Source organism: Ictidomys tridecemlineatus, chromosome 12, assembly GCF_052094955.1.
Source record: "Ictidomys tridecemlineatus isolate mIctTri1 chromosome 12, mIctTri1.hap1, whole genome shotgun sequence".
NCBI classification, from domain to species: Eukaryota; Metazoa; Chordata; class Mammalia; order Rodentia; family Sciuridae; genus Ictidomys; species Ictidomys tridecemlineatus.
In genome coordinates, this window is record NC_135488.1 from 36039513 (window position 1) to 36160163 (window position 120651).

Here is a 120651-nt window from a genome sequence, read left to right on the forward strand (position 1 = left end):
TGATGTTACTGGGGAAAAAAACTGCATTTAGAAACATAGAGACTACTTGGAAAGAAAATCAGACCAAGATAAAATGGGACAGCAGCAGCAAAGACAGTGAAGGAGATCAAACAATTTTGCCCCAACTGTGAGCTGAAAACCATGCCAGAAAGGTAAGACATTTTATATAGAATCTACAGCTAGTCAGCCTCCACAGAAGCAATTAAATAAATCCAACTTCTGCCTATGTATAAGGAATTACAAATAAAACCCAAGGGAATGCCTCTGAAATGGGTTTTCTCAGTAATCTTTCTAAAAGGAACTCATTGAGGGATCCTTGCTGGATGAAGGCTATGGAACACCCTTAGTGGGGTGGAGCTGACCCCAAAGAAAATGGTTCCCAGGCAGTGCTAACCCCACCTCGTGCTACAGTCACCACAGGACTCAGGTGAGGGCCAGCCAATTGACACCCTATCCCCTTCAGGGTAAATGGTAAAAACCAGTGATCTGCGGGAGCCAGCATAGAAGCTTCTAAACCACAGAATGCCTGGCCAGCCTGCACCCACAGGTCCTGCACTTGTACATAGGTAGCAAGCACTTAGCACTGCTACACAGAAGCCCCACTGGAGGGAAATAGGTGCACAAGTTCAAAGCTGCCATTCCCAGGAGCTCAGATGAGGGCAGGTAAACGGACACCCCACCCTAGTCACGTATTGATACCCAGGTGATCCTCATCAGCTAGGGTGCGGCTATTATGCCACAGACCACCCACAGAGAGCCGGCATTCACAGGGCCCACAGTTGCAGTCAGACACCAAGCTACTGCTAGTAAGTCGCCCCTGCAGAGGGAATCAGTGCTCAATGTTCCGCAGCAGCCAGGGACAGTCCTTCACCCTGCACTCTTGCCTCCAAGGGAAACGCCAGCAGATGCGACGCCCTCCAAGTATGCAGACTCAGGACGCTGGGCTGACTATCAAGCACCAAGTGGCAGGAAAAATCACAGAAGCCAGGGAAGTAGCTCCTATGATCCAGCACCTCTAAGATGGTCCATGGCTACAAGCCCCAGAATTGCTAGTCAACTTGATTCTCATTCAAACACATGAACTCACAGAAGGCAATGGCTGAGGAGAACCCCAAGCAGCCAGCGGAGAACACTGCACAAACACAACAGCAGTATACCCCACAAAAAGGCTCACAGAGGAGCATCACACAGAAAACAGCCACCACCCAGTGTGCCCAGATATAAGCCCACCAACCTGCATCCTCTGCATTCCAGAGGATGCAAAAACTCAATTCATAAAGGAGAAAACACAACTTTTCAAGCCCAAGTTCAAGGTTTAAAAACTCAGCCAGGAACTGCATGAAAAGAGAAAGGGAGAAAACAGATGAGTCCAGACACTAGATGATGTGGAGCCAGATCCCATTGCTGCAGACCAGGCTGCTCCCATGAAAGCAGCAAAAGTTCCTCAAGACCTGGAGAACTTCAACATGAAATGCAGTTTGGAGGAGCAGAACATTTTTTGGGCAATATCCTTTTACACTTATGAAGTTGTCAACAATTAAAACCTAGTGAGAAGTGAGAAAACCTATCGCTGGAGTGGATGTGGATCCTTAGGTTCCCCGTACATTACTAGTTGAGGTGAAACTTATTTCAAATACTTTGCCATTTGGCAATATCTTCTAAAGCTGAATTGTCATAAATTTTCATGCAGCAATTCCTCCCATTTTCCTGTGAGTATACTTTGCACATTCATAAAGAAGACACATATTATAAAGTTCATGGCCAAGTACTCTAATTGCATGAACTCTGGCATGACACCAGTGCCAGTAAGCAGTGTAGCAATCATGGTGAAGTACAATGATACAGATGGGCTTTAGGGAAATAGTAAATGCAAAAAAAGCCCTAATACATCACAAACAACATGACATGCTATTCATGAAGTTAAAAACTAACATGGAAAAACATTTTCAATGATACTTACAGATGCAACAAAACTTCACACAAGGCAAAGAAATCATGAGCATGAATTTAGGATGATGGTTACCTTGGGTGTGGGAAAGTAGTGGGTGGGATAAGAAGGGGTGGAGACCACAGAGGAAGATGCATATCATTTTTTACATCCTAGCCTTTCTTTTGCATTCACAGCTGATTCAATTACAAATATTTCACTATGATGGAATCAGAGACTGCAAAAGTAAAAGTCAACTTTAGAAAACATGAACTTATTACTTCAGAAAGACAGAACATGTTCTATATTTTAAAAAGATATACGAAAGAATATTCAGATATCAAGAATGAGCTTTTTAAAATTAAACATTTAAATCCCAAAATAGAGTGGTAAGAAATCAGAAGTCAGTGACATTTCTTAGACAAAATGAAGATGAAAATCAAATGGACAGGGCCCCTGAAAAGGAGCCTGCCATTCTCCTTGTCTGCAAGGGGACTCTGTCACATAGGCCAGGCAGGGAGAGGGGTGGCCCAGAGCAAGGCCCAGACAGAGCACTGGATGGGCATTGCTTGTAAAATGACTGCTGTGGGTCAGGACGCCAAGAACAAATTGCCATCTGCATTAATAGTCATTAGAAAAATATCGCTCACAACCATTTTTCTACCTCTATTATGTGACTGTATTCCATTCCCCGTGAGCAAGGTCATGGGCATGTGTTATTCTGTGCTTGCTCTGTTTCTTATCTCAGAGGCCTCTGGTACTCTTTGGGCTCCAGGACTGGAAGCTCTCTTACCATAGGGTTTGTTTTTTTTTTTAATTTGGTATATGTGACAGCAGAATGCATTTGGATTCACTGTACACTATTGCAACACAACTTTTCATTTACCTAATTGGACACGATGTAGCATTGCACCCTATGTTACTTATCCATGTACCTGGGGGAATAATGTCCATCTCATTCCACCATCTATCCTGCCCCTATGCGCCCTCCCTTCTCTTCCCTCCTCTTTGGTCAAAATTTCTCCATTTCTCACATTCCCCCCATTTTGGATCAGCATCCAGTTCTCAGAGAGAACATTCAGCCTCTGGGTTTATGGGATTGGCTTACTTCACTTAGCATGATAGTCTCCAACTCCATCCATTTACCTGCAAATGCCATCATTATATTTTCTTCTAATGCTGAGTATTAGTCCATTGTGTTTATATAGGACAATGTTTTTGTATCCACAGCAGAACATCTAGGTTGCTTCCACAGTTTCGCTATTGTGAATTGAGTTGCTATAAACATTGGTGTGGCTGCGTTACTACAGTATGCTGGTATTAAGTCCTTTGGTTATAGATCCAGGAGTGGGGTAGCTGGGCCAAATGGTGGTTCCATTCCAAGTTTTCTAAGAAAAGATAGGGTTTTGAACTGGCCATTGGTCACCTGATGGTACTCCATGGGTTCCTCCAAGCTTGGCTTGCAGCTGCCTCCCCCCATTCTCTGGGATGAGCCAGATGCTCAATCGTGTCATCTGCAGTAAAGATGGCTTTCCTATGTCCTGTTCCTCATCAGCTTGCAGTGCTGGGTCTTCCCCCAAGATGGAACTGAGCAGTGGATGCACAGGCATTGCTCCAATGTCCTGCTACCTCCTGACATGGAAAGAACATCTCAGAGGCTTGTTGTATATCCACCCCTGCCCCTGCTTTTGCTGTCTCTCCTTGAAGTCTTAAGTACCCTCATTCAACTTGTTCTAACTTGTTCCCCTTCTCCAAAACAATGACTTTTCTACTCTGATAAATACCCCTCATTCAACACCCACATTTGCAAGTTGCTGCAAAGATGAAAAAATTAGGTGCTGTACTAAAATTCTCAGAACAGATGCTCTAGCATTGAAAATGCTGCAGAGACACTTGGCTATACCACGAACTAGCTCTGCCATTGACTTCAGATCCTTGCCTGCCAGGAAAGGAGGCCAAGTGCTATCCAGGTGCAGCTAATAGAATTATCTCTGTTCTTTGGCTTTGATTCTTCAGAATCAAACACACACACATTCTCTCTCTCTCTCTCTCTCTCTCTCTCTCTCTCTCTCTCTCTCTCTCTCTCAATTTGGACCACGGCACACATATCAATATGTTAAATACTAATTATTTACAGAAGAAGGTTCTAGACTGTGTGTTTGCTTGATGTTGTTTTTATTATTTTCTCAAGAGGCTAGGAGCAAAGAGGATCCTGTGGCTGTCCTCCTTAAAGTCTTCCATGGCTCTTCCTTTCTGGCAAGTCTCATGGGTTGTACAGCCAGGAAGGGGAATAACTTTGGAGACTAGAGCTAAGGACAGCCCAGCCTGTGAAATCAGATTTGGTGTTTTCTGGCACAGTTTGGAACACTGACCACCTGAGTCCAAAGATTTGTCCAGAGAGTCACCTTTGAAAACACTTGTCTTTACACATGAAAGGCACATCTTCAGGGAAAGATTAAAAGAAGGAAATGTGACTTATAATTACTGTTAAGCATGTGTTAACATGGCCCTTGATGAATGCCAAATTTATGCCCTTTTTCCAAACCACACACACACACGAAAAAAAATTCTAATACTTAAAACATCCATGACATCCTATCAAATAATATTCAAAAATAGGTAAAATTAAATGTATAGCAAAGGAATTTCAGAATAAGCTGCTGAATTTATAAAATGAATCAATTTTTAAAACACATCAATATGATGTCTCGGGGTAAACTCTATCAAATATATGTTTATTCAGTGCAAAGTGTTCATTTCCTTCAAGAAAATGTTTCATGATACATATAGGCCAAGAACCAAAACCTGGAGATTTTTTCAGTTGAGAGAAGCCAGGAACTTTGTGTTTCATTGGAGAATTTCTGCCTAAATCTCAGAAGTTGGACCTCAATGACATGACCAGATAGTGGGTTTATTGGAGAATGTCCCCCATTCCTAAAATGATAGTATGGACTATATCCCTCTAGGCCAAGGGTAGTTTTGGCTTCTGCCTTCTATTTTATGATATTTTCCCCTCTCTGCTCCCCCCAGCTCACTCTTGAAAGGCCTTCTGTTCTGCCAGCCATAGTGACATTTGCTGGCGGACATGGGAAGTCACAAATCTGGGGGACCCTCTCAACCAAACCTTGTTAAAGCTGCCATTTATCACAGGGGCAGGGGTGCGGGCTCTGGAGGGCTGGACATCTTGTCATTTCTCCCATACCCTCTTCCAAGAGAGCAACCATGTCTCAAGCAGCCAGTTCCCACCTTCCATTCGCAGAACTGAAAGTCAGGCAGATGCAAACCCCAATGCTAGCGTGGGCCCTGGAGAAGAAGCCACCACTCCAGGTGACAATAGACTTGACTGGATGCTTGGGGACTGAAGCAAGGCAGTTCTCACCCACCTCTGCACCCTCCTCATTTCCAGCAGGCCTCTGCCTGCGGCTAGGAGAGGAGTGGAGCTCTGTCCCCCACCTGGCCCCGCTGTCTCTCAGCGCTGCTTTAAGGGCAAACTTGCAACTAGGTGAGTCCAAAGAGGATTATTCCAACTCAGAGTTTCTTTTCTTCTAAATTAACGCAGTAGATGTCCACTTTGCGTTTCTGAGAAGTTCATGGTGTCCTAAGAACTCCATGTCACTTTTGCTACTCAAAGTGGGGTCCTTTGGTCAGCAGCACCAGCATCCCTGCTCAGAGCCTGTGAGAAACACTGCCACTCAGAGGTGGTGGCGTTTTGCACTGACAGAAGACACTTTGAAACAAGCCCCGAGGCCATACCTGAACACACCCAAGTTCATGTGCTTGTACTCCACACTGGGTTCCTCACCTTGGCGCCCTTGGCCCATCAGGCCACATCCTTCTTAGTCTGTAGAGGTCTTCCCCGTGCAGTGTAGACATTCAGCAGCACCCATGGCTTCTACCTGAGTTGTGCACCAACACCCCTGACTTGTGATAACTCAAAAGGTCTCCAGGCATTGTCAAATGACCCTAGGGGAGGGGGAAAGTCACCTGTGTTGAGACCCATCAGCTTCAGGGTCACCTGGGACCTTGTTACAAACACACATTCTCAGACCCCGCCCCAGATTGGCAAAACCAGGAACTCCAGTGGGGCCCAGGAAACTGGTAAACTCTCTGTGAGACACAGGCACTCTGAGGTGGAAGAGGACTCGGGAAAGGCCCTGCAGTGAATCACTGTTTGGTGACAGACAAGTCACAGGGGCCACAGCATGACCAAGAGGTTGCAGGCCGAGGGGGATAAAGAGCCCAAAGCTGGAGCCACATGGGAGGGTTTGCAGCCACACTTCCCCCTGTGCTATCTCCATGACCTTGGCCAAGTGACCTGATCTGTCAGTGCCTCAGTTGCCACCTATGGACAACAAAAGCACTGTTCCTCCTGCAACTATTGAATGATGAGGAAGTTTTTACGTTAAGGTGCTTAGAAGAGTGCTCCGTACCAAGAGCTTCGGACACGTCACCTACCGGTCTCATCTTCACCATCACTTTCCTGTCTTGACCCGGATTGTTAAGTCCCCTACAAGCCAGCCAGGCAGGTGCTTCATTCTCTGCCACATCCTCGGCCGGGAGCCCTGGCCTGGGCTAGATCAGGCTCTCAATGAACATCGGTGGAGAAAGGCATTGCAGTGTGGGAAGCCGTTCTCGCACGTGATTGGGCAGCTCCCTGACTGGGTGTGAGGCCTTCCAGCTAAACTGTGTCAGAACTAATCCCCACCCTTTCTAGGTGCGAGAGCCCATCCGTGTGGGGGTGTGACTGACCATTGACCCTGAGACCAATCACTGACCCTGACCTTGGAATGCTGTCCCCCTCGACCTTCATTGGATGGAATTTTCCCCTGAATTTCTTGTTCCCCAATAAAAGGCCATCCTCTGGCGTGCTCTCTGTCTCTCCTGATAGTCTTGTGTAACCTCACTGCCCACCTGGTGGCTCGAGGCAGGAGCTAGAGGGAGAGCTATCTCAGACCTGTTGAAAGAAAAAGGTAAATTGAGTTTATGTGTGTTTATTTTGATCTCACTAGTTAACTTCTATGCTTAGAACCTCTAGTATGAGGCTAGCGTGCTGGTCGCACAGCTGAATTTGCAGTGCCCCCAAGGACATGAGGACACCAGCAGAAGCCCTCTGTCTCAGGGACTTGAACTTGGCTATGGATCCTGTATGTTCTGCAAAGGGACCCCAGCTTCCTGGATCTGATTCTATTAGAAGGTGGCCTTGCAAATGTGGCAACTGGGCAAAACTGAGCTTCTCCGTCCATGTGGATTAGACGGAACCTCAGGTAGATCTACAGGCATGCTGTAACCAACAGTCAATCAACACACGCTTAGAAAATCATGGAAAGGCTAATGATGGGGGTGGGGTGCTTCACAGATGCCGGGTGTTTTCTTCCTCTACTTCTAGGAGTCTCTCTACACTCCTCCTGAAGTCAGTTATACAACTATTCCCATTTCAGATATGCAAATACTGAGGCCCCAAGAGGTTACAGACATGCCCAAGGTCATTGTCCAGTAAGCAGTGAAAGTGTTCTTCTCATGCTGGTCTCTGATTCCAAACCCACACCTGCCTTTCTTCCCAGGGCAATTCCTGGTCTGCACACAGGGATTATATGCCTTAAGATTGGGAGGACAATCCTAATTTCAAACCTTCTACCTCACATTATGCTGATGACAATCCTAGGCAGCAGAGCACGTGTCTTATTTGGCTTAAAAACTCCATCTCTGGTAGTAATGAGATCTCTCTGCCACAGCCCCGCCACACAGCCATTTGGGACCACAGGAGTGTGGAGAAAGAGTGACCACAGGAGTGTGGAGAGAGAGGACAAGATTCGGGAAAGTGAAAGACGTAGAAGCAAGAGCTGAATACACTAGAACAGACAGGACCAGCAGAGAGAGCCCAGGTGAGAGGCCTAGAGAAGGGCTGGGGCGAGCCAGCGCATTCCACGGGTATTGATGAAGGTCTGCTGTGTGCCTGGCACTGTCCTGAGAAGTAGACGCTGCACTGAGCACAGTCTCTGACCTTGCCCTGCTAAAGATCCCAGTCTGGGGATTCAAAACTGGATGACATTGTCCAGCACTATGCCATTTCTTCACACCCCAGCTGACCTCCAGCCCCCAGCACCATGGCCCATTTGCCTACAGTGAAGGCCAGCAGCAGCTTCCCGTCATGGCTGGCAGGAGTGGGTGGAGAACCCCAGCTCTCTCACTCTGTAGGAAGGCTTCTATTAGTAGCATGATCTACATGGACCCCCAGCACTCCTTAGCAGGACTGTGCTTAGCCACTCAGTGACAACAACTGGCTGGTACACCCTGTCTTCCAGTTCCTAATCACTTCCTGTTCCCACCTGGAGTTTTCTAGCATCACCTCCCAAGAAAACTACTTGCTAACAAATCTGGATCGCAGGTTCCCTACACTTTAACCTCAGGGAAGCCAGAGCACAAAAGAAGGTTCTAGAAATGTTTGCAGTGATCCCAATCTATCTGGCCATTTTACCCCTGTTGTTGGTTCTCCTTGGCTGCTCTGACTGCCCTGATAGGTTTAGGAGAAAAGACAAGCTGTATTTTGGCATGTAAAAAGAATTCAGGACAAGTCTCTTTCACACAACTTACCAAGTAGGGGCATATGATGTACCAGAGTTTAGGACTTCAAGGCTGCTGTAAGGTGGTTCCCGGGCTCTTCTGGTCCTCATCCTCACTCAATGTCTTTTTGTTGGTGATGGAGTTCAGCAATGGATTACTGGGCCAGAGACTTGTTCAATATTCCTCAGCAGTAGCAAAACGCTGTTGCCATTATATGTAGCCAACTCCAGTAGTAGCATGATCTACATGGACCCCCAGCACTTGCCCCCAATCTGCCCCGCAAGCGACCATGCTGTCTAAAATATACATCATGCTTAATTGTGTGGAAGAATTCTACATCTAGCCAAACCACAAGAGCTTTCAAAAGCCAGCCCAATAACATTTAGAGGATTCTCTCTCCAAAGCAAGCTTGCCAATGCCTGAGTGCCCACACACTCTATTGGCACCAACCTCACCTCCTTTTACAATGCACATCCACCAAGATATCATCGCCTGTGGTGGTTGAGCAGGCCTCTCCAACAAACAAAGTGTTTTCAGATGCACGTGAATGAACTTACCAAAAATACTGGAAGAAAAAAATTCACTCTCTAAGATATGATGACGGAGCTGCTCTGTGATCTAGACCATCCCCCTCTCCTGTATCCTTTCTGTTTTCCTCTGTCTGGCTGGACCTCCACCTCAGCCCAGAAGGATGTGTCCTTTCTAGTCAGAAGCCCTGTCATGGCTTCCATTTCCAGGCCCTGATTCCTGGTTATCTGCAGCCAGAGCTCGCTTTCAAGGTAGTCTCTTCAGATCCCTTCCCTACCCTAACCACAGTGTGGGCTTTGGCCCCATCCTTTACTCTCTACACCACCATTCCACATTATGGTCTTCCTGTCCCTCTCTGTGACCCAGGACTGCCCATGACTGACTCCTCCAAACAACAAGCTGTTGAACCAGGTGGCATCAGAAGGTAGAAATGACCTGATTGCTAACTTGAAGATTTCACAGAATAGTTCATGAGACAAGGAATATCCTGAACCAGTGAAATGACATAAGAGGAAGTCAATGAATTCTAACCTCAAGGATAAATCCTACAGTACAGTGGCTCTCAAATTCAGCTACACACTGGAGCCACCTGGGAGCTGTGCATAGTACTGACCGCTGGACCACCCACTGGCCCTGGGCTGATGGAATGGCTCTGGGCTAAGATGGGACACTGGGGTTTGTAAATTACCAGTTGAGTATAATATAAGGCAAACTTTAAGAACACTGCTTTTTCCGCACATGAAGAACTGTGTGCATACAGATGCAGAAGTACACAAATCTGCAGCATAAACCTCCTTGGGGGCCATAGATTAAATGCACTGCAGTCACCAGCATCCTGGCTAAGAACACCACCAGCCTCCTATTTCCACCTTCCAGGTGATTGCAGCCCCGCCATCCAAGCATGGAGGAGTCCTCCCTGGTGAGAAATTTCAGTGTGCAGAATGGAGAGCCCTCTCTCCTGGGAGTCCCTGCTTTGACAACAAGTGCACTGGAGAAGTTGAAATCAAGTGGGAGGCACATGGGCAGGCTTCCTGGATGAGGCCCTATTGAAGGGAGGATAGGATCTGAGGAGTGGATCAGACAGAGGAAAGATGGGAAAGGGAGGGAAGCGGGCGAGGGCAGGGCAGCAGCATCACTGGAAAAGAGGCCCCAGGAGGAAATGCTACAGACTCTCAGCTGAAGACACCCGTGCGGGCCTGAGGAGTTTTCAAGCACAGCCTTCCTTGCCAATATGTGTGAGTTTCGTGTTCAATAGACACTTTACAATTCTTTTTTTTTTTTTTATTCCAAGAACCACTACCGTGCGGAACTTGAATGAGTTTAGTGGTAAATGACATGGAGGGACCCGCATTTAACAAACAGGTTTACTGATGGCACAAAGGCTTCAAAGTGAAACTGTGTCTGCCAGTTATTACAAGTCATTCTGCGGCACTCTAGTTCAAACAGGGACAGCCACAAATTCCTCACTGGGAACACACTTTACTGCCACAAGTGGAAGCTGCTTGGATGAACCGCTTCACTTCTGAACTTCTAAGCTCTCCTGAGCAAGCACATTCAGAACCCACTTCAGGCCCAATAGGAAAAGTGTACCTATAAGAGAACCCTTGTAGTTCTGATCACCAACGTTAAAAAGGAAAGCTGCTCTTTGAAGAAAATCCATTTGCCAATGTTTCACTGAAATCAATGGTTCCCCCTTACTCAGAAAACAAAATAGAAACACAGGAGCCTTCATGCAGGGAATCTGAATTTCCAATGGAACAGATGCTTCAGAGAGAAACTGAGAGTGCCGGCTCTGAGAAGCGGTTCCACTTCATGCAGCTTCAACCAGAAACAAACCTCAATGTGCTTACAAAGAACAAGACTGTTCCTTCAGTTGGAAGCTGCCTGCACAAAATGTTTCTGTTCTGCACTTCTAAGCTTTTCTCAGCCAGCAAGTTCAAACGACGTTTACACCCAAAGTGCAAATTGTGCTACCCAGAGATCCCTTGGGACATCACCGATATTCACGTGGAACATTGGACGGTTGACAAGATAAATGACCCAGAGTTTCATTGAAACATTTTTCTCAATTTTTTTCTGAACACTCACTGGAAATGAAGGTGCCCACGAGCAACAAACTCTGCTTTATACAAGACGCAGAAACTTCGAAGTAAAGCCCGTGACTGCTGGCTCTGAGAAGGGGTTCCAATTCCTACTAGTTCAACCAAGCCCAAATCCCAATATGCTCTCTAGAAACACATTTACATCCTGCAACTGAAGCTGTTGCACACCCTGCTTCTCTTCTGCACTTCACACTCTTCTCACCAAGCACATTCAGAGAGCAGTGCAGGCTCAGTATCCGAAGTGTGCTAGCAGGAGAGCCCTTGTACCTTGGAGCACTTGCTCAGATAGGAAGCCATGGGACTGCTGGGTGGATCAATTCCTCAAAGATTCTTTGGAATCCATTCCTCAAGCAGATTCTGAAAACTATCTTGAAATTGCATGAGCCTGTCTGCAATGATCTGTGCTTTACTGAGTGCAAAGATGGTTCCAAGTGAAACGGTGCCATCAGCTCTGACAAGAGGTTCTGCTTCCTGCATGTTCAACCAGGGAAAAACCGGCACGTGTTCACTGAGAACAAAGCTACTTTGTGCACAAAATTTTTCTGTTTGCCCCCTACAAATGCATCTCAGGATGCACATTCAGAACACATTTCCTGCAAAATCATGACAAAGTATCATTGCAAAAGTCCATTCTGGTCTAGCATCACCAACATTAATTAGGAAATGAATTGCATAGGTTTCATTGTATTCCCTTGGTCTCCTTCTTCTAAAAACTCATTGAAATTGCAAGTGCCTGACAGCAAGCAACTTACCATTGACCAAGAGCACAGTTGTTTCCAATAGAAACTGTGCCTGCTAGCTCTCAGAAGCCATTGGATTTAAGGCTACTTCAGCCAGGTACAAAGCTCAATGGGCATGATGAGAAAAATGTCATTTCCTAATATGGAAGCTGCTTGCCAAAATTCTTCTGTGCTGCACTTCCAAAATATTCTCAGGAAGCACACTCAGAGCACAGTTTCAGCCCATATGCAAAGAGTGCTAGCAAGAGAGCCCTTGGACCTAGGTTCAGCAACTTGGAGAACTGTGGGCCCACTGGGAAAAGCAATTCCCCAAGGTGGATTGAAATCCATTGCTCAATTGCTTGTCACAGAATTCACTTGAAATCCAAGTGCCTGCCTGCATTGAACTTGCACTGACCAATTGTGCAGACGCTTCAGAGGGAAACTGCCACCTCTGAGAAGCGATGGTTCTTCATGCTAGTTTAAGTAGTGACAAACCCCAATGTGCTCACTGAGAACAAAATGAGCTCCTGAATGTTGAAGCTGCTGAGAGACTGCTTTACTTTTGCACTCCCAAACTACTCTCAGCAAGCACATTCAGAACCAAGGTCAGGCCCAAAATACAATGTTGGCTGACAAGAGAGGCCTTGCACCCAGGATCACCAATTTTGAGAAGGCAATGAGGACTGCTGAAAAGATGAACTCCACAAAATTCCATGGAAACCCACTCATCGGACCTTTCTGAGAACACTTGAAATGCAGGTTTCTGCATGCAAGGAACTGTGTGTGACAGATGGCAAAGTTTGCCAAATGCAAACATGCCTACCAGCTCTGAGAAGCCGTTCTCATTCACACTGCTTCAACCAGGGAAAATCCCATGTGCTCACTGAGAACAAGTTAGCTTGTGCCACTTGAAGCTGCTTCCACAAACAGCTTCACTTCTGCACTTCTAAGCTGTTCTCCTCAAGCCCTTTCAGAGCACAGTTCAGGCATGAAACACAAAGGGTGCCAGAAAGAGATCTCTTGAATCTAGCATCACCAACTTTCAGGGGAAAAGAGTACCAGCTGAGAAGATCAGTTCTCCAAAGTCTCACTGACATCCATTTGTCACACTTGTTTACAACATTCACTTGAAGTGCAGGTGCCTACATGAGTGAACTGTTTTTAATCAATGGAACAGAGGCTTCAATGTGAAAGCATTCCTGTCACCTGTAAGAAGCAGTTTTGCTTTCTTCTTGGTCACACAGAAAAAAACAGCAAGAGCCCACTTACAAAAAACGTTAATCAACAAAGCAAATTGAAACTGCTTGCAGCAAATGGCTTCCATTCCCCCACTCCCCAGCTATTTTCAGCAATCACATCCAGAGTCCAATTCCAGCCCAATATGAAATGTGTGCTCCCAAGAAAGCCTGTATAATTGACATCACCCAACTTGGGGAGGCAAGGGGAATGCTGAGAAGATCAGTTCTCCAAAGGTTCATTGAAATCCAAAACTCCTATTTTTTCATAAAACTCATTGAAAGGCAGGGGCCTCACCTGCAGCCATCAGTTGTTGAATGATGGCACAGAGGCTTCAATGTGAAACCCTGAATGTCAATCATTACAAGTGCTTCTGACACACTCTAGTTCAACCAGGGACAACCCAAAGTGCTCAAGGAGAACAAACTTTGTTCCTGCAAGTGGAAGCAGCTTGCATGAACTGCTTCAGTCAGAAAATTCCAAGCTCTTCTCAGCAAGCACATTCAGAGCACAGTACTGGCCCAATAGAAAAAGGATCCTAGCAAAAGGGTCTCACACCTACAATCACCTTCATAAGGTAGCATCCCATCTTCTGTGTAGAAATGGGTTTCTTTTGGCCCTTATGCTGTGGAGGAGACCACTAGGAGCTCAGCCTCATGCAGGACCATCTTACCTGGACATTTTGCAAACCCTATGAAGCCCTCACACAAGCTCGAATGCTACAGGACTTTGCAGAATAGTCCAGGCAACAGTAGACATTCATTCATTTTCTAGAGTCTACAGATTCTTATATGCATGTCATTCATTATCATCAAATGCACAATTTTGATAAAAAATCATATAGCTAGCTAGCTAGATAGATAGATAGATATATCATTCCAATTTGAATCAAAAAAAATCAGAAATATTCCCAAATCCAAAGAGTGGATCCCCATTGTGATGCTACCAGTGGAAAATTCCACAGCTGACCTCATGGGATTGTTCACAGTGAAAACACAGCTGCATGAAAAATATTACATGACATGACCTTCTGGTTATGTGGAAAGTGGCATGTGAAGTACACATGCATGTCTTCTTCAGACATGGGATTCATTTGCAAGACACCTTATGCAATGGAAAATACTCCAAAATGGGAGAAATCAGAACCACATCTCCAAAGTATTTCAGAAGAGACCAACTTCATCTGTGTATCTATCGCTCAGTGAGTGTGTGTGCTCGTGTGTGTGTGTGTGTGTGTGCTCTAGTGTGTGTTTGTGTGTCTTTGTGTTTGTACCATGATAGCCGATACTTCATTGCCCCCATTGGAAAACTGACTCAGATAATGCCATCTGCCAAACTCCTAAAAACCAAACTTCTTGCTAACACAAGGAAACATTCCTTCCTGTTGGTTTGGATGTGTCCTTTAGGAATCACTGCTACATTTAGTATACTCAAATCATCACAGTAGATCAGGTAACAAAAACATATATATTTTAAAATAATAATATATTAATGGAAACAACAAATACAGGATAGAGTAACAACTGTGTAACTAAACAAGGTCAAGGACAATGGCAAACTATAGATTCAAACTTTGAAGAAAATAATTATCAATGTAAATATTCCTGGGCTGCCTCAGCCCTGCCCAGGCACACAGCAGCAGAATGGTTTTGCAAGCATCCTCAGGAGGGTTGGAGCCTTCTTTGCAGGATGAGAGGGAGGTTGAGGCTGGATCCACAAATCATTCTTTTGGGAGAGGCTCCTTTTCCTCAGCACGAAGTTGGGTTTTGTGTAAGGGTTCTTTGCGTAAAATACATTGGCCTGCGCTGGAATCCTCAGCTCTGGGGAGAGAGGGGTGTACAAAATAAGGTGGCTCAGGAGGTGTTCCCTGGGACACCCTAACATCTGAGAGTCTGTGCCAGAAACGAACTGAGCCACACACCTGAGAGCTCTCCAATTCAGCACCAATACCAACAAGACAGCCTCCTCAGTCCTCCCTGAGGAAGAACTAGGCAGAGCACTTCAACAGACCTAATGTCTGTTCCTACCAAAGGCTTTGGACTCCAAAACATCCCAGGTCCTCTTGCATCTGCCAAAGCACACCACTAGGGTTTGCATCTGAAATCTCCCACAAAAGGCTCTTGTGCCAAAGATTCAGACCCCACATGAGCAATCTTCACAGGTGGGTTTGGAGGGAAGCATTGGATGGTGAGTGCTCTGATGTCAACATGAAATTCTCATTCAAGATAAATACACTACTGGGGGGTGGGAGGAACTGGAAGAAAGGTTGAGCATGCTTGGAGGAAGACCTAAACAGGAGTGCGCCCTGGGCAACAGTACCTTGTCCCTGTTGGCTCCACTGAATCCTCATTCTCCAAGTAGAGGTCCTCCTTCTCCTCTCCGTCTTTCTCTCCCTCTCTCCCAGCCTTGTTCTCTCTCTCCCAGTCTATGCCTTTGTGGCAAGGGCTGAGGAGCTCTCCACTGCCACACACTAGAGCTTTATGGACAGCCTCAGTGCACAACCAAAGAGAAAGTTGTGAAACCCAGAGAAAAGGCCTAGGATTCTCAAGTATGGCCACAGTGAGGACAGGCTGACCAGCACAAATACCACATTAGAGCCATGCTTCTGCATTGGTGGAGCCCACCTCCATGTGAACCAGGCTTCTGAGAATGGAGGCCACATTCCAAATTCTGCCCTCCTGAGAACAATGATTCCAAAGACCAGCAAAGGGACTGCATCCCTCCAACATGGTGTATGGCCCAGTGGTGCCATGACCCCAAGTGGGGGAATACAACAGCCAGCTTCTCCTTCCTCTGAACACCTCTTTCCTGTTGCCCTCCTCTAACCTAGAGCCTGTTCTCCATCCCTTCTGGGTTGGATGTGGGGATCTCTGCTATGAATTTCTTAGGCTACCAAGGCCCCAGACAGACTTCCTCTTCCATAGACTCTACTAACCTAACAGAAGGTTAAGATAGGAGACAAGTGATCCTAGAACTCATTGGGATGGTGGTCTTCAGCGTACATAGGCTGGGATAATGGCTGCTGAGGTGTTTGGCTCACAGAAGCCAACCAACCAACCAATGAAAAAGCGCTAACATTATTATCAGATGAGCTCTGTGGCTACGTGCTCAGGAAGCCCTCATCTGACTCTAGTTAGGGATCATAACCTGGCTATTGGGATCACTCCTTGGCTAGTGGACTCAGGTGCGGAAGACCATGGAATTTATGCAAAAACAGATGATTCAAGCTGTCTCCCAGGCTGTGTTTTCTTCCCAATTTCATCCTGTTACTGCTTGCTAGAATCTTGGCAATGCTCTGCCCAGGCAGTGGTTTTCTGGTCACACAGAAGGCTTTCAATCCTACTGCCTCAGTCCACAAAATGCCAGTTCCCTCTTGAGCCCATGCATTCCCATGTTCCTCTGAAACCACTCCTATCTCAGACCACAGAACCATACTGCTCCTGGAAAGAGGCTTTCCTCCTCACTCCTCAATGATGTCAGCTTTGTATGCGTCTTCATGTCCTGGGCAGGGCACCTGGTGGGGAGCCGCACTAGCCACTGGGGTATACCAAAACACCTGGAGAGCTTACACCAGCAGAAGTGCAGTTGGCTTTGTGCACGAGCCCAACACACCCTGTTGGAGTGTTCTTGGGGGTCCGAGACTACTCTTTGGTGCTAAGAGTTGACCTGAGTCCACATCCTGACCCTTGCTCTCTGTCATCTGATTGTCCCACTTACTCTGACGGTGAGAGATGATTTGGCCCAGCTCATATTCCTCCGGCTTCTCCTGAGTAAGCAAGTGTAGCTCGAGGGCCCTGCGGATGACGACAGGAGCCCGATCTTGGCAGGTCACCTGGAGCAGCATGGAAGACAGGCCTTCAGGAAATGGGCCTTGAAGTGACTACTCAAGGACAGTGGGCAGGGGCATTCTGGAGGCACCTCCACTCTAAATACAAGGGCAACATCCATGACCCTACTACCTGAGGCTGACCTCCTGCTCATCGCGTGGGCTCTTCCCATAGGCTACTAGCCCAATCCTTGTACATAGGACTTCCTGGACCTGCCATTGCTCTTTGTGGAGCTGCACTTCTCTCCAAGTGAAAGGACCCCACTACCTGCATACACATGCAATCTCATCCCACAAGTTGGGAGGAATGGGACAATAGCCTCCAAGATCCTAGGTCTGCCCGAGGACGCAGGCGGCATTGGGAATGGCCTAGGCACAAAACCTAGAGGCTTTGGTCTGGATTGCCAGGGCCCAAATCAGACCCAGGAACATGACCACACACAGGAGTGACGAAAGATAGCCATGAGAGCTCCTGGCCTCCAGAGGCTCAGTGCTGGCTGGGGTGTAGGAGGGCACCTCATCCAGCAAGGGTGGTCATTGGGTTACCTGGACATTTAGTGTGCTTGCTCCACATCCATACTGACTCTGCAGAGAGACCCTCTCAGCTCCTTGTTCAAGGAACATGCAGAACCTCATACTGGTGTCCTGCTCCATAGAGGCCAGCATCCCATACAGAGGAACCTGCAACCTAGGTCCTGGCCTGTTCTCATCTGTCACCCATACCTGCCTCTGCCCTTCTGGACTGCATGCTGCCACCTGACACACAGACTCCCTCAGACATGGTGGTGGACAAGCTGCTGCTCTCCCTCATCTCAGCTCCAGCCCTTCACACTGACCTCTTCCTTCTTGATTCCCATCTATCCTCCTGATCATCCAGAAGCTCCAAATTCAAGAGGGCATGAGTAGTTCATGGTATTGGACCAGTGTCTGCTCCCCACCCAGGTGTAAGCACCAGGGGACACCCCTGCTCCCAGGCTTACCAAAACAGTCTTGGCCATCTTTGGACTTTGTGTTTCTAAGTGGACACGAATTAAGAAGGTGTCTCCCACCTGCTTGTGGGAAAGCGGCCTGGAGGACTTGCAGGTTGATTCTGAGAACTGTGGGGGATGGAACATCAGCAAACCCAGAAACAGAAAGCCACCCCAGCCTGTCAGTTGGCTCTATGGGCTTCTAGCACATATGTCCAGGTGCTCAGGCTTCTTATTTCCCCAGGTGGGAGTGGAATGGCAGCACAAGTACAGCTTGAATAAGGTAGGTGTTTACCTCCTTTCCCTTGACCTCGCGGCGTTTCCTCACGATGAAATAATATTTTATTTGTGGATTCATGGACAGATACATGAGTGAGTGGTCAGGGACCTTGATTTCTGCAGAGCAAAGTAGAGAGAATTGTTAGGTGGCACTCAAGGATTAGACCACAAAACACCCACAACCCCTGAGAGTCTCCGCCAGGGCGAGCCTGCACCAGAATTGAGAGCCCTCCTATCCAGCTACAGTGCCACCAAAGACTCCCTTAGTGATTCTTCCCTGGAGAAGATGATGTACAGGATTCTAAACCAAAAGAGCACCTGGCAATGGAAACAGCACCTTGGGCCCAGAACGTCTCAGTGCAGGTTGGATCTGCCAAAGGGACACTGCTAGGATCTGCATCAGGATTGGCAAAGGCTCCTGTGCTTAGGCCTTTCTCCCCAGGGCAGCCATGCTCACACATGGGCATTCAGGGAAGCGTTGGATGGTGGGGAATTCATCCCCTTGCCCTGGATGAATTCACTCATGGATGAATACACGGAGGGGAGGTGGTATCCATCAGAGGTGTGTTGGGCATGGACATGGGAGGACTTGAGCAGGGTGGTGCCCTGGAGAACTCTATTGTTTTCTAGGATCGCTCTCCTTCCCCTTGTTTCTCATCAGGAGCTGTCTGCTTGGTACTTTTATTCTGGTTCTTGTTCTACTTCTGGCTCTTCTTTCTGTCCTGCATCTTCTTGTAGTTCTTTCTGGGTCTTTTTCCTGTTCTTACATGATTCCTTCTTGTTCTTCTTCTTGTGTATCTCCCTCCACTCTTCCTTCTGTTCACCTCCTTCTTTTTCTTCTTCTGCCTCCTGCTCTTTATCGTGTGATCCTCTCCCCACTCAGGAGTGTCTCTTTCTCCTCCTCCTCCTTCTCCTTCTTTCTCTGGCAATGGTGGGGCGTCCTGAGGAGTTCAAATCTATCACACTCTTCTGCCCAGATGCAGCCTCTGTTCAGTAGTCCAAGATGAAATCAGTTCTCAATCAATGGCCAGGAGTGAAACCAAGACCAAAGACAAGTGACTTCCTTTCTTTGTCATTGTCACAGTCAGGAAAGACTGAATAACAGACACCGCATTCTGGATAGGCTTCTACCTGTGGTAGTCAGCACCTCATCTGGACCAGGATTGCTAAAATAGATTCCACCTCCATAAAGCTTCCCCAATGAAAACAAGGTTTCCAAAATCTAGGAGAGGGCCAGCATCACTGCCACCCTCCTGCCATAAGGCATAGATGCCATCACACCTAGTGGGTTCCAGGCCCCCCGTAGTCCTCCCTTTTGACGTCTGTTACACACAAACCTCCCCTGGTCTGGAGCCTGCTCTCAACTGATGCTTGGGTTGAAAGTCTGTTTCTGAAATCACCTTTGTAGATTCTCGGTTTGGTAATTCCTTTTGACTGGCTTATTTTTTTACTAGGGATAAAACCAGAGGCACTTAAGCACTGAGACCATTCCCAGGCCTTTTGACTTGGGTACAGGGTCTCCCTAAGTTTCTGAGGCTGTTTGGAAATCCCCATCCCCCTGCACTGCCTCCCAAGTCCCTGAGATTCGCAGACACTGCCCCTTGCCCAGCTTCTTGCACCTCAGTCTTCCTCATGTGTGAGACAGAGCCAACTCAAATGAGGTGGTGTGTGAAAATGGGAAAACTCACTTACGTGCCCGTCAGATGGTGGGTTCTACTGTGGACAGGCTGGGATGGTGGAGGCTAGGAGTGTCGGGCTTACAAGAAAGGAAAGAGCACTGGCATTGTGGACAGCTCAGCATTGTGGCCTCTGTTCTTCAGATGCCCTTTTTTGTTGCTGGAAGGAATAATAACCTGGCCATTCTGATATCTCCAGAAGATGGGCACCCAGGCACACAGGACTTGGAATTGTTCCAAAAAGAACCCAAACAGGCTGTCCCCTGGCCTTGACTTCCTCTTCACTGAGTCCTGTTCCCAGTTACTACAATCCTGACATTCTTGAGTAGGCAGGACTTCTCATATCCTGGCCATGGATTGGGACCTGTGCGGCTTCCGTCCATAGCAATGCTGATCCAATCAGGACCCATGCTCTGCTCCTCTTCATTTGAAGGCATCCTTATCAGTGAGCCATAAACCAAACTGATGATGGATTGAGCCTCTCTCTGCCTTGCCCTCATCGATATTAGCTTTGCATTGCCAGACCAGGTCCAGGGGAGAACACGTTTAGGGAGGTCCAGCAGCCCCCTGGGGCCGCACTGAACACCTCCACATTGGACACGCCCATCACTGCACTTGGTTTCCTGCACCAGGCCCACCACACTCTGGCTATTTTAGGGCCAAGGCCCACTTTCTCTTGGCTGTGAGTTATCCTGAGCCCACTGTGGATCATGTCTCCCCACTGTCTGATTGTCCTACTTACTCTCATGCAGAGACATCATTCTCAGCAGCTCAAAGTTGTCCACATCCTCATGCTGCAACAAATTTTGGTCCAAGGCCCTGCGGATGAGGCTTGTCACCCTCTCCTGACACGTCACCTAGATCAGGGTGGGACAAATGTCATCAGAGAATGGCTTTTAGAGGAGCTACCCAGAAGACTGTGGTCAAACATTCAGGAGAAATCTCAGCTACATATACAAGGGCGCAATCTTGTTATCCTGCTACCTGAGTGTGTCCTCCACATACCGCCTGGGTTCTTGCAACGTGCTACTAGAACAATCCTGATACAAATATCTGCCTGTACCTGCCATCTCCCCTCTCCCTGGGGAGCCACATTCCACTCAGTTCAAAGGACCAAACTGCCTATGCGCAGACACACTCTCATCTCACTGAGATGACAGCAATGGGCCAGGGATCTGTGCACCAAGTGTGCTCTGGGATGCAGGCTGCCTTTGTGGGTGGAAGAGGCAGATGCACTGAAAATTTTGGTCCTGACTGCCACTACACAAAACAGACTCAGATACAAGAGTGTGCACTTGAGTGCTTCATGATAGCCTGGAGAGGCCCTGGGCTCTGGAAGCTCGGTGCAGGTCTGGTTCTAATGATGTACTTGACTCAGCACTGGCAGTCACTGAACATGTCTCCTCTGCAGCTGGACACCTGCAGCATTAGCGTGTCTACTGCACATCCATAGAAATTCTGCCAAGAACCCCTTTAGTTCTATATTTACATACATGCAAAGACTGACATTCTGAAGCTGTGGCATGACCCCCCAGGTGATCCCGACCCCATATTTCCACACCTAGTCATGCTAAGGAGGTTCTCTTTCCTGCCACCAGGAACACACCCCCTCCTACACATGTGACAAGTCACTGCCAGCTCCTCTGCTCCAACCTAACTCATTGAGAATACCAAGTTCTAGGCACTGCAGCCTGCACCCTGGACATATCTCTGCCTTCATCTGTCCACAGCACTTCCGTCTGCACTTCTGGCCTGCCAAACCCACAATACACAGGCCCACTCACCGCTGCAGCTGGGCATGCTGAGGCTCTCACCCCTCAGGTCAAGCCCTTAAGACTGACCTCTCTCTTCTTAATTTCCCACCACAGCCCCAGGGTTAGCTGTGTCTCCTGCCTTCCACTGTGTGGACACCCAGGAGGCAGCCCTGCTGTCGGGCTTACCAGGATGCGCTTTGTCTCCCTCAGGCTCTGTCCCTCTAGGAGGACGTGGACAAAGCGGCTGTCTTCAACCTGCTCGCTGGAGTGAAGCAGTGAGGAGCTGCTACTGGTGACTTTTCTCATGCACCACTCATTGCTTTGGGTGGCCTGGGGCAATGGTCCTGCAGCCACCGCAGAGCTGCTGCTCACAGCTGCTGGGATCCTGGATGCCACTGCCACACAAGGCTCCAAGAACTGTGGGGGATGACAACATCAGCCAAGCCCAGCACCTGCACCCCACCCAGCCTGGCATTGGCCCTGTGGGCATTCTACAACATCCATCCAGAACCTGAGGTTCTTGTCCCCTTGGAGGATGTGGAGTGGCACCAGGAGTAAAGACTGAAGAAGGTGGCTGTTTACCTCCTTTGGCTTGACTTTAAACAACTTGCTGGCAGCTGTTTCCCGAAGAAGAAAGTTATAATCCACTCTGCCATCCAGGGCGTAATATACGTTTCCATCTGCAGGGATCCTCAGCTCTGGAGAGGCAGGGGCAGAGGCGTGGTAGGTGACACTCAAGGAATACACTACCCAACATCCCCCACAACTGAGAGCCTCTGCCAGCTCAGGTCTCACACACAGACCTGAGAGCCCCCGAATCCAGCTACTGTTGCACCAAAGACTCCCCACTGATTCCTCCCTGAGGACCCTCTATGCACAGGAGGTCCCCTACAGGAACACCTTTCAAGGAAATAGCCCCTTGTACCCCAGACCTTCTTAGTTCACGTTGCACCCACCAAAGACAAACAGCTACACTTTGTATCTAGATTGGTCCCCCAAGACTCATGTGTTCAAGGTTTTCTCCCCACTGCAGCAATGATCACAGGTGGGTTTGGGGAAAAACACTTGATGGTGGGTGCGTCCACCTTGCCAGTGGATTCATCCACTCATACAGGGCTACACTAATTGGAGGGGTATGGTTTGGAGGTGTGTTGAGCGTAGGTGGAGGATTTCCACAGCAGGGCTGTGCCATCCAGAGATATATATTTCTCTTGAGTTCCCCACTTCTGCATTTTCTCCTCATGAGTATAATTCTCATTCACATTTTTAATCAATTTATTGTTATACTTCTTGTTCGGCTTGTGTTTCTCCTTCTTGTTCTTGTTCTTCTTCATCTTCTCCTCATGCTTCTTCTTAAAGTCATCTTGACCTTCTTATTCATGGTCTCCTCCTTCAACTTATTTTCATTTTTCTACTCCTCCTTCTCCTCCTCCATGTCCTCCTTCTCCTCGTCCTCCTCATCCTTGTCCTCCTCCTCCTCGTCCTCCTCCTCCTCCTCTTTCTTCTTCTTCTTTCTCTCTCTCCTCCCTCCCCCCCCCTCTCTCTCTCTCTCTCTCTCTCTCTCTCTCTCTCTCCAAGAAGAGTTTACAAGCTGTGAAGGGTTCTATTCTACCACACTCTTCTCTCTAGAAATGGCCTCTGTTCCTAAGTGGACTCAGTTTGAAATGAATAGAAAGATTGGAAACCAGAAATGATTCTTCATTGAACTGCTTTTCTCATGTACTCAACTAGGTCAGGAAAGGTCGTCAAAGTAGGCACCCTGTGGTTGTCTGTCTTCTTTGACACAAGACAAAGAAGCCTCTCTTCTTGGCCCCTTGTGGATAATAGCTTTGCAATGCCTCCTCAGGCCAAGGAAAGAACACATGTTAGGCAGGTCCACAGCCCCTGGGGAACATGAAGAACCTGCAGATTTATGCCCCATCATTACACTTTGTTTTGTGCACAAGTCCCACCATACTCTTCCTGGGCATTGGGTCAATGCACACTGTGTTTTGGCTCCCAGTTATCGTGAGCCCACTGTGACTCACTGCTCCCTACCCTCTGATGGTTCCACTTACTCTGATGGTTCAAGAGAATTTGCAGAAGCTCGTAGTTTTCTGGGTCCTCCTGCTGGAGCAAGTGTGCATCTAAGGCCCTGCGGATGATGACTGGAGCCCTGTCCTGGCAGGTCACCTGAGCAGGGTTGGAGAAAGCTCATCAGAGAGGGAATTTGGGAGTAGCTACCCAGAGGACAGTGCTCAAGGACAATCAGAGACAAGTGAGCTCTCAACACAAGGGCACCATCTTGATACCCTGCTACCTGAGGCCTTCATGTGATCATGTGGGGTCTTCCTATGAGCCTCTAGTCCAATCTTGGTACAAGAGTTTGCTTCAACCTGCTATGCCCTACAGGGACAAGGGAATAAGGACCAAAAGGCTTTGTACAGACACACTCTAGTCCCATCAAGATGGGAGGAATGGTCCAGTGCACTTCCATATCCCTGCTCTGGTCTGGGATACAGCTGCATTTTTGTGTGGACCAGGCACAAACCCTAGGTGCTTTGGTCCTGACAGCCAGGGCACAACACACACTAGGACTCTTTAATGATAGGCATGGAAGCTGCTGGGCTCGAGAGTGTCAGTGCTTGCTAGGGTGTCAGGAGGTTCGGACCCAGCAGGTGCAGTGGTTCAACATAGCTCCCCTGGAGGTGGACACCAGAGTCTCATGATGGATACTACACACCCAGGAAAATTCTGCAGAGAGAGCCGCTAAATCTCTATTCACATACATGCAAACTAGGACACTAATGGGCCCCTCCAAGGCCCCCAGTTCTCTGTGACCCACACCTACCCACCCTAATCATTCTACAATGGCTCCCTTCCCTTCAACCAGCAACATATCCCCTCCCACACACAAGAAAATGACTGCCAACTCCTCTGCTTCAACCTCCACGGTTCAATATACTCCTCCTCAATACCAAGGTCAGTAGAGGATGGCCTGTACCCTCGATATTTCTCTGACCTCCTCTGAACCCAGCACTCACTCCTGCACTTCTGACCTGGACACCCCAAAACACGCAGGCCCACTCGCACCCAGACCTGGCATGCTGCTGCTCTCCTGCCTCTCTCTTGCTCACTTTCTGCTCTCCTTCCTGACCTTCCAGAAGCTCCAGTTCAAGAAGACAGGCCTAGTCCAAAGTGTTTGCTGTAAACTCGGTCTTCCCCACTGTGGGCTCCCAGGAGACTCCCTGCTCGAAGACTCACCAGGATGCTCCTATACTGTGTTGTCCTTTCGTTTTCCAGGTAGACATGAATGAGGCACCTGCCTCTCATCCGCTTGTTATATTGGGGCCTTGGGGAGGACTGAGTAGAGATCCCTGATGTCCTGGACTCCTGCTCTGCCCCTTCCCTGGGAGAAGGCTCTAGCTCTGGGGTTGGCTTAGGAGCCGTGACAGGAACTGAGCTTGTAGCTAGAGGAGAAAAGATGCCAACATGACTGCCTTGCCCTGACCTTCCCACAGACAGACAATACCCCTGCTGCCAGGAAGAACTCAGGCCCTTAGCCCACACAGGACCTCTTTGCAGATGGGGTCACTTCCTGAATGGACAAAGGCTTGTCCTAATTTCCAGCCCAACACCAGGCATACAGACTCCCTGCAGTGGGACAAGAGTCGGACCTTTCCTCATATACCCTTAGGTACTCACCACAGTCCGCCTGGCTCTCAGGCTTTGCCTGGCTTGATTTGCCATCTTCAATTGCGGCCAGGAGGTGGTGTGCTTGGTGTTCCAGGTTCAAGCCTCCCAGCAGGAGCCACATGGATAGCAGCTGCTGCAGACTCAGAAAGCCTGGAGGCTGATGGGAAGCCTCGGAGTAGAGGTTCACCCAGGTCCCCAGGAAGGAAGGTGAGGCACTGTGGGGAGGAAGGGGTGGAGTCAGCAAAACCCTGGCCTTGCCTTCACCACGGCCTCCAGAGAAAACCTCTGACCCTACACTGGGGAGAGCGGTCTTTCCTCAGCCTTCCCAAGTCAAATCACCTTGCAGGTCCCTATTCTGGACACAGGAGCCCACCCTCTTGACCCCAAGCCCATTCCATGTTGAAGTTGGTCCAGGGGTCCACCATAGTCACTGAAGAGGACAACGTGCACTTATGCCCCATGGAGTCAGGGATGCAGTCACATGTAGGATATGTACTCATGGCACCTGCGGTTTGAGGCTGACCCCCATGAAAAGGGACAAAATGGCAGTCATTTGCACCCTATTTTTCACTGAATTATGAAACGTGACTGGAAACGTGTCTTCACACAGTGGGTGCTTTCTCCATGTTCATCAGTGAATGAGCCCAAACTGCTGATTCCCACATATCTCTGGGTGTGGGAGCCGCCATGTCCAAAGCCCCTGTCCAGCTATGTCCCAGCTAGGATGCTCTGTCCCACTATGGAAATTAACATGTTTTTATTAACCCAAAAGTGCTTTTCCCAAGGCCTGAGTTTTGAGACGCCTCTGGCACAGATCTACATTCTTCACAAAGCCAATATCACACCAGAAAGACCACCTGGTCTCGCTGAGTCCACCTGGGAATGAGCTCAGTGCACACCATTGAGCTGTGGTGCCCAGTGTGTGGGGACTGCTCCACGGACCTCTGTGGATCAGCTGGAGTCAGGATGGTTTCTCTGCCTGAGAGGGGAGTTCACTCCCCTTGCAAGGCTGTGGCAGCCACCTCCAGGACTCGGCCCATTTGGGACTGACATTCCACTATGAGTGTGGTCCTCTATCTCATTAGGTATCACAAACCTTTGGGTCCCTGAGAGGTACATGGCAGCCCCAAGACCCAGGCATAAGGGGGCTACACACTTGGGCTTGGTGGTCTGGTGCTTACCTTGGGAACAAGAGATCCAGCACCTGCTGGGTGGGGATGGAATCCCAGGAGATTAACCCCATGTTGCTGCTGAAATGTAGGTTCCTCCCACAAATGACAGGCAGGAGCTCATTCCTAAGCTGGTCCTGCCTGTAAGGTTCAAGGCTCTGTACCCTGAAGGGCTCCTCCGTGTTCTCATCATTTTCACCCTGGGTTGGGACCAAGAATGGTGGTTTAAAATGGAAATGGTGACAAACAGAAAAATGACTTGTGCCAATACACTAGAGTCAAAGCACAATGGGACAGTTCCCATCAGTACAAACACACACACACACACAGTCAGAATAGGAGTCCTGGGCCATTCATCAGCGATCAGACTACAGGGCCTGCTGGGCTCACCTGCCCTGTGCTACTCACTGTTACTCTTGAGCTCCTCTGCAACAATCGCCAGAGGCTCTGGCGTCTAAGATGAAGCCTCACCCAGTGCATCCACAAAAGGGCTAGTTGGCCCCCCTGAGATTCCTGGGAGCCTGAGGCTCGGCATTGTTTGCAACCACAGGAGAACATCCTTCTCACTCCAGTTTCTCCAACCAAATGAGCTCGGATGGCTTGGTCAGTTAAGTGGGTGCCTGGATACCAGGGTTCCATGTTCTGTTTGATCCATTGTCAAGGCAATGATGTCATTTCCTGTGCCCATACCTGAGCCTCTTTTCACATAAGACCACTTTCAAAAGCCCTATGAGCTGCTGATTTCTCCTCCATGCCTAAACATCTCAGGTGCGCAGGTGTTCACCAACAACTACCCAAACATCCCCACCAGCATCTGCCCTGCTTGGTGCCACTAGAGTTCCAGCTTGGAGCCTTCAAAAATGCATTCACAACCAGTCCTTCCCTCTCAGCAGCTTTTGGACCCTGGTCCCATCATTGTGCAACTCATGCTGTGCCCAGTCTTTTCTGGAAAGTAGGGTAGCATCTAATCTCTAGGGTTTATTGTGTCTATTGGCCCATAACACCCTCTATTCTCTCTGAAACCAGAGATGGGACTCACAGGTGGCTAAAGCACAAATGTAGAGATGGGACAATCACAAGAAGGGCAGAGACAAAGAATGCACCTCAACTCAATCAGGCCTGTGTCCCACACAGGGACGTGGCCAATGTCAGTCCCATCGTGGCTGCAGTTCCCTCTCTACACCATGGCAAGTTGGAGGGGACTGAGATGCAGAGGCTGCTCCCCTCTGCCATACAACTTCCCAAGGCTTCTCCTAAGATTTCAAAAGGGCCAAGTGTGTCTAGTGTTGGGGTCTCACAGAGACTCCGAGGTACCACAGCATCCTGCTGCCCAGAACCGGTTCACCCCTCACCTCAAGGGGGCTCAGCCTCTGCATTCATGGGAATTGAAGTGGGTACAGGTGATGGGATATCACCTCCAAGACTGAGTTATGCCAAGTCCATGACCCCTGTCTGCATCCCTGTCTCCAGCACCACTCCCCTCTCTCTCTTTCCTCCCCAGAGCAAACAAATCCATTTAGCAAGTGTGTCCTGTGATAAAGACATGACAGTCACCCATCCTCTCATTGCAAAAACACTGAGGCTCAGCCAACATGGATCCTACCAGGAACACAGGCATAAACTCAGAGTCCGATCCTCGCCTGTGTTCCTGGTAGGATCCATGTCTGGCCTGAGCCTCAGTGTTCCTTGCAATGAGAGGACTGGGTGACTGTCATGTCCTTTATCAGGCACACAACTTGCTAATGGATTTGTTTCTCTGGGGAGGAAGAGAGAGAGGGGAGTGGTGTTTCACAACCCTGGACATCAAGTGCAGTCTCCAGGCTTTGGGGTGTGCCCTGGCCTCTCTCTATCTGCCCAGGCCCTCCAACTCACACTGGCCTTTTACCCAACCTCCTCCTAGGGCCAAACTCAATCCTGCCTCTCAATTTCTTCTGCCTTCCCCAACACACTGCTCCGCAAAATGAGCAGGGCTGGCTCTCTGTTATCATGCTGGTGTCAGCAGCAATGCCACCCCACTGACATAATTCTGAGTCCCAACCTAGGCACTCCAGCTGTCCTTGCCACATGTGGCCCTGTTTGGGCTCTGGCTCTTGCTCTTTTCTTTCATGTGCATGTGTTTTGAGGTTTTGAGTTTCTCCCACTGCAGAACTGCAGCCGTGGCAGGGTAGAGCTCATGAAGGTGACATTCTGAGCCACATCCAATCCCATCAGGACTGTGAACTGGGGTGATGCTGGAAAACAGTGATGAGTGAACACATGGGAGGTGGTTGGACCCACCTTGCCTCTGAGTGGTTTCCTTTCAGGACAGGAATGTAGGGATGGGAGCCCCTGGCGTGGGATGCTTTGCACAAGGCGTGACCACGGGCTCTTTCCTGGCAAAAACTGGCTCCACTCAGCATGGAGAGCACTGTCATTCCTGGTGGCTAACAACAGCCCTGGACCCCAGAAAGGAACCCACACTCAAGATTAACGTCTGAGTGTGCGTGTCCTCGAGGAAATGAGGTCTCCTGATCCCAGGTGAAAAGGGGTAAGTCCTCTAACTCCAGGGGCCATGAAGGGACATCTGAGTTTCCCTTGTCCTTCTTTCCCTCTCTGAACCCATGGTGTCCTCACACTAACCACAGTTAGGACCCTGGCCTCATTCCCCAGTTGGGATCATTAGGCTCCATAAAGGACAGTCTCTAAGATGCTCAGTAAACCACCACCCTCTGCACAACCCATAACCCTATTCACCCAAGAGGCAAGAGGATTTCTATTCAGGAAAACCAGGAAAGGGAGAGCCTTTCTCAAGGACACAAGGACATTAGTGAGTGAGGGAGTGATTAATGGATGGAGAACTATTTCCACCACCAACTTCCAGGAGCATATATGGCCCTTTGGGCACAGGTACGGACCCTTTTTTTCCAATCAACTTTTTCAGAGAAGTGAGGCTGCCTTCTAGATGGCACCTCCACACTAAGGGGGTCTCCTACTTCTTCCACATGTACATATTGCAACGGGCCTCCCACTGTGCATCTGAGAACACTCTGTGGGCATCTGTAGCCTTTCAAGACCCCAGAAACCATGCGGGCACCCCAGCACCAGCAGAGCATTTGTGCACATCACAACAATCACCCCGGGTGAGAACTCTCCGTTCCACTCTGTACTAGGCCCTGCCATCTGTACTGATCAGTCCAACCCCTCTCCTTCCCGTTTCTTGATTATACTACCATGGTTCCCACACATGGATGCCAGGGTGCTTGTGGCCCCCCCAACCATTTGAGTTCCAGGAACAGTGGAATGTGTTTGGGAACTTCTGGATGACGGGAAGTCCCACCCTCCAGGGTTTCATCTTCAATGTAATGAGTGCAGAGGGAGCCAGGAGGGCTCTGTCAGGTAGAGAGAGGTGGGAGCTGATGGAGCCTCAACTAAGTGCCCAGGACTCTGGGTTCAGAGCTGGTGTTATGTGGAATTGTTGAGGGACGTGAAGAAAACCCAGCTCACTGTACGCAGAGACAGCAGATGCCCTCACGTGGTCAGGCTGCTGTGCTAATCAGAGCCCCAAGATGTTCCACAGGTGTGCAGGTGGGGAACCCACGTGCCAGCCCAGGCTGTTCCTGAGCACCTCTACCTGGATTCGAAGCACGTGACTCTGCATCAGCGTCCTCACATCAATGTATCCCGGCCCCCCAACCCAAAAGTTCTCTCAGAGACAGTGAGGTTCCACTGCTCTGGACTTGCCCTTTTCTCTGGGATTCTGGGGGCCCATTAATTAGGAGGTCACAACAATTCTCAGCACACAGGCTGAGCCTACTGAGATCCCAGGAGTATCCAGGCATTGCTTCTATTTATAGTCCATCATGTCCCACGACACTGTGGACACGTATTGCACTCACCTAAAGAAACCACCAGGCCCAGGGCCTTCGTGCCACTGGCCTGCAGACACCTGGAGGAACAGGCAACCTATAGGCTGCGTGGAACCAAAGACCCTAGATCCTGGGATCTGAGCTGGACACACAGCTCATGTGCACACAGTCACCACTGTCACCGAGAGTGCAATTGAAACACCCGCAGAGTTAGCAGTGGACCTGATATGCCCACGAGTGGGGGTGAACTGCATCCCTTGAAAATGATCGTGTCCAGAGAAAGGCAAATTTTGTAGGATTTCACTTATCTCAGATTCTCAATTATCAGGTTCATAAAAAGATAAAGCACAATGTTCTTTTCCTGGGCCTCAAGGGCACTAGAATTCCGCATTGATGGCAATAGTACGTCCACGTGAGTTCTGGAGATGCATGGTGGTGACGCCTATACACCAACATGAACATGCTTAATGCCACTCAACTGTGTCCTCCAAAATGGTTTAATTACAAAACAGATGTTCGGTGTCAATTACCACAATGTAAACCCTTGGGAGACTGCTGATTGACTCATCTTAGCGTAAGTCAATGAATAAAGGTCCTAAGGTGCGAAGCTACAAAATGAGGGATGAGCATGGATGAGGATGGGCGGGAGAATCCTCCCCCTCTAACACAATTAGGGAAGGATGTGCTGCCCTCAAGTGGCTGGGGGGCCTGGGATCCTGCCACAGAGGGGGATTCCAAACCTCACATCCCCTGACCCAGGCCAGAAGACCAGGTAGAGTCCAAGGACCCTGGGGTGGCCCAATGGCAATAAAGGTCAAAAGGAACTGGGATCTGCCTGGACCCTCAATCCCCTACTCTGAGCAGGGCTGCATGATGAGGCCAGAGGCCATCCACAGCAATCTGCCTTTACAGGAAAACAGGGACTGCAGGCTGCCTCTGGCTCACTGACTCAGGATGGTGTTTTCATAAAGCAAGACCACTTCCTCACATTTGACCAGCAGCTCATGCGCTGACAGCACAATGGCTGGCTTGACTCAGGCCCTGAGAAATGAAATAGAAAATTCATAGCAAACCCATCTTTAGCTCTTCCACATCATCAGGGGGTGTGATTCATTTCCATCAACAAAGATGTCTGAAATGATGTCTAAACATGCTGGGGACTCACCTCCGTGTGGAACTTTTCAGGAAAAAGGGGATCAAATCTCATGAAGCAACTCTTCTCTCCTCTAGCCCATGGGCAATGCAAGGAACCTGCATGTTACCAGAGGCTCACTCTCTCTTCTCATGTCTTCTGGAAAGGATTCATGAATGTTTCCTTCAAGGTGAAGCAGAAGCCTGCATTCCCAGCTGCACAGAAGTGTTTCAGGGCAGTGTCTCCCTTAAAACCCAAGAAGAAAAACAGGTCATTAAACAGGCACATGGATTAGAGTACATGATCAATGATCCCTCCTCCCTGAAGCCTTCCACATGCCCACCTTCCACATTCACAGAGAAATGCTTGGCCATTCTCAAGACCAGGAGACCATGATGCTCATCACCAGGAAGTCAATAGGAACATGAACAGAGCAGCATGGATTGCACAAGGTGGCACACCAAGGATCTGCAGCACACCTGCTAGAACACAAGAGCTGAACTTCAGTATTGACTTTCTGCCACCTGCCAAGTACGATGGTAATGTCAAGCACAACATGCAGATATGCAAGTAGTGGGTGACACGGTGCATCCATTCACAGAAGTGGGCAACATCTTCATTGGAACAAGGAAGTATCTTATCCTTACTCATCAAAATCATCACAAAGAATAAAATGGATGCAAGACTTCTCATTTCACTATCATGTAGCTGTTGGATTTCCCTATTAAATAATACCTCCTCCAAAATAAAAAATATCTCAGACATGTGTCAACTATTCGATGGATGACATTTTAAAAACTAGGCCTTTCCTTCATATTTATGTATGCTATAGCCCTGCCTAAGGCTCTTTGAGAAAGGAGCACATAGAATTGGATCTTTGAAAATCTCACATTTGCCGATAAATATTACCGACAATGTCAGGCATGGCGAAGTGAAAAGTGGGACTTTGGATACTCAAAGAATGCTATGTTGTGAGATTGGTGTCTCTGACTCATAGACAGCATGTGGTTTCTATGAAAGCTGCTGAGGGAGCAGGAGTAACGAAGCTCATGGAACAGATGACCTCAGGGAATACTGACAGATAGGCCAAACTGGAGAACATGTTCCAGCTAACATTGGTATTTGGGCTCCTGAGCCCAGTCCTGTTTTAAAAAAAGTTGCAGACAGGCAGTGTTCATGTACAAAATGTCTACCATGTAAAAGTGGGTAATTGAAATGTCATCTAGGTACACATCTGATAGAATGGTCTGCCAACCTATGGATTTCATTCTAACAAATAAAAAGAAAAACACAGACATGAGACATAAAGATAAAACCTTGTCTTCACCAGGATGCCTAAAAATAAGTTTTATTTGCCTCATGCAAAGAGCTTTCAATAGAACTTCTGATTTCTGAATGAACCCATTCAATTTTATAATGCACAGATCATAAGGTTTTCTTTACAGAATATTCTCTTCTTCTTCTTCTTCAAGCCTCACATAGAAAATGTCTCACAGGACATAGGAGGGGAATGACCCAAAGGATGAGAGAATGGCTGGAACCGTTCTCAAATGTGCCCATGTAGCCTAAAGTTTGAAGGCACCTAATTATACTCTAAAACAATGATGAACCTATTTGATCCATTAATTAATAAATAGCACCGCTTTACCACTTGAACCAAATCACAGAAAAATGGAAACAGATGATCGAATTCCTCTTCTCCCATCACCTCCTGGCCCAGACTCTCCCCAGAGGTGGCTCTGGTCATCTGTCTATTAGGGAGTCACCCGTGGTCCCCTATCTCTCAGAAAAGAAAATCACCTCAGCTTCTGTCCCTAAAGCCAAGTGATGGCTGCGGTTTCCACACTGTGTGGATCTGGAGAGATGCACAGTGCCGCTGGACCAGCCTATGTTCAGGGCTGTGTCTGTGTCCCACAGCTGAAACATGTGGTCCAGGGTCTTCTTTCCACCCACAGGTCCTAAGAACTTGCAGTCAGCACGTGCCTCCTTATTCACTGTGGCCACAGACTTCCTGCCAATGGCCATTGCATTGTACATGTCTTATAATTTAACACGGCATTGAAATGAACTTCTTTCTGGGAGCTTCCCAGGGCACGTCCCAAGACCTGAATTTCTGTGTTGTAGGGAGCATAGCATTCATGCATTTTTTAAGTTTCATGGATAATGTTAAATGTGCCTCCAAAGTGTATGAAAAAAGCTTATCTTCCTATCCCCTCCCAGCACATATTATCACATATTATAACATCCTTAATTTGGGTAAAAAATAAATAAATAAAACACATCATTTGAGCCTGTGTTCATCTTCTTGCCAGCTGTGTTCCAGTGATCTCCTCCCGTGCATAGTGCTCATCTGTGTTTCTCCTCGTGCCTCCTGTTCTACTGGGTTGCCATTTCCTCCCAATCGGTCCCTCTGTTTTGACAATGTTTGGGGCATATTTCGTTGGAGAGTAGTTTCTAACGTGGATGGTCAATTGAACCATCTTGACAGCTTTGGGTTTTGAGGATTGAAGCCAACCCTCCCCATTTCTAGGCCACAGCCTCTTCTCCTAGATTTCTACCAGTATTCCAGTAAATATTTCATTGAATTTGGTTGGTCTCTGTGTCTGAGTTCAAGACCTAGGTCCTGCACTTGCTAGCAGGGACATTGTGCTTTCTGGTTTGTTGTGTTGGCTTCTTGGGGACACTGTGAGGATCAGGTAGGCAAGGCAGGTAGAGTGGCTGGCCTAGAGCATGGCCCAGAGGGAGCGTTTGATCAACATTATTTGTAAAATGACAGCTGTCAATTATCACAACCAACATGAAAGGCCATCCTAATAATCATCATTATTAAAATATTGGTCACAATAATGTTTTCTACTTCTATGGTACAACTGTATTATACTCTCCATGATGAGGTCACAGGCCATGTGTCATTGTGTGCCTGCTTCTGTCACTTAGCCTGGAGGCCCCTGGCATAGTTTGCGCTTCAGGACTGGAAGCTCTTTTACGATACAGTTTTCAAGTGGCCATTGGTCGCCTGATGGTACTCCATGGGGTCATCTGAGCCTGGCTTGCATCTGGCTCCTGCAACCAACATCCTGTTTTGCTAGAAACTCCATCGAAAGAGGCTTGGAACTCCTGCTCTCTTGTTCGTCTCTGAAGTTCTGCCATTTCTTCTCAGATGGCTCCATCTCCAAACCTTTCAACCCCCTCCCCTGCTCCAGGGCTTTGAAGCGGTTTCTTTGGGAGCTTCTGCACAGGGTTAAGGACAAGCCATTCCTCACATGCTCCTTCAACAGGAGGAAGAGAGGGGCCAGAGGGGCCACAGGGAGCAACCTCCTGCTCTGTTCCAGGCAGCCACTTCCAGGCTGGGGCTGCAGCCTGGGGCTCTCAGGACGGCTCTGGCTAAGGGGGAAGCCCTACCCAAGCCTGGGTCACAGCCTCCCATGCCCCAGGGCAGCTGGTGAGCACTGGTGGAGGGTGGAGGGGAAGGCTTGCACCCCAGGAGTCGGGTCTGGACAGCATTCAGGTGGGAAGAGACCACTGGTCACCAAGGGGATGTGAAGCAGGGGGTGACCCAGGGCAGCCATGAGATCTCCTCTAAAGACCACTATGGTCCCAGCACTACAAAGGGACTGAGTGACATTATTACTCTTCCCTGTTTTAAGGACAGAGGTGTGGAAGGGATTCCTGAGAGTCACAGAAAACGTGGCTCACAGGTTTCATTTTGCCATCTAGGAGTGACCTTGGCCGCACTGGTGGCAATTCCCCGGACCTTTGATGAGCCCCCTGGCATCCTCCCAGGCCCAGTCTCAGGGGCAGACAGCTGCTCTGACTGCTCTCCCTGGACCTGAGGATCACATGGGGTTTTGAAATTCTTTTTGTTGCCGCACTGGGCATTGAACCCAGGGCCTTGCACATGCTAGGCAAGTGCTCTACCGCGGAGCTCACCCAGCCCTGAGGGTGACAGGTTTGGAGAGCATTTGCTAACTGAGTCTTGGTGAGGTGAATCCTCATAGCCCTGAAGTCAGCACGTTTCTCTACCAGCTGCGTTTGCAGGGTTAAGATCTTAGCTTGAGTTTTGTTTTCCCTTATTTCTTCACTTCTCTCTCTCTCTCTCTTTTGGTACCAGGGGTACCAACCCTCTTTGCTCCCAGGACCTCTCAACTTTCTTTCCAAAGGCCTTGGACCCCCAGGCGGGGCTTCTCCCCTTTATCCCCAAAGGATTGATGCATGAGGGAAGGGACCTGCATCTGGGGGCAGAGAGACCTCGCTTTAGCATCATGTTGCCTACGTGGTACTTACACCCCTGAAGATCTCGCCCAGCATTTGAAGCAGGATCGATTTAGCCACGCAGCAGGTAAGCACTGATAAGCTCAAAATATTGCATGGACAGGAAAGAGATTTCTTCTGCAATCAATTTCTACATCATAGTCTTCAGTAAAGGAAGAGACCACTTGGGGGCTTCTCTGTCCTCTGTTGGTTGTAGCTAATTTCAAAAAACAGTTTCAATGAAGGGCAGCAACCTGCACATTTCAAGCACACTCTGCTGACTTCCAATAATATGCATCAGCTGTGAGGGCACCACAATCAATATAAACAACATGTCTATCACCCTAAAAGTTTCCTCCTGCCTCTCTGCAATCCCTTCACACCTCCACCATCCCCCCTCACATCTCCAGGTGACCCCTGATCTGCTTTTTGTTACTATATACTTTCTAGAAGTTTCAATAAACAGAATCATACAGCATGTTTTATTTTTTTTTAAATCTGGCTTCTTTCAACATAATTATTTTGAGCATCATCAAGGTTAAGTGCCAATAGCTCACCCTTTCCTATTTTTGAGTGATCAACTGTCTCTTAAGGTGGGCCTGGGGAGTCTGCATCCACTCACCTGCTGATAGACATCTACACTGTTTCCAGTTCTTGTCTATAAACAAAGCTGCTATGAAAATGTGTATACTAGTCTTGGCAAAGGCAGGTTGTAATTGATGGATTTCTGGAGGCTCAGTAGGAAAGTTGAATATTGAAAACTCCAGGGAGGGAACCCAGTGGGCAGAGCTTGTTCTGCAGAGTGAAGTCCTTGAGTTTAACCCCCAGCACCAAAAAAAAAATTAAAAAAAAAGAAAAGAAAAGAAAAGAAAAAAGAAAAAAAGAAAGAAACAGAAAAAAGAAAAAGAAAAACTCAGAACCACCGCCAGATCACAGGGGCCCTCCACCTTTGTGGGTTTCACCTGCAGGAGTTCAGTGTTCCAACTGAGACTGTCTCCAGGTTCCTCATGTTTCTGGACCTTTCTGACATACGCCAGAGCATTCTGTTCCTAACAAGGCTGCCCTCTAGAGAAACTGCTTTATCAGAGTCTGAACAACTGGGAATCACCAGAGCCTGTGTCACCTGGGGGAAGGCAGGCACCCAGCTCCAGCACCCTGAGTCCTGCTGTTCCACCTAAGAGGGCAACAGGGAGAAGCACTGGGGACATTCCCAGCCCAGGATGCAGGCTCAGGAGACAGGGACCCGCTGGAGAGGCCACAGAAAGCTTGCCTCCCACTCCTGGACACTCCCCAAGGCCTATTTCCAGGAGCTCCCTTCCCCAGTGCTAGAGTTACAAGGCAGACTAAAAGGCAAAGGCCTGAGAGAGGAGCAAGCACGGACACTAGACTCCCACCAGGAGGGATGCTGGGACCCTCAGAGCAGGAACCCCTCAAACAACCACGACTAACCTGCCAAGGGCTCTCATGGAAAGACAGAGAACAGGCACCAGCAGAGGGGACAAGGCAGAAAGAGATGGAGACACAAAATGGTGGGACACAAATGAAGAAGAGCTTTGATGAGCTCATTAACATACTGGACTCCACTGAGCAAAGAATGTCTCAGCTTCCAAAACACGAAAGCAAAGCAAGATAGGGAGAGGGAGAGAGAGAAGAGGGAGAGGGAGAGGGAGAGGGAGATGAGGGAGACAGGGAGAGGGAGACAGGGAGAGGGAGAGGGAGAGGGAGATGGAGAGGGAGAGGGAGAGAGAGAGAGGGAGAGAAGGAGGGGGCAACAAGGGAGAGGGAGACAGGGAGAGGGAAAGGGAGACATGGAGAGGAGTGGGGGAGGAGAAGGGAGAGGTAGAGGGGGAGAGGGGGAGATGGAGAGGGAAAGGAGGAGAGGGAGAGGGAGAGGGAGAGAGGCTGAGGGGGAGGGAGACAGGGAGAGAAAGAACCAACATCTAAGAACTGTGGGAACATAAGAGGTGTCATGTAGACAAGATGGGAATCCAAGGAAGAGAAGAGGAGAACTTCCCAAATTAGTACCAAATCAAAGTGGCTCAGAGAACTTCAAGCAGAAGGAACAACAAAAGAACTCCACCCAGCCTCAGCCTCCAGGAATCCAAACTGCAGCACCAAGAGAAAGCCAAGCCAACACCAAAACAGAACCACCATCAAACACACACACCCTAAAGGGGCCAGAGGAAGAAGCCCGGCCTCTGGGAACAGAGACACAATATATCCAACTGCTCAGAAAGTATTCAAGGAAGAGCGTGGAGTAAAACACTTAGAAGTGTTGAGGCGAAAGCCCCCCAACCTACAGCCATGTCCTGAAAACTCAGCCTCAGAGTGAAGAGAAATAGAGACTCTCAGACACACCACGGAGGGACTATGTCACCAGGAAGCTGCCTGGCATGAAATGCTAAAAGAAGTCCTTTAAAGACAAGGACCATGATCCCTGCCAGAAAGAGACTTACATAAAAAAGGAAAAACAACTTAAGTTTTCTTGGATAAGTTTGTTCAGAACAAAATTAACAAATGTCCTCGATGAGAACTGTATACATACATGTGAGATGACAGTGTGACGCGGGGTGGCAGAAGCACCAGGAATGCTTTGATGCTGTGAGGTACTGACACCAGTCTCGACCCGGCAGTGTAATCCGAAAGTGGACCTGGGTTAGTTGTCAGTATACACTACAACCACTAAAAAAGGTTTTTAAAAAGAAGTATAACAGGTGTGCTGAGAAATGTGAGTAGATGGAATCAAAAGGCAGGAAAAGAAGAGACAGACAAAAACAGGCACAAAGAACCAGGGCAATTACACAGAACGGTACCAAGCACAGCAGATGCTATTTCAACTGGATCAATAATCACATTATATGTCAGGGGCCTAAACGTACCAATTATCAGAGATTATCAGAGGGGCTCAAAAAACAGGTTCCAACCCTTTGGTGTCTAGAAGTCCACTTAAAATATACAGTAGTACCCCCACCCAGGGATACATCCCGAGACTCCCAGTGGATGCCTGAGCTGCAGATGGCACTGAGCCCTATATACACTGTTTTCCCCTATATCTATATTCTTATGACTGTTATAAATTAGGCACAGGAGGAGATTGACAATGGTAACTAATAGTAAAATAGAATAATTTTAACATAATTCAATAAACTTCCCACCATCGCTCCCCTTAAGCTTTAAGTAAAATCAGGGGTATGTGAGCGACAGCACTGATACTGCAACAGTCCATCTGATAACCAAGATGGCTACCAAGAGTGAGTAACAGGCAGGGAGCGTATACAGTGTTGACACACTGGACAAAGGGACAATTCATACCTCAGGGGGACAGTGCGAGACTTCATAGCATTACACACAATGAAATATAATTTAAAACTTAGGAAATTTTTTTATTTCTGGAATTTTCCACTTAACAGTTTGGGACTGCAGTTGACCACAAGTACCTGAAACCCTGGCGAGCTGAACCGTGGGTACGAGGGGACCACGGTAGATTAAGAGTGAAGTGTTGAAGAGGGAAACACGGGGCCAACTCTAGTGAAGGAAAGCAGTAGTCACTGTATGAAGCTCAGACTATATTAACTACATGCAAGGAAAACTGCCAATCATATAGAGGGACACCACCTGAATGATGATGGGACAGTTCTCCAAGATGTACCATCCTCAGGGAGCACGCACTGCACGGCAGAACATTAAAATACTTGAGAACTGCGAGGAGAGGTGGGTGACGCCATGACCAAAGCTGGAGACGGGACCAGCCTGCTGCCAGAAGTGGACAGACCCTGAAGGGGAACACCAGGAGGACAAAGTTAAGCTCACAGAACACAGCACAGTGCGCTGACAGGATGTGCACAGGTGTTCAGAGGGCTTACACTTAGTGCGGTCGAGGAAAGGCTGCTTTGAACTTCCCAGGCTTCTCTTTGGGGCCGCCTGTTCCTTGTTCCCCTTCTCCTCTTTTCCTGCCTTCTCTTGGATTGAGGGTTTTATGAGTTTGTTCTGTGGTGCGGGGGATGGAACCCATAGCTTCCCACATCGATGCAAGCAATCCACCACTGAGCTGGGTCCCAAGCCTTTTTTTTCCCCCCTAAGAAAATCATTTCTTTAAAAGCTTTAAAAACAAATAATGCTGTTTGGCAAATATGACTTTGTTTAACGAGGGCCACCAACTTACAGCACTGTGATGTCAGGAACACAGAGTGTGCAGGGAAACTAACTAATGCTGCTACAGTTGGGAGATTGGCTGCTGTTGCTGACTGAAGTGTGGGTGACACACATTGGGACTTGTGACCCATCAGATCAGCGTAGTTAATGGTCACCCAACTCCCTGCACAGGCTTGGGTCTGATCACATATTCTGCCTGGATAGACATTTCAGCCTCTTTTGTATATAAAAGACACACACACACTCTCTCTCTCTCTCTCTTTCTCTCTCTCTCTCTCACACACACACACTCTCACACACACTCTCTCTCACACACACACACACACACACACACTCACACATACATGTACGTCCTGTCATACAAACATGTAAAATTGTCTGCAAGGGCACACATTAAATAAACAAGTATTACGCTCCTCAGGCAATCCTATTCACTATAAATATATACACATTTTTTTGCATTTTGTTTTTTTTTGTACCAAATTTCTACATTATCTAGCAACTTGCAAGAGAAAAGTTTCTTTTTTTCTGATACAAAATGTCTCTAAAGACTCGTTATGTTTGGACTTTAATCAAAGGATATGTATAATCAACAAATCAAAAGCATTGTATGTTTGCCCAGCCCTTTCTGAAACAGGGTCCTGCTAAGTTGCTGAGGCTGCACTTGAACTTGGGAAACTCCTGCACAGCCTCCTGAGCAGCTAGGATTACAGGTGTGTGCCACTGCACCAGCACAATGAGTTATTTTTAACATTGCACCTCATTCTCTTTGCTGGCTTAATAGCTACAGCTCTGTGTCACGCTAGTGACTCCTTTACAATAGGGTTTAAGTGCACATCTTTACCTTAACCAGTCCACCTTCAAATGACCCCTTGAGAGAACCAGGTGACAGCATATTTCCAGGACTCCTGCCTGGTCTCTGTGTTGTTATCATACATTGCACATCTACATGTGTAAAAAAAATGTTGGCATTAATTGTGCTTTAACTACTCTATTGTCTTAAAGACAATAAACTGGGGGACTGTGACAAGGGCCTACCTGGGTAGGCAGAGGATTGGAGGAGGATGGGGGCAGAGAAAGTATTCAAAGAAACAGGAAATGATGATCTGCCCACGGAGGAGGAACATGGTGGGTCACACCCCTTACAGGGGCCTGTGTCCACAATACTAAAGCATCTTTACAACTCAATGATAAAAACACAAATAACTCAATTTTTCAAATGGGCAAAAAGAGGTGAAGAGACATTTCTCCAGACACCACACAAGCGGTGTCAAGCATGTGACAAGAGGTTCCTGGTGCTGGCACTTGATGTGCAAGTTGGAACAATGAGGCACTTCCTGCCACCAGGGCAGCCTGGGCCCTGCTGGAGGTGGGTGCAGCTGTGAGGGACAGGGCAGGAGGTCACCTCCCAGGGATGGGTCAGCCCGAGCGGGCGTCGGGCACAGCCACCACAGCCCTTCATGTCCCTGTGCACATTACCCCTGGGTGGGTCTTTTCCTGTCTCCCTGCTCCATTTGCTTTTGCTGGTTTCATGGAGTATTTAAAGTAGTCTTGAACTGAGGTCAGTACATAATATCCCTGTCACACTGCCTGGCACAGATCACGTGATCAATAAATCAAAACTAGAATTATTTATTTGTAAATAAAGAAGGTTGAAATTACCTCAAAAAAGAAAAAAGAGGTGACACAGCAAGATGTGACGGGGGAGTCCCAGGCGCCTAGGGCAGCAGGCACGGTGTTGCAGTAGGGGAGCCAGGGGGCAGGAAGGTCAGGTGGAGGCCCTCTTGAGACCTGACCAAATAGAGCGCTTCATTCCCTGTGCAGCCTTCACCTCTTCCCAGTCCAGCCTGATGTCGGGAACCTCCTCTTCTGGCTCAGGATCCTTCCTCAAGGCCCCCCGGGGGGAGGCGACCAGGATGGGCAGGGGGCCACATTCCTCCCGGAATTCCACCACATGGAGACCTTTCTTGTCGACCAGCTGTTGGTGGGTTTCCTGGGCAAGACCAAAGTGAGAACAGCAGTTAGGTCTCTGAGGGTCCCTGTGGCTATAGGAGTGAGAGGCACCACCACAGGGGTGGGGTGGGGGTGGGAGTGCAGTACCCACCAGAGAGCTTGGGGGAAAGAGCAGTGCCAGCTGATTCTGGGTGGTTAAACCACAGTGGCTGTCACAGGGGGATGCCTCAGCCCACCTTCCCACCCCAAACTGGGGTACGCCAGGCCTCACCTTCCAAACTCCCCAAGCACGTGCCTGCTGGGCCAAGCACCAAGCCTGAACCTGGTGGAGCCCTGAGATCTAACAACCAAATCACAGGAGGTCCAGGGGGGAAAGGACATCAAGGACCCCACGGGTGCTCAACCCTGGAAACACTATGGGACAAAACACCTGACTTCTTCAACACAACAGCAGCAAGGGGGGAAGAGAGAGGGACAGACCAAGAGAGCCTTAAAAGACACAGGAGAAACTTTAGAAGTGCTGACATCTTCTCAACTGGATTGAATCAAATCAACGGGATTGAATCAAAAACTGTGTAAAAAAAATGTTTTTAAATCGGACGAATGGATAGATTTGAATGAACAGATTCGATACTTGATAATACTGAGTCATGATATTTAGGAATGGTAAGGGTACCATGACATTTTTTTTTCCCCAGTGCTGGGGATCAAACCTGGGCCTTAAGTGTTCCTAGCAAGCGCTCTACCATAGAAGTAAATGGATCCTTTAGATCCTCTAAAGGATCAGAATCAGAAACCACTTCTCAGGTTTCTGATTCGGATCCTTTAGAAATACACTGAAATATTTACGAATGAAATAAAATGGGACCTGAGATTTGGTTCAAAACGACTCGGTGAGGTGATGTTGAGAAACAAGATTAGCTCTGGTTGGGCAGCAGAGCCCTGGGGTCACTGCAGCAGGTGGCCGTGGGAGCCCCTAGGAGACCCTCAGCACCTTGGTCTGCAGCACAGCCAGACCTGCTCAAACCCCAGGGAAGGTTACCTGGCGGGAGAGCCCATGGAAGAGGCCCCGGGTGAGGTTGAGCATGTTGACGGACCCAGAGACCTCGGCATACATGTCCTTGATGCCAATGAGCCGGCAGATGGTAATGATGGCCCTGTGGCAGCGCAGGCCGTATCCTAGGAGACAGGAAATGGACTGAGCACCTGCCAGCATGCTGTCTTTCGTGTGGCTCTGGGTTTAGGGAATGACATTTTGGCTTCACCTCCCCCATCTGGTGTGACTTCTAGGACGACATTTATTCAATGGTATGTACAAAAATTAAACAGAACATCTACCTTAAACGTAGTGGGGGGGAAACCACAATGTTACTTACATTAAAACTTTAGTGCCTGAAAACTCTTGGCCCTCTGCCCAGGCCAGCTCCCGTGTCCATGCCTGCTTACCATCAAGGGAGACGCCTGTCCTCACCCTCCTAGACCACTCAGCTGCCCTGGCAGCGACACCACTTCCCTCTCCTGGGAACACCTTCTGGCCTAAGTGGCAGCGTCTCCTGAATTGGTGGCTCCTGGAGTGCTTTCTCACCTCCCTGATGGCCTTCAGTGCTGGGGTGGTCTCCTCCCCTCTAGCCACGTGCCCTGCTCTTGGCCACCGGCAATCCCTCCTCCAAAAAAGCTTCAAAAACACAAGCCAGGGCTGGGGCTCTAGAGCAGAGCGCTTGCCCGGCATGTGTGAGGCACTGGGTTTGATCCTCAGCAAATCAAGGCTCCGGGGCACAACCTCTCACTGGCCATTGCTCTCTGAATTAAACAAAGACATCTGCAGGATCTTCCCCCCACAATATCATTATCACACACACACACACACACACACACACACACACACACACACCGTGCCTGACCCCACTTACTGCACTGTCCTCACATGGCCTGTGCAGGAGGGCACACTGTACCTGGGGCACGCACCAGCCTGGAACGTTCTCCCAGACCTGCCCCTCTGCTCCTCTTCCTTCAGGATCTCACTCACACTGCCCCTGCTCAGAGGCCACCTCTGGCCACCCTGATGAAGGTGGCCCTCCTCCTCCTCTTGACAGCACTGAGGAAGGCACAAGGCAGTAGCTCAGTTGCTTAGGGCCTCACTAAGTTGCTGAGGCTGGCCTGAACTTGCAATCCTCCTATCTCAGCCTTCTGAGTGTCACTGGGATTACAGGTGTGCACCACTGCGCCCAGCTCCTGACCTGAACTCCTGAGATTTAAAAAACTACAGTCAAATGAAACAGGTTCTTACTACAGAACTGCAAGCAAAATGCAAATCCAAATGTTTAAGAATTCTGCACCAAGAGTGCACTGGGTGTGACTGTCCCCATAACCAACACTGCCTGTGGCCTGTCCACAAGACAAGAAAGGCCATTTCTGCTCACCCAGTGCCTCAATGAATAGAGATCATAGAAGTTCAACAGTACTCAATGGTGAGGGGCTGGGGGAGCTCCGTGACAGCGCGTGCTTCACAGGTGTGGGGCTCTGCTTTAATCCCCAGCACCAAATAACAAGCCTAACACCACGACACTTGTAGAGGAACAGCACGTGACTGGCAGGAAGGAACACCGTCCAGCTGGGTGAAGGCTCCAGGAGGAACCACGTGCCCACTCATCCAACCAGACCACCTCCACCTGCTCCGCCCACCTCAGCCACTCCGGGAACAGGCCTGGGCCTGTGCAGCCCGACCTTGGCTCCTTCCCCAGGAGCCTCGCCTTCCTCAGCCTAATTCAGGACTTCCATCTGTCACTCTCAGGATGAGTTCAAGGAGAGGCCAACAACCCCAGGGGGGAGGGTGGGACTGTGGTGCTTTCTCTGCTTTATGTTCAACAGAGTCAGAGCTTTCCAGTTACCTCTGGGCTGTTTCTTCATCTTGATGTGTGTGTCCTCTTATATCTCAAGGAGATGTCATGGAATACTGGGGGGTAAAGCAGACACAGGAGGGTCAGGCATGTGGCTTTAATGTCTGCAAAAGCCACAGAGCACTGGGTGCTGCCCTAAGCAGCCAGCCCACAGGACACACAGACGCTGACCCCACCCATTCTCCTGCCACCCCCCCAGGCCAGGCTGTTTCCTCATTTTGCACATTTGTAAGAATGCAGTCAGAGCAACACAAAGACACCCACTGGGCATGTCACAGACACACCAGGACACAGTGGCATTATGCAAATCTTACAAGAAAAGACCCACACTCACTTGTATGGTCTTCATACCGCTCTATGTAATGCAAATAGTGGATGGCTTTGTTCTTTGCCTGAAGAAAGGAAGGAACAAATTCTCCTAAATCTCTCACTGGGTTTCAAAACTATTTTATAAAGTATTTTATTATAAAAAATTCCACCTATGCACCTTAAAAGATAAGGACTTAGCCACAATATTATTATCACACATACACTGACGATTCCTTCGTGATACGTGACTGTGTGCCTACAGTGCCCCCATGTGAACACAGAGCTTTTCATCTTCTACTAAATGTTAACAAAGAAAAACATGCACGTACTTTCCTGAAAGCATCCACCCGCTCACTGGCCTTCCCAATGGCAAAACCTTCAAAAGAAAAAGCAAAACTTATGAAAAGGAAAGCTACTCTGACCCAGCCTGTGCCTCTCCCCAGCTCCCAGTTTGGGCTCTACAGCATTTCACGCCCGCTCTGCACAACCAGCCATGAAGAAAGCCAGAGATGTGCTCATCTGTTCTGAGGCATTCTACAGACTTTACATTTAGATACATAACATGACCTTTTATAAATCTCTAATAAAATGAAATATACTCAATTTTTAAAATTAAGTATGCTCTATATTTATAAAAGGCAAATGTTTTGGGGCACTTGTGCAAAGAGATTAAAATGACAAGAAGGGATAGGGGAAAAATACATTGTTATAGAGTAAAACTATGATTTCAGTAGAATTTCAATTTTAATTAACCAGAAAAATAAGCCTAATAGTTTCCAATTTGTAAATGCTTTACCCTAAGAAATGAGGTCTATCACAAGTTGCAGAAATGCTTCCATTATTTGCTGCCACCATTTATTATTTAATTTGAAAAAAGTACTTTGTTTTAAAATTATACACAGGAAAATAAAATAGGCAAGACATCTGAGGCCTGGGATGAAAAGGGCTTGAATTCCAGTTCCTAGTTTAAACAGAACAAAGTAAACCATGGAAGTCCTAGAGGGAAATATGAGTGGACTTACTTATAATCTTCAAAAGGAGACTTTCTAAGCAAAACACAAACCAGAAGTGACCTAGGACTGATAAATTTGCTATGTTAAGGTTTAAAACTTCTGTGGATTTTAAAGCTTCGATGTGGAAAAAAATTCAAAACTAAGTCAAAATATGATAGACAAAAAAGGCTCATGTCCTTAACTTACAAGAAGCTAATCCCAATCAATAAAGACAAGAAAACCACCCAATTAAAAAAATAGGCAAAGCACCTGAACTGACAGATGTCCAAAGGGAAAGCGCAACGGCCAATGAACACGCAAAATGGCGTCGGCACTCTCCTAACTTAGAAAGTACAGGTGTAAACTGGGAGAGACGTTTCAGGGATCATACTGACAATCAGTAAAGTCTGATACTACTCAGGGCAAGGATGGGTGGTACAGAGGGACATAAACTGATGCAACCTTTGAGGAGGAGATCTGGCAATACTTGACATTTACACCCAGTGCGGCAGCAATTTCAAGACATTTCTCCTATTTCTATATTTCCAAAAGTTCAACAAACTCCATGTACAAAAAGGTCAATGTTATTGTTGTTGTTTTAATAAATGATACAAATTTGGAAACAATAGGGATTGGGTCAAAAATCATGTCTATGCACACACTGGAACACTAGGAAACCAATACCAGAAATCTGCTTATGCTAACAGAAGACCTCTGAGGGCAAAACCAAGCAAGAAGAGCAAGGTGCAAATTCATGGCTATAATAAGATCTCTGCTAAGCTTTTGATAAAAAGGTAAAGGGAGGTAACATGGACACAAAATTTCAGAAAAGATATTTTTGAAAAGAGACAACAGTAACTGCTAACCATGGTCTCTTACAGCAACGCACTATCATGTATTTTGCTTTTGCTTTGAAATTTTCAAAAGGAAGCAACTAACAGTTTTTCAGTTCTATGTGAACACATTTCAAAAACAAGATGTTCAGTAGGGAAACTTTAAAAGTCTAAAGAAGAAAATTTAAATGATTGACAAACCTGCTAACCCAAGTGAACACTTATCAGTCAGTGTATAGTCTTCTAGTTTTTTTCCTTGCATATAAATGACTTTTTAAAAAAATCATGATTACATGACAAATTTTTAACAAAAATTACTTATTGTGTAAGTAATTTTTCACAATTCTTTAATGGCTATAGAATATTACTTTGGAGGCCTGTGGTTGTGGCTCAGAGCGAGAGCACTGGCCTGGCATGCGTGAGGCACTGGGTTTGATCCTTAGCACCACATAAAAAATAAAGATCTTGTGTCCACCTAAAATAAATATATATCTTGTGTCCAACTAAAAATAAATATTAAAACAAAGAATATTATATTGGACAGCTATCCTGTAACCAGGCCCGATTGAACTTGTTCTAATTTTTCACTATTATACACAATACAATAGTGTCTTAAGCCCTTTAAAATACCCAGTCCTCAGATGTAGGCCTTAAGAGCTTTTCTTTCTTTCTCTGAGAAGCTTCGTGGTTTACCACCAGGTTTGTGAGCCCAGACCTCTAGGCGGCTCTATTAGTAGAAAAAGTGAGACTGGCAGCAGGGCCCTGGCTTCCAGCCGGGCAGCCAGGCCTCTTTGTGTCCAGCGTCACCCCACTCACCTGCAGCTCCCTGCCCATTCCCCACAGCCACCAGGACACGGACTGATCTCTTCCTTCCCTCTTTGGCTGTCATATTGAAAACATTTCTGACCTAAAAGACAAAATGCTTCATCAATAGGACAGCTGAAGAAAACTCTGAGGTAGAGGACGAGGACCTGCTGGCTCAGCCACACAAGGCTTGGTGCAGGACCCAGCACCTCCTCCAGTCTGTAGGCACAAAAGCAAACTTCCCAAACAAACCCTCCCTCTGGAGCATTTCGGGAACACAATGGAAATAAGACTTTCTCTTCCTATTTCATTGGGTTATTAGGAGAGTTAACTAAGATAATCTTTAAAGGAATTTACAACTACACAACTAAATATACCCCATCTTACTAAATGTACACAGGAAAGAAAACACTATGGATTAAACTTTGAAATAGTTTAACACTGATTATAAGACAAATTCCAGTATCAAAGGTTCTAAAATATCTTAGAAATGATGAAATGCAACGTAAGGAAAAAACTTCGCAGGACTGGACTGCTATGTTAAGGATCAGGCTTAAACAAGAATACAGAATTTGGAAACACCTATTCATTATAAACTTCAGGAAAATCTCCCATTTTTTCAGCCTATTTTAAAGGCCAGGAATTATGAAACTATTAACTAAACTGCTTAAATGACAGTTGTCCCCTTTCCTTCCTAGGAAGAAGTTTAAGGAAAAGGGAGGCTGAGGCCACACTTTTGAATGATCTTATAGGAAACAACCTACATATGAAAGACTCTTTCAATGGGATTAACTTTCAAAAGCTATGAACTGGGGTGTGTGTAGGGGCACACGCCTGTAATCCATGTGACTCAGGAGACTGAAGCAGGAAGAAGGCAAAGTCAAGGCCAGCCTGGGCAACTTAGCGAGACCCTTCTCAAAATAAAAAGTAAAAAGGGCTGGGGATGTGGTTTGGTGGCAGAGTGTTTGCCTAGCAATGCACAAAGCCCTGGGTTCAATCTCTAGAATTGGGGTGGGGGGAATAACACACAATGGGATACCAACATAAAACACTTGTAAACATATTTTAAAAATTCCATAATATAACTGATATTGAAGAAATAATATACATATTCAGAGAGGCTTTGTCACAAATTTGATATATAAATTATTCCACAATTTGGGGAGGTACTGGGAATTGAACTCAGGGCACTTGACCACTGAGCCACATCCCCATCCCTTTTTTGTATTTTATTTAGAGACAAGGTCTCACTGAATTGCTTAGGGCCTTGCTTTTGCTGAGGCTGTTGAAGTCACAATCCTCCCGCCTTAGCCTCCCAAACCAGTGTGTACTGCTGATAGCAGACAAGATGTCCTCCAGCAGAAGGACCTTACACTCCCAGGGTCTCTGCACTCTGCCTGTCTAGCTCAAAGCTGTCCTGCATTCACAGAACTCATGGTGGGGGTTTTTCAGCATGACTCTTCCGGTGTTTAATGAGGGATGCAGGGTGGGCAAAGGCCCTCCCACACGCGTTGCATCTGTAGGGCTTCTCCTCCATGTGGAACCTGTTATGTGTGATGAGGGAGGAGCTCTGGCTGAAGGTTTTCCCACGTTCCCTGCACTCATAGGACTTTTCTCCAGTATGAGTTCTCTGGTGTTTGACCAGGGATGCGCTCTGGCTAAAGGCCCTCCCACACTTGTTACATTTATAGGGCTTCTCCTGAGTGTGGAACCTGCAATGCAGGACAAGGGAGGGGCTCTGACTGGAGACGTGCCCGCACTCCCGGCACTTGTAGGGTTTTTCTCCAATGTGAGTTCTCTGGTGTTTAATCAGGGATGAGATATGACCAAAGGCTCGTCCACACTCACTGCACTCATAGGGCTTTTCTCCAGTGTGGCATCTCTGATGACGCCTTAGTTCTGACTGGAAGTGGAAGGACTTCCCATATTCATTACACCTGTAAGATTGTCTCTCTGGGTGGCTTCCCTGAAAGTTACTTCTCTTTGAAAACTGTCTCAGTTCTGTGTCACATTTATAGGATCTTTCTCTCGTGGCAACACTGTGTTGGTTAAGGTTGGACTTAAGGACTGGTCTCAAGCCTACACTTCTTCCAAGTCCACTCCACTCTTGATCTGTCCTAAGGATGGGAGTAGATTTGTGAGTGACTGGCATCTCCTTCAGATGTCTCTGTTTGACCTGATGCATCTCTAACCTGTGATCACTGCAAGCACAAGTGATTTTCAGTTTGGAGGATGAGAGCTCATCTTGAATGTGTTTTTCCACTGCTGCTATCTGGAATAATTCTTTGGAAATTCCCTGACTTGACATTGATTCCTTGGCTTTAGGCCTTCTTTTCCAGTCTGTAAGAGGAAAAAAACATTTTACTATTACCTATTCCATGTGCCAAGAAGAAGTAAACAACAATGAGTGCAAGATGATGGACCTTTAATGATATCTAAAGGGGCTTCCAGATTCTTTCAGGAATGGCTTGTGTCAGAAGATTTGGGAAGTGTCAAAAATAAGCGATGAGCAGGATAACTGGAACCATGTTCGGGTTCCAGTACACAAGGTTAAGTCCAAAGACTAAAGATGAGAGGGAGACAGGAAGTGTGATGGGGAAGCAGATGAAGTGTGAGGGACAGGGACAAAAAGAGACAGGAGAAACGTAAGGTGCAGGTCAGCTGGCTGTAGACCCCACCCCTCCTCATCTCTTCAGGCCTAGGGAACTGTGGCAGGTGTCTATCTAGTCATTTACTCCAGTCTCCTCAGAGCCCCTCATCACTAATCTTCCTAAAATGTCCCTTTCCTGGCATCTCTCCTCAGCTCTTATCCTCCAGAGGCTCTGCAGTGCCTACAGGATGATCCCAAGTCACTTCAGCTTGGTGCTCATCCTGTGCCAGCAAGTGGCTGGCCCTGCTTCCCAGGTATCTTCACCCACCTACTTCTTTCTCCAAGGTTCTGCATGTCTTTCAGAGACAAGCTCGTGTCCTCCACAAAGTCCTCCCTTGACACCTCGGTGCACACTGTGCTGTTCCACCAGAGAACATTCCCTGGGTAGGTACAGGTACCGTGGGAGGAGGACTCTGCCCACACTGCAGGCTTGGAAGGTGAAGGAAGGACACCATGACCCAGGGAATGTGGCAGTCTCCAGCAGGCAAAATCACCCCCAGTTTACAGCCAGCAAGAGACCAAGAACCTCAGGTTGACAACTGCCAGGAAGTGGCTCTGCCCACACCCAACAAAAGTAAATCAAGTGGCCTTACAATAAATCAGTAAGTTTTGTGAGTTTGATTAGAATGAATCCTTCCCCTCAAAGCCTACTCATTATGCAGTTCTGGAGTCTACAAACCTGTGCGTGGGGCCCTTGATCCCAGGTCCCCACTACAAGATAGACCATCCCATAGGTCTTGGCCAGAATTATGCTATCACCTCAGTAATTACATTACCTCTTATTTGACTCATAATATATGGTAATACATATAATATGAACTAAAATGCTGAACTGGTGAATGTAGTGTAAGTTCTTATTACTTTTACTCTGAAGTACTTAAAAATTAAATCTCATTATATATATATATATATATATATATATATATATATATATATATATATATCCAAGAATGAGTTAAAATAGTAATTTTAACTTAACTCTTGGTCTTGTTACCCATGGTGGTTTGGTAATGAACTGTTTGGTAAAACCATGACATCAATAACTTGATGTAAGTATGAGCCTGTGATGTTACAAGCAGAGGCTGGAAACAAAATTAGTAGTAAGAGCTGCTGTTACTGGTTATGTTTGACAAAGTATTATAGGGAAAAATAGGAGCTCAAGAGCATCCTGGTGTGTAAAACAAACTGGAGAGCACCTGGAAGTATCCAGAAATATGAGGATTTATAGGGTGGGAGACTTAACCAATTTCCTTCCCAGTTGGCCAAAGACAATTCACACAGTGGCTTCTGCATGCAAAAGGATAAGAAAAAGCCTAATCTGAAGGGCCATCTCATGGTGTGGCTGTCAAACATTTCCTTTCAGCCTCTGAGTCATTGCAGATGGCTCCCAGGAAATCCTCAGTGGGAACAAATTGCTCAGAGTAAAAAAGAAAAAACGCATGTCTTCCTGGGGGAAACCCAAGAAGCTCCTCAATTAAGTCCAATAGACAGGCATATTTAAAAAGAACTGTGAGTGAAGCTGCTGCCACAGGAAGCCCACGGGAAACAAAGGCCTAAAAACCCGCTGAAGGTGCTGAGAGATGCACCAGGTATTCATAACCCAAAACTATCCCTGGGCCCTCACCCTGCTCAAGCAGGATGAAAAACTGCTTAGTCCCAAGACAGCTTGTTGTCCCCTGTCATCTTCACATGTGAGATGTGACTATGGAGAATACTACCAAAGAGACTTTCTGAGGGCACGGCCACAGCCCACGAGAATCACCAGGTGGAAGCGCCACCCAGAGGAGAAGCGGTCACAACCCAGATACTTTATCTTCAGGATCAGAGGCCTGCCAGCACCTGCCCAGTGGAATTTCATCTCTGTGGTCCTAGGCTGCTGGGATCCTCCCATGCTTCCCCTTTTCTGATCAAGTGTTCATTCTGGTCTTCATGTCGCCCTTGTTAATGTGTTGGAAATACTCATTCAGATAGCTTATCCTTTTATTAAGAGGGCTCCTGAGCCAGGGGAGAAACATCTGGACTCAATGCAGACACTATCATACCATTGAGGACTTTAATCATGATTCTCAGATTAGATGGGACTTTGGAGTACTCTCCCTCAGAGAGGCATTTTGTGTGCAGAAGAGACAGAAGTGAACAACTATGAGTAACAAAACAGACAGGAGTATCAGCCTTCTCCCACTACTGTGGCCAGGCCTGTGCTGCAATACCTGTCAGTCATCACAGTACCCATTAGAGAAATGAGCCAGAGGAAGCCTGAAGGATCCAAGTGAGTGAGGGATGGTGCAGAACAGTGGAGAGGAGAGGGCCCTGACAAGGCCATCCTCCACCTGCCCGGATCAGCTCCCGAAGAGCAGGAAACTGGGGTCAGTTCCCTTTGGTAAACAAAGAGGTTCTAGAAAGAGGAGGCAAAGCAACCTGTAGTTCAAGAATTTGAGGAAAATTTAAGAAAACCCCAACTCACCTGAGGCCTACCTTTCAGAAATAAACTGGCTGCTCCCTTTTCTGCCAGGAGTCTCTCAGAAGGAAGAGCAGGATCCTGAGAAGTGAAAGCTGGGAAAGTAAAAGCAGCCACAGGGGAGTCTGAGCATTCTGGAATGTTCATCTCCCAGACTCCCCGGGCAGGAGATCCCCTACACAGCACCTCAGGGGTTTAGGGGCCACAGGTGGAAACACAAAGCGAAGTGAGAGGCAGCCATTAGCCTGTGCACCTCAGAAGTGCTCCTGAACACAGCTGTGTGAGGCTCCACCACACCTGTCCAGGGCCCACAACAGGCTGCAGGAAGTTGGAGTGTGACTCCAGGCTGGCCACCCCATTGCATTCCCTCAGTGGCTTCTCATGCAGTCCTCTACTAGGCATTTTGGAAATATAACCAGGGGGGAGGGCTTCAAGGAATCTTAAATCCAGCCAGTTGGTATAAGCAGATTGACAACTGCAGAACAAGGCCCAGGGCAAGACCACAGAAAGTATGAGGACTCAGGGGAAGACGTGATCCTCTCCCCTCATCCTTGGGACCCCAGCTCTCAGAGGCCGGCTTCCCGAGGAACCACCTCAGTGTCCCCAGGCACCATTAGGTCTCTGCAGCACACCTGCAGAGTCCCTCTATTATAGAGCTTTCTGTCTTTATAAAGGCCTTAAAACAAACACTAACTGAAATCATGCCAGAGAAGTGGTTAAGGCTAAATCAACATGGCGGAGGCAGCAGCACATCATAGGTCAGCACTCTGAAAGCTTCACGGTGTGTGTGGCTCCCGCGGCTCTCATAACTCTGGTGAGACTTGTTAAGGTTGGTTCAGCAGGGCCTGAGGACCTGCATTTCTAGAGGGCTTCCAGGGGATGCTTGTGCTGCTAGTCTGTGGGCCTCACTGAGAATCAAGGGCATGAAGAAAATGGGTGGGAGGTTCAGGGATTTGCCTAGATTTTCCATTGGCCATTTCTGTGACCTTGAGAAAGAACAAATTTAAATGTGCCCTGGTAAAGCATAGGGTGTTCTAAACTTAGAAAAGATGAATTAAAACCTCTAGGGGGTTTTAATCCTGGGGGCTGTGTCTCACAGGAGGCGCCCACTGCATGCCCTGCTGATCTCATACACAGCTGAACCAACCTAATTAGTGAAGTGCTTGAGTAGGTGGGTGACAAGACTCCCAATGGCCCTATCTGTCCTCTGATCCCTGCCCAAGGGTCACTCCCTCACTTTTCCCGCCACATCGGGAAGAGAGCAGGTCCTCTCCTGCCCTACTATCCATCTGCTCTTGCCTTGGGACAGTCTTCCACAGCCTCTGGATGCCAGGACTTCAGCCTCCTGAGTCTGACAGGTTAGGTAGGAATCACCACAGGCAGGCTGTGGCCCTTCGGCGGGATTCCCCAGCCTCTTGCTAGGCCCAGTACTAACTCCCCAGGCGAACTTCTGGCCCCCTGCACTCCAGAGCCAAACCTGATGCTGCGGAGTCCATAGCTGGGTCTGAGGCGCAGCCCCAAGGTCCTCCGGAAGGCTCCGGGATCAGGGACCGCAGGGAGCCAGGAGGCATCCCCACTGCACGTGGCGAGGCCCAGCTGAAGGATTCCGGGCGCAAAGTGCCGCTGCCCAGTCCGTGCTCTTCTTCTGCCCTGGCGCAAACTCAGACTCCTTCCAAACCCTGTCTCTTCCCCCTGTTCTGCTCTGCGGTCCCGCCTCAGGACTGCGCTCCGGAACAGTTCCCACGCGGATCCACACTCGCAGTGGACTCACACCAGTAGGAGGCACGGCTGCGGCCACACCTGCAACCCCTGCCCTGCGCTCCTCCGCTGACCCGAGACAGCAGAGGTTCGGCCCTGCCAACTGACCCCAGCTTGCCCATGCACTCGCCGGGGCCCGAGGCGGGGTGCCTAGCGCGCACGGAGGAGCGCAACCTTCAAAGAACAAAGCCCGGCTCCGGTGCCTGCCCCTGCCCCCCGCCCATCTGAGCCTGAGCAGAGCAAGCCGAGAGGGGGCCGGTAGGCCTGGTGAGCGGCGCCTGCGCGCGGGCCTCAGCAGGGCATGCATCAGCCCGCTCGCACCTGCGGAGGGAGTCTGAGGACGCAGGCAGTGGGTGCCAGCTCCGGAGGGGCCATGGCTCGGCTCTGCCCCACCAGCTGGGACCTAGGGGCCTCTCCCTTCTCTCAAGTTCTTTTGGAAGCGGAGCCCCATAGCCCACTTTGAGACTGTCTTATCAGAAGCTGCTGGAAATTTGTTGAAAAGGAACAAACGCGAGCTCTACCCTGAGTCTGCGGATCGGATCAGGATTTCCAGGACGCTGTCCTGTTCCTTCTAAGTGTCCAGGCCTGGTGGAGATCCTGGTTGGTGCAATATCAGATAACACTATTCTGTAGGCTGTCCCGTGCCTCTCTGCCTTTCTTCCAGTCCCAGTTTTGAGTTCAACAGAGGGTGATGGAGAAGAAAGGAGGACTTTGGGTGCCCAGGTGCTCCAGAAGTATCATTTTGAACCGTAAAAGAAATGGGTCTAGGATGCGCTGAATGCCTGAAATTCCAAAATTCTTTTTGAAACCTAACCCTCAAGGTGATGGTTCAGAACTGTTGTTGCTTTGCTTTTGTTTTTAGACCAAAAGGTCACGAGGACAGATCTTCACAAAGGGATTAGTGCCCACAAGAGGCTTGAGAGAGCTTATTAGTTCCTTTTTTCCCTTCCACGATGTGGGTAGGTGTAGAAGGGGCCCCTCACAAGACCTTTAAGCTAGTGGCACTTTGTTCTTGGATTTTCCAGCCTTTGGAACTGGGAGCAACAAATGCTGTGTTGTTTTTCAATTACCTGGTCTAAGGTTAGCAGCTGCAACAGTCTAAAACAAACTGAGCATGAAAAGTGTGTTTTCTGAAGGCAGCCCTCAGCCAAAGAGGGGAGGCTTGTGAGGACAGGGCAGTTGCTTTATCAGTTCTATTTAGGGGTTCAAGATAAATAATTCACAAAACCAGGGAAGAAAGGCCATTTCCCCTTCTTGTTGTTTCAGTGTGCTTCATTCTTCTGCCAGCACTTCCAGTGGCATAGATGCCCAAGATTTGCCCAGTAAGCAAATCTTCTTCCTCCCAAGCAGGGGGCACTGCCTGGGAGCCATGGGTGGCACAGGAGTTTCTGCTCCCATCTCCTGTGCCCTGGAGCCAAAAAGGCAAAGGGATAGACAAATGAGATTTTCATCTCCAAATAATTAGGAAGAGCTGGAACTGCTTCAGATGAACTTAAGAGGTTCTCCCTGTCCCTGATATCTCTTCTAATGGCCTGCTGCACTGTCTGAAAGTGCCCCCCCCCATTTTTAAGACCAGGTCTTGCTAAATTATCCAGGCTGGCCTTGAATTTGAAATCCTGGTGCTTATCGTTCCTTCAAAGTAGCTGGGATTTCAGATGTGAGCCACTACACCCCACTGAAACTCTCCACTCTTAAATTCAGTCCCTTGAGACAAATCTTGACCCAGAGGCCTTTGCTACAATGTACATTTGTTGCCTGGGTGCTAATCAGTGCTAACAGGAATGTTCTCTCCCTGGCTCAGTGCTCTAGATGGGCCATTTGATCTCAAAACACTTTTAGGGGAATTCCAGTCCCCACCAGCCTATAGGTTCCCCATCACCCCAACATTCTCTTTGTGTTCTTTTATAGTCAAGTGCTTCTCCCATTCAATCCCTTATGACCACTGGTCTGTTCTCTGTCCTACAGTTTTGCCTTTTCCAGAACATATTATAAGTGGAATCACCAGGTATGTAAAACCTTGTTAAGACTGGCTTCTGTCACTTGGTATAAAGCCCTGAGTCATTCTTGTAGTCATGTGAATAGCAGTTTCTTTTTAGTTGTCTTTTAAGGCAGGTTGTTAGAAGATGCTATACAATATATCCACTTACATCCCATTTAGTAACATACACAAGCACATATAGTTGTAGGGACATGAAGTCATAAACTTCCACTTTGACAGTTACTTGGGACAATAAAACCTAGGATGTAGGCCCTGCCGGTGGATGAGGAACTCTAGGAGGAAACTCATTTAGGACCTCCAAAGTTTCCTGTCAATATAAGGCTAAATATATACTAAAAACCAACATCAAAATAGCAAGAAAATATATCTTAGATGTCATGACTTTAATCAAGTTCTACTCTCCTAGGAAAGTCCAGACAGTACAACTAAGTCTGCTTCAGCCTAATCCCAGGATACTATAATCAGCCCTTGAACCTTATCCACCAGCTGTTCATCTTGCTGTTAATTCTTTGCATTTTCATCCTCTAGTCTATGCCTTGCATGTGCTATTCTCTGCATAGATTGCACTTTCTTAATAAATATTCATTATTCAAGTGCACTAGATACACCTTTCTGAGCCATAGTTAGTTGCTTCCTCGCTTGTACTTCCCCTATTGAACATACTGCATTGTATTGTAATTTCAAATATTAATTTTATCACTGGGTCATGAGCTCATTTGGGGCAGCAACTTTTTTTACAATAAGTAATTTAGGTGTTTTTTTTTTTTTTAAGTGAAAAAGTAGACTTGTTCCTGAAGTAAGAGTTTCACCTTCTTTGTGTAATCTTCTCTGAAACTCCATGTAGCTCGGTGGCTCTTTAGCTGCGCAGTAGAGTCACCTCTGGATCTTTTCATACTCTTCCACGGTTAAGAATCGGCCACGTCTCCAGCCTGGGCCTCTCCAGCAGCACCACGAGAGGCAGGTTGGTGTGTTCAAACCGTTGGGCGTTCAGTTCCCGCTGCCCAGTTAAGTACACGTACTACCGTGGGCCCTTCTTTTCTTCCGGTACAAATATGCGCGCAGACCGTCCCTCAGCCATAGCGCAGTCTTCAGAACCAAACTCCAAACCTCTCTCCTCAAATCTCAGAATCAAATTCCTGCAAATGGATAGGCGGAAGCGGAGCCAGAAGACTGGATATCGCCTTCGTTGTACCCAAGGTTAGGGACGCATTTCCTTTGGACAACTCTATAAATGGAGGGCTGGAGGAATGTGGCATCACACGTGGGCAGACTTCAGGGCGACCCTAAGCCTCCCAGGCATCTGCAGCTGCACCTCTGCCGCTAGGGAGACCACTAAGCGGGCGGGGTCGTGTCAGCCCGGGAGCCTCTCTCCGGCGGGTGCGCTTGCGCGGTCCTATACGTCATCTCTAGGCGCGCAGGCCGCCGGGGCTTCTAGGAATTGAAGTCCCGCGAAGACAGCGCATTGGTTGGGAGCGCGGCCGCCGGGGCCTTCGCACAGGCGCACTGCCGTCCGACCTGAAGTGGTGCCGTCTACCCGGGTCCCGAGCACTCTGTGCTGGAGGTGAGGGTTGCGGGTCTGTATGTTCCAGGAGCCAAGTGAGCGCAGCGGCCGAGAGAAGGGGACGCTGGGGGTTTGGGGGAGGCGCTGTAGGAGAGGACTGGGTGGCGCATGCGGAGCCAGTCTGCAGATGTGTGTGGCCACGTCCCCGCTGGAAAGGTGCGGACGCAAAGTTGTCCCCTGCGGTGTGTGCCGTGGCACTGTTGCCAGCGGTCCTGCGGTGCGCACCCACTGCGCGCCAGATCCTGGACTTTCGAGGTGGAGGTTGCGGGGTCCTCCTCCGCTCTGCCGTCTCTTCTTCCCCTAACTCGGGACTAATGACCATGGGTGGGCTTGACACCCAGTCTAGAGTGCCGCCCACCTAGCCCTGCCTCTTTCCGCCCCAAAGCGCCTTACATTCGTCATTAAATCTCCTATCCTGAGTTTGTGCCCGAGGGCGCGATCGAGGGGCTGGATTCATGTAGGAGGTAGGAATTGTTAGTGGCGGGGGGATGTAAAAGGAGTACCAAAGTGTTAGGCAGACTTGAGAGAGATGAATTTTACTGGAGGGCAAATTTGGAGGAATAGCAGGAGACAGGATGAAGAAGCATACACCGAGGCCAGAGCACAGGGTGTCCCCCCGAGACCCAATAATCAGACCAGATTTATGGGTCTGACCAGACGACTGACAGAGATAGTCACTCTAGTGGTCACATTCAGGATTAGAGTGGAAGAGAATAATGGCAGGGTTCCGTTCTGAAGCAAGAAGTTATGGACTTGAATTTTCATGGTGTTAGTGGTAGGGAAAGGGTACGAATGACATTGCAAAAGAGTCTGAAGAGCCTGGTGACTTGATTTGGGAGAAAAGAGAGCGAGGTGTAAGAGTTTGGATTTGGGACATCTGAGAGGATAATAGAACATCTGATAGAAAAAGCAGGGAGAGGAGTTAATGGCAACTGTGTAGAGGAAGGTGGTTTTCAGCTGATGCCTAATTCAAAACTTGTAGCCATTTGGAAATAAAAGATGAGTTCGGAAAAGGAGTTGATTGGAATTTGGAACTATCTTTGTAGAGGTGGAAAATAGAACCCTGGATGTGGGTGAATATCCCCAGGATAGAAAGGAAAACATTGCATAAAGACCAACCTATGGGAATCATCCTTGTTTCTAGGGCAAAGATGGGACAAAGGAGCCAGGAAGACAGAAGTTTCAGAGGTAGGAATAAAAGTGAGACCCAAGCAGCATCAAGGCATCTACTGTAACTGGTTGAAGAGGCAGAAACTTATCCAGTCAGAAGTTGTAGAGAAGTAAAGAAAAGAAGGAAAAGATCTTTGGAATTCATGCCAGAGTTTTCATTTTGAAGCATGTGGTTTCAGATGTGTGAGAGGCAAGAGTGACTGACAAGGATTTGAGTGGAGTCAATGGTGAAGACATGGAGTCAGAAGGTGAGTTACTCACCCAGGAAGTTGGATCATGAAGGAAAACCTAAATGAGAACTGTTTTGCTGGAGGGAGGCCATAAGATTCAACTAGAGGATGTTTTTATATGTTTGAAGGGGTGAGAAGAAACTTCTAGAGAGCTGAGAAATGCTGGGAAAAGAGAGCCTGCATTAGCAGGTAGCAGATTCTGAGGGAAACAATTGAGAAGGAAAGTTGGACAGTGGGGGTAGTACATAAACTCAAGTCCAGGAGACAGATCTGTCTTGCTGGCCTCACGCACCTTACAGCCCAGCATATGGCAGGTACTTGTTAATAGTTGTTGATAGTGGTATGTATGAATGAATGGGTTGGTGATGGGCAGTAGCAGTGTAGAGAACTTTCATTTATTGGACAAACTGTGTGATAAGTACTTTATATTGTCTCATTTCCTATTTATAACTATTCTGGAGTTAGATAGTAAACATCTGGGCCAATGGTTGCCTTAAGTAACTTGCCCAAGGCTTCATGGTTAATACTACTAAACCTGCCTTCCAAGTGCTTTCTACCACATGGTCCTGCACATCTTCAGTGTAGTAGAAGACAAAGTTGTGCTGATGTCGAATGGTAACCGTGGAGGTTTGGAATAGGTGTGTAGAAGAGAAGACAGTTTTGGAATAGGTACATGGACAAGATGGGAGTGTTAAAAGCTTTTTAGGCAATCACAAGGGTCACTTAAAGATATAGAGTGTGGATTTGAATTTGATACATTTGATACTCTAAAATCCAGGAATAGGAAAATAGAAAGCAGTAGAGGTGACCTTTTGCTGACAGTGACTCCACATGAGCTTGGTGTGCTATGGAGTCCTGAGTTTTCAGCAGGAGCCTACTTAAGCAACTGCTGCTGTGGGGAGTGAAGTCTACCTGGCATGATGAGCACTTTGGGAAGACCTGCTACTTTAATACTTGGGGATATTTCATGTTCGACACCATTTGTGATTTGTTCAATGCTCACCTTATTAAAGTCAGTCTAATAAAATCTTGAAAATTGTCTTTAAGCATTTAAGCATTGAGCAACTCCAACTATAACTTCAGATGTAGTTTTATGTGTTACAAAAAGTTTTAGTGCTTTGGACAACATATACAAATAACTTGTCTTCCAAAATTCTTAATATACTTACACTTAGACCTAAAGCAACAACATAATGTAATTAATATTTTCCATTTTAATTTTTTCCTGCCTTCCCAGATGGTCACATCACTTTTAGCTAATGCTAACATTTACTTAGCACATTATTCTCAATGCTTTTTAGGTATCATCCTACTTAAGCATCAAGATAGCTACACACATTGTATCATTAATCCACTGTTGCAGATTGACAAGCTGAGAGAAGGTAGGAAACTTTTCTAAGGTCACAGAGGTAGGATGAAGCACGGCTGGACTTTGATTTCAGGCAATCTGGCACCAGAGCCTGGGCTCCTAATGACTGTATTCATCTGTATTTCTAAATATTAATTCAGATGTCTTCATAGGGCTCAAGAGTCAATATCTGAACACCCTCCTGGACATGGAAGACTCTTAACAGACTACAAAGGAAAAGAAAACTGTCTTAGTTATAGGTTCTGATTATCATCTGAGGATATATCTTTGTTTATAATTGCATTTATATCACTCTCTGCCTCCTCCTAAGGAGATTCAAACTCCAATCTCTCTTAGGTTCAGATTTTTGTTGTTGTTGTTGTTGTTACACTAAACTCTAAGTTAGATTTTTTTTCTTTAAGATTTTGCTTGTCACATAGGTTTCAGTTTCTGCAAACCAGTGTCCACCCTTGAGGTGGCCAGTGTTAACACATTATTAATAATCATGTCTGTCTTGCATCTTTTAACTGTATATCATAATGAGGTATTTTTCCCAAAAGGATATCTGCTTAGATTATAGACCAATAAACCAGAAAAATCTCCAAACTTATCCAACAATATAATAGAGCCATTTTAGAGTTAGAAGCTAACAGACCAGTAATTTATACATATTGGTCTTGAGTTTTGGCAGTTTTTAAAACTTCATGGTTTCTTGTGAATATCTGGTAATTGGACATCAAGCTGGAGGGCCCATCTCAGGGAGGGAGGATTAAGTCTCCACAATTACTTGGCATGTTTGGAGTCGGATTGGCTCGTGGACAGGAGTATAGCTTCCTCTGCCTCACTCTTCTGAGTGGCCCATGTTCTGATCTGTCCTCCCTGTGTGGGACAAGCAGCTTCGGTTTCTGGAATTACTTGGCTTATCCTTGCCCCCTGGGTTCCTTTCTGCTTACATGAATAAATAAGTGTGTACCACAAGGGTACATCTATTCTCTATGAAAAGTTTTGTAATTGATAGAAAGTACTTTTGATATAACTGAAGACTTAAGCATTGGCTTTGTATTATGTCCACTTTTGGTACACTTTATATTAACTTTTCTATACTGAGCTATTTCATTTAGCAATTCCAATATTTGTAATTTGGCCAAGGGGAGCCAAAGTCATCTGAGTTTTGTTATTTCAGGATGTGGGATTGATTCCCAACTGTCCTCAATAGCCATCCCTTCAGCCTACTTCCCTATTGCTCACCTGCACGAATAACATCATTTTCTGCACTGCTGCTCAGATCAGTGTCCCAGAAGGCATCACCTTGCTTCCAGGCTATTACCTATTGTTCTTGGTATCTTGACAATGGTGTCCCTTCTCTCCATTTCTGCTGCCACTGCTTTTGCTCAGCTGCTGATCACTTTTCCTTAATTATCAGTCTCCTCACTGGTCTCCGCCATTCTTGCCTCCTCTAATTCCATCCTGCCACAGCTAATCAGAGTGTGGTATCCACAGGATCACCCCACATTCACAGATTCACAAGGACTGGGGACTCAGCCTGTAGCTGTACTTGTGGCTCAGACTGTGACTGCAACCCTGCATGGATACACAGCCCGTCATAAGGAAGGACACCAGCAGCATCTGGAGGAATCCATGTGTGGCTTTGCTTGCATTCCCTTCCTCCCATGAGCGGTGACACAAAGCACATCCCTCCCTGACAAAAAAACGCAGTAGCTCATTGGAAGCTCAGGGTCCAAGGTTTTTATCAAAGGTTGCTCATAGCGCCCTCTGCCTAACACACACCAGAATTCTAGATCTTCAGCAGGAAAGCAGATGTTACCTACCATAAACCAGGTCGTTTGCACACATGGTTTAGACAGAGCCGACTGTCCTGGGGACCCTTTCAAAATCAAAGTTCCCCCAGGCTGGCCAGGGACCAGCATTGTGGGCGGAGCCTTCCAGGGCTAGCACTCCCAGGCTGCTGTCACGGCTGCATAACCCTCTTCCTTCCTGTTGTTTTCTTGTACACCAAAGTGAATTAAAAAAATCAGAAAATATGAAGAATTGTTAAAGTAAAATAAAAATCCCTCATAATTCCACTTCTCAAATTCCACTTCCATTTTAATGTGTTCTTCCTTTTTCTATACATACATGCACGCACAAATATCTAATCTCAAGATTGTGCATTCTTCGCTTAATATTTTGTGTACGTTCTTTCCTTCAGTTTTGTTTTTTGTTTTGTTTGTACCCGGGGGTTGAACCTAGGGGCAGTTTATCACTGACTTACATCTTCAGTTCCTTTTATTTATTTTTGGGGGTGCCAGGGATCATCTCAGAGGCACTCGACCACTGAGCCCCATCCCCAGCCCTATTTTTTGTATTTTATTTAGAGACAGGTCTACATGGAGTTGTTTAGTGCCTTGCTTTTTGCTGAGGCTGGCTTTGAACTCGTGATCCTCCTGTCTCAGCTCCCCAAGCTGCTGGGATTACAGGCGTGGGCCATGCACCTGGCTTCAGTTTTTTCTTTAAGAAAAAAAAAAAAATTGCAGAGGCTGGGGTTGTGGCTCAGGGATAGGGAGCTCACCTCACATGTGCCAGACCCTGGGTTCGATCCTCAGCACCACATAAAAATAAATAAGGGAAATAAAGTTATTGTGTCCAATTACAACTAAAAAATAAATATTTTTTTAAAATGCAGGTAAAGTTGATATTTCCTAAAAATCCCTGTTTGTGTGTAGTGCTGAGGTGTGCATGCTAGGCAGGTGCTCCACCACTAAGCTATATTCTCAGGCCCGACCCCAAATTTTACATGAAGCCCTTGAGCATCCCTTTTGGCAGTGGGGTGGGATTTATTTTTGGTATTTATGGGGGTCTTAGAACCAACCTACAGATACTGAGAGCCAGTGTGTTTCAGGTCTTCACTACAAGTCAGTGATCTTTCTGAAGCATGGTCTGACGATGGTGCACCCGGGCTAAAGTCCCTCCAGGATCCCTGCCTGTGGGGCAGGGGTTGTGCAAAGCCCTTGATGTAGGTGGCCTGTGCTTCTCCATCTTTTCCTAGCCCTGCTCACAGCCTAGACTTTTGCTGTTCCAAACAGATTTCAGTTCTTAATCCTTTCCACGTGAAGATCTGCCTCTTTAGTGTTCAATAACTGGAGTTTTTTTCCTGCTCCCTCCCCACCTCAAAACTGCATAAATTCTGGTTCTACCAGGAGAGCTGCAGTGTCCCCACCCCCTCGTGGGGCTGGTCAAGGGAGCCCTGTGGGGCCTTCACAGTTTTACAGCACTTACCTATCCTGCAGGGAAATGCCTTTTTGTTTCCTCTTGGCTCCTGGAGGTAAGGAATGCTCCTTGCACATGTTTTACTTGCTATAAACAGTTGGTGCCAAATAACTGCTGGTTGAGTGGATGAATGAATGACTCACAGGGAGCAGTGACCCTTTCCCTTAATTACAGGAAAGCTACTGGTGAGCCACAAGCCCACCTTCCCCCATCTTCCCTGGCCTACTGTCTCCCTATTCACCCACCAACCCCAGAAACGCTTCCCAGGGACTCTCAGGGCCTGGTTCAGTCTCCATCAGAGGGTCAGGCTGTCCTCCCCCCTGCTCCTCATCCCACTGACATGAACTTTACCCTGCTTGTGCCTCCCACTGCCCTTGGGTTCTTCTTCCTCTGGTTCCATGGCTACTTGGGGACCTTGAGACTCCTTCAACTCATTGCTGTCTTGACACTCCCTGGTCACGTTCCCGTGCAAGGATGTCATCTTTTCAGGCTGGATCACTCCTTAGTTTTGATACTTGTGTCACCCACCCAGTCACTGTGGCTCCAGGAATGAGATGCAGGGTCACGTGGATCAATGAGGGCTGCTCCTTCAGCAGGAACTGGAGTGGAGTGTGTTTTCCTTTGGGGAGGCCGTAGGTTTTGCTGGGTGTGTTTCCTCCACATAGTCACTTACAGATTTGTTTATGGTTTTTGTCCAGTGAACACTCAGGGCAGTATTGGATAAATAACCTCTGAACTTTAATGCTTATTTTTCTCCTTCCACTTTTTTTTATTGGTGCATTATAGTTATACATATTGATGGGATTTGTTGTTACATATTTGCACACGCACACAATATAACAATGTCATTTGACCAATATACCCCTTGCCCCAGCACTTCCCTCTTCCTCCCCACCTGCCATCTCTTGGTCCTCTGCTGATCTCCTTTTGATTTTCACTAGATCTCTGCCCCCCCACTTTTCTTTACCTTTTTTCCTCTTTAGCTTTTGTGTGTGAGGGAGAACATATGGCGCTTGACTTTCTGAATTTGGCCTAATGGTTTCTAGTCTCATTCATTTTCCTGCAAATGACGTAATTTCATTTTTCTTATGGCTCAGTAAAACTCCATGGTGTATATACATACCATATTTTGTTCATCTGTTGATGGACACCCCGATGGTTCCATATTTGGCTGTTGGCCATGCATGTATCTCTATAATAAGATAATTTTAATTTTTCAGGATAAATACCAAGGAACAGTACACCTGGGTCATATGGCGGGGTAGCTGGATCTGTGCCTGTTCTTTTGAGGGACCTCCATGCTGATTTCCAGTGGTTGTGCTAATGAACAGTCCCCCACAGAGTGAAGTGTTCTTCTTGTGCCCCTCCTCCCCAGTGTTTATTTTTACTGGGATTCTTGCCATTCTGACTGCGAGCCTTACCGCTCTCTTGACTCCTGGGTACCAATCTCTTTCCCAAGGAACTTGTGAAAACAAGCACCGCATGTAGTGTAACTCACAGCACCCAGGGCCTGGCTTCCACCCAGGGGTTGGCCAGGGCTGCTCCTGGCCTAGCTCTACCTTGGCTGCCCTTCTGTGGAAGTTGGGAAGGGGGTGGGGACATGGAGAGTCCTTGCTCCGCGAGTCAGGAGGTGACATATCAGGACAGACCTTTCTCATGGCTGCCTTCTCACCCACACCCTGCCTTGTCAGGACTCTGCCCTTTGCTTCTGGGAGCGCACACAGGAGGGAATGGCTGCTGCAGCGCCACCTGCCGCGTGCCAGGTAAGGAGGACCTCATGTTTCTTTTCCCAGTGCTGGGGATGAGCCCAGGCTTACACAAGCGCTGTACTCCTGAGCTACTTCCTTCGAGGGAGACTTTTGTGTTTCTGGAGTACACTAATGAGTCTCCAGAATGTCACCACTTGTCTATCTCCTGGAACTCTTGGTCAGCCCCCACCAGGTGGACCAGGCACTCCACAGGGAGGACTTCCCTTTGACCTGAGGTGTTTTTCGGTGTCCATCTCTTGTCTCAAGCCTGGCCCCCCTTGCTCGTCACCAGGCACCCAACCCCTGCAGCTTTTGCTCTGAGTGGTCTGTCTAGCAGCTGACAGCGCAGGGCCAAGGGGAAGATTGGGAGCAGTTCTGGCTCCACCCTGCCCATCCAGGAGTGTATCCACGCATTCACTGAGTGTGGGCCCCAGTGCTCCAGGGGGTGCTGGGTGCAGTGGATCATGCTGTAGGGCACCTCAGCCAGGCCTCCAGGGTCCCAAAGAGAGTCTTACTGGGTGGAGACATGCAGCTCCCCTTTCAAGGGTGGAGAGTTGTGAATTCCCACTCTGTCCCAGGACTTACAGACACTCATCCAGGCTTCTAAAACCAGGGTAAAGATGCAGGCTTGGGTGACTGAATTGCAACTGGGAACTCTTTACATGAGTGCCTTTTCCAGATGTTTCAGAGCCTTGCTTTGTCAGAGCCATGGCCCGGTGCCCTGCCACACCCTCCAGGGCTGTCACCTTTATGCCATTTCAGTCTGGCCCAAGTGACAAGAAGGCTCATGAGTAAGGGGGTATGTGATTGTGTTTCAGGGATCTGTGACGTTCGAGGACGTGGCTGTGATTTTCACAGACGAAGAGTGGAGGCATCTGGTCCCTGTTCAGAGAGCCCTCTACAAGGCGGTGATGCTGGAGAACTATGAGAGCATCGTCTCGCTGGGTAAGGGGAGCTGCCCACGCTGGTGTGGAGCCGAGAAATCAGAGCCTCCCACACCTGCGCTCTGAGTCACTTGAGGAAGATGGAAGAGCTGGAGGAAGATGGATAGGTCTGCTGACAGGAATTGATCCTAGGGAAATAATAGGCTTATGGGTTCGATTATCATCCTGCCCATTCGCACTCTGATATTCCTGTTGGTCCCCGTCCTCTCCACTCGGCCCACTCTCCTAGTTATCCTGGCAGTGCTCTCAGTGGACATTGAAAATACCTGCTTCCCCACATTCTGCTTTGTTCCCAGGTGGCTTAGGTGTATGGCAGTAGTGGGCTTCACACTGAGCCCAGCACTGGACAGATGTGCTAGTCAACCACAGGGCCCTTGCTCAGCAACCTGCCCCCACAAAACAGGGAGGGCCAGGGGACAGAGTAGAGTGGGGCAGGGAGCTGGGGACAGGGAGCTGGGGGCAGGGAGCTGGCTCTCCAGAGGGCTGAGTGTAGAAGAGTTACATGTGCCTGAGTCTTCTCCCAGCTTGCCAGCCAGGGGACACCTTCAACTCTGTTTTGAGGACAGTTGAGTGGTAGGGAAAGGACCATCTTGCTAATTGGAGATTTCCCCCCTCACAAAAACCAATGGGAGGAAAAGAAGTGTCTCCCTTTAAAAAAGGGGGATGTAGAGTGAGAACACAGTGGTTGTGTGTCTGTAGGTCACCAGAGATGTGTTTGATTTTGAGCATTTGCCTTGAGCATTGTCTTAGAGATATGCCCACGGGAGGCACTCTGGAATTATAAAGACTTGTGTGACAGGGGCAATTAAAAGCTATTGCTGATGTCAGGTGTTAATGAGAAGTAAAGTGGGGACCCTGTAGATAACGAGAACCTCTTAGCAGTTTCACAAACGTACCGTGTACACTGTGCACAGTGGCACATGTCTGTCATCCTAGCTACTCAAGAGGCTGAGGCAGAAGGATCACTTGAGCCAGAAGTTCAAGACCAGCCTGGACAACATAGCAAGACTCCATCCAAATAAAAAAAAAAGAATAAGATGCTGAAAAAGCACACAGCTTAGAAGCTGACTTAAATAAGTACAAGAGGACAGTAAAGGCCTTGCAGATTTCACATAAAGCCAGTCAAAAAGGCAAGCATACACATCCCTCAATTAGCTTCAGCGGGCCATACAGTGTCCCAACAGAATAAGATGTCCAGGAGGTACTGCTGAGTCTCTGCCGCAGGCTGTGGCAGGGTAAAGTGTGGAGAGCGTAGAATTCCTTAGGTCAGAGTCAAGGAGCCACAGAGGTGGGGCATGGCCATGTTGTCGGCAGAGAATCAGCACCTCGCCAGGTAAAGGGTGCTTGGGACCAGTAAGAAAGCACTCTCTTTCCTGCCATGGGGCCTTCCTGTGCAAGGGAATCTGGAACTCAAGCCTATTTTCACGAGAGGATCTGTTTGTTTGTTTTAATATAACTAAAAATGGATAGGTCTGCTGGCAGGAATTGATCCTAGGGAAATAATAGGCTTATGGATTTGGTTATCAGCATGCAGGTGTTCATTGTGCCACTGTGTGTTAGTAACAAAACATTAAAACGGTCTGAAATGTCTGTTAGCAGGTGATTCGTCAGATAAGTTAGATTAAGCCATACAGTGCAGTATTATAACCATTAAAAGGGCTAATTAAAACCATTTAACCATCAAAGTGCTAATTGAAATAATTTCATTATTAAGTGAAAAAAATCCAGTTTACAAATCAGTATTATTCCATTGTCCAATTTTATCTATGGGTATTTTATTTCTCTATGGGTACCTTTCCGAATCAAAATGAATAGGAAGAAAATATGAATACAAAGTATAAAAGGTGATTTTTCTTTTTACTTGTACTTATCTCTGATTTTCCTACAATTAACAATTGTTTTTAAAAAGCATAATAATAAACATAAATAAACAAAACGAGCATCTTCCTTATGCTTTTCTACCCAAGATGATCCTTCTTTATTCTCACCTCCCCAAGCCAAGCACCTTCACCCTACAGTGCCCATGCAGGAAGCTTCCCACTCACTCCACATGAACTCAAGTTGATTGCCAATCCCTCCTTTCTAGAGACTCAGGCCTGACCTCTCCTTAGAGATTCCTCTGCATTGTGCTCTGCCTTCTGGCCTTTTGCATTGTCTCTGTGAAACATCTGGAGGCCAGGAACCAGCTTGGGAGCAGCTGCATGTTCTCATCACATACAACCACCTGGCTTGTTTCTTTCTCCTTGAGCAGGACTTCCAGTTCCTCAACCTGATGTGATTTTTCAGTTGAAGAGAGGGATTGAGCCATGGACAGAGGGTCTTCATGGATCTGAAGACAGAAAGTGTCCAGAGAATGTCTCTCTAGGTAACTGAGTAGGAATGGGTCAGGGCAGTTTTGTTTTCTGTGTTTGTCATTCAGGTGGGTGGGAGGAACATTGGGTATCATCTTTGCTCCAAGGTCAGGTCTTCTGCTGCAGTGCTTATTTTGTACCACCTGTCTGCTCTCCCTAGTCTCCTCTACACCTTAGTATTATTCATTTGTATTCACCAGTCACCAGTTTTCTCAACTCTATCACCTTGCCCATTCACACTCTGATATTCCTGTTGATCCCCGTCCTCTCCACTTGGCTACTCTCCTAGTTATCCTAGCAGTGCTCTCAGTAGACATTCTCCTATATTCTCAATGCCTGCTTCTCCACATTATGCTTCATTCCCAAGTCTCAGGCCTGAAGCATGAGACTCTTTGTGGGAGCAAGCAATGCTTGCCTGTGTGTTACTTTCAGCATCATCAGAGTCCCTCTTCTTTCCCCTGGAACATTTCCTACCCCAGGGAAGAAACCACATCTGTGTCTTCTCTTTGTTCCAGGCTGGGGGACCAAGCCCAAGATTCAAGATGCTTCAGAAGAAAAGAAACCAGAAGGAACACGGAGGGGAAGCATTGACAAGCAAAGTCCTCTGTGTCCTAAACTTGAAGTTCAAGCACTGGTTGGTAGGTTGGAAGTGGAGAAGGAAAGACCCACAGTAGAACCTTGCAAGAAACTGCTGTCCCGGGATCCAAGCTTGCAGCAAGGGTCAGCCCCACCCAAGAAAGCCCTCACTAGAGAGAGAGACCATGAGTGCAGAGACTGTGGGAAGACCTTCTTCGACCACTCCTCACTTGTGCGCCACCAGAGGACTCACACTGGAGAGAAGCCCTACGACTGTCAGGAGTGTGGGAAAGCCTTCAGTCACAGAAGCAGCCTCAGCAGACACCTGATGTCTCACACCGGGGAGAGCCCCTTCGAGTGCAGTGCATGTGGCAAGGCCTTCTTTGACCGCTCGTCCCTCACCGTGCACCAGCGGATTCACACGGGAGAGAAGCCCTTCAAATGCAGTGAGTGTGGGAAAGCGTTCTTTGACCGCTCGTCCCTCACTCGACACCAGAGAATTCATACTGGAGAAAGTCCTTATGAGTGTCGTCAGTGTGGGAAGGCCTTTAGCCAGAAAAGCATTCTTACTCGCCATCAGCTCATCCACACAGGCAGGAAGCCCTATGAATGTAATGAGTGTGGAAAAGCCTTCTACGGCGTCTCATCCCTGAACAGACATCAAAAAGCTCATGCAGGGGAGCCGCGCTATCAGTGCAGTGAATGTGGGAAAGCCTTCTTTGACCGTTCCTCCCTTACACAACATCAGAAGATCCACACTGGAGACAAGCCATACGAATGCGGTGAGTGTGGGAAAGCCTTTAGCCAGAGGTGCCGGCTTACGCGGCATCAGAGAGTTCACACTGGGGAGAAGCCCTTTGAGTGCAGCGTGTGTGGGAAAGTCTTCAGCTCAAAATCTTCAGTTATTCAACATCAGCGGCGTTATGCAAAACAGGGAATAGATTGAGTTGGGTGGAAGCTTGAGTCTGGCGAAGGAGCACCATAGAAATACAAGATAGGCTTCCCCTGACACACGCAAACCCACATTTGCTCACTCTGCCCACTCCAGATACTGTTCTTCTGCCCTGCCTCTGTCCCCCCAGTGTTTGAGTAGCACTCTGTGTCTACTGTGGGATAGGACTGATGTGGGATGCAGACATCAGGAAATGATGCTGCAGATTCAAATGATGCTGTAGCTCATTGGTAGAGCACTTGCCTAGCAGGCAGAAGACCAGCCATGGATTTGGATTTGATCTCAGCACTACAAACAAAAAGACTTTAAATACCTAGAGGCTATAACAGGGGAGGAAGGCACAGTTATACCAGAGCAGCACTGTTCTTTCAGAGCAGTTTTTATAGCTGTTAGTCCCTCTCTTAGAGCTTTTTTGGGCCCTGACCTTGTTCTCTTCTGCCCCAGATTTTAGATCTCTCAATACTACTACTCGTAGGTAGCACTTATTGAGCACCTATTATGGGGCAAACACTCAGCTAAGAGTTTTACAAGGACTGGATTGATGGATCCTCTCACAGCTCTGTGAAACAGGTGCTGTTGCTGTGTGCATTTTACAGATGAGCACACTGAAGTTCAGGGAGATTAAATCACATGCCCAAAGTGACACGGCTCCGAAAGGTGAGGCCAGGTCTGCTTTCAGAGTCTGTTTTCTTTACCATTATGCTCTAAGGTTTGTTTTATTATTTATGTACATGTGTTATATCCCCAATTATTTTGTAAGCACTTGGAAATGTGACTTACATGTATTTCATGCAGTGCCTTGCGAATAATAGGAGCTCAGTAAGTATTTATCTGAACAAATATCAAGTTCTCTCCATTCAAAACCCCACTTGGATTCATATCCTTTTTCTCAGTTTTCACAGTCCAGCCCATACCTTTATCATCCCAGGCTCCCATGACAACAATAGGCACTTCCTAATTCTAGTTTTTCCCTCTACATGACTGAAGAGGGATATGCTAAGCTGTGCTGCAGTAACAAACAACTCCTAAATGAACAAAGATCTGTGTCACATCCAATCTGAAGTGGGTCAGTCGGTCTCATCCCATCCTCATCATTTAGAATATTCAACCTCCAAAGTCACCATGAAGAGAAGCTAGAAGAACTTAGGAGGTATTTTAAGCACTAGCATCCAGCACCTGGCAGCTCAGAATGTAAATGGGAATCTTAGTATTTGACTAACTCTAGGGACCATTATCATAATTGCCCATAATTGCCTATCCATGACCTAAAATAGCTCTCTATTTAATGGAAACTTCTTTGAACATTTAAGATCTGCCTTAATTCAGTCCCCATCACCAAACTTCATATACTTACTCCAAAACTCTTCTATTCCCTGGGCCCAGCCCTTTATTTCTGTTTTACTGAAGATCAGGTACTAGGCACACTGGATTTGGGGTATCTGTATTCCCTATTAGGGAGAAGTCTGGGAAAGGATGTGTTTCTGAAAAGCTGTGGACTCAGATCCTATGAATCCCAGGGAGCAAGGTGGTTTTCCCCAGAAGTGAAAGATTCAAGAAATTGAATTGCCAAACATACCCCTCCCAACCTACTAACACACTAGTTAATGTTGATCCTCCTTAGAGCAGGTAGGTGGCAAGGAAGACTTCATGTGTGGACTTCTGAAACAACTTGAAGAAAAATGTGTCACAGAATCTGTAGATGTGGATAATAGCTGATACAATTTAACAGTGTCAATCAGAAAATAAAAGGAACAATTAACAAACTTGGCATCTGTCTCAGTGTTCTGAGTCTTTCTTTTACTGTCTTATTCAAAACACATTGGAAATCATGTACTTCCCAAGATGTTCTGCCACTATCAACAAGATGAGATTGGAACAAATTCAGAATTTGTTCTGTACTATGTTTCCCCATTCATAGTACAGACCAGGAACAGAACCTGGGCTGAGGTGTATGTGGTGTAGACTTACTCCACCTCCTCTTTCTATATAGCCCGTGTAAGAATTCAGCCTGTGGAGAGCATCAGGAGGCCTCTCATGACTTTAGAGTGCAGTAATAACTAAAACAGTGGGGCTATAAATTCAATAGTTTGCCCTGTGTTCCATTTTTATCCAATTTTTTTTAAATGTATATCTGGTGTTGGGGATTAGAACCTAGGGCCTTGTGCATGTAGTCTACCCCCTAAGCTATATCCCCAGCTCCCTGTGTTCTATTTTAAATGAGGTGAGGTGCACAGTGTTTTCTAAAATGTGGACTAGTATTCCATCTGTTGCTAAAAATTGAGGAAAGAGCCATTTTGCCTTTCCATTTATATTCCCCAGTATGACTTACAGTGTTGGAGGCCTTACATTTTAGCTTCACCTACTGGCAATTAGTAGAATCAAATCTTGGAATCAGAAATTGATCAATTGGAAGTAGGTCAGCATTCTTAGATTTTAAAATGAAAAGATTGGGTAATGTTTGTAGGGTTTGAACCTAAGATTTTAAAATGGTTTCCAAAAAAAATAATTATCTCTGGTACCAAACAGGCCTTTCCTAAATTTTAAGAGGGAATTGAGTACTTTACCAAATGAAACAGAGGCATTGTATGCATCAACAACTCAAATTGAAGGGTTGGCAAAGCTAGAGAAGTTGGAGATGAGATGTGTCACTCAGCTTTCTGTCACTTTAACAAATGCCTGAGCTAACACCTTAGAAAAGGTTTATTTTGTCTCATGGTTTTAGAGGCTTTAGTCTATGATCAATTGGCCCCATCACTTTGGGCCTGTGGCAGGTCAGCACACCAGGGCAGAAGGGCATGGTGGAGCAAAACCACTCACTTCCTGTCTGGGATAAGAGAGAGGGAGGATGGGATCCCACAGTGCCCCTTGAAGGAATGCCCCAATGACCTGAAGACCTTCCACTGGGCCCCACCTCTTGCAATTTCCAGCACCTTCCAACAGGACCAAGCGTTTAATACATGAGCTTTTGGGACAACCCAGATTCAAACCGTAGCAGAATATGGTAGATGGAGAAAAACTGGGACCTGCAGCCTGGGACAGGCAATTGGTAGAACCACCAACTGCAGAAATTGATCTGGGGTTCAGGATGACAGGATGATCGGCAAGAGGGTTGGTAGCCCAGACGCACCCACCCTCTCATTCTACCTAGACCTAGGCATCTAAGAATAAGTTAACCCCCTCTGCAAGTCTTACATATTAAATAGCACAGAGCTAAAGAAGGCTGCCAGGTACCAGTCATCAGACAATGTCAGTATGTTCATTTTCAATAAGAAGTCAGAACAAGGACTCCCAAGGAAGCCTATGAGATTGACTGCAATGAATGTCAAAGTCCTAAGGGGTTTGTGTTAGTGAGATGAGATTCCTGTGTAAGCAGGTAGAAGTCAAAGTGGAATGCAATAGGGTAAAAGGGAGCCTCAGGAGAGTTCTAGCATGAAATGTGTTTATAAGAGAGGGAATGTTCTGGGGAGATAGATATCTAGCTCATACTGATGGCAGGAGAATGAAGATCACATGGTACCCATGTGGGCAGTTAAAGGCACAGCCCTGGCCCTGGAAAATTAGGCACCCTCACCTTCCAGAACTCAATCCCAGCTCAGTGTGCAGAGACTCAGAGCTCTATTCCCCAGGTTTTAGGTCACTGCTGTCCAATGATAATAAAGTACTGTCACATTTTACAAAGTGAAGTTGATGATAATCTTATTCATATTTTATTTCATTTGATATTTGAATTCCAAGTGAAATTTCAAAAATTTTGATTGCAATTTCAACATGAAATCAATATAAAAATATCTTAGCCTTTTAAAGCCCTTATTTTTAAAAAGAAAATGTAAATCATCTTACCTTTCTTTTCTTCCTTTAAATTGTTCTTGAAATCTGGTGAATATTTTACACTTATAGCCTGTCTCAGATTTGGATTAGCCACATTCCAAATGCTCATTAGCCACACATGGGTAGTGTGGGTTCCATCCAACTTAACATGGGAAGTGGCTACTCTATTGGACAGTACCATTTTGGATAATCTCAGGAAATTTTAGAAGTAAAAGGCGAAGGGGTTATTTTGGCCACTGGAGATGTTAACATGGCAAGCACTGTGCACCTGCCTGAGGCAGTCTTCTGCTTCCAGGAGGACAAGTGACAGTGGAGTTTAGGCCTGGGAAGCCTGTTGTCACCATCTATCCCTCCTTGTCAACCAGTCACATGCCTGATTCCTTTGTTCTCTCTGAGCTGGATCAGGACTCAAGGGGGAAAGAGATTATACTTAATGAACTGACACCCTAACAGAGATGCGAAGGAGGAAGTCCATACAGTTGCCAGTTGGTGAAAACCAGAAAGATGTCATGTGATCGTTTCACCTTCTTCCAAGCAGGATATTAGGGTCCATTTATGATGATTCCAGGGAGAAGGTAAGACGCTCTATCAGAATGGGCAAATTGTGAAGAGTGAAGAATGCTGGCTAAATGTGCCCAAGGGAAGCCCACAGCTCTCCCCCATCCCAGAACTGTAAATATAAATCAGTGAGGATGACTATGGCCATGATGATGGAATTGGAGGGCAGGAGGATGATTTTTCCATGATTTATGATTCCTTGGGTTAGCTAGTCAAAAATCCATATCCTGGAAGTAAAACTGCCATAAATATTACATAAAAGCTAACAAAGGGGTCCACTGTAGCTGCTTCTGAGCTTCCCTTTGTTTCTGCCTTGGAAGATCCTCATAAGTTGCTTCTTGATGGATGGGCCGTCACTTTTCTAGCCAATACATTCTCTATGCCCCTGCAGTCCATCCACTAGAAGTAGTGTTAATTTAACTTCCCTTATTGTTTTTACTCTTCTGAAACTCAGATTTTTGTATTATATTATAATCTGATAAATCAAGATTTAAATAATTAAAATACTGATATTGTTCATTACATTAATAAGTTAGTGTCAGTCAAAAAGAGAAGGAAGAGAAAAACAAGCTCACATATAAGGTTGCCAGGTTGGCCACGGCTGTGGAAAACCAAACCTCTGTCCCACTGGGACCTGGGGAGTCAGGCTAATGAGCCTCAGAATTGTCTGCTTTGATATGGAAGAGGGGGGCATTTTTCTGCCAGCTCCATTCCCCACTTGTCATAAACTCCAAGGATTCTGTCACCACTCTTTGCCGAAGAGTTGGAGAAACTCCAGAGCAGAAAGGACTCTAGGGTGCAGCTGAGATGAGGTGTCATCTGACCACACCTGTGCAAGTTGCTTACTTCAGCACATATGGGGTAAAATTTGGATCAAGAGGATCTGTGCATGCACTATGGTGACCTATGTGAGGATATAAAGGAAATCTATCTGGATATACTGAGCTCCAGATGCTTGTGAAATGTCAAAGGATATGTGGAGATGCAGAGTGAGCAGACTAAAGAGGAAAAGATGACCTGTCTACCTAGATGATGTCTGAAGCCATGTGAGTGTGGGGGAATAGCTTGGGGAAGAAGGGTAATAAGGAAGAGACAAAGGTCTAGGCAGGTCCATGAGAATCACCAAGAGTTAAGAACCAAGAAATAAGGAAGAGTCATCAAAGGAGAATGAGTAGGAGACAGGGAGGCAAGAGAAGCACCAAGGGACAGCTCTGTCACAGAAGTCAAAAGAAAAGACTTAATAAAAAAAAAGAGGAACTAGTCAAAAAGCCCTTGAAGATGCCAAGAGACTAAAGAGGACGAAGCCCAAGAAGTGTCCACTGGGGTTTATCAGTGACTTGGATGGTGGTGCCAAAGTCGAGTTGGAATGGATTTGGTTAAGAACTGAGTGGGGAGGGACTGAGACTGTGGCTCTGCAGTAGAGCACTCTCCTAGCATGTGGTGAGGTGAAAGGTTTGATCCTCAGCACCACATAAAAATAAATAAATAAAACAAAGATATTGTGTCCAACTACAACTAAAATACAAAAAATAATAACTGAGTGGGGAGTGGAAGGTATAAATGGCACATGTCTATGGTACACTGTCTTCTAGTTTTGATGGGAAGGAGAGGTATTTGGAGGGTATGAGACTGAAGGAAGGTTTCCCTAAAAAATGGAATAGCTGTGTAGTCCAGTGGAATGTGATAGAGAGCCCAGAAATAAAGCCTCCACACACGGTCAAATATTTTTGACAAAGGCTCCAAAACCATTTAATGGGGAAAAGACAGTCTTTTCAACACACTATGTTGGGAAAACTGGATATCCACATGTGAAAGAATGGCATTGGACCCTTTCTTTATAATTGTATGCAAAAAATAACTCAAAATGGTTGAAAGATCTAAATATAAGAGATAAAACTGTAAATCTCTTAGAAGAAAACAGGAAAAGCTTCATGATGTAGGACTTGGCTATGATTTCTTCAATACGGCACTGAAAGCCCGGGAACAAGAAAAAAATAAATTGTATTACGTCAAAATTATAACTTCCATTCATCAAAGGACGCCATCTATACAGTGAAAACCAAACCTCAGAGTAAGTAAAAATAATTGCAAAGTATCTCATAAGGAGTTAATGCACAAAATATGGAAATCTTACAACTCAACCACAAAATAACCCCGGGGGTGGGGTTCAAGATGGTGGAACAGAAAGGGTCACCTTCTTGGCTCCTCAGTGGTATGAAACCAGAAAGCAGACTGGCCAATTCTCAGGAAGGTGGGTCAACAACAACAACAACAATTCTTAAAAGTCAGAGGACTTTACTGGAATTTAATACTGAACATTCGAAGCAGATTGGGGACCGAGGAGGTCGGATATAATAATATAAGGAAGAGATCTCCATTGCCAGAGCAGTCTCTCCACAGGCAAAGTGCAGGGATAAGGAAATTAAAGGAACCCTCATTTTTAGGAGGCCTAAAACTGTCCGGGTAAGGGGAGTTTAGAGAACAAAGACACTACCTGACTAAACTGAAAGGTGTGCTGCACAACATCCTTGTTTAGGAAGGAAGTCCCATCTCAGCTGCAGCATGGGAACTGGCAGCTGGGGAGCCAATTCCCAGCTAACTTGAGTTTGGCCTGAAATCCAGGCCTGACAAACCCTCACTGCACAACATGCAGTGTGCCTGAGTGACCAGGAGGATATCAAATGTGGAGCAAGATTTGCACAGGGGACTACTGGTCATGGAAACCCATCTGGTTTTTCCCCTCCTCCTACAATCTGGCTACTTGCATGACCAACTGGGACAGATGTGACTGGCTGGGAATTCAAAAGGGTAGGGAAAGGAGAGATTGAGTTTGGAGACTGACCCCGAGACCAGGAAACATGGAGTTCACAGGTGATGTAGTGGACTAAGAATTGGCTCCTCTACCACAGGAGTGGAACCTAGGGGAGATCTTCCAGTGTGGACTAGCAATTGCTGGGCCTGGAGGTGTGCTGATTTAAAATCTCCAGACCAACAGGCGTTCAGTGAAGAATGTGAAATATACCTAAGCCTAAACCCCATTGCCAGGAGTTCCACCTGCAGGATTACCTCTCTCCCTACAGCAGCCCCACCCTGACACTAGAGCAAGCATCACACTCCAGATAACCCCACCTGTAACACGGGCTCAGAAGGGAAGTTGAGAATCTTTTGAATTCTGACGGAAATAATTAACTTCTTTTTTTTTTTAAAAGAGAGAGTGAGAGAGGAGAGTGAGAGAATTTTTAATATTTATTTATTTATTTTTTTTAGTTCTCTGCGGACACAACATCTTTGTTGGTATGTGGTGCTGAGGATCGAACCCGGGCCGCACGCATGCCAGGCGAGCGCACTACCGCTTGAGCCACATCCCCAGCCCCAATAATTAACTTCTTTACCTTTTCACCAAGATCTTTTTTTTTTCTCTATTTATTTGTGACCTTAATAGTTCATGGACATTTATACGTATTCATATTTTCTCTCATTTTTAGCATTTTGAAGTCATCTATTTTTTATGGCTCAGTATTTTAAGGACTATGATGTTTGATTAGTATATTTCAGTTTTGTATTCTTTTTTTAAAATTTTTACTTTATTCTCTCACTTATCTGTTTTCCTTGATTCTCTCTCTTTTCTTCTGCTAACAGCAAATCTCTACTGTTCTTTCACTCTTCCTTTAATTTTTTACTTCTATCTTCTCTCCTCCTCTCTCATAATCATCACATCCTATATCACTTCTATTTTCTCTCTGTCCACCATTTGAAATCATAAACCCTTTTGCACACTTACTTGTAGACAATAATTGATCATGTGATTTATGTTTATTGTCACAATTAACATTGTACATGCCATAGTATAAACTATTTGGTTCAATGCTCTATATTGTTTGCATTGGTTGTTGTTATTATTTGTCTCTCCCTAAACAGTGAGGTACTGTAAACCTTCAGGAACACTATTTAAAGTTCACAGAGTAGAACTCTACTGCCTCAGATCCATACAGTTAAATAGGCAAACACACACACACACAAAAAAAAAAAAACCTAATAAAGCAAGGGGAAAAATCACCCCAAACAAACCAAGACACTTCAATAACAAAATCCATCAACACCACAGTGGAAGCAATATCAGAGAAGGAGTTTAGAATGTACATAAACTGATCTGCAAGGTAAAGGATGACGTAAGGAGTGAAATCAGAGAGAAAATATAGGAAGTGAAATATCACCTCAATAAAGAGATAGAGATTCTGAAAAAAACATCACACAGAAATCCTTAAAATGAAGGAATCAGTAAACCAAATTAAAAAATCAATGGAAAGCATCACCATCAGACTAGACCACTTGGAACACAGTTTCAGGCAATGAAGACAAAATATATATTCTCAGCCCAGGCCCTCCAAGCTAGAAGGTCTTGGAATAATATATACCAAGCTCTGAGAGAAAATGGATGCCAACCGAGAATACTATACCCAGCAAAACCAGGCTTCAGAATTAACAATGAAATAAAAACCTTTTATGATAAACAAAAGTTAAAAGAATTCACAATTAGAAAGCCTGCACTAGAAAAACATACTCAATACAATATTTTATGAAGAATAAATGAAAAATAACTAAAAACTAGCAAAGGGAGGAACTATATTAAAAGAATAGTCATCAAAGGAGAAACTAATTCAAGTTAAAAACCAGAAATCAAAATAATGGGGGTAGTGGCAAAGGAGGAGGAGGAAGAAGAGGGGAGGTATTATTTTGTTCATCAAAAGACATTAAGAGTGAAAAGGCAAGTGACTTAATTGAGTGTAGTAACTACATAAAGAATGCCTCTAAATCACTAAGAAGGGTGAAAACTCTCACAGAACAAAGGATCCCCCTCTAAAACCTTGAATAGGTATGCACTTCACAAAAGGTAATCCAAATAGTCAACAGATCTGCCCAACCTATTAGTAATCAAGGAAATACAACTTAATGTATTTTCACATTATACAAAAAACAGAACAAACGCTATGTCCGTGAACTATAGAGTGGATAAATAAGGTGAAGTCACACAAGACAATACTATCCAAACAGTAAAAATAAGTGGACACAGTAATATGAATGAATCTCAAAATCATAATGTCGAGTAAAAAAAAAAAAAAGAAGAAAAGAAAAAGAAACTGGTGCGAATTAGTACTTACTGTATGGTTCCATTTACAGAAAGTTCAAAATCAGGCAAGAGAAAATTACATGTTTAGGGATTCATACCAAGTTAATAAACCCATAAAAATCAAAGCAAAAAAAGGTTTGCAAAGAGTCAAGAGAGGTCTTACCTGGTTGGTGAGGAGCCAGGTGTTGGGAGAGATATAGGATTAGTAGATAAAATGTGTTTTCTGGAGCTGCTGCTGATCAATATGTTTACCTGTGGTAATCACACAGCAGTTACATTTTTTTATAAATGTGTTATAATTCATAATAAAACATTTAAATTATAAAAAAAACCTCAATTTAAAAATTAGTTAAAGCTTGAATAGACATGTCTCCAAAGAACATACACAAATAGCCAATAAGCACATGAACACATGCTCCACATCACTTGTTAAGGTCTGTAGACAAGTCAAAATAACACCTGGTATTTTGCCAGAGAAATGTTAGAGTTCGTAAACAAGTCTGGATGGTGCCTGGCAAAATGCCAGAGGGAGTGGTTTGAGAAGTAACAAAAGCGAGCCATTAAGTGTGGAGATTCCTTATTGGTTGACTGATGTATCTAGTTTATGCTAATTAAGATAAGCTGTGCAAAATGTATAAATAGCTCTGTTGTCCTACAATAAAGGGCTCCCATTCCTGCTGTATCTACGTGCACAAGTTGTTCGTCACCCCCCGGCTATTTTGCTGCAGCCGGACTGCGGCAATCACTGATCATTAGGGAATGCAGCTCCCCACAATGAGAATCCCCCAAACATACCTTATGATGGCTATCATAAAAAGCAAAACCAAACTAGCTGGTGTTGGTGAGGATGTGGAGAAACTGGAACCCTTGCACAGTGTTGTGGGAATGTGAAATGGAGCAGTGCAAATGGAAAATAGCCCATCAGTTTCTTGATATTAAAGAGACTTACCATAGGATCTAGCAATTCTACTTCTTGGTATTTATCAAAAATCATTGAAAGCAGGGCACTGAACAGACACATGTACATCCACTTTCAAAGCAGCATTATTCACAATAATCAAAAGGTGAGAGCAACCCAAGAAGCCATTGATAGATGGATGAGTAAACTAAATGTGGCACACACCTACAATCACATAATATCCTGCCTTCAAAAGGATGGAAACTGGGGGTCAAGAGACTTTACCTCTTGTCCCACTCCACAAAACCTAGGGAAACAGGTTGGTAAGGAAATGGGTTTATTCTTTTTTAAATATTTTTTTAGTTGTATATGGACTCAATGCCTTTATTTGTTTTTATGTGGTGCTAGGATCAAACCCAGTGCCTCACACTTGGGAGGCAAGTGCTCTACCACTGAGCCACAACTCCAGCTTGAAAGTGGGTTTATTCAAAGCCAGTTTTCAGGAAGACAGAAGAGTCCCTTCTGTCTCAAAGTCCATCTTCAGGGACTCAAGGGTGTGGACAGCTTTTTATAAGAGAAGTAGAGCCACTGTGGGACACGAGGTAGGAAATACAGATTTAGCTAGGCTGTGTTTAGTCAGAGAATATGTCAGTCTTCATTTCCTTGATGTCCGTCCTCAGAATGAGGAAGTATCAACAGTTATCAGGAAGTTGCATTTGATTTCAAAGGGTGTCTGCCTCAGAAGGAAATTCTGACACCGTTTACAACATAGATGAGCCTTAAAGACGTTATGCCATGTGAAATAAACCAGTCCCAAAAGGAAATTACAGATATATAAGTATACATACTATTATACATGGAAACTTCTGGGGTTAAATTCATGAGAGAAAGGGAGAGTTTGCAGCAACAGGAGAGAAAGGAATAGGAAATTAATGTTTAATGGGCAGAGTTGAGTTTGGCAAAAGGACAAGCATTCTGGAGATGAGTGGTGGTGATGTTTATACAACAAAGTGAATACACATAATTCACTGGATTGTGAAGTTAACGTGGTTAAAATAATGAGTGTTATGTTATCTATACTTCACCAAAATAATTTAAAAAACAGCTATTGGCATTTGTATTCAGACACTTTCACATGCAGGAGACAGAAAATGCCACCTCAACTTGCTTAAGCCTAATGGGACTTTCTGACTCATATCATTGCAAATCCCAGTCGAGGGGGAAGGTGAATGAAGTAGTAGGTGCAAGTGACTACAGGGTCTTAAAATATCCTTCAGGAGAACTGGGTCCAAAGCTACCTGGGAAATAGGCATCAGTGGTAGGGTGGTAGGTCCATCTGGGACAGGAGAAGGTGGCTGAGTTGGCATCCACTCCTTGCCCGTGGACTTAAGACTGCAATGCCTTTGCTATAGTTGTGCCATTAGCTCTTAATCCACTCTCCTGGAGCTCTGGTTTTGGTTACACAGTGTGCTCTCATTCTTCACTTATACTTTCACTTGGGTTCCCTGAATAGTTCTTCTGGTATCCATACCAGATCTCTGGTAGACTAACCCATTGCCCAGTTTTTCTGATTTCTAGGGTAGTGCTTCTTGCTTTTACCTTTGTTCAATCTCACTGATGACCAGGATTCCTTAGTCTGGCTCTGCATTCCACAAACACCCTGATATACCTTCTTTGTTTTCCCATCATCTACTCACCTGTAGCTGTTGAAGGGGGGAAACATCCATACCAGGACTGAAGGCTATAGCTCAATGGCAGAGCGATTGCCTAATATGTGTGAGGCTCTGGGTATGATCCTCAGCACCACATAAAAATAAATAAATAAAATAAAGGTATTGTGTCCATCTACAACTAAAAAATTATTTTGAAAATATACATACCAGAGAGTTCAAAGTCCAACTATAGCATCCAACTGCAGTTCTAGACTGAAGACATTGGTCATAGTCAGAAATGGGGCACTGTCTAATCTCAGAGAATACGACCATACTGAAGGTAGCTCTCAACATAGTTCACTCATGAGTAGTCATACTTTTTGTTTTGTTTTGTTTTCTGTAGTGCTGGTGATGAACCTAGGGCCTTGAGTATGCTGTGCAAGTGCTTTACCACTGAGCCACACTGGAACCCTTCAAGTACCAAAGCAAAAGACATGAGGATGACTATAAGCCAGGCCATAAAGTTCTGTTAGACATGGTGTCCTCCTTCTTGCCCTCAAGTCAGTGTCTATGAAACCAACATTCAGACTGTCCTGTAGACACTGTCACCATAGAGGCAAAGATTGGCTTCTTTGCAGCTGTACCTTTCAGAATTCCTGATGAGCAATGAAGCAATAATTCCAGAGAGTAGCTCAGAGGGCATGAGCACCAGACTGAGGAGGAGGATGGGGTCTTAATGTTTAGGTGTTTTTAAAAATTACAATCATTTTAATTTGGGGGACCAGGTTGGCATTCCTATGGATGAAGGTTAGACAACTAACATGGACCTCTTCTTTCATCCTGTTGATGAGCAAGAACCTGGAATGTTAGGCAGGACAAATGGAATAATGGTGAATCTCAGTAGCAGAGACCACAAAAAAGTTCCATGACTATCATGGGTCTGACTCCATGTAAGGGCATGGACTCCTTTCCATCCTGCATATGTAGGAAATCTATGCAAAGTTTGCAAAAGAGGTGAAGCCAAATACCCCAGTGTCAGCAGTCTAGCTTATTGAGCCACTCTGTAGGCCCTCATAAGCAACATGCAGTAGCCAGAATGTTCACATTGAGCATTGAGTAACATTTACTGTGACTGAGGCTGTTATTTGTCTAAACAGAATAATTCCTCACCTCTTCTTTAACAATAGGGACTCTGATTCTGTTCTGCATTTAGTTTAGTAGAGTGCCCAACTATATTTCTTGGCATCTCTTACAGTCAGGTCTAGCTAATCAGGCCAAAGAAATGATATATCAAATATAGGACCAATGTTATCCTGATATAACTGGAATTTGTTGGATGGGGCTTTCGGACAGGAACTTTAACAACAGTGAGAGCTAGGAAACTACTTTTTGGACTGGCTCTTCTCTTTCCACTTTGTATGTGGAGTTAATGGCTGGAATACCAGCAGCTTTTCTTGTGATGCTAAGGATATAAGCCATGCCTTTGGACTGTCAGAGGAAAAATAAATAAATAAATAAATAAAAGAATCCGATTCCCTGGTAATTTTATGGAGTTTTCACACAAGCCCTGACTTCCTACTTCTGGACTTGGATGTGAGAGAATAAAATCTTGTGTAACTAACCTCTGTATTCACAGCCAAAGAAGATTTCCTTGGGACTTTCAAAAGCAGTACCTAGATCCAGCAGAAAAGGGGCCTCAGAGCAAAGGTGAGCAGTACCTCATGGTAAGACTGCCCTGACCTCAGAAGCTCTGGGTTTTAGCTAATTAACAGGTTGATGGTGACAGAAGAGAAGGAGGTGTGGATCATCCCCGAACCCATAGGGTAGCATAATTCTTTGCAAATCCTTCAACAGCTACCCTGAGAGGACCCAGCAGTTTTCCATAACTCCCTTGAAAAGCCTTATCAGTACGTCTATTTGACAGAAGCCTAAGTTGAAGTAAGATGCCCCTCAGTTGAATAAGTAATTTTATGAATTTTATAAAATCATAAGATTCTTTTAGCTCTTGTGAGTGAAAATACCACGTGTAAACTGGCAAGCCAGAGTCAGGCTGAACGGACCCTGAATGTCCCATGTCTGAGCAAAGTTGCTATAGACAACTATGTCACCTGGCTGGATAGAAATGGCCGAGGTAGACCTCCACATCTCAGATACCTTTGCCTTCTTCAGTCTTCACGGTTGCTGTTTCCAAATACTAGGTAACGTTTCAGATGGGCATCTATGAGATTCCAGAAATCCACCATGGCTGTTCTTGTGAGGTTGGCAGCCACCTCAACAGCTCTCCGGGCTCTTTTCTGGACTCTATTTGCAATGGCTTCTCTGCCATTAGCATTCTGATGAATGGTAGGAAACTTTACAACTAAATTCCTGCTGCTCTGTATTAGATTTTTTTTTAAGAATTTGGCCCCAGACTCTTAGGTCCCTTAGGCAATTGCTTCTTTGAAACTCCAGGTGCTAGGTCCAGAGAACCTCTGTCTCTCCCAGTGGCTTGTCTTCAGAGTCTTCTTACCTGATCCAGGCCTGTCCCCTCCTTCATCCCCTGGTCCTAACCACTGCTCCAGGCTTCACTGTGAATCCCTGCTCATGACCATAGTTCTTCCTTGAAACACTGCTGCAACTAGAGGGACCAAGGGTCATAGATGGCCAGGATCCCAGTCTTTGCCTAGATTCCCTAGGAAACAAAGCCTGAGGCAAGAACTGTACCTCCTTCATGAGGGACATACTCAAGGCAGCAAGAGTGAGAAAAAGGAAGTGAAGCAGGAAGAAAGGGAAGAAAAGCAAGTGATCTGTTCCCATTGGCCTCTACTTCACATGCTGAGGAGCGAGATGAGTCAGAAAGTGCATCCACTTGGTTCCGCAAGAATTCTCCAAATACTGCAGAAACCACATGTGGAGGAATTGGTGGGTGAAGGTGAACAGAAGGAATTTATCTGATCAGCTCCCTCTGTCTTCAGGTTGCATCATTCAGCCACTCCTAAGGAAGCCAGGGCCCATAGCCCACCGGGTGGCACTTTGACAAGCCTGGAATTGATGTGAGGAGGAGCCAGAAACCTGAGCTCTGCAGCTGTGGCCTGTGGCAAGAGGGAGGGCCCCGCACCCCTGTGCCGGTAGCTGTGCTGCCACAGTTGGTGCAGTCAATGGCTGAGAAAGCTCTGGCCGCTGAGGTAGAGCAGGGGCTTGGCAGCCCAGGGTAACGGGACTAGGCCCAGGATACGGGCCTTGTTAACTCCCTGTGTGATTTGTTCCAAGCCCAACTTTCTGCCACAAGTCTGACTTTCTCCTCAAGGCCTGGGACCTTTAGCACCTCTCTCTTAAACCTTCACCTCCTTGCCACAGAAATCCATCCTTTGTGTTTTTGGTTTTGCCTTCTTCCATGTTAACAGATTCCTCATTCCTTTCTCTTAATATCAACTTTCATATAAAAGTAAATGACCAATCAGATGAACATCGTTACCCTAAGTACATGTATGAAGACACAAATGATGTGACTCTACTTTGTGTACAAGCCGAGACATGAAGAATTGTGCTCTATATGTGTAATGTGAATTGAATCGCATTCTGTTGTCATATTTAACAAATTGGAATAAATAAAATAAAATTAAAAAAACATAAGTGACCACTTATAACTTTTTATAGCTTCTTGAGGAAGGAAAGAATTCTTTTCTGATAGGATGTTGTGGCAAATTCAAAGAGACACTAGACCAAAAAGGAGGCCTTCAATAAATTTAGAAGAACTCAAAGACAATCCACCTGCAACAGGCAAGGGGAACTCACTGGATACCAGTGGCTTTTTATTCCAAAGTGTTCTTCCAACTATACTCTACTGCCAGGTGACACCAGTTTTTGTGCTTGGGGGACTGCTATTGCTCAGGATCACATTATTCTAAAGTAGAACCTATATAAACAAAAATAGGGTTATGAGGGAAGTCCAAATTTTTCCAAAAGAACATAAATGAAAGCCAAGAAAACCAACATGGACCATATTAGCTTCAGGCACTTCTGCCTTCTCTACACACGACATAGAAGGGTATACTCTCAGTTACTGATCATCTACATACCAGTGAATATTCTGAAGATACTCCTTGATCTATGGAGCTTAATCTCTAATGTTTGTATGTTAGGGCTGAAGCCAAGCCCTTGTCCCAGAACTGTGGAATGGTGACCCAGGCAGACTAGAGCACAGGTGGCAAGCTTGGGGCCACAGTCCTGCAGAGCCCACCATGTGGAGGCAAGCCAGGTGCCCTGACCTGTCCTGCCCCAGTAGCCTGACCCAGGGCTGGGTGTGGTCATCTGCTGCAGAAGCCTGTCCCACACAGTGCTACTGCAGGAACTCACACAGTGCTGCAGCCCAAACCTTGAGGTCCAGGATCTCAGGATCTCACTTCCCTCCTGGAATGGCAGAAAAATTGGATTAGGGCAGTCCCAAATGGGATTGCAGGGCTTACTGGGCGCATTAATACTTTTCCAAACTCTGATTAGCGTAAGTGTGGACCAACAGCATTCACTCAAGTGCTAATATAAACCCTAGATCAGCACACTCAGACAGCAACCCCTGTCAGGTCCCCATTGCCCACTTGAATAAATCCTACGTTTACACTCACCCTTGTGGATTTCATTCTTTGAATTCATGAGACAAGAACGCCAAAAGAGGAAACTGGTGGTGAGCTGCTGGGGTCTGCTGCAACACTGGAGGATGTAGCCTGCCATTCAGAGCGGCAACATGTTTCTCAGCTGCAGAGACCTGCGGCGTAAACAGACCCCATGTGCCAGGAGAAGTAGAGAACTCCAGTTTCAGGATCACCTAATAAACAAAATAAACAAGTATATATTAGAAAAAACAAAATACTGTGGGAAAAAGAAGTGTTGACAGGGCAGGCTTCAGAGGTAAACAAAGGCTTGGAGGTGAAACAGCAAGGCGTGTAGCCACGAGAGGGAAGGAGACCCAGATGGAACTAACACAGAGGCTGCCCAGTGAAAGCATTCTTCACTTGAATGAAGGGTAAAAAAGAGTACAGTTTTTCTGTAGCAGAACAAGTGAGGGGGAATCATAGAAGATAAGTTCAAAGAACTAGTGGGGGGTAAATGGTTCAGATTGAAGGGATGTGGGCCATTGTAAGGACTTTGGCTTTTACCCTGAGATGGAGGAGCCACGGTGCTGAGAATAGAATGCTTAGGGCTAGAGTACAAGTGGGAGTAGTTAGGAGCTGTTTGCAGTGATTCTGGCAAAAGATGATGTAGACTTGGATCAGGGTGGTAGTAATGCACTCTGAAATGTGATCAGGTTCTGCATATATTTTAAGAATATAGCCAGAAGGGTCTGCTGAGGAACTGAAAGTAGAGTGTGAGATAAAGAGAAAGACAATGGCTCAGTTTGAACTGAGCAACTGTAAGGATGGAGTTGCCATTTACTGAGGTGGGTAAACTGCAGTGGAAGAGGTATGGCAATGGGAGAGACAGAGAAGTTCAGTTTTGAATATGCCATGTTAGACATTTATTAAACATCAACTAAAGAAAGCTGAGGAGATAGCTCAAGTTCAAGGAAGAAACCCAGGCTAGAGATATAAATTGAGAGTTGACCACAACTGAATGGCATTTAGAGCATCTAGGCTGAAAAAGATCACTTAAATGTTGACAGAAAAAGAAAAGACCCAAAGTTTGAGCTCTGGGGCATTTGGACATTTAGTTGATTCCCAGATGTGCAGCTTCAGCTTTACATAGGAACTTGATGAAGATGCAAATTCTCAGGCGGCACACCAGACCAGCTGAATGAAGGTGGTACCCAGCACTGCTTTAAGACTCCAAGTAATTCTGATTATGGCAGTTTGAAAACCACTGGTTTAGAGACTGGGCAGAAGTGGAGGACATAACTAAAAAGACTGAGGAGTGACTAGTCAGGGAGGAAGAAAACCAGAGAGTGTTTCCAGGAGCAAGATAGTCGTCAACTTTTCTCATTGTTGTTCATAAGTAAAATGAGATGACTGAGGACTGGTGTAGTAACAAAAAAAAAAAAAGAATTTATGTGAAGATATTTAACAAGAAAAAAGGCATTCCCTGGTGTTTTAGACAGGTCAGCTGGGGGTGCCCTTCAAATATATGTTCCTTTCTGAAGGAAACAGCCCATCCCTTATCTCCTGCTGATGGAAAGGGAGAGACTCTCTCCCACTGCTGTTTGAGCTGACAGAGGTCACACAGGCTCCTTCTTCCTCTGCCTTTAGTTGACTAGACTACACTAAATCCACAGATCAATTAGGAGATAAGTGTGTCCCTGTAGGAGAAACCCTAAATAGCAGTGGCTTATACAAAATATTTTATATCTCTTTCAAGTTCTATTTGAACAAACTGTCTGGGGCTCATTCCTTCTATCTCGTTGGTGTGCCTTTCCTAGGGTGTTAACCTTGTCCACACTGTCCACGAGGACATTTCCAGCCAGCATGGAGAAAAACTCATCTCCTTAAGAAACAATTTTCCTCTCTGTCCCCAGCAAAAGGCAGGAATATTTACCCTGAGGACGCTTAGTCTAGCTAAAAGTTATGGCACTCTATTAGAGAAAGGACCGTTGAACACAGTGCTTGTACACAGAGATCAGCTAAGCAAACTGGATTTTCCTCCTTAGGACTATGATCTGGATAGCAAGCCGGCCACTTAATGACGGGATGATAAGAGAGAGCACGCAGTAGCTGAAGATCCGCTGACTCCGGGAGCTCGAGGGGGTCTAGAAGCTCGTATTTTCGGGCTGGTCTCCCTGAGGTCAGCGGTCCCAGTTACTGGCGGTTCTTGGGAACTCTTTCCGGGCTTTTCCAGGACTGATATTCCATTTCTCCTCATGAAGCAGGGCAGCGTGGACCCAGCATCGCCGGTTACTGGAAGTAAACTGAAGCAATCTCTGTTGCAACACAACGGTCCCAATTAATGCAGCCTCCGGGCATTTCCCCTCGGAGGGCTCACAGCCATGAGACGGGAAGTCTGCGGGGATGAGAAGACCGTGCTTGCAAGCCACAGCTGCTCGCTGTCAACGTCCCACACGAGACTGGGCCTGTCGCGCGCAGCATCCCACCCACAGCCCCTGGGGAGCGCTCCTACGCTGCGAGGGGCGAGGCGCCGGGCGCGACCGCAGGCGCGGGGCCCTCTGGGAAGCGCGACGCCACGGCGCCCGCGGAGCATGCTGGGAGTTGTAGTTCCGCCTCGCTGTCGGCCGGCGCCACTTGGCCGGGCTGCTTTTACCTGCCGGATCCCGGCTTCCTCCGTGTCGGGCTAGAGGCCCGACCCAGGCTGGAGGAGGGCTGAGAGCGGGTCCTTCTGAGTCCGCGTGCCCGGAAGGAGGGCGGAGGGAGGCCCGGAGCGGGGGCGGCGGACCCCCGACCCTGCCCCCGACGTGGGCCGCGGGAGGCTGTCGCCATGGAGCCGGAGGGCAGAGGTGAGAATCAGCGATGCGGGCGCGGTGCCCGTTGGGGACAAGGGACCGGAGAAGGACTGCCCTCCGGCTGGGGCAGGCGGGAGCACGGGGAAGCATCACGTCCTCCCCGGAGCGCCGCTGCCCACCCGCTGGCCTCGCGACGCGGAGCAGGGAGACCGGTTCCCTCGGTGGCCTGCGGGTGTGTAGGGTGTCTCCCTGCCCCAGGTCTGCAGATCCGACTGCACCGTGTGTCTTGACTTTCTTTTGTTCTCGCAGCAGCCCTACAAGGCAGTAGAAAGGAGACGGACTCTTGACAGACAGGGAAAGCGAGGCTGTCGGATAGTCTGGAATCCTGTTCTGTTGTTGTTTTTCCTCGAGTTCCATTGCTTTTCCAAGACAGCCAGGAGTGTATCCGAAAAGCTAGTGTTCAAAAAGAATTAGTTTAGTCTTCATCCATTGAGCCTGGAACACAACAGAGACTTGTCATTGATTGAGGCAGGGATTAACAGTACAAGGACCGAGAGTGTTATTTTAACAACCCAAGAGATGAGAGAGAGAAATATGTATTTAGTGTCCACTTCCTCACAGGTGCGTTTACTGGGGCTTAAGATTAGAGAAGGCAGTAGGATCTTGAGGCAGCAGTGGCCCTGTTGTTTGTGTCCAGGGTGTTGTGGGATCTCCTTTGGTTCCCGGTGTCGACTCTTAGTGAATTAGCTGCTGCATGGCACTTTCTGCTACTTCACTGCAAGGCCAGAATAATTGCCATGACTTCTCTCTCCACTTGTAGGGTCATTTTCTGAGGACTCAAACCTTCCCAGTACTGCAAAGCCAAAAGAAAATGGAGTAACTGATATACTGCTGACTTCTGGGTCGCAGGTAAGCTTAGGTTTCTTCTTTTTTCCTTTGTTCTTAACATGGTTATATTTTCCATTGTTAAGAAATTGCTCCACCTTGAATCCTAGACCTCTGAATTCCTCCTGGAACGGACGAGTGATGAACTTCACGGGGAATGCTCCTGACCTGCACAAAATTTTCCTTCCCAGTACTGCTTCTTCTCCTCTAAGGGCTTGTTGGCATCTGCTAGCCACTCAGTAGTGTAATTGGCCTTGCAGTGAGATATAAGGTAATAACACATACTTGCCCTGCCTTGTGGAGTTTCCTAAGGAGTAAGACATAAATAAGTAAAATAAACAGTGTGAAGGGAAAAAATACACACACACACACACACACACACACACACACACACGTGGGCTCTCTCTTGTCCAGTGAGGAAGTCCACAGAACAGGGTACAGGAGAGTGTGGCTGCGGAGTCACTCATCAAGACCTCCAGAGACCAAGCAGGAAGCAGGTCTGATTTTATTGTGCAGTTACTATGTCTATATACTCAGGCAGCAGCTAAGCAGATTACAAGCAGCCACCAATGAAATTGCTGACCAACTGTCCCTGCAGCTACCAGTCTCGGGGTGGACCATGGAGCAAGTGCAGGGACTACAACACAAGGTCTCACACCCAGGGCTGTGCCTACGGCGTAAGCGGTTTGCCACTTACATGCCTAGCACTGGGGAGTGGTTTGCCACTCAAACGCCCTTAACGTATGTCATGTATGCAGTACTCCATGCAGTTGTACACACACACACACACACACACACACACACACTAAATGTAGAAATGACTGCTGCAAGTCAAACTTGGCCCTGGAACTTTCCCATTATCTACAGTATTTGGAGAAGGTTTGGAATAAAAGCTACACTTTAGAAAGCAAGAGAGTGTGGATAGTTGAAGAGCAGAATAATACAGGAATATTCTAAGAAAAAAAATGTCTTTGGCAAAACAAACCCACACATCAAGTGATGAGAGAGTTGGAGGTCATCAAGGGTTGTCACTGTTGGGGGTGAAGGAAATATGGATGCATTATAGCCAGATCACAAGAAGATCTCTGCTGAGTTTGATTCCAAAGGCAGATAAGCCCATGGAGGTTTTTAGAGGCAAAGCAAGATGAGCCCAGCCCAGCCAGGTGCAGTGGTCCTCGCCTGCAATCAGGCGAGACTTGGGAGACTGAGGCAGGAGAATCCCAAGTTCCAGGCCAGCCTGGGCAACTTAGTGAGATAGTGTCTCAAAATAAAAAATAAAAAAGACTTTGGGGAGTAGTTCAATGGTAGAGCACTCCTGAGTTTAATCCCTAGTAAATCCACACCCCCGCCCAACATACACAGAAAGATGAAACGTAATAACTGAAGAGAGACAATGAGTGAAGGTGCCTCTGTAGGATCTGGCTAGGATACTAGGAGATCTGCAGCCCCTTCAGTACAGAACCTGGGACAAGGCATCTCTATCAAGTCTGGCCTCAGGGCATCCAGGTGGTCGTGATCCATGCACAATGGTGGGAGAAAATGCCAGTATGGATTTTGATCTCTTGAGTTTGTAGATCACTTTCAGAAGGAATAGGGGTGAGGAGGTCAGCAGTATCTGCTAGGCAGTGTCTGGTTGGGCTGCCTGTGAGCCCCAGCGCATGCTCTTAAAGGAGTTTGCTTGAGGATGTTTTCTTGGGGAGCTAGGTTAGCATTGGCATTGTTTGTGAAGGAAGAAAACTACAAATTATATTGTTCGTATTGATCACTTCTGAGTAATATTCCCTTAAAAAGTGTAGTGCTTCATACTTCAAGTGTCACAATAAGAGTCTATTTTAGCCAAGTGGTCTTCAAAGTAGGTAATTCTTTTAACTTTATTTCATTTTGTTCATTGCTTTATCAGTTGTTTTTGGAGAGAGAGCTATGTCATACACATTAGAATGCTGAATATAAACAGAAATAACTGTTCAGGTGCAGTCATACACCACATAGGATGTTTCAGTCAGCAATGGGCCACGTATCGAGGCCTGCCCTGTAGGATTGTGTCCCCCAGTGTTGGCACAGTTGTCTTAGTGTTCTTTAATTACACTCTATGATGTTTGCGCCAGTGTGGGATTGCCTCACTACGCATTTCTCAGACTGTGTATCCATTGTGAAAGGTGCATGGCAATTTATGTTCTGGGGCCTGTGGCAAAAGTGGTAATTCAAAGCAGGGAAAGACTTATTTTGCTAGCAACTCAGGGGCTGGTCTGTCTTATAGTGTATCTCAGGTTAGTGTGTGTAGTTGTATAGAAGTTCCCTTTCTAGATTAGAAAAATGATTAGGCATTCGTCTTATTAGCAATAAACAGATTCAAAGAAGCATATTACCTATCTTGCTCCCTCTTCCCACACTTTAGTAGACACACTAAACTTGGTGCCTGTCATCTAGATAAAGATTAGGGTAAACATTACTGCAGCGTTTTCAGTGTTAGATATACTTCTGGAGTACCCTTTTTAAACTTGTTTCTGCTAATTCTTATTCATTTGTTCCTCCCTTCATTCAACTCTTCAACAAATGTTTTTGGAGTTCCTGCTCTGTGACAGGTCCTAGGGCTGTTTTGATAAGCAAAACCAGACCTAGCCTCTGCTCTGTGGAGCTTACATCTAGTGGGCCAGACAGACGTTAATCACAAAGTCCCTTCAGCACGTGTACCCAAAAGAAAGGAAGGAGCATGGTGCTATAGCCAGAGAGGAGGAAGGCTTCCTTGATGAGGTGACCCTGAGCTGAGATCTGAAATGTTGGGATTCAAGTAGCTGAAAAGATGGCAGAGAGGAGAGAATATTCAGAACAGGAAGCATCAGGGTGGGTTAATAGGGACTGGCACACATTTTAGAAAGCTGAAAGGTGGCGTTCAGCTGGAGCACAGAGAGCGTTAGAAGAGCATGAGGAGCTAGAGAGCAAGGGGCCGGGCCATCAGGCCCTTGTGGGCAATGACAAGACCACCATGGGGACTTCCATAATAATTTGAGCTTGAATGCATCCATATTTGTGGCAATGAAGCAAACATCTTAATTTTTAATATATTGGACTGAGTTTATTCTAAAAACTAGAGAGAAAATAGTTATACTTTGTGAACTTCTTGTATTTAAAAAGCCATACTATAAATAAAATATTTAATTCATAATTACATTTTCTTCCCTTACCCTAGTAGTAAGGAATTCTCCAGTTCTTAATTTAACTCAATGATAGGGAACTAAGAACTCTGTCCCTCAGGTTCACACTGAAGGTGCTCTCCTTCCTGCCTGTAGGTGACACGAGGTCTGGTATATGATGGAGACAGTGACTCTGTGGACTGCATGCGTGCCTGAGGACCTTGGTGTTGGAAGGTGTGGCAGAATAGTTTTTCTCGCCTTCCTAGCCTTCCTGTCTCCTCCTCCTGTGCTGTCAGTTTGGGTCCTTCCCAGAAGCCTTTGGAAGGAGGCCCACTGGTAAGCACCGACGTGTTTGTTTTTTCAGGAATCGTTGATGATCAGGGATGTGGCTGAGGCTCTCCACCAGTGGGGACAGCTGAACACTCCTTCAGGAGATAGGCCTGAAAAGCATCGCAATCTGGTCCTGCTGGGTAAGGAGGGCTTCCCAGCCCCTTTTGCATTTAACTCTAGTGCTTGGGCTTCCTTGGTTCCTAGGAGCGTCTTAATTTCTATAAGGCCTGTCTTTTTGGTTTTTTGTTTTCATTTTGTTTCAGGATATAGTTCTAACTCTCCCAGAGTTAGAAATGGGCACCTTCATCATCTGGACCTGTAGCATCCTCCTCTGCTCCTTGACCAAGGATGTCAGGACAGAGTTCTAGTGAAAACTACTCTTAAGATAAAAAACAAGTGACTGGATTGTTCCAAACTTAACCCCTTCTCAGTCTCTCGACCTTCTGAGCACTGCAGGGAGAAAGTGAGAGCTGACCTCCCCCTCTTGTACTGTCTTCCCTTAAGACAAGGAGCTAAGCTGGCCTCCTCACCAGACTCCCCTTCCTTTCCCGTGAACAGGACTTCCAATTTCCAAGCCTGATGTGATCTCTCAGTTGGAGTGTAGGGAGGAGCTGGAGACAGAAGTCTCAAAAGCAGACAGTCCAGGTGAGTCATGGATTTGACCCTATTATCTCTCTCAAACTAGATCATTGCAATAGCCTATCAGCTAATTGTAGTTTCTTTAATTTTATCCTGTGTACTTGAGGAAGCATACCATTGCTAGATTTCCCAAGCGGGTTACTTACCATGCCAGTGCTGTATTCCTCTACCCATTTTCAAGGCCTTTGTTAGTCCACCTGCCTAAATTATTTGCCTTCTTTATTCTCCAGCTTGAATCTTTAATACCACTAAGAAAGTTCCTCAGCATCCTCCACTCCACATATGTTCTCCACAGATATTTGGGGTTTAAATTTTTCCACTTTGCTTAGCTTAAAGTCCATTTGTCTAAACTTTTTCTTCCATTTATTCTTTAAAATACCAAGCATTTCCCTGAGTATAATATGAAGTTAATAATATTGCGTTGCATTGATTGATTTCATTTAGAAACATGGATGGATAGTAAAAACCATCCATATTAGTTCATATTGTGTTGCCACAACAAAGTACCAGAGGCTGGGTACTTTATAAAGAAATGTGGTTCTTTTAAATCATAGTTCTAGAGATTTGAGAGCATGGCAAGGGCCCCTTTGGCTGCATTATAACATGGTAGAGAGATGGAAAGGATCAAAGCATGTGCCAAGCATGTCGCTGGCCTCACTTTATAACAACCAGCACCTGCAGTTATACGCGCATTCCTGATACCAGCATTAATCCCCTTCTGAGGGAGGTGCCTGTGATCTGTTTACCTTCCATCAGGCCCACCTCTTAGGCGTTCCACCACCTCGACACTGCTGTGTTGGGAACCAGGCTTCCAGCATGTGAACCCTTGGGGACCCTCACACCATATCTAAACAGTAGCACCACCTAAGCCTGGAAGGCTTTAAACATTTTCAACAGTGAAGATTTTACTCTTACTTGGAAGCCCAGGACCTTGGGGCATGTAACCCGACAGGTCAGGGGCCAATCTGAGCACAGGGGCTTTGACCTCCTCTCCACACCCTGCTCTTTTGCTGCTCCTTCTCTTCCTCCCATCCCCTACCTCTCCTCTTCTTTCCCAGCCACCTGTTCCTCCTGTCCTCAAGATCAGAAGGCTTCTTTTAGAGCTTCGAAGTTCATTTGTTTCCTGAAAGCATTATTATTTTTTGACCATAGCAGGTATTTTTCTCAGAATAGGAAATGATGCCTGTATAATTTTGCTTCTTTCAGACTGGGAGACGGTACCAGAAAGCAAGGAACTAACTCCAGAGAAGGACTTTGCTGCAGAGGAATCAGCCCCTGGAGTGTTAATAGAAAGATTTCCAAAGGAAGGTTCCAGTGAATGTGAAGACTCTTTAGAGAGTCAGCAGGAGAATCACGAGAAACATTCAATTCAAGAAGTCGCCACCCAGAAGAAACTTTCTGGGGAGAGAAGTTACCAGTGTGATGAATTTAGAAGAAATCTGAGCCGGCGGTCATTACTGGTCCAACAACAAGGAGAGAGACTTCATAACTTTGATTCGTTTAAAAAGAACTTGAAACAAAATTCAGATATAATCAAGCATGAGAGGATGTGTGCAGGGAAGAAACCGTGGAAGTGCGACGAGTGTGACAAAGCCTTCAGTTACTACTCGGCTTTTGTCCTGCATCAGAGAATTCACACGGGAGAAAAGCCCTACGAGTGTAAGGACTGTGGCAAAGCCTTCAGCCAGAGCATTCACCTCACTCTGCACCAGAGAGTCCACACTGGAGAGAAGCCCTACGCCTGCCACGAGTGTGGGAAGGCCTTCAGCCACCGCTCCGCCCTCATCCGCCATCACATCATCCACACCGGGGAGAGGCCCTATGAGTGCAGTGAGTGCGGCAAGGCCTTCAACCAGAGCTCCTACCTCACCCAGCACCAGCGCATCCACACCGGGGAGAGGCCCTACGAGTGCAGCCAGTGTGGCAAGGCCTTTAGTCAGAGCACCTTCCTCACCCAGCACCAGGTCATCCACACAGGGGAAAAGCCCTACAAGTGCAACGAGTGCGGCAAGGCCTTCAGTGACCGTTCAGGCCTGATCCAGCACCAGAGGACTCACACCGGGGAGAGGCCCTATGAGTGCAGCCAGTGCGGCAAGGCCTTTGGCTACTGTTCTGCCCTGACCCAGCACCAGAGGACTCACACTGGGGAGAAGCCCTACAAATGCACCGACTGCGCCAAAGCCTTCAGTGACCGCTCAGCGCTCATTCGTCATCAGAGGACACACACTGGAGAGAAACCCTACAAGTGTAAGGACTGCGGGAAGGCCTTCAGCCAGAGCTCATCTCTCACAAAACATCAGAAAACACACACTGGAGAACGACCCTACAAGTGCCAGGCCTGTGGGAAGGCCTTCAGCCAGAGTTCCTCCCTTTCTCAGCACCAAAAAACACACGGAGGGAAAACCAAGGAACACGCAGTGGCCCTTAATGAGCATCCAGCCTTTGGCCAACAGAGAGGATCCATACTGGGTGAATGCACATAAGGGTGTATTTACTGGGTTTACCAGACATGCTGTGAGGACCATAAAGAATAAAAAAGTCGTTGTTGATGTGGCTGTACTTACCAAGACTGCTAAAGAGAGGTTTTACATGTTTTAAGGTGTCCTAATGGAGGGCACTGTGACTTCCCCTGGGGAAAGAGGAAATTTATTTCTCGTGTATGTAAACTACCAGATCCTTGAGGGAGAAATAGGGTATGCCACGGGGAAAGGGGGCATCTGGCTGGGTTGTCTCATAAGGCTAAAGAGATCAGTGGTGAGCTGCAGGGGTAGAAATTAGAGATGGGAATTCACAGTTTGTCCAGGGTCAGGATGGTGGAGGAACAGAAGTTGTCCTTCAGCCTGAAGTTCAAGGATACAAAGGAGGGAGATGGAAAAAAAGAGAGAAAGACCTGGGGAGAGAGCCCAAGCAGTACTGATGGAGACAACGGCTCAGCTAAGTGTTCACAGCCAGGAACACCATTGCCCCTGCTTGTTGGTGGGTCCCAGAGTTTCTGTGAAGGCACCTTTACCCTGAAACTAAGGAATTCTGGCCCAGGGGCCCTGCAGCTCCATCTGTCCTTTAGACCTTACTTATTGAGATGTCCCCTACTGAGAACAAGTTCACTCCAAGAATCATGGCCTAGAGCTCGAAAGGGAGAGAACAGAAGAGACCTTTGATGTGTTCAGTCTGTTTTAACATATCTGAGTTACCTGAGAATGTTTATTTATGAAGATTTACCTCAGTTGTTGGTAGTGTGTACCTTAGATTTTTTTTTATACCATAGTAAAGCTTAATTGTAAACTTGCACTGAATTGCATATTAGATTGTGAAAACTTGAGAAGACTATGAAATACTTGTCCTTTACTGTTTTAAATGACATCTTTGTGTAAAACATATTTAATTGAAATTTTGAAGGTTATTATTGAAAACATTTTGAGACCAGTGTCTTTAATTTCTAGAAGCTTCATCGTATTGTGGTTTTGGTGTGGTTTTTTGAGTGGACCTTTGGAGTTTGTTGTGCTGCTTTAATGTGTATGTTTATGTTTTTTGCAAAATTTAGGGAATTTTCAGCCATCATTTCTTCAGAATACATTTTCAGACCACTGCCCTGCCTCTTCTCTTTTCTGGTCTCTTGATGACAGAACTATTAGATCTTTGGTTGCAATCCTACAGTTTCAGAGCTCTGAGCTCTGTTCTTTTTCTTTTTCCTTTTTAAATATATTTTTGCCTCAGTCTGCCATAACGAAACTCCGCCAACTGGGCGGCTCAAGAAGTTTATTTCCTGCAGTTTTGCATGTTGGGGAGTCTCGATCAGGGTGCCATGTGACTCTGCTGCTAGCTGGGGTTCTCTTTCTGGCTTACAGGTGGATGCCTTTGTGTTCTGTCTTTACATGAACTTTCTTCAGTGCGTGGACTGGGAGAGAGAGAGAGGGAGTCTCTTCCTCTTCTTTTTTTTTTTTTTTTTTAAATTGTATTTCTTTTTTTTTTTCTTTTTTTTTCTTCCTCTTCTTATAAGGCTTCCAGTTCCCTTAGGTAAGGACCCCATATTTTGGTCCTCACCTAGTCACAATTACCTCCCAAAAGCCCTCTCCAATTACAGTCACGCTGGGAGTAAGGACTTTAACAAATGGATTCTAGGGAAGACACAGCTCAGTTTATAGCACCCCCCCACACACACACACACAGAGTTCTTGTCCATGCATGAAAAATACACCCAAAATTTTAACTCATTCTGTCAACCTTAAAATCTAAAATTCAAACTTTAAATATCACCTAAGTCAGGTATGAGTGAGATTTGAGATTCATCCTCAGGCAAAATTCCTCCCCAGCTGTGAACCTATGAAACCAAATAAGTTACTGCTTCCAAAATACAACTGTGGGCTGGGCATAGAGGCACCATTTCTGTAAAAAAGGGAAGAAACGGAAGAGGGAATGGGTAATGGACTCCAAGCAAGTCCTAAACCTAGCAAGGCAAACCCCATTAGATCCTTAGACTTGAAGATAGTCCTCTGTTGGCTTAATGCACTGTCTCTGGACCCACTGAAGTGTCAGTCCTGCCCCTGCAGTTCTGCCAGATGGCCGCACCCCCAAGGCTCTGCAGGGCAGTCTTGCCTCAGGCTTCAGCTAAAGATGTCTGCCTGTTGAAACCAAGAGGAATTCTGTCAAATGGTTGTTCAGCCACATCCTTGGTACTTCTTCCTAACAAACTTTCTCGTTCTTTGCTGTATGAATACAATTTTGCAAACTTTCAAGTTCAGATTCCTTTTTGCTTAGCATTTCATTCTTCAGTTCATCTTTCCTGTTACTTCTTCCTCGAAGCAGCAAGGACTTAAGCTGTACCTTCAATACTTTGCTTAGAAATCTGCTAAATATCTAATTTCATCACTCCCAAATTTTGCCTCCCACAAAACACTAACATACAGTTCAGATAAGTTATTTGCAACTTTATAACAAGGATCATCTTTCCTCTAGTTCTGTTAACACGTTCCATCGCCGTCTAACCATCGAGCCACACCAGCACAGCCTTTAAATCCCATGCATCTAGGATGTACCTCAAAATTCTTCCAGTCTCTACCCAGCTCCCAGTTCTAAAGCCACCTCCACATTTTTAGGTAGCATCCCACTTTGGGGTACCAAAATCAGTCTGCTCAGGTGGCCATAGACTGGTTGGCCCAAATGAGAGATGTATCATGGTTCTGGAGGCTGGAAGTTCAAAAGCAAGGCCCAGCAGGGTTTGGTTCCCTGTGAGGGCTCTCTTCCTTGTTTGAAGATGGGGCCTTTTCACTGTATGCTCATGTAGCCTTACCTCAATACATGTGTGTGGAGAGAGAGAGCCGTCCCTTCCTCTCAAAAGGCCGTCAAAACTATTGGACCAGGACCCCACATATGGCCTCTTTTAACCTTGGTTACCTCCTGAGAGCCTCTGTCCATATACAGTCACCTTGGAGATGGGGTCTCAGTGTAATGAACTGTGGCGGCGGGGAGTGCACAGTTCAGTCCCAGTAATTCTGTCTATTGTTAACATTGGACGTTTTTCTGCTCTTCAGGTCCGCAGAGGGTTCTTCCATTGTGCTTTAGAGCCTATCACTGAATTTTATTTCAGTGTATTTTTTCAGTTTCATTTTATTATTCACTTTCTTTCCTGAAACTTTTTTTTTTTTTAATTTGAGCCCTAAAATCTGGGCCAGGCAATTCTAACACCTGTGTCATCTCTTTGTGTTGGCATCTGTGGACAATTTTTCCACTCAAATCAGAATTTCCTTGGCTCTTGGTGTGATGAGGAGTTTTGTATTGGAACCTGGACATTTTGAGGTTCATTAGACTCCGTGTCTATTTGAGCCTTCTGTTTCCATGGGCTTCCTCCGCCTCCACGAGTGGAGAAGCTGGGGTGCTGCTTCAGTACCTCAAGCTGGTGTTACAAGTCCAGTTTTATCATGGGCCTCTGTTTATGGGGGTCAGGGTCCTCAAGGTTGCTGGGCAGCAGTGGGGTTCACAGCTCCCCACCCGGCCTCTGCAGATCACCCTGGCTGGGGAGGCCATGGATGCCTAGGTCTGTCCCCTGTGGGGTGGGGTGGGGTGAGCTCCTCACTGCTGGGCGCTGGCCTAAGTCCTGACTTCACTAGGCCCACTGACACCAGCAAGGACAAGGAGAGGCATCTTATCCTGGGGTAGAGATGGAAGCCTTGTCTCTCCATGTGGTCTCCACTGAGACTGCAAGTGTGAGGATGGACAGAAAACATGTCCCCTTGACCTTTCCCAACACCACCCCAGAGTGGGATGGAGGGTTGGGGAGCTTGTTAAAGCGTGGAGAGGCTGGAGGGCATGCTCCCACTCAGTCTGTTGGTGGGGATAGGGCTTCAGATGTCTCCCGTGTACTTTAAGAATAGGGCCTCAAAGTCTTCTGTCTTGCTGGGCTGCTCCTTTTGCTAGAAAGGGTAGACTTTTCTTGGTCTTTAACAAAGCCATACCTGTTGGCATTCCTGGTTTGCGAGCTTCTCCACAATGCAATTTGGCAAAGAAGAGATGTGAAGAGTCCCAAGAGCTCACTGCTGTGGTGTCCTTGGGCTCCTGGTGCCTAGCCAGTCCATTCTTGTTCCCCTTTTAGAAACTTCTTGTGTTTGTTTTGTATGGAATATCCAGGATATTTGGCTGTGTTTAGGGAGAGGGCGAGGGGGAAGCACCACTCCATCTTTCCCTGGCAGCCTTGCCGGGGACACTGAAATGGCATGTCAGGTCGTGTCGAGTGCAACCCAAAAGTCCAGGGCACACAGAGGCCACGCACAGAGAATGAGAGATGAGCCTCGAGAGCAGTGCTCCCCAGTTCCCCACGACCAGCTGCCCACTGGGAAGATGGAAACAGGCTGCGTCGTCTGCCCTGGGGGGAGACATGCTTTTGAGTTGGGGAAACACCAGTGTTTAATTGTAGATGACAAGTTTGAGAAGGAAAAATAGATATGGCTAAGAATATTCACCACTGTGGTGTTCAAATTTTTCATTCGTATCTTTGTCCTAAGAGCATGTGAGAATCACTGGAAAATGGAGAGTTAACAATTTTGGACTTTTCCCCATTATGTATTACCTATATGTGGCTATCTTTATTTTAATTTGATACATGGTATCATAGAGAACCAACAAAAGAATGAAAGTAACTGAGATTTGAGTCAAGTCACTTCACCCTTTGAGAGCTGTCTCATATATGTGTGTGTGTTCATGTAGCCACCTGAGAGTGGTTAGAATTAGGTAGGAAATGGATACAAAAGGATTTGTAAGCTATCAAGTGCTGCATAACTGATTATTGGTGTCATTATTTATATCATGTGTGCTTTTTGATGGTGTAGCGCAATAAAAATGACTACAGATACAATGGAATGGGTCTTCTTATATCTTAGTAAAATAAGTTTTCTTAAACAGTAGTAAAATCTGCATCTTTGTTTTTCTCTACTAACATGATAAGTTACCTTGACATCTTTTTTCAGAGTTAAAGAATCGTGCATTCCTCAGACTCCCCCACATAGTCTTTTCCCCACCCCTGGAGGAGTTTGTGTTCCTTGAAGGTTTGGTGGCATTCCCCTGCTAAAATGGAATCATTGTGTTTACAGGGTGTGTTTCAGCTGTTTTTAGGAGCTCGTCAGATTTTCTATTCTTCTTGAACTTTTCATTAGCTGTTCCTAAAAGCATATCCTTTGTCACTAAGTCCGTTGTGCCTTGACTTTCGATTTTGTTGTTCTGTCTGCTGTGTTCCTTTGTTCTTCCTGGTGTGGTGGTTCACATCCTTTTAATCTTGACTCTGCTTGCAGATGCTTGTCAGTTTTACTAGTCTTTTTAAAATAGTTGTTTTGGCTTTTGCAGACTCAACTTTAACGACGACGTATACTTACAGCACATGCACGGGCCCTCACCCAAAGTTTCTGAGAATGGTGGACGAAGCGGAGTCACAGCACCTGGTGGCCGCTGAACAGCAGGAAGGGCAGCTCACAGCACAGGTGCTTCACTTCATGGAGCTGGGTTGGGATAAATGTGTGCAAAAGCCCTGGGATTGCCTAACTCTCCATTTGAAAACTGTCTCTCCAGCTGTGGGGACCACTTCATTGACACTCCATTGACACTTCATTGTCACCATTTGGTTTGCCCAGACTGTACAGAAAGGAGGGCAGTAGGCCACCCCCTGAGCAAATGACAAAAGCAGTGAAGGACTTGTTGTTAAGCAGACTGAAGCGCAGGTGGGGGAAGAATTGTCAACCCATTGTCAGTCAGCATCAGGCTGTTACCAAGTTTGTTGGTGTTAAGAAGTAACAGATCAAATGTTCCAAAAGTGAAATTTTATTTATTTTGGAATTCATAAATTACAGGTTGTATCACAGCAGTTATTCCATAAACATGAATTCTCAAACAAACAAGCAAAGTAGACATACAATAAACTCCCGCTTCGTGTTTTCAGTGAGCGCACAAAGCGGATGCCTGTGCACCCACCCCTGCGGTCTGGCCTGATAGCTGCTGCTTCTCTCCTCTTCCTCCTCTTCCTCCTCTTCCTCCTTTCTCTTCTCTCTACATCTCTGTAGTTTTTCTGTGTTACTGTGAACAAAATACCTAACAAGAACAACTTAGAGGAGAAAAGATTTATTTTGGCTCCTGGTTTCAGAAGTTTCAGTCCATGGGTGGCTGATCTGGTGCATTGGACCTTTCTTTATCCACTCATCTGTCAATGGCCATTTTCGTTCTTCTATCTCTTGGCTACTTAAACAATGAATACGGATGGGCTAATGTCTCTTTGAGATCCTGTTTTCCATTCTTTTAGATACATAATTGTGTCAGCTTTCTCTTACTATAACAGAGTGCCAGGGATAATCAACTTAAGAAGAAGAAAGGCTTACTTTGGCTCATAGATTTGGAGATTTCAGTCCATGGTTGATTGTCCTCATTGCTTTTGGGCCTGTGGCCAGGCAGTATATTTGGTGTGAGCACCTAGTAGAGGAAGCACATTCATCTCGTGGCCAGGAATGAAAGAGGAAGGGGCTAAGGTCCCAATGTCCCCTACACAGGCACACCCCTAAGGAGCAGGAGACCTCCCACTTGGTACCACCTCCCAGTAAGGCCACAGGCTTGGAACCAAGCCTTTGGGGGACACTTACCCAAGCCATAACAATCCCCAAAGAGGATCCGCAGATTATGTGGTAATTCTATTTTTAATTTTTTGAAGAATCTCTATGATGTTTTATTGTTCCTTTGCACATGACCTTATCAGCAGGTGTCTTTTAGGAGAGTGAATACTGTCTTCCACATTACCTGCTATACCTGGCCTGAGAAAGCTAATGCTGATACAAGAATACTACCTGACCTACTCAGTTTTCATCGTCCACAGTGATCCCCAGATGCCATTGCAGTCCCCTGTCCAGTTGCCAATCAATGGTGACATGCTGCACTTAGTAGTCCTGCCTCTTCAGTCCCCTTCAGTGAAGAATGATCTGTCTGCCAGGTGCAGAGGAGCCCATCAGTGGCTTGGGAGGCTGAGGTGGAAGGATCACAAGTTCAAGGCCAGCCTCAGCAACTTAGCGAGATCTTGTCTCTAAATAAAATATAAAAAAGGGCTGGGGATGGGGCTCCGTGGGTAAGGGCCCCTAGGCTCATCCCCAATACTAAAAATATAATAATAATAATAAAATAATCTTTCCACCTTGTTTTGTCTTTCATGACACAAATATTTTGGGGAGTCCAGGACAGTTATTTTGTAGAAAAAAAAAAGATAATCAACATTAACATAAACAATATTATCAACAGTGTTATTACACTGTGTTTTTTGTCCTTTCTTGTGATTAGGTCCAGATTAAGCATTTTGGGCAAAAAAAAAAAAAAAATCTACACAGCTCTTATATGACTCTCATTAAATCTCACAAGAGGGCTGGGGCTGTGGTTCAGAGGGCAGAGCCCCCCTCTAGCACGTGCGAGGGTTCAATCCTCAGCACCACATAAAAATAAGTAAATCAAATAAGGGTATTGTGTCCAACTACAACTAAAAATATAATTTTTTTTTTAAATCTCACCAAGAGGCTCAAGATACCAGCTGGTCCTGTTCCTAAGGCTGAATGTGACCACTGCACTGATAACTGCCCAAGTTGCCTCCCTTCATACTTAATAAGCAGCCTAAGGAAATCTTGATGGCAGCCTCGGTTCACCTGGTGTCTGTGGTCGCCTCGATCACCCTTGCCTGAGCTGGCCGTTGCCTCAGTGCTTGTCAGTGGGGTTCCCAGTTCCCTTATTCCCTCCACACGCAGTAGCTGCTATTCTTAGGAAAGAGCTTTCCATCTGCACCTCCTGCCCTGGCTTCAGTATCACTAAGCGTTCATGGATTCTTTTTAAAATATGCTTTAATTGAGGCTGAACATTCCTAACAGGACAGAGCTTCAGCATCCAGCCTGGTAAATCCTTTTGTATGCAGAAGCCTGGGAGCCACCCCCAGCTTTAGGTCAAGACAGGCCATTGCTTCTCATCTCCCAAATGATCATCATTTTTAAAATGCTTATTGGGTGTTTGGATAGCTTCAGTTTCAAAGCGGCTCTCTAAATCTTTGGGTTGGGTGAGTCTGCTGGGGATTGAACCCAGGGCCTTATACATGCCGAGCACACACTGTACTCTCAGCCTCTGCTGGAGTCTTTCATCCATTTCTTTAAATTATATTTTTATTACTTTGTGAAAGTTCTGTATGTATATTCTTGACACAAGTCCTTTGTTCCAACACAATAGTCCTTATTTATCCAAAACTCCCAGTAGATGCTTGAAACCCAAAGTAGTGCCGAAGTCTCTCTCTATTATTTTTTTAAAGGTTTTGTTTGGCATATCTGAATTCCTGGCATCACTGCTTTTGCACTGTAGAGTCACTGTTAAATAAAATAAGGGTTATTTGAGCACAAGTATTGTGATACCTCAACAGTCACTCTGATAACCATGACAGCTACTGACTGACAGGTGACTACAGTCATGAACTGGATGAACTGGACAAAGGGAAGATGCATATTCTCGAGTAGATAAAGAACGATGCTACTCAGATAGGAGCACAATTGAAAAAGTATGAATTGTTTATTTCCAGAATTTTCCATCTAACAATTCCAGATGTAGTTGTCTATGTAATATAAACTGCCACAGAAAGTAGAACTGTGGATAGGGGGGTTACTGTATCTGTCCTGGAACTATTACCTCCGCCATTCAACTGTAACAAAGTGTGCAAGGTGGGAGCCCTTCCTGCTGGCTCTGCGCTTTCCTTTGGACATCTCCTTATTTCCTGCTACAATGGAAGGTCTCTTTGTCTATTCCTTGTACCAAATCTGGGATCCCCATCCTCCAAGAATCCCCCCGGAGCTTTTAGTGAGGAATGACCTTGTTTTGTTTTGACCTCTGCGGGTAACTCTTATGACTTCTTGAGCTGGTTTATTACGTTTCCACCCAGCATGCCCACTTCAAAGTGTGAAGAGTTTTTACAGAATACTTCACCCAACACTGTTGATAACATTGTTTATGTTAACGTTGATTATCTTTTTTTTTTTTTTTTTTGCTCATGTAGAATTAGATTCTTCCCAGCGTTCAAAATGAAAGGAATCTCTGTTGGTGGGAAGGTAAAAAAGTTCCTGCCACTTTAGAAAACAGCTTGGCAGTGTCTTATAAAGTTACCCATTGACCAGGAGTCTGAGTCCTGGAAGTTTGTTCAAAAGAAATGAAAACATGTCCACATAAAGACTTGGGCAAGCGTGTTCCTAGCTGTGCCATTCATAGTTGCCCAAACCGGAAATATCCCGACACACATGTCCCTCAGCAGTATAATAGAAAAACAAATTGCAGTATGTTTGCACAATGACCTGCCACTCAACAATAAAAAGAAGGTGCTACCCGTACATGGGAGGTTACAAAACATGATGTTGGGTTCGAGAAGTCAGAAAGCTATGGTACGACATCATGTGATTCCTTTTATGTGAAGCTCTAAAAAAAATCAAGAGTAAGATAGAGTGACATAAAGTCAGAGGGTCATCACCTCGAAGGAGAGGGCTGCCTGGGAAGGGCATAGGGGTCTTTCTAGGGTGATGACAGTGTTTTTTGTTTTGTTTTGTTTTTTGTCTTGCTTGGGATTACACAAGTGTGAATGTTCATCAAAAATGTACAGGGAAGACTTGTGCATGCAATGTATATGAAAATGTCCTAACGTCTGGATAAATATATGTGAAAGTGCACGTCACGTCTCTGAGTTTTAAAAGAAATTAAAAAGGATGAAAATACTGATTCCTAGCAAAAGATTAGAGTTAGCTGAGTAGATCGAATGAATTTAATTTCAAAAGGTACCCTTGAAAAGGTTCAGGGGAACCCTTTGGCCAAGAGGAGAACTAGGAGCTCTTTGCCCTTTACAGATTCCAGGGCTGCTGTCCTGAGACTTGGCTTTGATTTTGCTTTTTTTTTTTTTTTTTAAGGGGTTCATTTACCTATCACGAGCTGCTCTGTAATTTCCACCATCGTCACCAGGGGGCAGTGTTCGCACGTCGGTCTGGAGCCCGCGGGGGGTCAGATGCTTCGGAATCGCGCTTTCTGCAGCCTCCCAAGAAGAGGTCAGTCACCTTTGAGTGGAGAGTGTCACCACGATTTCCTACTTAACGTACCAGGGGGTGGAAACAACTCTTACCTGTTTCCAAAAATGGTATCTAGGGAGCAGATATGTGCCACCGTTGCAGATGTCCATGGCCTGTAGTCCCAATAGCTGCTGAAATGTCACTTCTCCCCGAGGTGCGTGAACTGGGAGCTGCAGCAGGCTCGGGGCGGCCCAGCCGAGGCGTTTGGAAAGGTCGGCGGCTCCTCCCCAGAAGCTGCCTTCTCGCCTTCTGCCCCGGCTTCACGGAGAACGCCTCACCTGCGATGCCACCCATGCACCGACAGCAAGGGGCTCCGAGAGGAGGCAGCTGGCCTTGACCTTGCAGTGGACTTCGGGCAGAAGTCCAGGGGCTCTCCTCGCCCAGGGCCGAGCAAAACGATGGCCGTTGCTTTCCCTCAGCCCCACGTTCAGCTCCCTTAGACGTTGGGTGTCCTTGCTCCCGTGTGAGCTTGGACTTCCAGCCTACCTGCTGCTGCTGGCCTCGTCTAGGAGGGGAACGGGGGAGGTGGTCCCAGCCCCTGCTTGTCAAAGGGAGGAGAGACCAGCGCCCAGGAGATGGGAAGACTCGAGACCCCTGGATCAGAGGCTTTGTGTGAGGGTGAGACCTTACACCTCTTGCCTGGAAATGAACCCAGAGAGTTCAGATCTTGAATGTCATCCAGAGGTCCACGTGCTGGCAGCTTGGTCCCCAGCCCTTGGAGCCCGTAGGAGGTGAGGGAACCTTCAGGAGTCGAGGACTAGTGAGAGGAAGTTGGCAACGGGGCCCTTGGAGGGGATATTGGATCCTGGCACCTCCTCTGCCCCCTCCCTTTGCTTTCCCGCCACCATGAGGTGAGCAGCTTCCTCTGCCACACGGTCCTGCCGGGATGTGCTCCTTCACCACAGCCCCGAAGCAACAGGCCCAACGGGTCCTGCACTGAAACCCACAAAACTGGGCCCAAATGAACCTTTTCTCTTATAAGTTGGCTTAGCTCTGGAATTTGTTATAGTAACAGAAAGCTGACTAACACATACATGTTCCCTCCAGGTGGTCCTGCCCCAAGTGAGGCCTTCATAGGGGAAAACTGTCCTGAGCCACATCCGGTCCAGCCTGCTCCAAGTGCTTCCAGTGACGCAGGCTCATTGCTCAGAAACACATGTGCCGCAACCCAGCTGGGCACAGAAACACAAGCCCCTTGAGCAGAAACAAAGTTTTATTTTAAAAAGGCCGCCAGTGACCCGTGTGCGTCCCGCTAGCCAGCCGGTCCACACACACACACACACACGTGTGTGTCTACCGGAACCGGGGGCCCGCACCTCCCCCGGAAATACCCTCCTACTATCCTTCCCCAACCAATGGGAACTCTCCGGGAGTCCCGTAACATGAGTCCCGTAACAGGCCGAGGTGAACAGCAGGAGTCCAATTTCCATATGATTGTAAATCTTAACATAATCATATCATCTCAATGGCTAGCTGGCATCACCTAAAACAAAGGTGCCATGTATCATAATACTTTTGCTGTGGCTCCTAGCACACATGGTCAAGTGGATGGCACTACCAGAGGAGAGGTGCAGCCAAGGAGATAGGTTTTCAGGCCCTCTGGGGCCCTCATCTGATGATTCAGCTGGAGGCTTAGCTGGTGGGAAATGAGGGAAAGACTTTTGGGTCAGGAAGGAAGAGGCATGAAAGACCAAAAAGACTGGCAGTTGGGGACAGAGACAGCTTCAGCATGGCTGTGTCCTGGGGTCAGAGTGGTATGTCAGATGTCACTGGGGACAGTAGTGAATGCCGTATTGTGAGAGGGTTGGCCAGTGGGTGAAGAAACCTAGAGGAATGCATACGGTGGCCACAGTTAGCTAGGATAGTCTGGGTTGTGCTTCAGTAACAGGTAGCTCCAGACCTCAGCGTCTCCATTCAATTAGGGTTCATTTTTCAGTCTGGTCAATGTCTGATGCTGGCTGGTATAGGGGATGCATCCCTTCTTAGGGTCCTGAGAATTAGATTGATATAGGGCAGATGCACGGCAAGAAAAATAGATGCCAGGAATAGAGCATGCCAATTTAACGTAAGCTTTATGTGACACAGGAGCCTTTATGAGGAAATAAAGATCCGACAAACTGGGCAAACCTGCGCGTTTTGTGTCGGGTGGAACAGACAGACCTTTGTGGAAAGAGACAACTTCACGTGGGGAAGACAAAGGGAGGTAAGAGTCATGTTAACAAGATTTGCTGGTAGAGGATTCTCTTGGCTGATTCCCCGTTGGAGAACGTCCCTTTCTCCTAGAACAAGGAGGGCATCTTTCACGTGGGAGTTTTCTCTGTTCTCAGGAAGAGAAAGGTGGACTAGAAAGCCCTCCTTGCACCTGACGTCTTTCAAGGTGCCTTTAGCTTGAGGCGGTCCTGATGTCAACCTGCCATGTTTGGGGTCTGTATTCTGCTACCTCCACTGGGACTGGGGTGTGTATTTTGGTACACACAGGGGAGTTGTTGGGCTTGGTGGCTCTCCCAAGACTCAGGAGCCCAGTCACTGCCATCTCAATATGCAGCTTTGGGATCCCCACTATGGGGGAAGGAAGCCATGGGACCTTGCTCCAAAGGTCATGTCCTAGAAGCTTGGTCCCCAGTATGGCCATGTTAGGAGAATGGTGGGTCTTTTAAGAGGTGGGGCATAGAGGAAGGTCAATACTGGCTCCTTCCTGCTCTCTGGCTTCCTGTCTCACCATGTGATTTCTCTCTTCCCCAATGATGGCATCTGCCATGATGTGATACAGCCAAGGGGGACCTCACCAGAGCCGGTACAGTGCTACTTGAAACTCCAAAACCATGAGTGAAATAAAACTTATTTTCTTTATAAAGCACTCAGCCTCAGGTATTTTGTTACAGTAACAGAAAATGGACTAATGCAGCCCTCATACCTGCTTTGCTAAGCTTTAGCCAGGAAATCACCCACTTAACTTCTACTTATCGTCTGTTCACCAGAACTGGTCACATGGCCTCAACCTAACCACCAAGGAGGTTGTAATGGGCAGCTTTCTCCAGCATCTGGGAGAGGAAAATGAAACATTGGTGACCATGAGCATTTTCTTGGTTGTAGTAGTCACCCAATGTTTTGGACAGAACTTTCTTGTGTGGCACTGGGTGGTCCTGAGGTATTTTAGTGGGGAGGGAGTATGAGCATATGGCTTTCAGTGGGCCATTCTTCACGATGGCACAGGAAGAACATGAATGTTTGTGTTCCAGAAGAGGCAGGTCACTGCCTTTGGCTGCCTTGGAAGTGCTCTTCCACCCAGGGTCTTCCTGGCCAGAGAGAGAGAGAGAGAGAGAGAGAGAGAGAGAGAGAGAGAGAGAGAGGCAAAGAGGGAGAGAGAAACCAAGACACTGGCTTCAAGGTCAGGGCTTGGTGGGGGCACCTGTGAGTCTTCAGTGGGTGAGACTCCCTGTGAGCTGGTGGGATAGATCGCCCCAGGGTACCAGGAACCCACTTGATGAGGGAGCTGGACCTTGATAAGCAGGTCAGCAAAGCGGGTACTGTGGGGAGTGTGCTGAGTCCGAGGACTTTCCGCCAGAGAGAGTCATAAGAGGGGGTTCCGGCCGTGTCCCTCCCCTGTGTGAAACCAAGGCCATCTGCCAGGAGCCCCTGGGGAGCCCAACAGGCACCCAGCAGCAGCAGCAGCATTGGACCCCGGTTTGGTGGCCTGATCCATACTTTGGTAGATCTAGAATCCTCGAGCTGATTCTGGAAGCTTCTGCCTCCCGGGTAATGCCCAGCTCCTGGGCCCCAGCATCACACAGAGCTGCGCCTCCCACCGGCTGCCCTGGCTCTGCCTGGCTGCCCTGCCTCTGGGCTTGTCCAGAGGTGTTCCGGAAGGCCTGCTTGTCTAGATCCTTCTCTGGTCAGCCGGCTGCTGACTTTGAGATGACGTGTGTCTCTGTGTGTTTCTCCTCACTGTGACCGGAAGACCCGACAAACAACCTAGAGGAGGGAAATCTTATTTTGGCTCCTGGTTTCCGAGGTTCAGCCCGTGGCTCAGCTTCTGTGGCTCTGAGTCTGAGATGAGGCAGAACGGCAGGGTGGATGGGTGTGGCGGAGGAGAGCAGCTCAGTCCAGGAACCAGGAAGCAGAACCAGCGCCACTCACCAGGGACAAAATACGAACCCTGAGGGCAGAGACCTGCTTCCTCCAGCCACACCCACCTGCCTACAGTCACCACCCAGCTAATCGGTATCAGGGATCAATCTGCTGATTAGAATGTCACTCTCTAATCCGTTCACCTCTGGACCTTCTTGGTGGCCTTGAGCGCTGAGTGCCCAGCCACGCCCTGGCAGACCCTCAGCCACCCCTCCAGGCCCTGCTGACACCCACGAGCCCCACTTAGCGAGTGTCAGCCTGCTGACCAAGGCCCGCGCCTCCCCAGCCAAGGGCCTCCCTGGCCAACCTGGGACAATCTGCTTCCCCACACCAGGTCACATCCAGTCACACCCACTGAGGACTCACAGGTCTCCCACTGAGGACGGGCCTATACCCTGAAGTCAGTGTCTCATCTCTCCTCTCCCCTCTGTCTCTCCCTCGGTGGGAGCAAAGGGTCCACCTCATCTCCTCCATCCCTGGCAACCCAGGGCCCGTCTCACACCTCTCCAGTGCAGGAAGCTGCCTTTCTTCTTTATTTTTATTGATTTTTTAAAAACACATGACAGTGGAATGCATTGCAATTCCTTTTCCACATACAGAGCACCATTTTTCATATCTCTGGTTGTATATAAAACAGATTCACACCAATTCATGTCTTCATACTTGTACTTTGGATAATGATGTCCATCACATTCCACCATCCTTGCTAACCCCCTGCCCCCTCCCTTCCCCTCCTACCCCTCTGCCCGGTCTAGAGTTCATCTATTCCTCCCATGCTCCCCCTCCCTACCCCACTATGAGTCAACTTGCTTATATCAGAGAAAACATTCGGCATTTGTTTTTTGGGGATTGGCTAATTTGATTTAGCATTACCTTCTCCAATGCCATCCATTTACCTACAAATGCCATGACTTTATTCTTTTAATGCTGAGTAATATTCCATTGTGTATATATACCACACTTTTTTTTATTATCCATTCATCCACTGAAGGGCATCTAGGTTGGCTCCACAGTTTAGCTATTGTGAATTGTGCTGCTATAAACATCGATGTGGCTGCGTCCCTGTAGTATGCTGATTTTTTTTAAGAGAGAGAGAGAAGAGAGAGAATTTTTTTAATCTTTATTTTTCAGTTTTCGGTGGACACAACATCTTTATTTTATTTTTATGTGGTGCTGAGGATCGAACCCAGCGCCCCACGCATGCCAAGCGAGTGCGCTACCCCTTGAGCCACATCCCCAGCCCTAGTATGCTGTTTTTAAGTCCTTTGGGTATAGACCGAGGAGAGGAATTACTGAGTCAAATGGTGGTTCCATTCCCAGATTTCCAAGGACTCTCCATACTGCTTTCCATACTGGCTGCACCAATTTGCAGTCCCACCATCAACGTATGAGTGTACCTTTCCCCCCACATCCTCGCCAACACTTACTGTTGTTTGTCTTCATAAGTGCTGCCTTTCTGACTGGAGTGAGATGAATTCTTAGAGAGGTTTTGATTTGCATTTCTCTAACGGCTACAGATGACGGACATTTTTTTCATGTATCTGTTGGTAGATTGTGTATCCGGAATCTGGCCTTTCTGCTCAGTCCAGGACACTGGCATGGGTGGGGTCAGCAGGAAAAGAGGGCTCACAGATGGACAGAGCCTGGGGACACTCCCCTCTGCAGAGCACTGTGACGGGTTTTGAAGAACAAGGTGATGGGCATTTGATTTGAAGCCCCTTCCTCCCTCTGTGGCAACGACCTTCTCTTGCCCTTAACCATGCGTCGGAGACCCTTCCAGGTTCCTCCAGCGGAGACTGGAGCATGAAGGATCAGGATGGCCCCAGCCACAGGCAAGGAGGTGGGGGTGGTGACAGAGGTGGCATTGAGCTGTTGACAGGGACACAGAAGCAAAGGAACTGGGGGCCTCCAGGCAGAAATGCCTGGAATTGCTGCCGTGGGTTGGCTGACTGGTCCTGCTCCAGGGACACCCAGGGACATGGCAGGTGGCAGTGGCCCATTGCAGTTACAGGGAGGTGACACGCTTGCTCCACCACACACCACACCAATGCTCCGTGATTTGCTGTTAGGACACTTTCAGTCACTGGGGATGAGGAGAGCAAGACACAGACCTGCTCGGCGGCCAGAATGTGACACACACGCAACCCGCGGCCCGCTGTCCTGCCTGGGAAGGGACGGATGACTTTGTCCCTGCGCTCAGAGGGAAAAGCACCTCGTCTGGGAACAAAGGCAGCTGCAGTCAGATACGCTTGGGACTCCCAGGGTGGCCTCCCGGGCTCGGCCACACCATGTCCGTGCTGCCCTCCTCCCGGAGCCTGGAACAGTGCCTGTATTCCAGGCAGCAGACTACCCAGCTCAGAGGCAGTGCTTCCCAGACTACATGAAACCCCGTTAACACCAAGTTCTGGCCAACAAGATAAAAGCTCAAGGTCTGGGCTGACTTCTGGGAAGGCTGTTTCAAGAAAGATACCTCAGCCTGGAGGTATAGCAGCCCAGCATGGAATGCAGATGTGACAGCTGGACTCTCAGCAGCCATTTTCCTCCTCGAATCCACCTCAAGTTAGAAACTGCTTTAGGATGATAGACTAGAAAGAGAAGGTCACAGGTAGGTCATGATGCTTTCTGGTATCGTCAAGAGGACCAACCTCCAGTCTCGTTCTGTGTGAGAGTGAATACGTTTCTGTTTTGTCTTACCCAGTGTTAAATTTTGAGTTTTCTGGCATGTTCAACTGAACCTAATTCTAAGAGACAACTGACAAGGGGAAATCACCTCTTTGGGAGTCAGAGTTCACATTAGCAAAGGACCGGCGAGAAGCTTCACACTAGAGACACACTTCATAGGCAGAACTCTGAAGATGTCCCTTAAAGATTCCTATCCCTTGGTTATTCAAACTTTATTCCGTCTACTTACTGTGCTGGAGCTTTGAGGATATAATGGAATTTCCTCACCGTCAGACTTTCAGATAGTACCACGGTTTGGATATGGTTTAATTGTGACCCCCACCAAAGGTTGGACGTGTTGGGTGCTTGGGCCCCAGGATGGTGGTATTGAGACGTGGAGCCTTTAAGAGGTGGGGCCTAGTGGGAGGTCCCTAGGTCCATGGGGGTGTGCCCCCAGAAGGGATATGGGACCCCCCCTTTTCTCGGGCTTCCTGTTTTGAGATGCACTCTCTCACACACAGACACACCCACCATGATGTGACAAGGTCAAGAAGGCCCTCGCTAGAGTTGTAATGTCAGTGTCATGCCTTCCCCTTAACTGGTACTGGGGTCGAACCCAGCGATGCTTTACCCCTGAGCTGTATCACTGGACTCTTTTATTTTGAGATAGGGTCTCTCTAAGATGTTGAGGCTGTCCTCAAAGTCGTGATTATCCTGCCTCAGCCTCCTGAGTCTGGGATGACAGACGTGCACCACCATGCCCATCTACATCATGCCCTGAATCACTGAACTGTAAGCTAAGTAAACCTTTTTTCTTTATAAGGCCAGTCTGCCTTGAGTATTTCATTATAGTAATGAAGAAAGGGCCAATACAGACAGGGATCCCATCCTGGAATACCCAAATGGGTCCACGGGTTCCTCCTTAAATACAGACTAGGAATCAGAGGAGTCAGAGAGATGAGGCGGAAGAGGGAAAAAAAAAATACTAAACATCTAAGAGATTCCAAGGGCAAGAAGGACCTAGCGCTCCACTGCTGGTTATGAGAGGCAGGAGCCTCCTTGCAGGGACCAGAGGACTGCAGGAACTGAGGGCAGCTCAGGGTTGACAGACCACAGGGAAACAGGGACAGCCAAGGAGCAGGACACTCCCGACAGCCGGGAGGAGCCTGAAGGCGGTTCTACCTGGCCCACAGGGTGGTGTCCTAAGAAATTGTTTTGTCTGAGGCCATAAAGCTTGTGGTCATTTGTTTCAGCAACAATAAAAAATTGTTACTGAGACCTGATTCTTTTCACTCAAGATATTAAATGATTGGCAAAATATCCCGTGCATTTGGTTAAAGATAAAACAGCAGGAAAATAATGACCCTGACAGTGAGCAGACCCCGCCCCACCCTCCCTGCCCACAACCAACTTCCTTCTCTCGATTATTTGCTCATATTTTCTATGCATTTCTTTTTTTTTTCTTTTTTCTTTCTTTTTGGTACCAAGGATTGAACCCAGGGGCACTTAACCACTGAGCCACATCCCCAGCCCTTTTTGTATTTTATTTAGAGACAGGATCTCACTGAGTTGCCTTGGGCCTCACTGAGTTGCTGAGGCTGGCTCTGAAGCTCGATCCTCCTGCCTCAGCCTCCTGAGGCACTCTGTATTTCTAAGTACTATGCTTACGTTGCTGGACCACAGGCTGAACGTGGATGTTGCTTATTCACTTTCTAGCTGAGAGATTAAAATGCAGGTCTTTTCTCATCAAACCAAAAGAGCTCGCAGTGAGTGACTTCCACCCTCAGGAATGATGTCCCTGGGAGCGGAAGCTTGCATCACATTACCCCATTCCCGCGTGTCCTGGGGATTGAACCCAGAGGGGCTTCACCTCTGAGCCACACCCCCAGTCGTTTTTATTTCCCATTTTGAGACAGGGTCTTGCTGAGGCTGGCTTCAAACTTGTATGTCACCACTCCACTGTCCCAGGACTGAAGTCCTTCCTCCACTGTCCTCTGCACTGGGCATAACCATTGGCGGAAGCGGGAGGCCCTCACTGCAGTGAACCTCTTGGGTCAGTGACCTGGCCTGTTCCCTGCGGGCACGTGAGTCCCTCCCTAGGAGCTCCACGGTGTGTCACTGGCCCTCAGCGGTCCCCCAGGGCACCACAGGCCACCCAGAAGCAGGCAGGGAGTTTTCTGCATCTACACTCCTGCAGGGGACAAGGGGTGTCCCCAGGGCCCAGCTGGCCCAAAGCTCCCTGAAGGCTTCCCGAGACGAGCTGGGGCCACCACAGCCAGCCTGCTCCTGGCCACCCACTGCCCGGCCCTCGCTGCCTGCTGTGGGGCTGGGAAGGTGGGGTACAGGTGACCACAAGAAGCTGCAGGCCTGAGGGAGGTGAGTGGGCCTAGCCCTCCGGGGCTGTTCCTGTGACAGGGACCTGGGGTGCCCTGGCCCTCGGTCCTCCTGGCCCACCTGAACCCCCACGGAGCACACAACCCACAAATGCCCGGACCCACCCCCCGAAGGTTTCCTGCGGGGACTCTGGGATGCCACCTGCATCTTGAGGTGGTTCACGGGTAGCAGGCTGGGAGCCCTGGGCCCCTTCCTCGGCCTCTCTCTGCTCTTGCCCTGTCCTGCCCTGCTGGCTGCTGGCAATGTCCTGCTCAGGGGACCTTTCCCTTGCGTCTCTCCAACCCCAAAAGATCATCCCCAAAGTGAAGCCACAGGGGACTTGCATGTCACCAGGAAGAGGAGCCCCTAGGGGCACAAGTAGCTGTGCCGTCACCCCGTCCTTGTCAGCTGGCCTGCCTTTGGAGGAGGCCATGAGATCCAGCAGCCCCTCACCGCTTTATGTCACTCCCTTGGGTTTGGGGGACACCGCACACTCACACACGGTTGCTTGTAGGGGACATGTCCACAGTTTACATTTTGTGAAGTTTGTATTTAAATGAGCAGGAATGCCTGGCCCTGGCTCAGGTGTCACTTTCCTACCGTCCCGGTGACCCAGGCACTTGCAGCCCCACCCTCAGCCTGTAGGGGGCACCAGAGGCATGGGAGAAGGGATGCCGTGGGGAGAGGACCCTGAGAGGGCTGGGTGTGTCCTGTCCTGCTCTGGCCATGAGCCAGGCTCAGGTGGCCAGTTCTGTACAGGGACAGAGAACAGAAGGAGGAGACAGGGGGACAAGTCTCCCGGCTCCCTCTCGTGTGGGAGACCAGATCACGTTGGCTGTTTCCCCAACCTCCCTGTTCCCCTGCTGGCCCTGGGTGGCCCCCCAAGGCCGGACACCCTTGGTCCTGCCTGGAGGCCCCATACCCTGCCTCAGCTGGCCGAGGCTTCTCTAGAGAGAGCCCACTGTGGTCAGCAGGGCAGGGTCTGCCACCAGACCTCCGACCTCTCGGCCGCCTGGCATTACCAAGCGCCTTAGGGGTCTGCACTAGTGACTGGCGTCACCTGTGATCGGCTCACCCGTGACAGTCTCTTTGCTTCCACGAGCGGTTATGAACCCGCAGTCCCTGAACTGGCTGCCACCTTCTGGGGCCACCTGCCCCAGTTGTGTCTGGGCCCAGCCTTCTGGTCGGTCAGGATTCTTTCTGCCACAGGACCTCGCGCCCTTCCACCCGGTTCCATGTAGCCCGCCGTTCTGATGAGATGCTTTCTGGGTGCTGAGCAGAAACGGGCTCCAACCCAGAGCAGGTGGTGCCACCAGAAGCTTCCGCCAGACTCCAGGTCTCGCCTGGCCAGCCCGCTGCCCTGCTCGGCCAGACTCCTAAGGCTGGATGAGCCGCCTTCAGGCCTAGCCCCCTGCCCCCCAGCCACTGTTGCCATGTCCTGTGTCCTCCCAGGACACACCAAGACTCGGGAGTGGACTACTTCTTCCTGGCCGCCTGGTAAGAGCTGTCTTTCTGACACTTGGTGGGGAGCTCCTGGGCACCAGGGTGTCAGGGTCAGACAGAGCTCGAGGGCCTGGGAGGTGCCTGCTGCCATGAGCCCCACCTCAAAAGGGGGCCACCAACCACTTTCCTGGCCCTAACAGGAGGGGAAGAGACTGGGTCAGAGATGCGGCTCTGGTTTGGAAGGCTTGAGTGAACCCTAGGGGTTCCTGGGCGCTTGGTCCCCAGCATGGTGATGTTGTATTTAAGAGGTGACTAGTGGAAAGTGACTAGGTCGTTGGGGACATGGCCCTCGGAAGAGTTTAATGCTGGTCTGGCGGAGGAAGTTAGTTGAGGGCATGTTGTTATAAAGGAGCAAGACCAGCCCCTCCCGCTCTCTGGCTTCCTGTCTCGACATACAATCCCTTACGCACACACGCCCACCATTGTGGCTCCATCCGCCATGAGAAGCCGGTACCATGCTCTTGGACCTAAATAAACTTCTTTTCTTTATAAATTATCCAGCCTCGGGTAATTCATTACACCAACTGAAATGGAACTGAGACTATATTAGAAGAGCACTGATGACATGACTCATCTTCAACAGGTGTCCATTATCTGTCTAAGTCAGAATCCCGGAGGGAGTCCCCACAATGCTTCTGGGAAGTTTGAGGTTCTGCAAACCAGGTTACCTGGCTCTGGCCAGAAAATGCTGTCAATCCCATTCGATACAGAGACAAGCAAGTCTTGTGGACATGGAGACTATCTGGTCCCTAGGGACTCGCCAGGCTACACAGAGGGTGCAGGGCCCACCCAGTAGGCTGGGCTGTGAGACCTGAAGCTTCCGACAGCAAGTCTTTCTGGAGGATCTCTCTAGTTGGTGCTAGGCTGCTGCTTCTAGAAGCTCAGGCTGCCCCAGGGAACCAGAGCACAGTCATCTCTGTCTGCCTAGGTCCTGCCTCCCAACTCTGACCCCACACCCTGGACCACACCCAGCAGCCCCGCGGAGCCTCTTGGGGCCTGCAGTGGTTGGCACAGGAACTCTCAGCTCTTTGCTGGAAACCTCACGGGCTGGATGTGGCCTCTCTTTGGGCCTCGCCCCATCCTTACTGCTTGGTGAGGCTCAGGAGGACATTCCCAGGGACAGGCCACTCACTGAAGAGTCTTTTCCCTTTCCATCCCACCCGAGGCCACCCATTCCTCACCGGGCTCACCCAGCACGCACAGAACTTTCGTTTCGGGGCTTTCCTATCTATTCTTGACCTACATGCACTTCTCCATTCTCCAACCAGGATAAAATATCTCTGTGCAGATGGTCTCTTACTTACAGTGGCCAGACTTAATGGACTTAATGGTTTTCCAATTTCACGGCGATGTGCAAGTAGACCTAGGACACCGTGGTATAGATTCCGAGAAATTGCTGGAAACTTCCAACACTGTTATAGGATAGGCTTTTGTTGGATGGTCTTTGTTCAACTTCAGGCTAATGTAACATTCAATTTTAGCAGCCTCACCATCGTTGGGCCTGAGCCCACCTGCTCTCCCAGGCTGGGGATGGAGGAGGCAGGGCTGACCAGTGAATCTGATGATGGGTTGTTCTATCAGGATCCAGCTCAGGAAGGAGACCTAGGGCGTTGACTCCTGGCCTGGCCTCTGACTCAGGAAAACCTCTTTATCCAGGCCTCAATTTCTCCACCTGTCAAACAGGTGAATTTGGTGTCTTCATCAACCTTAGTGCCCCCAGGCCGGGGAAGAGGCTTGGGGTGATTGTGATTCTTCTTTGGGCCATCTTACCTTCCAAGTACAATTAGAGACATTCTATGAAAACAGTAGCAACAGCCGGTAACAGGGTTAATTATAATAATGAGGGGAGACAGTAAATAGAGAGGATCTGCTTATTTCCCAGGTCCTTGAGGATTTTGGTCCTCCCCCCGATTTTGGTCCTCTGGGCCACTAGTGTGCAGAAAATACAGAGAGCCTCCATGGCAGTTACTAATTTCCCCATAGGTGGATTATATCGAGCCGGGCAGGAGCTATTTCCATCCTGCTGGTGACGGGGCTAAAGTTAGAAAGTGATCGCCAGGGAGACATTCTTTCTAACTGATTGAACTGGAGCAGGAGGGAGTCAGGAGAAGCAGACCGGCCCTGGAGAGGCCGGGCAGCCTCCGCGAGGCAGGAGCCCCTAGCACAGATCCTGTGAGTCTTGGGAGAAGGCTGTGGGGCAGGGGCAAGGTGGCTAGGGCCTCCCTCTACCCACCAGGGCGAGGCCTGCAGGGGAAGAGTCGGGACAGGAACCTCCCCAGCCCACAGCCTGCTCCCACTCCACCAGGTGCCAGGGCACCCCAGTGTGTGACCACAGAGCTGATCCTCATCTCTGAATCACCCTTTGATGAGGTCCCATTTCCCTTCTGCAC

The 120651-nt window shown here is 47.2% G+C and overlaps 4 protein-coding genes, 3 long non-coding RNA genes and 1 other non-coding gene across 16 annotated transcripts; 3 read left to right on the top strand and 5 right to left on the bottom strand.

Moving 5' to 3' along the window:
• Positions 1-14524: 14524 nt before the first annotated feature.
• Positions 14525-41580, bottom strand: LOC144369247 (uncharacterized). 2 transcript variants are annotated; one of them, XM_078028460.1, is made up of 16 exons: positions 41466-41560; positions 40648-40748; positions 39267-39424; positions 31744-31879; positions 31434-31646; positions 26436-26623; positions 25264-25469; positions 24823-25028; positions 23637-23751; positions 22162-22277; positions 21766-21996; positions 20568-20682; positions 18166-18266; positions 17883-17999; positions 16794-16908; positions 14525-14896 (listed from the first exon to the last, which is right to left on the bottom strand). In XM_078028460.1, exons 5-16 carry the CDS (start codon positions 31473-31475, stop codon positions 14691-14693), a joined length of 1758 nt encoding a protein of 585 aa, XP_077884586.1. In that variant the 5' UTR covers positions 31476-31646; positions 31744-31879; positions 39267-39424; positions 40648-40748; positions 41466-41560; the 3' UTR covers positions 14525-14690. The 2 variants fall into 2 exon arrangements, with proteins under 2 accessions (XP_077884586.1, XP_077884587.1); XM_078028461.1 differs by lacking the exons at positions 31744-31879; positions 39267-39424; positions 40648-40748 and having other exon boundaries at positions 41466-41580.
• LOC144369250 (small ribosomal subunit protein uS5m-like) lies at positions 41420-47961 on the bottom strand. The gene is made up of 4 exons (XM_078028468.1): positions 47604-47961; positions 45292-45338; positions 44988-45045; positions 41420-42935 (listed from the first exon to the last, which is right to left on the bottom strand). The coding sequence occupies exons 1-4, from the start codon at positions 47674-47676 to the stop codon at positions 42778-42780; spliced, it is 336 nt and encodes a 111-aa protein (XP_077884594.1). The 5' UTR covers positions 47677-47961; the 3' UTR covers positions 41420-42777.
• A 1959-nt stretch (positions 47962-49920) lies between these two features.
• On the bottom strand, positions 49921-54282 carry LOC144369254 (uncharacterized). Its single transcript, XR_013428724.1, has 3 exons — positions 54177-54282; positions 52706-52780; positions 49921-49931 (listed from the first exon to the last, which is right to left on the bottom strand). It is a non-coding gene; the product is annotated as an uncharacterized LOC144369254 (long non-coding RNA).
• A 3588-nt stretch (positions 54283-57870) lies between these two features.
• Positions 57871-72371, top strand: Znf2 (zinc finger protein 2). Of its 3 annotated transcripts, none has more exons than XM_078028466.1 (6): positions 57871-58017; positions 59162-59435; positions 65724-65795; positions 66599-66725; positions 68976-69089; positions 69591-72371. In XM_078028466.1, exons 2-6 carry the CDS (start codon positions 59412-59414, stop codon positions 70595-70597), a joined length of 1344 nt encoding a protein of 447 aa, XP_077884592.1. In that variant the 5' UTR covers positions 57871-58017; positions 59162-59411; the 3' UTR covers positions 70598-72371. The 3 variants fall into 3 exon arrangements, with proteins under 3 accessions (XP_077884592.1, XP_040126660.1, XP_040126658.1); XM_040270726.2 differs by having other exon boundaries at positions 59162-59205; XM_040270724.2 differs by lacking the exon at positions 59162-59435.
• A 130-nt stretch (positions 72372-72501) lies between these two features.
• On the bottom strand, positions 72502-72633 carry LOC120885163 (small nucleolar RNA SNORA51). Its single transcript, XR_005727666.1, has one exon. It is a non-coding gene; the product is annotated as a small nucleolar RNA SNORA51 (small nucleolar RNA).
• A 7505-nt stretch (positions 72634-80138) lies between these two features.
• LOC120884818 (uncharacterized) lies at positions 80139-89766 on the bottom strand. 2 transcript variants are annotated; one of them, XR_005727176.2, is made up of 3 exons: positions 89169-89766; positions 87269-87468; positions 80139-80369 (listed from the first exon to the last, which is right to left on the bottom strand). It is a non-coding gene; the product is annotated as an uncharacterized LOC120884818 (long non-coding RNA). The 2 variants fall into 2 exon arrangements; XR_013428723.1 differs by lacking the exon at positions 80139-80369 and adding an exon at positions 86429-87056.
• A 63-nt stretch (positions 89767-89829) lies between these two features.
• Positions 89830-98424, top strand: Znf892 (zinc finger protein 892). Of its 4 annotated transcripts, XM_078028463.1 has the most exons (7): positions 89830-90081; positions 90848-90936; positions 91023-91183; positions 94200-94277; positions 94408-94513; positions 94932-95018; positions 96219-98424. In XM_078028463.1, exons 5-7 carry the CDS (start codon positions 94417-94419, stop codon positions 97493-97495), a joined length of 1461 nt encoding a protein of 486 aa, XP_077884589.1. In that variant the 5' UTR covers positions 89830-90081; positions 90848-90936; positions 91023-91183; positions 94200-94277; positions 94408-94416; the 3' UTR covers positions 97496-98424. The 4 variants fall into 4 exon arrangements, with proteins under 4 accessions (XP_077884589.1, XP_077884590.1, XP_077884588.1 ...); XM_078028464.1 differs by lacking the exon at positions 94200-94277; XM_078028462.1 differs by lacking the exons at positions 91023-91183; positions 94200-94277.
• A 4419-nt stretch (positions 98425-102843) lies between these two features.
• LOC120884817 (uncharacterized) lies at positions 102844-110450 on the top strand. Of its 2 annotated transcripts, none has more exons than XR_013428721.1 (3): positions 102844-102976; positions 107441-108214; positions 109682-110450. It is a non-coding gene; the product is annotated as an uncharacterized LOC120884817 (long non-coding RNA). The 2 variants fall into 2 exon arrangements; XR_013428720.1 differs by having other exon boundaries at positions 107441-107575; positions 107751-110450.
• Positions 110451-120651: the final 10201 nt, after the last annotated feature.

Coding starts and splice junctions, on each gene's coding strand:
- LOC144369247 (XM_078028461.1), bottom strand. CDS start 31,475: ATGAGATTTGATCCCCTTTTTCCTGAAAAGTTCCACACGGAG. Junction 21,997..22,161: donor TTAAAGTCAAGCCAAAGGAG/GTAAACAGCCAC, acceptor CATCCCCCACAG/TTCTTGGAGCCTTGTGTGGC. Junction 18,267..20,567: donor AATGATGTCTCTGCATGAGA/GTAAGTAGGACA, acceptor TTTGCTCTGCAG/AAATCAAGGTCCCTGACCAC.
- LOC144369250 (XM_078028468.1), bottom strand. CDS start 47,676: ATGACAGCCAAAGAGGGAAGGAAGAGATCAGTCCGTGTCCTGGTGGCT. Junction 45,339..47,603: donor GAATGGGCAGGGAGCTGCAG/GTGAGTGGGGTG, acceptor TTTCTTTTGAAG/GTTTTGCCATTGGGAAGGCC. Junction 45,046..45,291: donor GGGTGGATGCTTTCAGGAAA/GTACGTGCATGT, acceptor TCCTTTCTTCAG/GCAAAGAACAAAGCCATCCA.
- Znf2 (XM_078028466.1), top strand. CDS start 59,412: ATGGTGAAGACATGGAGTCAGAAG. Junction 65,796..66,598: donor CGCCACCTGCCGCGTGCCAG/GTAAGGAGGACC, acceptor ATTGTGTTTCAG/GGATCTGTGACGTTCGAGGA. Junction 66,726..68,975: donor TGAGAGCATCGTCTCGCTGG/GTAAGGGGAGCT, acceptor CTCCTTGAGCAG/GACTTCCAGTTCCTCAACCT.
- Znf892 (XM_078028462.1), top strand. Junction 90,937..94,407: donor TGCTGACTTCTGGGTCGCAG/GTAAGCTTAGGT, acceptor TTGTTTTTTCAG/GAATCGTTGATGATCAGGGA. Junction 95,019..96,218: donor CTCAAAAGCAGACAGTCCAG/GTGAGTCATGGA, acceptor TGCTTCTTTCAG/ACTGGGAGACGGTACCAGAA.